A 143,086-nucleotide genomic window follows, 5' to 3' on the forward strand; every position below is an offset into this window, starting at 1 on the left:
ATTTTTTTTATTGACATATCATAACAATGACTCATGATTTAAGTTAAATATAATTTAGATTCTACGTTAAATATAATGAAAAGACTTCATGGTTTAAGTTAATTTTGAAGTTGATTTAATTAAGCTTTTTTATTTTTGTTAATAAAATAAACTTTAAATTCAAAAAAGAGAAGATAAATTATATATTTGACAAATATACTTAAGCTTACTCTGAATTATATGAAGTCAAAAATATCAATTTTTATTTAAATCTATATTTCCTTTTGAATTATCAATGAAAAATTAGCGGTTGTGTCGCAATACAAGGACTAATTAGTGTGGGGCCGCTGCACAGAGTAATTTGCCGTCAACCTTGGGAGCTTCAAAGATGGACGTCTGGTTCGGATTATAATTAAATCGAATTAAATAAATTAAAAATTAAAATTTTAATATTTATAAAAATTAATTTAATTTAATTTAATTTAAATGATTAGATTTTTTAGTAAATTTTTTATTTTTTATATTATAAAAATTAATATATTAGTGCTCTGTTTAGTTTAGTTTTATTAATTTTTTTATCAAAATAAAAATAATTAAATTTTTTAAAAATAAAAATTAAATTAAAATAAATAAAAAATTAAATCAAAATTTTAAATTAATTTAATTTTATTAATTTTTTCTCATTTAAACTAAATACAGCTCACTTTTATCTATTTTTATTATCTCTATTGAATACTATACAGTAAAATATATAATTTAATATTTATTTATTTTAAATAAAATTAAGAATTTAATTTTCATGAATATAATAAATATTTTATTAAAAATATTTTATTTTTTAATAAATTAATTTCATCTAAAAATAAAATTTAATTTTAATTTTGAAAATATCTATAATTATAAAAAACAACAACAAAAAAAAAACAACTGGCATCGTTATACAACCAGACTAAGGAGACTCCTTCAACGAATCTGGAATTTATTCCACTTTTACAAAATAAATAGAACTTAACATTTTATAATTAATTATTAAATTAGAAAATATGATTGCCTTTTAAATTAAATTTTATATAAATTATTAAATAAAAGTTTATAAAATTAAATAGATTTATATTTTTTAAGTGATAAAAATCGAATTTAAAATATATTTTAATTGAATTTGAAATAAATTAAAAGAGCCGATTTTTATGAGTATTTTCTATCCGCTGCCATTTTTATTATCATATCTTTCAATTATTTAATAAATTTTTATATAATGGGGATTTAAATTTGAAATTTTTTAAATTTATTCGGATGCACTTACCATCGGACGATTATTTATTGATATTAACTTTTATAATTAATAGGTATATAAAATAAATATTTTTCTTAAAAATAATAATTATTTTTTTAAATAATTTTTTATAATTATTTAATAGATTTTTAATCATTGCAGAATTATAAATAGGAAAATAATTTAGGTATTTTTTTGAATGAAAAATCTTTTATTTGAAAAAAGATTATTAATTGTTTTAATAGACTTTTATTTTGATTGGATATATATTTTGTACTTATATACTTTATTGACTTTGATTAATTTATAAGTTTACTATTGTCAGTACCCAACAACAATGATAATTTAGATTTTTCTGAAAATTCCATAGTCCAGGAATATTTTTCTTTCTTTGAAAATTCAGACGCAATATACACGATAAGATAATTATTTTTCTTTTAATAATAGATAAAGTTGGTTTGATGAATATTTGATTTATGTAAATGTAAGTTGGTTGTATTTAATTGCCATACTGAAAATTTTTATCTGACAATTTTGTATTGCTTGTGTTACTGCTGAATTTATTTTTGTGAATATTAAAACTTTATTTATTTATAAAAATATAAATTATATATAGAAATTATTATAAATATATTAGAATAGTAATGAATTTAAATTTGTTATTAATTTAGTAAGAAATTTTGAAATTGTTATTAAATTTGTAATTTAGTAATAAATTATGAAATCTATTTGATGTAGCTGAAAAAAGCTAAAGATGAGATAATTGGTTACTCTAAAAAAAGTGAAGTGGTTGGCGTTTATAAACGGTTACTCCAACACTCAAGTCGGTAAATTATTAGAGAGTGTAAGTATAAGTAGATTACTTGAGTTTAAGAAGAGTGTGTAAGAATGCATATATTGAATTCTGTATATACTTTGTTTTTATATTGTAAAAAAATTGAGTTAGTTAGTGAACCTCCTGAAAATTTGACTGGTACTGACTAGTGGATAAAAGATATTGCAATTATACACGTAATGGGGATCTGCTGGATACTATCTTTTAATGGTAATTTATATATCATGAAAGGCTCAACGGATTCATGAGAGGATAAGTCTCTTCGAGTACTAACAATCATGATGATCAGGTCTCCTTTCTTATGGTGATACTTACGTGATAGAGTGTCACGGTTTATTAGGATTTTGCCATGTGGCTTCATCGTACGGTGACAACTCATGACATACTTTAGATAAATATTGTGTCATATCAGAAGTCCTCCAGTCTTCGACTATTCAGATTCAAAGATTATAGTTGTGCTCATAGTCTTGGACATGTTGCATGCACGAATTAGTTCTCCGCATCCACGTCTATTCACCTGTGCTAGTCATACATGCCACTTTGCCTTGCTTCACGAGCCATATTTAAGGCAGCCGTTGAAAGAATAATATAAAATCTCCCTTTCTCCTGTAATTACCACTTTTGCTCTCTATTGCTTCTTCCGACTAAAAAATGACTCGACCATTCAGTCATCTCTTATTCTTTCACTTTCTAAAGATAACTCCTGCTTCTGCTTCTTTTCATATTTTAAAGAATAGGTGTTCTTCGTCTTCTTTCTCTTCTTCTGATTGAAGCTCAACCTCCAACCCTTCCTTTGGTGGCCCAATCTACGCTAGAGCTCCCATCGTTCCATTAGAGTGGTCCACGATAATTATAGTCTCCTAATAAATGACATCCCATCCGTGTTGACTGAGAGAGACGTAGACTGCTTAAATGACTATTACTAGGTCTCTCGAGAGATCTTCCAGGTTTATGCTCCAAATTTGAATGTTCGCATAGACGACTAGATTACTGCTAAAGATACCATCATGGTATACAAGGAATAGTTAAAGGGGGGGGGGTTTTGTTTCCCAATTGACTCTTTTTTATTGAAGTACTCAGATTCTATAAGCTGTCAGTCAACCAACCACCCCAACAGTTGGAGGATCTTGGTGGCTTTCTACTTCATTTGCTTCAACAACAATATTGAGCCGAGCGTTACACTCTTTTCTCAACTATACTAGCTGGGTATTTGAAAGAACAAAGAGTTTTGGTTCTTCAGTGGAAAAAAATACTAGACCCTCTTTGACCAGATACCCTCATCCTTGAAGCGCTGAAAGAATAAGTTTTCATCTTTTGCCACAGGGTGTTTAGGGGATTTGGACAATTCCGAACTGACTGGAACATCTATATGGAGCTTAGAAAGGATGAGGTCCAGCTGCGGAGGGATGAGAAAAATGCTTTGGACTTCATTTAGAAGATGGCCTCGACCTAAAGAATGGACATTAACATGGCAATAAGGAACGTCATGTTGTCTTGGAAAAGCCACTACTAAGAAGAACAGGCTTGATTACCTCGACCATCCGATCAACGGAACCCTCAGATGATCCTACTCTCTCCTACAGAGTTGGGTATTTTACTTTTACCACTTTTACCTTCACATTATTTTACTTACTCATTTCTCTACTTTATGCAGATATGGTAGGCAAAGAGAAGAACAAATTTGCTAAAGTGACATCCATAAAGGCAAGGTTGCTGCTGGAACATTCGGTCCACCTCTGAAATGGGCACAACAAGTGGAAGAGATCATCGCGCTTCCTTCTTCATCTCCGCCTTCAACAATAGAGGAGCAAACCGTCACACAACCTGAGTCTTCCTCCAAGGGCACTCCTTCGATACTGTCTAACTAAATAGGACCACAATACAAGGAGGTTAGAATTGGATCCCCATGACCCCGGGGAATCCAACACTTAGCGCTAGCGCTGACCAGAGTGAACTCACTTCTCGAGGAGCTCTGGCTATTAGTTCTCATAGCTAAGAATGACTGAGGCCTAAGGACTGCCATCACCTAAACGCGGTTGAGACAGATGACTTATACGAAAATGTCATCAATTCTACAATGGAGAGTGCTCTGTGCGCATACTTGGTCAAGGAGTGGAACAAAGCTCTAAGGAGAGAGTTCAGGACACAAGAGACAGACATAAACCTCCTTCAAGAGGAGTGCTCAAGGCTAAAGGCTCGGGTTGCTAAGGTGGGAAACACAATGAAAGACACTCTGGAGTTTGTAGACAAGCTTCAGGCGGACCTGGATGAGGCCAACACTTCAAAACTCGCCCTTGAGAATCAGACTAAAACTGCTGAGGATTAAATGGCTATCCTTTAACAACAAGTTCAAGAGCTGCAATATCAGGCTCAAGAGAATCGAGCCACCTCCAACAGGGTTGTTGAGTTAGAAGTTGAGCTTTAAGAGACTGTAGCTCGGGAAAGGGAGATGTACACTGAAGGCCAGAACTCAGTCAAGAAGGAGTTAATTAAGCGCTTTCCTATTAAGAACTTATTCTGGATTGACGACATCTTTCCTGAGGAGGATGAGGGGCAAAATGAAGATAATCCTCCAATCGGGTTTCTACTGAAGATGTAATAGAACCTTGGGAGGAGGAGACTGAAGATATCCCTCATTCTATGTAATTTTTTCTTATATATAATGAAAAATATTCTCCCTATTTGTCTTTTATTTTTGCCAAGTATTTAGGATCGGTACTTGACTAAAAAATAAAATAACCAGAACTCTCAATTGCATATTTCATAACGGATAAATAAGTCTTAAATGCTTCAAAAAAATTTTATTGTTGGAACTAACATCCGGTCGCATGCTTGACGGTTAATGACCTTATGGCTTCAGCATAAAATGCCTTAAAAAATTTTATTAATGAGACTAACACTCGATCGTATGCTTAGCGATTACCTGCCTGTGATTTTAGCATAAAATGATTTAGAAAATTTTATTAACGGAACTAACACCCAGTCACATACCTGATGGTTACTGGTTTCAGCATAAAATGTCTTAGAAAATTTTATTAACGGAACTAACACCCGGTCGTATACCTAGCGATTACCGGCCTTGTGGCTCGCCTGCCATTTACTCGCCTTGTGGCGTTTTTTAGTTGAAATTACTTTAATCATTGTCTTTTGGGACTAACACCCGAAGACTCATTTGGAGGTTTTCTGCCTTGTGGCTTACCTGATCGTTACCCGCCTTGTGGTGTTTTTTGGAAGAAATTGCCTTAATCATTCTCTTTTGGAATTGACATCCGAAAACTCGCCTGGCAGTTTTCGGCCTTATAGCTCTCCTGGCACTTACATGCCTTGTGACATTTTTTGGCAGAAATTATTTTAATCATTGCATTTTGGAACTAATACCTGAAGACTTGCCTGGCGGTTTCCTACTTTGTGGCTCACCTGGCGATTACATGTTTATGGATGGCCACTCGAATACTCAAATCAGTAAATTATCAGAGAGGGAAAGTGTAAGTAGATTAATTAAATTTAAGAAAAATATTTAAGAATGCGTACTTTGAACTCTGTGTATACTTTATTTTTATATTATAAGAAGATAGAGTTAATTAGTAAACTTTCTGAAAATTTGACTGGTACCAGCTAGTGGATAAGAGATCCTACGATTATACGCGTAAGTTAATTAGTGAACTTCCTGAAAATCTGAGAGTGGATAAGAGATCTTACAATTATATGCATAATGAGATTTACTGGATGCTATTCTTTAACAGTAACTTATATGCCATAAAAGATTCAACCGATTCATGAGAGAGCGAGTTTTTGTCACTCCGAGTACTGACTATCATAATAACCGGGTCTCCTTTCCTATGAGTGAGATTCACATAATCGAATATTAAATTTATTAGAATTTTATCATATGAATCCATTCTACAGTGATAGATTGTGACATATTTTGAGTAAATATTATCTTATATTTGTAACGACCCGGAAACCAGACCGCTACCGGCGCTAGGATCCAGATCAACTTAAGGTCGCTGGGACCCGTAGCAAGCCTACTATACATACTGAATACCTGATAACATCCCATACATGATCATACATTTTCATAAAAATTTAAAACTTTCCATATACCAAGCTTATCTCACATACATCATACCTGTAAACATATAAACCCCCTACTAGAGCTCTCATCAAATGCTCTAGTTGGGTCAACATCTCATATGACAAGCATGGTTCAACATATATTATCATTAAAACATTTATAAAAAGATCATGTACAAAGGGATAAACCATACATTAGGGCCAAGCATAATACTAAACCTCAATACCATTCTTTACATTACATTATTTTACATTATATTATTTCACATTACATGTCCACTTCTAACTCTATTACATAACTTAGTCTTTACCCTCGTTGTCCTCCTGTGCTAACACTGATCCTGCACACCTGGGGGTTAAGGGAGGGGGGTGAGCTAAAAAGCCCAGTGAGCAGAACAATGAAACATCATTATAAAAATTATGCTTTTATGGAATGCATCACAACACAGTCAATTCACATCACGGATGGATTGACCCAAAAATCCCTCTACTCTGTGCCCGGCCCTCGGTGGAGCTCCTCAGGACTTCTGTTACATACATAAGCTCTGTGCCCGGCCCTCGGTGGGGCTCCTCAGGACTTCTGTTACATATCATGATATCTAGAGGGCTAATGGGTTGTCCCGTTGTCCATCCACACCCACAATGAATAATGCAATGCGTCATATTCGTGAATTCTAATACAACCAACCTATTACATATTATGATGCATGAACATGCTTAAAACATTTGATTTCTTTAATATAAAAGAGTTATGTTCTACTCACCTCTGGCTGACTTTGAACAGACTCTGAAGCAGCTATTTCACTACTAAGCTCCTCGATTCCTCGGGTCCGATCCTACAAAGGTGGACTCAAATGAGGGACCAAACATACTCTATAAGGACTCTAAACATTTCCCCAAAAACCCTCCAAAACCTCACAAAACATGCATGCAAAATAGGCAAAGAAAGGCTGGGCAGGGGACTTTCGGCGGTAGGTTCGGCGGCCGAAAGTCCCTCAAGAGCCGAAAGTCAGGCACTTTCGGGGGCAGGGTTCGGCGGCCGAAACTCCACTCCAGAGACGAAAGTCACCAACCTTCGGCGGCAGGTTCGGTGGCCAAAAGTCCCCTCCAGAGCCGAAAGTCCAAACTTTCGGAGGCGAGTTTAGGCGGCCAAACTGCCTCCACATGCAAGTTCGGCGGTCGAACATGGCTTCGGCGGTCGAACATGGCTTCGGCTGTCGAACCTGAGTTCTTCCAGAATGGCAGAACTCAGTCTCTCACACACATTTTTGCCTCCCAAACCCTCCAAACTCAAACACAACACTCACAAGTATGCATAAACATGTATTTAAGCATATAGGGGCCTAAAACTAGCCTATACCCCAACCAACAACGCATTAAGCATCACATTACACATACATTTACCATAATCTAACATAACCCTAACATTTAGTAACTAGCTTGAACATGCATCAAACACCCTTAAAACCCCATAAAACTTATTTAAAACCCCATAAAACTTATTTAAAACCCCATAAAACTTATTTAAAACATAAAAGGAGGTGATGATCTACACTTACCTCTTGAAGATCGAGAGGGGGTGCGATCCTAGCTTGGAGATTGGGAGAAAAAACTCCGGAGGTCTCCAAACTTCAAAACTTTGTTCTTAGCTAAAAAATCTTCAAAAAACAAGATAAACTTGTAAAAATCATGAAGGATTAGAGGAAAACCTCAAAACCAACCATGGAAGGGTATGGACTCACCTTGATCCGAAAATGAAGAAGAAAACTCGCTCATTTTCGGACATGGGGCCTTTTATAGGTGGCTGGCCAGACCACATTCGGGGGCCAAAGGTGCTCCCTAAACTCCACCATGTTCGGCGGCCGAACCTGACTTTCCTTCCTTGGTGCTTTTCTTTCAAAAACTCAATTTCTTTTTTACTTAAAATCTTAAAACACATGAAAACATTTTAGAAAAACATATATTTTACCCCTTCTAAAGAGTTTCGATATCCGAGATTCCGCCGGATGGTAGGAATTCCGATACCGAAGTCTAGCCGGGTATTACAATATCACTGTTATTGCATTGTAAAAAAAATTATTTACAAATTTAATAATAGATTTTGAAGTCTACCACTATCAGTTACTAAATTAGTAATATTTTTAAAATTTATTATTAAAATTTAGTAATAGATTCTATTTTTTATTAAATTTTAGAGAATGATATCACCTTTCATTTTTAAAATTACATATTTTTTATTTTTAATTTACGAATAAATTTAATTTATTACTAATTAAGAAATTAGTGATAAATTTTAGAATTTATTACCAAATTTTATAGAAAAATACTATCCTTTTATTTCTAGATTCTGTTTGGTCAATTTTTTTATTAGAATTTTTTATTTTTAAGTTTAATAACAATTATTAATTCACATATTTATACATTTGGAAACCATATTTCTTTTTTTCGTTTTATTTATTTAGTTTTTTATCCATTCTTCTCCACATTTTTTTCTTTATTTTATTTTTTAAAAGTAAGTCTAATTAAGCCGCTATATATTTTTTCAAAAATTAAATAAGCTAAATTCAAATTTTTTGGCCAATTAGTCTTCTATATTTTTATTAAGAGTTAAATAAATCTTGATTTAATATAATAATATTTTTTAATAATAAAATATATTTTTAATAATAAAATAAGAGAAAAATAAAGAAAATGTAGAGAAAGAAAGAAAAAAAAACTGAATAAATGAAACCAACAAATAGAGATATGGTGTATGGATATATAAATATATAAATTAGTAATTGTTATTAAATTTAAAAATAAAAAAATCTGACCAAACAAAAAATTTAAAAATAAAAAAGATAGTATTTTTCTATAAAATTTGATAATAGATTCTAAAATCTATCAGTGATTTTTTAATTAATAACAAATTAAATTCGTCATTAAAATAAAAAATGTGAAATTCTAAAAATTAAAAAACCATATTTTCTCTAAAATTTTACAATAAATAGAATCCATTATAAGATATTAATAATAAAATTTAAAGTTATTACTAATTTAGAAACTGATATACTGGCAGACTTCAAAATCTGTTATTAACTTTGCAAATAATTTTATATTTTATTATTTAATGAAAACTTTTATAATTTATTACTAAATTACAAATTTAGTAATAATTTTAAAATTTATTACTAAATTAGTAATAAATTTAAATTTATTACTATTTTAATATATTTTTATAATAATTTACTTTTTTACAAATAAATAAAGCTTTAAATATTATAAATTATTTTTTCTAAAGGGAAGATAAGAAATAATAGTTTACTACATGAGTAATATTCTATTAATATTTTAATTCATCAAAATTATTTAGGGTCTATTTAATTTAACCGTTAAATATAGTGAATTATTAATAATTGATGACGGCAAATAACTGATTTCTAATTGCAATTAAAACATTCTTTCATAAAATATATATAACCATGGCTGACTAAAAAGAATATATATCATATTATTTATTTATTAATAAAAAATATATAAAATTAATACTTTATTATATAATATATATATATTTTCAAAAATAAAATTACTTATTGTATTAATAAAATTCAATCAAATAAAAAGAGATATCATCCCAAATAAAGAGACGATTATGTCTAATAGATTTTTTAGTCAAAATATGAGCAGTTAGAGTAGTATTACGATGAACTCATCTAACAGAAATATCAATTTAGGATCTAACAAAGATTTACAATTATTCAAAATTAAACCCCCTGCATAAAATAATTTAGCAAATATGCTCCTTAAATGTCTGTCTAAACCCCTACATAAGATAATTTGACAAAAATTCTCCTCCTTCTTTCTCATCTCTTGAGTATAAATCATTAAATTCTTCCAAACAAAGCCAAGGAAAGAGAGTTTCTACGAGATAAAATTCGAATAAGGTTTCAAAACTAACGTCGTCGTTGCAATTTCAGAAACCCATAATAACTAGTAAACCTCCATTGAATATTACCTTCCGAAATAACTGAATCAATAAAATTTGAAGAAAACCAAATCACAGAAACACACATGACTCCTCCCAATCCTTGTCTATTGATTGAGAAGCAACCATCAAATTCAAAATGTAAAAAGTACGAAAAAATTTCATACGAGAACTAAGAACTTTGTTTTCATAAAAAATAAAATGTCCGACTTGTAACTAGAAACCAAATCCTTCAATGCATTAACTGTCCGAGGATTGCCGAGTCCTCGGCAGTTCCAACACAGGACGATCATTGCTTTCGACCATCCCGACCTTTGATGGAATGAGCCGCTTTCTGTCAAATTAACATTCCCTGTATACATTATTAAAAAACTGAAACATATATCTTTTTGTTTCTAATTCCATAATAGATACCCTCTCTAAAGGATGCTATAAATCTGCCAAAAAATCTGCATATTCTGAAAATTGATTGGATTATATGCGAAAAATATCCCTACCATACAGAAATCATAAGTAATGATCGGAATATTTCTGAAACTCTTAATAGGGACAATAATATTTTTTTCTTCATCGATAATCAATTAACGCAGATCGTTTTTTATGGGGAAGAGGAAAAAAAAAGTTAGGTTTAAGGAAGAGAAAAAGACGAGAATATCGAATCACAAAGGGATCACAGAGGAAAACTTTAGAAATAGGGGACTTAGAACTTAATATATATAATATTTAAAAATATAATTGTGTATATAATATAAATTATTTTTTTATTTATATGTGTATTTTTATTATATAAAAATAAATAAATATTATATACTAAAAGGTGAGATGAAATGAAATATGTCTTTTTTTTTCTTAAATGAAAGTCTCGAATTTGAATGTTAGATATTGAGTTATAATTTTTATTTTTATTTTTATTATAATGGAAAATATATTCACTGAATAGTAAATTGGATCCACTAAAAATTTTCATATGTATAGGGTGGCCGTGGTCTACACTCTACAAGCTCTGGGACAGCCACGAAGTCTACTCGAGTCAACCGGCAGGGGATCAAAGTTTGCCTATAAGTAAACTCTGAAGCAACTTCTGTTGAACCTGTCAAGCCCTCCACAACCATGGATATCCACCACTTGCATCTTCAATCCTCTAAAAACCTGTCTTTCTGCATATTCATCAGCTTACTCTTGTTAACATTCTTCCTTCTCAAAGTCCAATCTTCCATTGAAACAACCTCTTTTAGCTTTAACCAATTCAGCCCAGATATGACTGAGATTAACTTCGAGGGACAAGCATATGCCGAAGAAACAAGCATTCAACTCACCAACAGCTTTAATAAGTTGAGTGCCGAAGATGATAACAATGTTGGTCGAGCCACATATTACAAGCCAATTCACCTTTGGGACGACAAGTCTGGGAATATTGCGGACTTCACAACTTATTTTTCCTTTATAATCAATTCCCACGGTAATGAGAGCAGAGGCAATGGATTTGCTTTCTTCCTCACCAACAAGGGTTCTAAACTTCCGCCTTTGTCAGGAGAGGGACGTCTTGGCCTTTTGAGCTATAACAGTGTCACACCTCCATTTGTTGCTGTGGAATTTGACACTCGCAATTCTTTCTGGGATCCTGTAGATGGAGACGAACATATAGGTATTGATCTCAACTCATTGTCCTCTATCGTTCTCACAAAATGGACAAAGAATGATATAGTGAATGGAGGAATAATTCAAGCTTGGATTGAATATAATTCCACTTCAAAAAATTTAAGTGTTCATGTGATTAATGGTTATGAAAAAACTTACATGAGAAATTATTCGTATAACCTCGATTGCCTTGTAGATTTTAGAAAATATTTAACAGATGAATGGGTTACGGTAGGCTTCTCAGCATCCACTGCCATATATAAGTTCGAGGAGCATGAGATACTCGAGTGGAATTTTAACTCAACCTTGCAACTCGATGAAAATTTCACCAACCACACTGGCACAGGAGGGGCCATGAGTCCCATCGCACGTATCTCTACAAAAGGAAAGAACAAAGGATGGATATTGGTTGTCTTGGGTAGTATTGGCGCACTAGTTTTGGTTTCGTCAGTTTTGGGTCTGCTTTGGTGTGGCCATCGCAAGAAAAGGAGATCAAGACGGACAGAGGATGATGAGCCTGGCAAGGCAAATGACGATTTCGAGAGGGAGGACCGACCGAGGAGCTTTTCCTACGAGGAATTGGTTACTGCTACCAATAACTTTGCTAGCGAAAGACTTCTTGGGAAGGGAGGTTTTGGAAGGGTATATATTGGTATGTTGAGCGAAAATTCCTGTGTTGCTGTGAAGAAGATTATCACTTCAGATTCTCATCAGGGTTTTAAAGCTTACGTATCAGAAGTGAAAGCTATCAGCCGATCGAGGCACAGGAACTTGGTTCAACTTATTGGCTGGTGCCGCAACAAGCAAGAACTTTTCATTGTATATGAGTTCATGCCAAATAAGAGCTTAGATTTCCATCTTTTTAACAAAACAGGCTTGTTGACATGGGAGAGGAGAAATAGCATAGCTTTGGGCTTGGCCTCAGCTCTGCTTTACCTGCAAGAAGAATGTGAACAATGTGTACTGCATCGAGATATCAAGTCAAGCAATGTCTTGCTAGATTCTAACTTCAATGCTAAGCTGGGTGATTTTGGGCTGGCTACGTTCGTGGAACACGGCCAAGGATCAGACACTACGAGGTTGATCGGAACAGACGGGTATGTAGCTCCGGAGTATCTGCTGACTAGCACGGCTACCAAAGAATCAGATGTCTATAGTTTTGGTGTAGTTGCTTTAGAAATAGCAAGTGGAAGGCCTGCTTCAAAAGCAGTAATTAATGAAAATGGTGAAAGATGTCAGGGGAAATTGGTGGCTTGGGTCTGGGAGCAGTATCGAAGAGGAAATATTTTTGCAGCAGCCGATCCACAACTACACCAAAATTATGATCGGGAGGAGATGGAAAGATTGATTGTTCTTGGGCTTGCTTGTGCTCATCCAAATCATTCTCTTCGTCCATCAATTAGGGAAGCTCTTGATATACTCAATGCCAAAGCTCCATTGCCCAAATTGCCATTAGATATGCCTATTGCTACTTATCAACTCAACATGAATGCAATTTCTGAATCTTCATCCATTGATGCTGGTGTCTCTGAGACGAAGTTTTCTGGGTCAAGTGTCAACTCTTAGTCCTTAAACTCTGCAGCATCTGTTTCTACTTAGTTTTCTAGATGTGCTATAATTAATCTAGCTTTCTGTGACGTGTTTGGTTCTGTGTTTTCCTTTCATTAGTTTCATTGCAAACTTCTTGGTGGGTATTCTAGTCAAAATTATCCTTGCTTCTCCTTCTCCTTCTCCATGCATGATATACAAATTTATCCTTTAATTTTTTTTTGTCTTTTTCAGAAAACGTATTATCTAGATTGTAACGATTACGAAGTTGAAATGCATGCACCACTTTTAAAGTTGAGTTGTTGATAACTTTGCATTAAAGCCGCAATGAGATTGCCAGATCAAATGATAATGACATTAAGTCTCTTTCTTATTGACTCGATGACCATATATTTTCTATTAATTTAATTGCCTAGTTACAGATATACTAATAATCTATATATATAAAACTGAATTTTAAAATAAATTATAAAAAAATTCAAGTGTATTAGGAGATTTAGTTTGACTAAATGCACCTGAATAAATTTAAAAATTTTTAAATTTTACTCCTCTAGTTTTTAACTTTCATTTCAAAAAAAAAAAAAAAAAAAAAAAACCATTCATGATTTTAAAATAGTCATATATAATTATCTCAAATAATATTTTTAAATTTATAATTGTGTCCAGTGATACACATAATATGTTTCATTTTTATTTTCAAGTTATATTTTTATATTTAATAATATTATTAATTAATATATCTATAATTAATAAAATTTATTATTTTTATTATTACAGTTTATATATAATTTTTTAATTTTCCATCATTACTATTATTAGTAGATAACTTTTAATTTTTTACTATTTTCATTAATAAATAAATTATAAAAAAAATATAACTAATATTATTAATTAATTAATGCTACATGTATTACATTATAATAATAAATATATAAAAGATTGTCAAGTGCATAACTTTCCTATGACATAAATTTATAATTTTTTATATATTTATATATTTTTATATAAAATAATAATTAATATATATATTAAATCTAATTTATTATTTATTATCACTATGACTTTTTGATATAATAAATATAATTTATTATATTGATGGTTACTATTAATATATGACTTTTTGATTTTTTATTATTAATATAATAAGTTCAATTTTACTAATTTTTAATTTTTTTAATTTTTTAATATTATAATAAAAATTTTATTATTAAAAAATTATTATATTTTTATTTTAATAATAAATACAATATTAAAAATATATTTATAAAAATAAAATAACTTGCATATAAAAAGATGTGTAGATAATAAAAATAAATTACTATTAAAAGATAAAATAATATATATATATATATATATAAATTTCATAATAAAATATTATATAAAATTTTTTTATAATCTCACAATAGTGGTAATTTTTTAAATCATATTTAATATAATCTAATTAACAATGTTATATATTTTTATTTTTTTAATATTATATAGAATAAATATATATAATTGATTAAAATTATTATAAAAAATATTAATTATAATAAAGTATAAAATAATTAAAAAAATGAAATTAATTGTATAAAATATTATTAAAATAAAATGTTATTCCATTTAAATAATTTATAATAAATAAATAAATAAAAATAATTAAAATATAATAAAAAATAAAATAGGGTTTGTAATACTCTAAATCAAGTGTTATAAACTTTAAATAATACGTTGTTAAATTTGAATTAGGCTGTAAATTACCTAGCCTTTAGCACATTTTTAAAAAAAAAAAAAAAAAATCTTTAGCATCTACCTTTGCAAATTCCTTGCTTTTCCATCTTTTTGCTTGCAAAGATCACACCTTTGTTAGAACTAATTCAAAGGAAAAATGAGTGGAGAAGGAAAGGTGGTCTGTGTGACAGGAGGGTCTGGTTACATAGCATCTTGGCTAATCAAATTCTTGCTTCAAAGAGTCTACACTGTCAAAGCCACTGTTCGTAACCCAAGTAAATCCTTCCCTATCTGTCTCTTTTTTGCCTACAAGCTCAGTTGGGTCATTGATGGACCTTAATTTTTTTGAATGAGCTTCAGCTTTTTATTTCTGGGTTCTGGGTTTGATTTTATACTGACTTTTGTTGTGACTGTGGATCTAATCTTTATGTTTTACTTACTGTTTTCACTTCATTTTATTCAATTTCATGGGTATTTAATAGCTTATAGCATTTTTTGATGTTGTGTTGTTGATTACTAATAATTTTATATCCTGCAATTTGCTTGTTAAGAATGAATTGAATCAGCCCTCACTTCTATTGAGTAGCTAAATGACTTAACTTTTTTCGTCATTCATTATTTTGAAAACAAAGCAAGGACGAGGGAAAGAAAGCAAGATTGATAATGTACTAGCATATGAGTAAAATTTTACTAAACTGATGTGAAATCTTAAATTAGTTTTCTTGTTTTAGTGTTTCTTTAACTTTCAATGTTCTCATTGGACTCATGCTTCAGCTCTTTGAATCTGTATTCTGTACCCAGATGATCCGAAGAAAACTGCACACTTGCTTGCACTTGAGGGAGCAAAGGAAAGGCTTCACTTGCTCAAAGCTGATTTATTAGAAGAAGGATCCTTTGATGCTGCAGTTGATGGGTGTGAAGCTGTTTTCCACACAGCTTCCCCTGTATCTCTTCAAGCCAATGTGGATCCTCAGGTCCATCATCTTTGACAACCTTTTCACTGCCTTTATATGTTGATAGAGTTCCTCTGTTTAGCACCTAAACTGCAATTTCTGATTGTTCTGTTGTCATTTGGCATTAAATTTTCTCAGATGTCTCTATAATAGCTCGTGCATATCTGTGTCATTTGATTATGTTGACATAACTACTGCTTGATAGGTTTAGTGTCATATAAGATGTAACTGTTCATTGTTGGCTATTTCGATGGTTCAGGTAGAACTAGTTGATCCTGCAGTGAAGGGAACACTTAATGTTCTTAGATCTTATGCAAAAGTTCCTTTCTATCAAGAGAGTGATTATAACATCTTCATTTGCTTCTCTTCCATACAATGGAAAAAACTCTGGCCGCTTATGTAGTTGTTGATGAGACTTGGTTTTCCGATCCAGCTGTTTGTGCAGAACGGAAGGTTTGTCTTCTATTATAATGCTACTCATTATCTTATGACCTTGAAATTAGTTGCTTAACCCTCCGTTTGCAATAAAAAATTTCACAAGAACAATTCAATTGATTTCTTTTCTAAGGATTCTTTGGTTTAGAATAAGTGAATTCAATTTTTTTAACTTGAAAAATTGTCATTTTAAAAGAAGTATAATTCTTGTGTGATTTTGCAAGAATTCATTGAAATTCTTTTCTTGCAAAATGAACAATGCCAAGCAAGGGATAAAAGAAGATGAAAAAAAGGGATAAATGACAATCATGGTTTATCCTTGAGCACATCAATCTTGATTGCGTCTAATTTAGCCATCCCCATTGGATGCTAGTGATGATACAATGAAATTTATCAACTTGATTTTATATCTTAAACTGTTTTGTTTATGAGATAATTTGGTCTTTTGTTTCTCCAGCTTTGGTATCAACTTGGGAAAACGTTAGCTGAGCAGGCTGCTTGGGAATTTGCAAAAAACAACAGGATGACTTTTGTTGCAATGCATCCAGTGTTTGTCCTTGGTCCTCTTTAGCAGCCAACTACTAATAACTCCATCGAGATACTTTTCAACCTCATAAATGGTGTGCTCCAGCAAGATAAGACTACATGTCCATTTGATTACCAAATATCTTGAAACTTTAGCTCTAATTTGGTCACACAATATTACATATTTATTAGGGAACTGTAATATCCGGTGTCATAATTTCAATTTTCCAATAGAATATCTGTTGGAATCCAAAATCTCAAAGTTGAAATCTTTAGAAGGGTAAAAATATAATTTCTATAAAAGGAATTTGAAGCAATTTTTAAAATGTGTAAAAAAAAAAAGATTTTCAAGTCATCAAGATTCGGCCATTGAAACTTCAAGTTTGGCCGTCGAAGGTGGTATCTCTAGCCATCTATAAAAGGGGCTTTACTCGAAATGGAGAAAGCTTTTTCTTCGTTTCGAGCAGAGGTAAGCCTCCTACTCTTCTTCTTCTCAAATTCTTCCGTTTCATAGTTTTCTTATGAGTTCTTTTACTTTGATTTTGAAGAATTGAGTTGGAATTTCAAGTTTTAGCCGTGGGATCTTTAGAGCTCATCCCTCCATCTCCTAAATCCTTTCCTTGCTTGCTGTGATTTTTGTGTTCTTCAAAAGGTAAGCCATCCTTGCCTCTCTTTTGGTTTTTTAAAAATTTTGAAGGATCCTTAGGTTGTTTCAAAGGTTTGGCTATACATGCAAGATCTCTTAGACTTTTTAGGTTTTAAGTTTGGATGTTGTGCCTCAATCCATAATCTATGTGTGCATGTTGAAGTTTGAGCTAGCTCTAAGTGCTTCTAGTATGTTGGTTGTTTATGGTTGCTTTTTAGCTTCTGCATGTATATTTGGAAGCGTTGGGAAGCTTTTTTATGGCTGTGGGTTTAAGGCAGAATCAGATTTTGCCTTGCTGGAGAACTCAGGTTCGGCTGTCGAACCTGCCTGTGGAGGCAGCCTTTTGGTCGCCTAACCTGCCCTTGAAGGTTTGACCTTTGAATCTGTAAGGGGGCTTTAGGCCGTCGAATCTGCCGCTGAAAGTGCCATGTTTAGCCTTTTTCAGCTTGTTTCCTACATATGGTCTTCTATGTTCTTAGAGGTTTCTTGGGGTAGTTTTAAGTGTTGTAAAAGTTATATTTGGTTTCTCATTTAAGTCCATCTGTATAGGATCGGACTTGGGAGATCGTAGAACCTTGCAGTAAGATAACTATTTCAGAATTAGGCGCGCATCAACCAGAGGTGAGTAAAACTAAACTGAGTTATTATTTTAAAGAAACCAAATATTTTAAGCATGCTTATGCATCACGAATGTCATGTATATATATAATTAGGGTGCTTTCTATTAGAATTCACGAATATGATGCATAATTGTTGTTGTTGATAGATGTTGGATAATCTATTAGCGCTTAAGTATGTTATGATATATTATGACGGATATGGAAAGACCAGGGCTTACCTATTCTACGCCTCTAACACTATGGATGCATGATCTTATGTTTAAGAGGAAGTCCTTAGGAGCACTCATCGTGGGCTGCGCACTATTGGAATCTATAGAGGGCCGTGCACTATTGGAATCTATAGAGGGCCACTAGTGATACCATCTTGATATGAATTATTTGTGTTGTGACGCATTCATATGATAGCTTTTGTTATGTTTCCCCTAACCTCATGTTTGCAGGATCAGAGTTAGCTCGAGAGGTGGGTCGAGTTGTTGGTATAGTCCATTGTAATAGCATAGCTGTGGACATGTATTAATTTGTGGATTTGAATTGTATTTTGCCTGAGTTTTCTTTATAATCATTGGTTTATGATTTTTTTATGTAAAAATTTTTAAGTATAAGTTATATTTGAACTAAGCTTGAGGCGTGTAATATTGATAATATTAGAGCATTTGTTGAGGGGTCTAGTATGAATTTATGTTTACAATTATGATGTATGTGCAAGTCAAGTTTTGGTTATTGAAACGAAAGTGTTTATACATGCTTGTGTGATTATGTATGGAATTACATGAGGTTATGTATGGAATTATATAAGGTGTAACAGGATGTATAGTAGGTTCGCTATGAGTTCCGGCGACCTTAAGTCGGTCTAAACTCTAGCGCTGGTAGTGGTCCGGTTTTCAGGTCGTTATAGGAACAATTGGTTGGTTTTGTTTTTTGGGTAGCAGGAGCTCCAGAGTATCCTGATGCATATTATATGATGTTCTGAGATCCAGAAAGAGAGTTTTACAGTATGAGTGTAAGTTTAGATGGAGAGGAAAACGTTTCTCCCCTTATATCCCTTTTCTTTCTTTTGTCTGCTAGTGACGTCTAACGGCCTCTCTGCTACAGTGCTATCTTGCTACCTGTCTTTGTCACTCAGGTCCGTACGTACGGATGTGTCAGACCTCCTCTCCATGCCAGGCGGCCATTTAATTCCCCCTGGCGCACATGCGGGCAGGGCTGCTAAGTGACAGGGCCTGCTATTCTCCCTCACGTCACATCACCGGGCTGGATCACTTCCCGCTGGACCTGAGCTTGCGAGCGATTCAGCCTGCCCTGCGTGTTTGCGTCAGGGCTTGAGATGTTGGATCGACCAACTACAGGAGTGTTTAATGGGCTTTGGGTCATCGTTCTTCTCTTGGGCCCAGCCTCGCCCCAAGTGGCAGAAGCCCATCGGTCATCATTATAGATCCATCGATGTAAGAGATGTTGCGTATGCACACATTCAAGCTTTGGAGATTCCTTCAGCTAGTGGCAGATATTGTTTAATTGAAAGAGATGTCCACTTCTTTGAGGTTCTGAAGATTGTGCAGCAAGATTATCCTACATTGCACCTTCCAAAATATAATGGTTTTTTTTATATTTTTGCAAACTAATGTTGGACCAGTTATATGAATGGCTAAGATCTATAATTATTTGGATAACTAAGAAATAGTTGTTTTGAATGATTAATTTGATCATGGAATATCATCTGGGTTGTAGATGTGGCTCTGGATTGAATTACTTAATAAAGTATGGGGTATCAAAGGAAAAAGCGAAAACTTTGGGGATTGATTTTGTTAAAGTTGGACTAGTCTTAACTCACCTCAAAAGCTAAGCTAGTTCAAGGGGAGGAGTGTCTATGACTCATATAAGGGGCACATTACCTTTTTTTTCACGTGGGATTCAACACACTCCCTTGCGTCCAGAATTTTTACTGGTGTGTGACATATTAATGGGAAACCCAATATCGGATGGGAGATTCCTATACCATGTTAAATTTGGATTAGGTCTAACTCATCTCAAAAGCTAACTCAAGGAGGAAAGTGCCTATGACTCATATAAGGGGTACGTTATTCTTTTCCACAACTGATGTGGAAGTCATTGGCTTTAGCTACCTGGTGCAAGATATTATTGCCCTTCAGGATTGTCTCTATTTGAAAAAAGTGGACCAATACAATTTATAAAATATATAACAATTTGTATACAACTGTATATAAACATATTACATGTGTCACTTGTTTCACTGGTAGATGAAGTTGATTTCGGGTTTGATTTCCGAGGATATTACTTTTTTTGTTTTTTTAGCTGATTTCATGTTTCGTTCCAAAGAATAAGACAAGAAAAAGAAAATGTGTAATCCACCAATTCAGATTTAATTCAGTCTTTTCAAAGTATATTTAGATTTCACAGCCAATTCATTTAATGCTGTATCTGATTTCTGGTTCTTGTGATATGCTCTTACAAAATTCATCTAAAATTCAGTGCTCTTACACATTCTGGAAATACAATTTATACAAAAATTGATGATGACCGCTGAGTTTTTTCGCCCCGGTCTAAGATCAGGCCCATTCAGACAGCCCATAATGTAAAGGCTTCTAAGTCTCCTCCAAAAACCAGATCCAGCCCACTCAGCTCAAAAACCGGGCTCCAGTCAGTTTCTTCAAACGGGCCGGCTCAGCTCTTCTGGCCCAATGAACAGATTCCCTCTGGGCCTAGTTTTAACTTTATCTTCCGGCCCAGCTCGGAACCAGGAAGGACCATTCGCCTTGTGGGACCAAACCAGAAAGGAATTCAGCCCATTCGCCTTGTGGGACCATCCGCATGCGCGCCCGGGGAGAATAAGAGGTCGTTACGCATAGGGCAGCGATCTGATTTCCTTGTACGTCCATATCAACGTGACAGGGACAGGTGTCCCAATGACATGCATTCTGTTACACGTCACTAGCGGACAAAAGAAAACATATAAAAGGAGAAATATTCTACTCTAGAGATAAGCTTTTTCCAGTTTTATAGAAAACTTGTAAAACTCTATTTTCGATCTCAGATCATCAACTGATTTCTCAGAAAAAAAAAAGGAAAATAATGTTATTTGCATTGAATGAACAAATGATTAGCATAGTAGCAAAACTACTTAAAATAAGAGAAATTAGAAACCAAAAAGCAGCACAGCATGAGTCTGGGCATTGCATGTTGGATGATCGAAACAGAGGTCTTGATTGAGAATCTAGATCCTGAAATACGCAGGCCTGCAAAAAGTCATTCGAAGAAGTGTGCAAAACTCCCATCATTCAGCTTTCATTTCTGCTTCCCGCTCGGCAGGATCATTCTGTACTGAGTTGTTTTTTGAACTGTGACAGATAGGAAACTTATCCCGGTGAGTTTTTATTCCGGGATGTCAAGGGCACAATGCGTAGCTTAGTGAATCTCCATCATCTTTGCTGCAGGTGTAAGTTATGAAGATAATTGCTAGATGGAGGATTGTCACACTAGTGATTTAGCATCTGTTTCAAGCCAGAATCATCATTAAATCACAGATTTGCTTTACAAGCAATAACTAGGGGGATTTCATATTACAAGTAGAGTCTTTATTACTTACTGAATCGCTTATTTTTGAAGACAGAAGAAGAGGAGAGCTCACGTTTTGTTTTTACTGCACAAATACTGCATATGGAATCTGAGTGAGAAGTTACTCTCTAAAAATTTCAACAGTGTATTTGAGAGGTTCCTTTGAGCGAATCTTCTGGCAGCAGACTCAAAGTAGTCATCCAATAAGTAGAAATTCTTCTATGGAAGGCCACACACATTAATAGCAGTTCTTTCAAGGCGAATTATGCCAAGCCAATCCAGGAATTGCTGCCATGGCATGTAGTTGTGGTCTCTTAATGCGTTCGAGTAACTGCTGCACAAGGAATCAAATTAATCTTTAAATCCGTGAAATTAAAAGGGATGCAGAATTACAAAACTAATAATAATAACAATAATAATAAGATGGATAGAAGCATGACCTGCCAATGCATGATTTCGGCAAGCCTTTGCATTGGTTCACCACTTCCCAATGCATTAAGAATTTCAACAGCATCCCAGAATTTCAATAGCATTGATGAGCCTTGATGGAGAAATGAGAGTCCAGTTAAAATTATTCAAAATGCATATTCACTCGCCAAGAACATATGCACCCAGAAATCTCCTTAAATAAATAAGGTTTTAACAAGGTGAATGCTTTGCTTTTTTCTTTTTTTTGGGAAGAACTTCAAAGTAAACAAAGGTAAGACTATTGGGTTTCGATGTTTACCTTGTGTGGGAGAAATATAATGTTTACCCAGAAATCACATTTTGTTTTCAGAATAAATGGTTTTTTCCACCTCTGCATTTGACATTGAAAAAACTTGAATAAATACCAAATAATTAAGAAATGCTGCTGATTTAATTTACAAAGGAATGGTGCCTGTGAAGAGAAATTGACATATGACAATCACCTTCAGCACAATCAATTCTCATCCTAAGTTAGAAGACTAATCAAACTAATTGCAGCAATAACATCTTTTCCACGACGTCTACTAACTTCTGCACATAGAGTCAAAATTAATCCGTTATATCCATGAAAAGAATGAAGGCAGAATTACATTAAAAAATGAATAAAAAATGATGGTTAAAAGAATGACCTGCCAATGCATTTAAAATTTCTTTGAATTTGTTTCCCACATCCCAATTTAATAGAATTTCAGGTGAGTAAAAAACAAATAAATGATTCCTCTAGCTTGATGAGCCTGTACATGTGGGAAAAAAGAGTTAAAATATTATCATAAAGCAAATAAATTCTCAATTATACAAAAAATAAAAGAAAAAAAAGGTACTCTGTATATTGATCTTGATTGTAAAGAAATAATGACAAAAGGATACTTACGAACTCAAAGGTAATACACTGCTCATTTTGGAAGAAACACATCCAACACTTCAAAACTTATCCTTCATTGATCTGTGTAAATAGAATCATAGAGTGAAGATTTTCTCATGTAAGTTTAATTTGCAAATTGGAGAGAAAAAGGACCAACTTACCGAAGCTTCATCATCCAGTAGATAGCGGCCCTCTCTTTGAATTCTTTGGTCATCAACCTCAATATTTGGGATGTGAGAAATGCAAGCCCAATCCGCACCCTTTCTATTTCCACATCTTTCCTTCAATTGGGGACAGTCATTGATATTCAATTCTCGTAACGAGGTGAGGGAACGCATCTCTTGAGGCAGACACTTTATTGCCGGACAAATCTCAATGGTTAGTCTTTGAAGACAAGTGAGATTCCGCAGTCCATCTGGAGGTAGAGATTCGAGCTCTTTAATGTCCCTAATCCGAAGGATCTTCAATTTAGAGAGAGGAGGAACGATTGAGGAAGAAGAAGAGATTGATGGTGTGAATATTTGGTGCACAAGTTGTGGGCTTGCGTACCGCAAAGATAGTGAATGATCGAGAGATGGAAACTGAGGGATGGAGGTCAAATTAGGGCAGTCCTCACAAACGAAATATGAAAGACAAGGAAATTGGAGTAGCTCAAGAGCTGTCGAATCATCCTCCTTCTTCTTCTGCCATCCTTTAAGCTTAGGACAACGATATAGCTCGAGAGTCTTTAGGGATGGAAAGAATGATGTTGGTTGTTCCTCAATCTCCATGTATTCTAAATCATCTACTCCCCAAATCTCTAGATATTGAAGAGAAGGGATTTGATCCATTGGTGGGAGATGCTGATATCTCTTGCAATTCCATATACAGAGATAGACAAGATTCGTGAGGGAAGAGAACCAACTTGGGAACCTCCTGCCTCCATAGTTAAGCACGCGTAACTCTTTAAGATTGGGATGTGGTTGGAGATTTTGGAATGCCATTTCATCTCTATCAACATTTGAATCTTCCCAACTCTCCTCCCAACTTAATTTCAATGATTGAATGAGTGGCTTCTCTTTCAAATTAACATTTACAATCTCATTATCCACACATCCCAGATTTCTAATTGCAAGACGTCCCCTCAAATTGCTAAGCTTATTCAATTCATTTATTTTTCCAACATCCTTTGAGGAAATATGCCCTTTTGCCACTACGAACAGTGACAACGTCTGAAGTGAAGTCAACTGCCCAAGCCCACGTGGCATATGAGTCAAAGAGTAACAACCTTCACAATATAAATGCCTAAGATTCACAAGCTTTTTAATATCTTTAGGCAATTCTTTGAGCTGGACACAATAAGAGACATCGAATACTTGTAAATTCAGCAAATCCGTAATAGAATGTGAAAGTGCTTTAAGTCCCTTGTTATCGGAAACATCAAGATATCTTATATATTTTAGCATTTTTATAGAATTATCCACCGTTTTATATGAATGCATTGTAAATACACGTAAAAATTTTAAATTTTTATAAATAAATAACTGATCGTAATCATATTTCTCAAGAAAAAGAAGCGATCGTAGTCTTTTTGTGTTATTAAGAATTTCTTTTGATGCAACATCCAAATTCAATGCTAAATGATGGATTTTATCATCAATATTTGATGCATCAGAATTTACTAGCTGAATTCTCTTCCCACCCACTGTGGTTGCGAGATCGTGCATTAAATCATGCATTTTACAGCTTTCTACATTTCCACATCTATCTCTTTTCACCTCTTGAAAAAATGACCTCCACCACAGTTTCATAAAATATTCAAGCCCAATATCTTCAAGACAATCACTCCAACTTGGTGACTCAATAAACCCTTGTGCAATCCAAAGATGGATTAATCTTTTCACATCAATCACATAATCTTTTGGATATATTGCGCAATATGCAAAACAATGCTTCAAATGTGATGGGAGATGATCATAACTTAGCTTCAGTGTTGGCATAATATCATTACCATCTTGACTTATTCTTGAGAGTTCTTTTGTTAAAAAGGGCAGCCACTCAGTTTCTGGATTTTTCGCATACAAGAGACTTGCGATAGTTTTTATTGCAAGAGGAACTCCATGACATTTCTTCAAAATCTCCTTTCCCATCTCTCTTACATTTGCATGTTTTGGCTCCTGCCCCTCAAGTGCTACATGCAAAAACAAAGACCAAGACTCATCCGGAGACAACCCTTCCAAAACATGTGGTGCTATTGTGCCAGATATATCTGCCACCATTTTAGAGCGAGTGGTTATTAATATCTTACTTCCACTAGAGCCACCCACTAATAATCTCTTTAAATTCTGCCATTTTTCTCTATTCTCATTCCACACATCATCTAGAACAAGCAGATATTTCTTCCCACTAAAAATTTTTTCCAGTCTAGACTTCAATGCTTCTAACCCAAGATCTTCCGATCTATTCCCTGTTGCAGACTCTAGAATCTTTCCAACAGTCATTTTCACATCAAAAGGTTCTGAAACACACACCCATATTCTTGGCTCAAATGAATTCTTAATCAATTCATCATTCAATATGATTTGAGCAAGAGTGGTCTTCCCTAATCCTCCAATTCCAACAATTGAGAGGACTGAAACACACTCTTCACCATTGGAAGACAATACAAGTTGTGTAATTGCCTTTTTGTCACCCTCTCTCCCAATAACCACTTCAGGTAAAGAGGACGTAGTTTGATCCCTCCATACAATACTCTCCTGATCAGTACGAACCTCTAAATTAAATTTTCTGTCAGCTTCAATATCAGCTAGCCTCTCCCTAATCGCCTTAACTTTATGACCCATTTTAAAACCATAAACAAGTTTATTTGAAGACGAAAAGAAGAGACTTACCTCCTTTGTCATTCTATTTCCAGTCATCACTCGGCGCCTTAGGGCTTCTGTGGCGAAGTCATCTACCAAGTCATCAGCATCATAAACCACTTCTTCTAGCCTCTCAAGCCAGCCTTTCACTTGACGGTTAAGTTTCTGCTGCTCCTCAGCATCCAGAAGAACGTTGCGAATACTAGAAACTGTGGCCTCAAGTTTCTTAAGCTCACCTTTGACGCCCCACCACAATCCGATCTCATGAAGGGCTCGAGAACCCAGCTTGGTAATGATATCTATGACAACGTTAGAGAGAACTCCGTCGGCCATTTTGGGTGTTTTGGTTTGATTGTAAAAGGATGAAATGTTGCTGTGAAGAAGAAGATGGTGACAACAAATGACTAATTTAAAGAAAAAAAAAAGTGAAGGAAAAAGCATTCTTCTAAATAATTATCTTCAGTCGGTCAGCTTTGGTGGGCGGTGGTTTGCTTTAATTTAAAAAGTAAAATATATTAATAAATTTATATATAGAATGAAAGTAAGTTATGTTTTTTTTAAAATAATTTTATTTTTTTATTTAAAAAATATTTTTTATTAAATAAATTTTGAGTGATTCAAATCGTTAAAAAATATAAAATATATTTTTAATGTTAATGAATTTTGGTTATTGAAATGAAAGTATTTTTATATATTTGTATGATGATATAAAATTATATCAGGTGTAACATGTATAATAGATTTATTATGAGTTTTAAAGATTTTAAATGGATCTGAATTTCAATACTGTAGCGATTTGATTTTTGAATCGTTATAGAAATAACCGGTTGATTTTATGAATTCTAGTACTGTAGCGATTCGATTTTTAAATCGTCATAGGAACAATAATCATTATAGGAACAATAGGTTGATTTTATTTTTTGGGTAACAGAATCTCAAGAGTATCCTATTGCATATTATAGATCCATCGATGTTAGAGATGTTGTGTATGCACACATTCAAGATTTGGAGATTCCTTCTCTTCTGAGGTTCTAAAGATTGTGTCAGCAACATTATCCTACATTGCACCTTTCAAAAAAGTATGATTTTTTTTATATTTTTGCATGCTCATTTTGAACCAGCTATATAAATGCTAAGATCTATAATTATTCGGATAATTGAGAAATAGTTGTTTTGAATGATTAATTTGATCATGGAATATAATCTGAGTTGCAGATGTGGCTCTAGATTGAATTACTTAACAAAGTATGAGGTATCAAAGGAAAAAGCGAAAACTTTGGGCATTGACTTCATTCCTTTGGAGGTTAGTTTGAAGGACACTATTGAAAGCTTGAAGCAGAAGGGCTTCCTCAGCATTTGATTTTGGCTGTTGGATAAAAAGCAATGCAAATATTACATTGGCCTTAGCTTCCTATTGGTGCAAGATCTTATTGCCCTTCAAGATTGTCTTTATTTGAAAAAAGTGGACCAATACAATTTATAAAATATATAACAATTTGTATATAACTGTGTATAAACATATTACATGTGTCACTTGTTTTAGTGATAGATGAAGTTCGTTTCAGGTCTGATTTATGAGGAAATTACTTTTTTTTTTTTTTTTATCTGATTTCAGGTCACATTCCAAAGAATAAGACACAAGAAAAAGAAAATGTATAATCCACCAATTCTGATTTAGTTCGGTCTTTTCAAAGTATATTCAGATTTCATAGCCAATTCATTTAATGCCGTATCTGATTTCTGGTTCTTGTGATATGCTCTTACAAAATTCATCTAAAATTCAGTGCTCTTACACATTCTGGAAACACAATTTATACAAAAACTGATTTCTCAGGAAAAAAAAGGAAAATAATGTTATTTGCATTGAATGAACAAATGATTAGCATAGTAGCAAAACTACTTAAAATAAGAGAAATTAGAAACCAAAAAGCAGCACAGCATGAGTCTGGGCATTGCATGTTGGATGATCGAAACAGAGGTCTTGAGTGCGAATCTAGATCCTGAAATACGCAGGCCTGCAAAAAGTCATTCGAAGAAGTGTGCAAAACTCCCATCATTCAGCTTTCTTTCTGCTTCCCGCTCAGCAGGATTACTATGTACTGAGACAGATAGGAAACTTATCCCGGTGAGTTTTTATTCCGGGATGTCAAGGGCACAATGCGCAGCTTAGTGAATCTCCATCATCTTTGCCACAGGTGTAAGTTATGAAGATAGTTGCTAGATGGAGGATTTTCACACTAGTGATTAAGCATCTGTTTCAAGCCAGAATCATCATTAAATCACAGATTTGCTTTACAAGCAATAACTAGAGGGATTTCATATTACAAGTAGAGTCTTTATAACCTACTGAATCGCTTATTTGCGAAGACAGAAGAAAAGGAGAGCTCACGTTTTGTTTTTACTGCACAAATACTGCATATGGAATCTGAGTGAGAAGTTACTCCCTAAAAATTTCAAAAGTGTTTTTGAGAGGTACCTTTGCGCGAATCTTCTGGCAACAGACCCAAAGAAGTCATCCAATAAGTAGAAATTCTTCTATGGAAGGCCACACACATTAATAGCAGTTCTTTCAAGGCGAATTATGCCAAGCCAATCAAGGAATTGCTGCCATGGCATGTAGTTGTGGTTTCTTAATGTGTTCGAGTAACTTCTGCACAAGGAATCAAATTAATCTTTAAATCCGTGAAATTAAAAGGGATGCAGAATTACAAAACTAATAATAAGAACAATAATAATAAGATGGATAGAAGCATGACCTGCCAATGCATGATTTCGGCAAGCCTTTGCTTTGGTTCACCACTTCCCAATGTAGTAAGAATTTCAACAGCATCCCAGAATTTCAATAGCATCCCAATGATAACTCATACTTGATGAGCCTTGATGGAGAAATGAAAGTCCAGTTAAAATTATTCAAAATGCATATCCACTCGCCAAGAACATATGCACCCAGAAATCTCCTTAAATAAATAAGGTTTTAACAAGGTGAATGCTTTGCTTTTTCTTTTTTTGGGAAGAACTTCAAAGTAAACAAAGGTAAGACTGTTGGGTTTTGATGTTTACCTTGTGTGGGAGAAATATGATGTTTACCCAGAAATCACATTTTTGTTTTCAGAATAAATGGTTTTTTCCACCTCTGCATTTGACATTGAAAAAACTTGAATAAATACCAAATAATTAAGAAATGCTGCTGATTTAATTTACAAAGGAATGGTGCATGTGAAGAGAAATTGACATATGACAATCACATTCAGCACAATCAATTCTCATCCTAATTTAGAAGACTAATCAAACTAACTGCAGCAATAACATCTTTTCCACGAAGTCTACTAACTTCTGCACATAGAGTCAAAATTAATCCGTTATATCCATGAAAAGAATGAAGGCAGAATTACATTAAAAAATGAATAAAAATGATGGTTAAAAGAATGACCTGCCAATGCATTTAAAATCTCTTTGAATTTGTTTCCCACATCCCAATTTATTAGAATTTCAGGTGAGTAAAAAAAGAAAAAAATGATTCCTCTAGCTTGATGAGCCTGTATATGTGGGAAAAAAGTGTTAAAATATTATCATAAAGCAAACAAATTCTCAATTACACAAAAAATAAAAGAAAGAAAAGGTACGCTGTATATTGATCTTGATTGTAAAGAAATAATGACAAAAGGATACTTACAACTCAAAGGTAATACACTGCTCATTTTGGAAGAAACACATCCAACACTTCAAAACTTATCCTTCATTGATCTGTGTAAATAGAATCATAGAGTGAAGATTTTCTCATGTAAGTTTAGTTTGCAAATTGGAGAGAAAAAGGACCAACTTACCGAAGCTTCATCATCCAGTAGATAGCGGCCCTCTCTTTGAATTCTTTGGTTATCAACTTCAATATTTGGGATGTGAGAAATGAAAGCCCAATCCGCACCCTTTCTATTTCCACATCTTTCCTTCAATTGGGGACAGTCATCGATATCCAATTCTCGTAACGAGGTGAGGGAACGCATCTCTTGAGGCAGACACTTTATTGCCGGACAAATCTCAATGGTTAGTCTTTGAAGACAAGTGAGATTCCGCAGTCCATCTGGAGGTAGAGATTCGAGCTCTTTAATGTCCCTAATCCAAAGGTTCTTCAATTTAGAGAGAGGAGGAATGATTGAGGAAGAAGAAGAGATTGATGGTGTGAATATTTGGTGCACAAGTTGTGGGCTTGCGTGCAGCAAATGTAGTGAATCATCGAGAGATGGAAACTGAGGGATGGACTTCAAATTAGGGCAGTCCTCACAAACGAAATATGAAAGACAAGGAAATTGGAGTAGCTCAAGAGCTGTCGAATCATCCTCCTTCTTCTTCTGCCATCCTTTAAGCTTAGGACAACCATATAGCACGAGAGTCTTTAGGGATGGAAAGAATGATGTTGGTTGTCCCTCAATCTCCATGTATTCTAAATCATCTACTCCCCAAATCTCTAGATATTGAAGAGAAGGGATTTGATCCATTGGTGGGAGATGCTGATATCTCTTGCAATTCCATATACAGAGATAGACAAGATTCGTGAGGGAAGAGAACCAACTTGGGAACCTCCTGCCTCCATAGCCAAACACAAGTAACTCTTTAAGATTGGGATGTGGTTGGAGATTTTGGAATGCCATTTCATCTCTATCAACATTTGAATCTTCCCAACTCTCCTCCCAACGTAGTTTCAATGATTGAAGGAGTGGCTTCTCTTTCAAATTAACATTTACAATCTCATCATCCACACATCCCAGATTTCTAATTTCAAGACGTCCCCTCAAATTGTTAAGCTTATTCAATTCATTTATTTTTCCAACATCCTTTGAGGAAATATGCCCTTTTCCCACTACGAACAGTGACAACGTCTGAAGTGAAGTCAACTGCCCAAGCCCACGTGGCATATGAGTCAAAGAGTTACAACCTTCACAATATAAATGCCTAAGATTCACAAGCTTTTTAATATCTTTAGGCAATTCTTTGAGCTCGTCACAATAAGAGACATCTAATACTTGTAAATTCAGCAAATCCGTAATAGAATTTGAAAGTGCTTTAAGTTTCTCGTTATCGGAAACGTCAAGATATCTTAGATATTTTAGCATTTTTATAGAATTATCCATTATTCTATATGAATGCATAGTAAATACACGCAAAAATTTTAAATTTTTATAAATAAATAGCTGATCGACATTATGTTCCTCAGACAAAAGAATCGATCGTACTCTTTTTGCATTGTTAAGAATTTCTTGTGGTGCAACAACTAAATTCAATGCTACATGATGGGTTTTCTCATCAATATTTGGTGCATCAGAATTTACTAGCTGAATCCTCTTTCCACCCACTGTGGTTGCGAGATCGTGCATTAAATCATGCATTTTACAGCTTTCTACATTTCCACATCTATCTCTTTCCACCTCTTGAAAAAATGACCTCCACCACAGTTTCATAAAATATTCAAGCCCAATATCTTCAAGACAATCACTCGTACTTGGTGATTCAATAAACCCTTGTGCAATCCAAAGATGGATTAATGTTTTCACATCAATCACATAATCTTTTGGATATATTGCGCAATATGCAAAACAATGCTTCAAATGTGATGGGAGATGATCATAACTTAGCTTCAGTGTTGGCATAATATCATTACCATCTTGACTTATTCTTGAGAGTTCTTTTGTTAAAAAGGGCAACCACTCAGTTTCTGGATTTTTCGCATACAAGAGACTTGCTATAGTTTTTATTGCAAGTGGAACTCCATGACATTTCTTCAAAATCTCCTTTCCCATCTCTCTTACATTTGCATGTTTTGGCTCCTGCCCCTTAAGTGCTACATGCAAAAACAAAGACCAAGACTCATCCAGAGACAACCCTTCCAAAACATGTGGTGCTGTTGTGCCAGATATATCTGCCACCTTTTTAGAGCGAGTGGTTATTAATATCTTACTTCCACTAGAGCCACCCACTAATAATCTCTTTAAATTCTGCCATTTTTCTCTATTCTCATTCCACACATCATCTAGAACAAGCAGATATTTCTTCCCACTAATAATTTTTTCCAGTCTAGACTTCAATGCTTCTAACCCAAGATCTTCCGATTTATTCCCTGTTGCAGACTCTAGAATCTTTCCAACAGTCATTTTCACATCAAAAGGTTCTGAAACACACACCCATATTCTTGGCTCAAATGAATTCTTAATCATTTCATCATTCAATATGATTTGAGCAAGAGTGGTCTTCCCTAATCCTCCAATTCCAACAATTGAGAGGACTGAAACACACTCTTCACCATTGGAAGACAATACAAGTTGTGTAATTGCCTTTTTGTCACCCTCTCTCCCAATAACCACTTCAGGTAAAGAGGACGTAGTTTGATCCCTCCATACAATACTCTCCTGATCAGTACGAACCTCTAAATTAAATTTTCTGTCAGCTTCAATATCAGCTAGCCTCTCCCTAATCGCCTTAACTTTATGACCCATTTTAAAACCATAAACAAGTTTATTTGAAGACGAAAAGAAGAGACTTACCTCCTTTGTCATTCTATTTCCAGTCATCACTCGGCGCCTTAGGGCTTCTGTGGCGAAGTCATCTACCAAATCATCAGCATCATAAACCACTTCTTCTAGCCTCTCAAGCCAGCATTTCACTTGACGGTTAAGTTTCTGCTGCTCCTCAGCATCCAGAAGAACGTTGCGAATACTAGAAACTGTGGCCTCAAGTTTCTTAAGCTCACCTTTGACGCCCCACCACAATCCGATCTCATGAAGGGCTCGAGAACCCAGCTTGGTAATGATATCTCCGACAACGTTAGAGAGAACTCCGTCGGCCATTTTGGGTGTTTTGGTTTGATTGTAAAAGGATGAAATGTTGCTGTGAAGAAGAAGACGGTACAACAAATGACTAATTTAAATAAAAAAAAAAAAAAAGAAGTGGAGGAAAAAGCGGTCCGTTAACTTTGGACGGCGCTGGTTTGCTTTAATTTAAAAAGTAAAATATATTAATAAATTTATATATAGAATGAAAGTTAGTTATTTTTTATAAAATAATTTTATTTTTTATTAAATAAATTTTATGAGTGATTTAAATCGTTAAAAAATATAAAATATATTTTTGATGTTACTAAAATTTTGTTATTGAAATGAAAGTATTTTTATATATTTTGTGATGATGTATAAAGTTACATTAGGTATAATATGATGTATAGTAAATTTATTATGAGTTTTAATGACTTTAAATCGATTTAAATTTTAATATTGATAGCGGTTCAATTTCTGAATTATTATCGAAATGTATAGCAGGAGCTCAAGAGTATCCTGTTGCATATTATAGATCCATCGATATAAAAAATATGGCATATGCACACATTCAGGATTTAGAGATTCCTTCAGCTAGTGGCAGATATTGTTTAATTAAAAGAGATGTCCACTTCTCTGAGGTTTTGAAGATTGTGTCAGCAACATTATCCTACATTGCACCTTCCAAAAAACTATGGTTTTTTTTATATTTTTGCATGCTCATGTTGGACCAGCTATATGAATGGCTAAGATATATAATTATTTGGATAACTGAGAAATAGTTATTTTGAATGATTAATTTGATCATGGAATATAATCTGAGTTGCAGATGTGGCTCTGAATTGAATTACTTAACAAAGTATGAGGTATCAAAGAAAAAAGCGAAAACTTTGGATATTGATTTCATTCCTTTGGAGGTTAGTTGAAGGACACTATTGAAAGCTTGAAGGAGAAGAGCCTCCTCAGCATTTGATTTTGGCTGTCGGATAAAAAGCAATGCAAATATTACATTGGCCTTTCAGGTTCATTGGCTTTAGCTTTCTATTGGTGTAAGGTATTATTGCCCTTCAGAATTGTCTTTATTTAAAAAAAGTGAACCCATACAATTTGTAAAATATATTAAAATTTGTATACAGCTGTATATAAACATATTACATGTGTCGCTTGTTTCTGGTAGATAAAGTTCATTTCAGGTCTGATTTCTGAGGAAGTTGCTCTTTTTTTTTATCTGATTTCAAGTCTCATTCCAAAGAAGAAGACACAAGAAAAAGAAAATGTGTAATCCACCAATTCAGATTTAGTTCAGTCTTTTCAAAGTATATTCAGATTTCATAGCCAATTCATTTAATGCTGTATCTGATTTCTGGTTCTTGTGATACGCTCTTACAAAATTCATTTAAAATTCAGTACTCTTACACATTTTGGAAACACAATTTATACAAAAACTGATTTCTCAGGAAAAAAAAGGAAAATAATGTTATTTGCATTGAATGAACAAATGATTAGCATAGTAGCAAAACTACTTAAAATAAGAGAAATTAGAAACCAAAAAGCAGCACAGCATGAGTCTGGGCATTGCATGTTGGATGATCGAAACAGAGGTCTTGAGTGCGAATCTAGATCCTGAAATACGCAGGCCTGCAAAAAGTCATTCGAAGAAGTGTGCAAAACTCCCATCATTCAGTTTTCTTTCTGCTTCCCGCTCAGCAGGATTACTATGTACTGAGACAGATAGGAAACTTATCCCGGTGAGTTTTTATTCCGGGATGTCAAGGGCACAATGCGCTGCTTAGTGAATCTCCATCATCTTTGCCACAGGTGTAAGTTATGAAGATAGTTGCTAGATGGAGGATTTTCACACTAGTGATTAAGCATCTGTTTCAAGCCAGAATCATCATTAAATCACAGATTTGCTTTACAAGCAATAACTAGAGGGATTTCATATTACAAGTAGAGTCTTTATAACCTACTGAATCGCTTATTTACGAAGACAGAAGAATAGGAGAGCTCACGTTTTGTTTTTACTGCACAAATACTGCATATGGAATCTGAGTGAGAAGTTACTCCCTAAAAATTTCAAAAGTGTTTTTGAGAGGTACCTTTGAGCGAATCTTCTGGCAACAGACTCAAAGAAGTCATCCAATAAGTAGAAATTCTTCTATGGAAGGCCACACACATTAATAGCAGTTCTTTCAAGGCGAATTATGCCAAGCCAATCAAGGAATTGCTGCCATGGCATGTAGTTGTGGTTTCTTAATGTGTTCGAGTAACTTCTGCACAAGGAATCAAATTAATCTTTAAATCCGTGAAATTAAAAGGGATGCAGAATTACAAAACTAATAATAAGAACAATAATAATAAGATGGATAGAAGCATGACCTGCCAATGCATGATTTCGGCAAGCCTTTGCTTTGGTTCACCACTTCCCAATGTAGTAAGAATTTCAACAGCATCCCAGAATTTCAATAGCATCCCAATGATAACTCATACTTGATGAGCCTTGATGGAGAAATGAAAGTCCAGTTAAAATTATTCAAAATGCATATCCACTCGCCAAGAACATATGCACCCAGAAATCTCCTTAAATAAATAAGGTTTTAACAAGGTGAATGCTTTGCTTTTTCTTTTTTTGGGAAGAACTTCAAAGTAAACAAAGGTAAGACTATTGGGTTTTGATGTTTACCTTGTGTGGGAGAAATGTGATGTTTACCCAGAAATCACATTTTGTTTTCAGAATAAATGGTTTTTTCCACCTCTGCATTTGACATTGAAAAAACTTGAATAAATACCAAATAATTAAGATATGCTGCTGATTTAATTTACAAAGGAATGGCGCATGTGAAGAGAAATTGACATATGACAATCACCTTCAGCACAATCAATTCTCATCCTAATTTAGAAGACTAATCAAACTAATTGCAGCAATAACATCTTTTCCACGAAGTCTACTAACTTCTGCACATAGAGTCAAAATTAATCCGTTATATCCATGAAAAGAATGAAGGCAGAATTACATTAAAAAATGAATAAAAATGACGGTTAAAAGAAAGACCTGCCAATGCATTTAAAATCTCTTTGAATTTGTTTCCCACATCCCAATTTATTAGAATTTCAGGTGAGTAAAAAACAAATAAATGATTCCTCTAGCTTGATGAGCCTGTACATGTGGGAAAAAAGTGTTAAAATATTATCATAAAGCAAATAAATTCTCAATTATACAAAAAATAAAAGAAAGAAAAGGTACTCTGTATATTGATCTTGATTGTAAAGAAATAATGACAAAAGGTACTCTGTATATTGATCTTGATTGTAAAGAAATAATGACAAAAGGATACTTACGAACTCAAAGGTAATACACTGCTCATTTTGGAAGAAACACATCCAACACTTCAAAACTTATCCTTCATTGATCTGTGTAAATAGAATCATAGAGTGAAGATTTTCTCATGTAAGTTTAATTTGCAAATTGGAGAGAAAAAGGACCAACTTACCGAAGCTTCATCATCCAGTAGATAGCGGCCCTCTCTTTGAATTCTTTGGTCATCAACTTCAATATTTGGGATGTGAGAAATGAAAGCCCAATCCGCACCCTTTCTATTTCCACATCTTTCCTTCAATTGGGGACGGTCATTGATATTCAATTCTCGTAACGAGGTGAGGGAACGCATCTCTTGAGGCAGACACTTTATTGCCGGACAAATCTGAATGGTTAGTCTTTGAAGACAAGTGAGATTCCACAGTCCATCTGGAGGTAGAGATTCCAGCTCTTCAATGTCCGTAATCTGAAGGATCTTCAATTTAGAGAGAGGAGGAATGATTGAGGAAGAAGAAGAGATTGATGGTGTGAATATTTGGTGCACAAGTTGTGGGCTTGCGCAGTGCAAATATAGTGAATGATCGAGAGATGGAAACTGAGGGATGGAGTTCAAATTAGGGCAGTCCCTACAAACGAAATACGAAAGACAAGGAAATTGGAGTAGCTCAAGAGCTGTCGAATCATCCTTCTTCTTCTGCAATCCTTTAAGCTTAGGACAACCATATAGCACGAGAACCCTTAGGGATGGAAAGAATGATGTTGCTTGTCCCTCAATCTCAATGTACTCTAAATCATCTACTTCACGAATATGTAGATATTGAAGAGAAGGGATTTGATCCATTGGTGGGAGATGCTGATATCTATTGCAATTCCGTATACAGAGATAGACAAGATTCGTGAGGGAAGAGAACCAACTTGGGAACCTCCTGCCTCCATTGCCAAGCACACGTAACTCTTTAAGATTGGGATGCGGTTGGAGATTTTGGAATGCCATTTCATCTCTATCAACATTTGAATCTTCCCAACTCTCCTCGCAACGTAATTCCAATGATTGAAGGACTGGTTTCTCTTTCATATTAACATTTACAATCTCATTATCCACACAACCCAGATTTATAATTTCAAGACGTCCCCTCAAATTCTTAAGCTTATTCAGTTCATTTATTTTTTCAACATCCTTTGAGGAAATATGCCCTTTTGCCACTACGAACAGCGACAACGTCTGAAGTGAAGTCAACTGCCCAAGCCCACGTGGCATATGAGTCAAAGAGTAACAACCTTCACAATATAAATGCCTAAGATTTACAAGCTTTTTAATATCTTTAGGCAATTCTTTGAGCTGGACACAGTAAGAGACATCTAATACTTGTAAATTCAGCAAATCGGTAATAGAATGTGAAAGTGCTTTAAGTCCCTTGTTATCGGAACGTCAAGATATCTTATATATTTTAGCATTTTTAAAGAATTATCCATCGTTGTATATGAATGCATCATAAATACACGTAAAAATTTTAAATTTTTATAAATAAATAGTTGATCGCAATCATATTTCTCAAGCAAAAGAAGCGATCGTACTCTTTTTGCGTTATTAAGAATTTCTTTTGATGCAACATCCAAATTCAATGCTACATGATGGATTTTCTCATTAATATTTAGTATATCAGAATTTACTAGCTGAATCCTCTTCCCACCCACTGTGGTTGCGAGATCGTGCATTAAATCATGCATTTTACAGCTCTCTACATTTCCATATCTATCTCTTTCCACTTCTTGAAAAAATGACCTCCACCACAGTTTCATAAAATATTCAAGCCTAATATCTTCAAGATAATCACTCGTACTTGGTGACTCAATAAACCCTTGTGCAATCCAAAGATGGATTAATCTTTTCACATCAATCACATAATCTTTTGGATATATTGCGCAATATGCAAAACAATGCTTCAAATGTGATGGGAGATGATCATAACTTAGCTTCAGTGTTGGCATAATATCATTACCATCTTGACTTATTCTTGAGAGTTCTTTTGTTAAAAAGGGCAGCCACTCAGTTTCTGGATTTTTCGCATACAAGAGACTTGCGATGGTTTTTATTGCAAGAGGAACTCTATGACATTTCTTCAAAATCTCCTTTCCCATCTCTCTTACATTTGCATGTTTTGGCTCCTGCCCCTCAAGTGCTACATGCAAAAACAAAGACCAAGACTCATCCGGAGACAACCCTTCCAAAACATGTGGTGCCATTGTGCTAGATATATCTGCCACCTTTTTAGAGCGAGTGGTTATTAATATCTTACTTCCACTAGAGCCACCCACTAATAATCTCTTTAAATTCTCCCATTTTTCTCTATTCTCATTCCACACATCATCTAGAACAAGCAGATATTTCTTCCCACTAATAATTTTTTCCAGTCTAGACTTCAATGCTTCTAACCCAAGATCTTCCGGTCTATTCCCTGTTGCAGACTCTAGAATCTTTCCAACAGTCATTTTCACATCAAAAGGTTCTGAAACACACACCCATATTCTTGGCTCAAATGAATTCTTAATCAATTCATCATTGAATATGATTTGAGCAAGAGTGGTCTTCCCTAATCCTCCAATTCCAACAATTGAGAGGACTGAAACACACTCTTCACCATTGGAAGACAATACAAGTTCTGTAATTGCCTTTTTGTCACCCTCTCTCCCAATAACCACTTCAGGTAAAGAGGACGTAGTTTGATCCCTCCATACAATACTCTCCTGATCCGTACGAAACTCTAAATTAAATTTTCTGTCAGCTTCAATATCAGCTAGCCTCTCCCTAATCTCCTTAACTTTATGACCCATTTTAAAACCATAAACAAGTTGATTTGAAGACGAAAAGAAGAGACTTACCTCCTTTGTCATTCTATTTCCAGTCATCACTCGGCGCCTTAGAGCTTCTGTGGCGAAGTCATCTACCAAGTCATCAGCATCATAAACAACTTCTTCTAGCCTCTCAAGCCAGCCTTTCACTTGACGGTTAAGTTTCTGCTGCTCCTCAGCATCCAGAAGAACGTTGCGAATACTAGAAACTGTGGCCTCAAGTTTCTTAAGCTCACCTTTGACGCCCCACCACAATCCGATCTCATGAAGGGCTCGAGAACCCAGCTTGGTAATGATATCTCCGACAACGTTAGAGAGAACTCCGTCGGCCATTTTGGGCGTTTTGGTTTGATTGTAAAAGGATGAAATGTTGCTGTGAAGAAGAAGACGGTGACAACAAATGACTGATTTAAAGAAAAAAAAAGAAGTGGAGGAAAAAGCATTCTTCTAAATGATTATCTTCGGTCGGTCAACTTTGAACGGCGCTGGTTTGCTTTTTAAATAATATATTAATACATTTATATATATACAGATGGAAAGAAAGTTATTTTTTAAAAAATAATTTTATTTTTTATTAGAAATGCATTTTTTTTAATTAAATTTGATGAGTGATTCAAATATTAAAAAATATAAAATATATATATACAGATGGAAAGAAAGTTATTTTTTAAAAAATAATTTAATTTTTAATAGAAATGTATTTTTTTTAATTAAATTTGATGAGTGATTCAATTATTAAAAAATATAAAATATATTTTCGATATTGCTGAGATTAAATTGATGTTGTAGTCGGAATGAAACTGTACTATAATTGGTTAGAATTTATAAGAGAGGAAATATGAGATAGTGGTGGGTACCTATAGCAGCAAGGCAGTGATGAGTACCTATGACAGCTACTGTGACGCTAAAGTCAGTATTTTGAAAAATAGAAAAAATTTAATGAATAACTTAGAGTTTGAGTAGTATCATAGATAATGTACCTTTATCTTCGTAATCGTTCTCCTTTTATACTATGAGAAAATGTATATAAATATATCATGAAACAACAGGGCCTAAACTGGTCCAAATAACTTTTGGACTCACTTTTCACTTGACCCAAAATGGTTAATTCAGGTTATTTAGTAGTTTCGTGCTAGCTATTATATACAATTCCAAAATCTCCCGATGTGGGACAGCTTTCGCAGCGGAAGCGAACAGCTGACCATTACACTCGATCCCGCTAAATTTGCGACGTCCTCGTCGCAGTTGAATTGGATACAATTGCTAATTAGGACCGAACCCTTAGGTATTGTGGTTCGCTAGTACGTCGGGCGGCTCCACCTCGTCTCACACGGGTAGCTCTTTCCTTACAGGCTCACTAGCTCTACATAATTTGTTTGATCTAGAGTGGCTCTAATACCAATTGAAACAGTCAGGTCCAAACTTGCTCAAATAACTTTTGGACCCACTTTCTACTTTGCCCAAAATAGTTAATCTAAGTTATTTAGTAGTTTTGTGCTACCTATTATATACAATTCCGATTTTCTATAATCTCCCGGTGTGGGACGGCTTCCGCAGTGGAAGCAGGTAGCTGACCGTTGCACTTGGTCCCGCTAAATTTGCGACGTCCTCGTCGCAACTGAATCGGATACAATTGCTAACCAGGATCGAACCCTTAGGTATTGTAGTTCGCTAGTACCTCGAGCGGCTCCACCTCGTCTCACACGGGTAGCCCTTTCCTCGTAGGCCCACTAGCACAATTTGTATCTAGGGTGGCTCTAATACCAATTGAAACAGTCGGGTCCAAACTGGCCCAAATAACTTTTGGACCCACTTTCCACTTGTCCCAAAATGGTTAACTCAAGTTATTTAATAGTTTCGTGCTAACTATTATATACAATTTCGATTTTCTATAATCTCCCAATGTGGGACAGCTTCCGCAGCGGAAACAGGTAGCTGATCGTTATAATCGGTCTCGCTAAATTTGCGATGTCCTCGTCGCAACTGAATTTGATACAATTGCTAACCAAGACCGAACCTTTAGGTACTGTGGTTCGCTAGTACCTCTGGCGGCTCCACCTCATCTAACACGGGTAGCTCTTTCCTCGCAGGCCCACTAGCTCTGCACAATTTGTCTAACTCAGGGTGGCTCTGATACCAATTAAAATAGTCGGGCCTAACCTGCCCCCAAAGGTTTGACTTTTGAATCTGTGAGCGGACTTTAGGCCGTCGAACCTGCTGCCGAAAGTGCCCTGTCCAGCCTTTTTCAGCTTGCTTCCTACGTGTGTTCTTCTATGTTCTTAGGGGGTAGTTTTAAGTGTTGTAAAAGTTATATTTGGTTCCTCATTTAAGTCCATCTGTGTAGGATCGGACTTGGAAGATCGTAGAAACTTGCAGTAAGATAACTGTATCAAAATTAGGCGTGCGTCAGCCAGAGGTGAGTAGAACTAAACTCAATTATTATTTTAAAAAAACCAAATGTTTTAAGCATACTTATGCATCACAAATGCTATGTATATATATGATTATGGTGCTTTGCATTAGAATTCACGAATATAATGCATTGCATAATTTATTATTGTTGTTGATGTATGTTAGATGACCTTCTAGCCCTCAAGTATGTTATGGTATGTTATGACGGATATGGAAAGAGCAGGACTTGCTCATTCTACGCCCTTGGCACTGTGTAAGGGAAAGACCAGGGTTACACATTTTATATCCGTGGCACTATGGATATGTTATTTTATGTTTAAGAGGAAATTCTGAAAAGCGCTTGTCGTGGGCTGGGCACTATTGGAATCTATAGAGAGTCACTGGTGACAAGTCTATCTTGATATGAATTGTTTGTGTTGTGACACATTTATACGATCATATGTCTTATTAAACTGCTTTTGTTATGTTTCTGCTCACTAGCCTCTTATAGTTTATCCCTTTTCCCTAACTCCAGATTTGCAGGATCAGAATTAGCTCGAGAGGTGGGCCGAGGTGTTGGTATAGTCCATTGTAATAACATAGTTGTGGACATGTATTAATTTGTGAATTTGAATTGTGTTTTGCGTGAGTTTTCTTTATAATCCTTATTTTATGATTTTTTTATGTAAAAGATTTTAAGTCTAAATTATGTTTGAACTAAGCTTGAGGTGTGTAATATTGACTATACTAAAACATTTGATGAGAGCTCTAGTATGAATTTATGTTTCCAGTTCTGATACATGCGCAGGTCAAGTTTTTGTTATTGAAATAGAAGTGTTTTTACATGTTTGTGTGATTATGTATGGATCTATATCAAATGTAACAGGATGTATAGTAAATTTGCTATGAGTTCCGGCAACCTTAGATTGATCTGAACCGTAGTGCCGATAGCGGTCTGAGTTGCAGATGTGGCTCCGAATTGAATTATTTAACAAAGTATGGGGTATCAAAGGAAAAAAGTGAAAACTTTGGGTATTGACTTCATTCCTTTGGAGGTTAGTCTGAAGGACACTATTGAAAGCTTGAAGGATAAGGGCTTCCTCAGCATTTAATATTGGCTGTTGGATAAAAAGCAATGCAAATATTACATTGGCTTTTCAGGTTCATTGGCTTTAGCTTCCTATTGGTGCAAGATATTATTACCCTTCAGGATTGTCTTTATTTGAAAAAAGTGGACCAATACAATTTGTAAAATACATAACAATTTGTATACAACTGTATATAAACATATTACATGTGTCACTTGTTTCACTGGTGGATGAAGTTCATTTCAGGTCTGATTTCTGAGGAAGTTACTCTTTTTTTTATCTGATTTCAGGTCTCATTCCAAAGAATAAGACACAAGAAAAAGAAAATGTGTAATCCACCAATTCAGATTTAGTTCAGTCTTTTCAAAGTATATTCAGATTTCATAGCCAACTCATTTTATGCTGTATCTGATTTCTGGTTCTTGTGATATGCTCTTACAAAATTCATCTAAAATTCAGTGCTCTTACACATTCTGGAAACAACAATTTATACAAAAACTGATTTCTCAGGGAAAAAAAGGAAAATAATGTTATTTGCATTGAATGAACAAATGATTAGCATAGTAGCAAAACTACTTAAAATAAGAGAAATTAGAAACAAAAAAGCAGCACAGCATGAGTCTGGGCATTGCATGTTGGATGATCGAAACAGAGGTGTTGAGTGAGAATCTAGATCCTGAAATACGCGGGCCTGCAAAAAGTCATTCGAAGAAGTGTGCAAAACTCCCATCATTCAGCTTTCATTTCTGCTTCCGGCTTAGCAGGATTACTATGTACTGAGTTGTTTTCTGAACTGTGACAGATAGGAAACTTATCCCGGTGAGATTTTATTCCGGAATGTCAAGGGCACAATGCGTAGCTTAGTGAATCTCCATCATCTTTGCCGCAGGTGTAAGTTATGAAGATAATTGCTAGATGGAGGATTTTCACACTAGTAATTTAGCATCTGTTTCAAGCCAGAATCATCATTAAATCACAGATTTGCTTTACAAGCAATAACTAGGGGGATTTCATATTACAAGTAGTCTTTATAACTTACTGAATCGCTTATTTTTGAAGACAGAGGATGAGGAGAGCTCACGTTTTGTTTTTACTGCACAAATACTGCATATGGAATCTGAGTGAGGAGTTACTCTCTAAAAATTTCAAAAGTGTTTTTGAGAGGTACCTTTGCGTGAATCTTCTGGCAACAGACTCAAAGTAGTCATCCAATAAGTAGAAATTCTTCTATGGAAGGCCACACACATTAATAGCAGTTCTTTCAAGGCGAATTATGCCAAGCCAATCAAGGAATTGCTGCCATGGCATGTAGTTGTGGTTTCTTAATGTGTTCGAGTAACTTCTGCACAAGGAATCAAATTAATCTTTAAATCCGTGAAATTAAAAGGGATGCAGAATTACAAAACTAATAATAATAACAATAATAATAAGATGGATAGAAGCATGACCTGCCAATGCATGATTTCGGCAAGCCTTTGCATTGGTTCACCACTTCCCAATGTAGTAAGAATTTCAACAGCATCCCAGAATTTCAATAGCATCCCAATGATAACTCATACTTGATGAGCCTTGATGGAGAAATGAAAGTCCAGTTAAAATTATTCAAAATGCATATCCACTCGCCAAGAACATATGCACCCAGAAATCTCCTTAAATAAATAAGGTTTTAACAAGGTGAATGCTTTGCTTTTTCTTTTTTTGGGAAGAACTTCAAAGTTAACAAAGGTAAGACTATTGAGTTTTGATGTTTACCTTGTGTGGGAGAAATATGATGTTTACCCAGAAATCACATTTTGTTTTCAGAATAAATGGTTTTTTCCACCTCTGCATTTGACATTGAAAAAACTTAAATAAATACCAAACAATTAAGATATGCTGCTGATTTAATTTACAAAGGAATGGTGCATGTGAAGAGAAATTGACATATGACAATCACCTTCAGCACAATCAATTCTCATCCTAATTTAGAAGACTAATCAAACTAATTGCAACAATAACATCTTCTCCACGACGTCTACTACCTTCCGCACATAGAGTCAAAATTAATCCGTTATATCCATGAAAAGAATGAAGGCAGAATTACATTAAAAAATGAATAAAAATGATGGCTAAAAGAAAGACCTGCCAATGCATTTAAGATCTCTTTGAATTTGTTTCCCACATCCCAATTTATTAGAATTTCAGGTGACTAAAAAACAAATAAATGATTCCTCTAGCTTGATGAGCCTGCATATGTGGGAAAAAAGTGTTAAAATATTATCATAAAGCAAATAAATTCTCAATTATAAAAAAAAAAATAAAAGAAAAAAAAAGGTACTCTGTATATTGATATTGATTGTAAAGAAATAATGACAAAAGGATACTTACGACTCAAAGGTAATACACTGCTCATTTTGGAAGAAACACATCCAACACTTCAAAACTTATCCTTCATTGATCTGTGTAAATAGAATCATAGAGTGAAGATTTTCTCATGTAAGTTTAATTTGCAAATTGGAGAGAAAAAGGACCAACTTACCGAAGCTTCATCATCCAGTAGATAGCGGCCCTCTCTTTGAATTCTTTGGTCATCAACTTCAATATTTGGGATGTGAGAAATGAAAGCCCAATCCGCACCCTCTCTATTTCCACATCTTTCCTTCAATTGGGGACAGTCATTGATATTCAATTCTCGTAACGAGGTGAGGGAACGCATCTCTTGAGGCAGACACTTTATTGCCGGACAAATGTCAATGGTTAGTCTTTGAAGACAAGCGAGATTCCGCAGTCCATCTGGAGGTAGAGATTCGAGCTCTTAAATATTTTAACATTTTTATAGAATTATCCATCGTTCTTCTATATGAATATATAGTAAATACACGCAAAAATTTTAAATTTTTATAAATAAATAGCTGATTGACATCATGTTTCTTAAACAAAAGAATCGATCGTACTCTTTTAGCATTGTTAAGAATTTCTTGTGGTGCAACATCTAAATTCAATGCTACATGATGGGTTTTCTCATCAATATTTGGTGTATTAAAATTTACTAGCTGAATCCTCTTCTCATCCACTCTAGTTGCGAGATTGTGCATTAAATCATGCATTTTACAGCTTTCGACATTTCCACATCTATCTCTTTTCACCTCTTGAAAAAATGACCTCCACCACAGTTTCATAAAATATTCAAGCCCAATATCTTCAAGACAATCACTGGTACCTGGTGACTCAATAAACCCTTGTGCAACCCAAAAATGGATTAATGTTTTCACATCAATCACATAATCTTTTGGATATATTGCGCAATATGCAAAACAATGCTTCAAATGTGATGGGAGATGATCATAGCTTAGTTTCAGTGTTGGCATAATATCATTACCATCTTGACTTATTCTTGAGAGTTCTTTTCTCAAAAAGGGCAGCCACTCAGTTTCTGGATTTTTCGCATACAAGAGACTTGCGATAGTTTTTATTGCAAGAGGAACTCCATGACATTTCTTCAGAATCTCCTTTCCCTTCTCTCTTACATTTGCATGTTTTGGCTCCTGCCCCTCAAGTGCTACATGCAAAAACAAAGACCAAGACTCCACCACAGATAAGCCTTCCAAAACATGTGGTGCTATTGTGCCAGATATATCTGCCACCTTTTTAGAGCGAGTGGTTATTAATATCTTACTTCCACTAGAGCCACCCACTAATAATCTCTTTAAATTCTGCCATGTTTTTCTATTCTCATTCCACACATCATCTAGAACAAGCAGATATTTCTTCCCACAAATAATTTTTTCCAGTCTAGACTTCAATGCTTCTAACTCAAGATCTTCCGATTTATTCCCTGTTGCAGACTCTAGAATCTTTCCAACAGTCATTTTCACATCAAAAGGTTCTGAAACACACACCCATATTCTTGGCTCAAATGAATTCTTAATCAATTCATCATTCAATATGATTTGAGCAAGAGTGGTCTTCCCTAATCCTCCAATTCCAACAATTGAGAGGACTGAAACACACTCTTCACCATTGGAAGACAATACAAGTTCTGTAATTGCCTTTTTGTCACCCTCTCTCCCAATAATCACTTCAGGTAAAGAGGACGTAGTTTGATCCCTCCATACAATACTCTCCTGATCAGTACGAACCTCTAAATTAAATTTTCTGTCAGCTTCAATATCAGCTAGCCTCTCCCTAATCGCCTTAACTTTATGACCCATTTTAAAACCATAAACAAGTTGATTTGAAGATGAAAAGAAGAGACTTACCTCCTTTGTCATTCTATTTCCAGTCATCACTCGGCGCCTTAGAGCTTCTGTGGCGAAGTCATCTACCAAGTCATCAGCATCATAAACAACTTCTTCTAGCCTCTCAAGCCAGCCTTTCACTTGACGGTTAAGTTTCTGCTGCTCCTCGGCATCCAGAAGAACATTGCGAATACTAGAAACTGTGGCCTCAAGTTTCTTAAGCTCACCTTTGACGCCCCACCACAATCCGATCTCATGAAGGGCTCGAGAACCCAGCTTGGTAATGATATCTCCGACAACATTAGAGAGAACTCCGTCGGCCATTTTGGGTGTTTTGGTTTGATTGTAAAAGCACGAAATGTTGCTGTGAAGAAGAAGATGGTGACAACAAATGACTAATTTAAAGAAAAAAAAAAGTGAAGGAAAAAGCATTCTTCATAATTATCTTCGGTCGGTCAGCTTTTGCGGGCGCTGGTTTGCTTTAATTTAAAAAGTAAAATATATTAATAAATTTATATATAGAATGAAAGTAAGTTATTTTTTTTTAAATAATTTTATTTTTTTTATTAAAAAAATAATTTTTATTAAATAAATTTTATGAGTGATTCAAATAGTTAAAAAATATAAAATATGTTTTTGATGTTACTGAATTTTGGTTATTGAAAGGAAAGTATTTTTATATACTTGTGTGATGATGTGTAGAATTATATTAGGTGTAACATAACATATAATAGATTTGTTATGAGTTTTAAGGATTTTAAATCGATTTGAATTCTAATACTGTAGCGATTCGATTTCTGAATCGTTACGGGAACAATGAATTGATTTTATTTTTTGGGTAGCAAAAGCTTAAGAGTATTCTGTTGCATATTATAGATCCATCGATGTAAGAGATGTTGCTTATGCATACATTCAAGCTTTGGAGATTCCTTCAGCTAGTGGCAGATATTGTTTCATTAAAAGAGATGTCCACTTCTCTGAGGTTCTGAAGATTGTGTCAGCAACATTATCCTACATTGCACCTTCCAAAAAAGTATGGTTTTTTTTTTATATATTTTTGCATGCTCATGTTGGACCAGCTATATAAATGACTAAGATTTATAATTATTTGGATAATTGAGAAATAGTTGTTTTGAATGATTAATTTGATCATGGAATATAATATGAGTTGCAGATGTGGCTCTGGATTGAATTACTTAACAAAGTATGAGGTATCAAAGGAAAAAGCGAAAACTTTGGATATTGACTTCATTCCTTTGGAGGTTAGTTTCAAGGACACTATTGAAAGCTTGAAAGAGAAGGGTTTCCTCAGCATTTGATTTTGGCTGTTGGATAAAAAGCAATGCAAATATTACATTGGCCTTTCAGGTTCATTGGTTTTAGCTTCCTATTGGTGCAAGATATTATTGCCCTTCAGGATTGTCTTTATTTGAAAAGAGTGGACCAATACAATTTATAAAATATATAACAATTTGTACAGAACTGTGTATAAACATTTTACATGTGTCACTTGTTTCACTGGTAGATGAAGTTCATTTCAGGTCTGATTTATGAGGAAGTTACAATTTTTTTTTTTTTATCTGATTCCATGTCTCATTCCAAAGAATAAGACACAAGAAAAAGAAAATATATAATCCACCAATTCTGATTTCGTTCAGTCTTTTTAAAGTATATTCAGATTTCATAGCCAATTCATTTTATGTTGTATCTGATTCAGGGTATTAAATAACGGCCGTTACGTAACGTAACGGCCGTTATGTAACGGTATCAAGGGGGGTCGTTACCCGTTAGGCCGTTACCCAACGGCCCCCTTGAATTGCATCCGTTACGGCCGTTACGTAACGGTAACGGCCGTTACCGACAGTGATGTAACGGTAACGGCCGTTACTTTATCCCAACACAAACTTCAGATTACAGAGAATATATTCAAAAACCAGCTATGCATTGAATTTGACCACTTTTGTCCCTCTTCTCCAGCAAGCACAGCAGACAACCTCATTTTGCAACTAAAATTTCCAACTTTCTTTTCCTTTTCTCTCAAATATCTCAATCTCAAGCTTCTCTAAACATTTCTCATTTACAATTACAAGCTTCAATCTACCATTAACTACTTCATTTCAAGATAATTTCTTTTAAAAAGTGACTTAATATTTCTATGTATTTTTACTTTCAAAGTTGCTGTATTTTTTTTTTTAATTTTTGTAGATTAAATTTGTAGTTTTGAGTTAAAAATATATTTTGAGCTATTAATTTGTCCGATCTATAAAAATTGTATGGTTTTTGTTAGTTTAGACTATTTTTCAGAAATCATTATGAAATTAAACTAATTTTAGTTGCTGTATTTTTTTTGTTTCATTTTTGTGGATTAAAGTGTTAGATTTGAGTTAAATTAATAGTGTATTTTTACTTTCAGAATTTTAGAGGAATCAGAGCTGCTGTATTTTTTTTTTTAACTTTTGTAGATTAAATTTGTAGTTTTGAGTTAAAAATATACTTTGAGGCTATTAATTTGTTAGATCTATAAATTGTATGGTTTTTGTTAGTTTAGTTTAGACTATTTTTCAGAAATTATTATGAAATTAAATTATTTTTAGTTGCTGTATTTATTTTTTTTTAATTTTTGTGGATTAAAGTGTTAGTTTTGAGTTAAATTAATAGTGATAGAATAAGACTTGTAGTTTGACAATTAAAATTTCATATTTATATAATTTGTGTTAAATAGAAATTAATATATGTAGTTAGGTTAAAATTAAAATATTAGTTATGAAAAAAATATTCGCCTTCCATGTATTTGACATTTGATATCTTTTAAATTTTATGAACAATTATTAAATATTTGTATTAAAATGCCTCATGGAAGTGGTTCTGGTTCTACTCAAGGGGTGGTAAACTAAGTGATGATATTGGGTGGAAGTTTGCAACACCTACAGGGAAAAAAAGGAGAACTGATTTGTAATTTATGTGGGAGAAAAGTCACAGATGGAATAACAAGATTGAAGTTGCACTTGGCTAACATACCTGGTCAAATTGCAGGTTGTGAGAAAGTTTCTTCCAAAGTTAAGAAGGATATGGCCGCTGTCCTGAAAGAATACCAATTAGCTAAAAAGGATAAAGAAAAAAGAGAAAGAGAATTAGAAGAAGAAATTATGAATATAAATAGAATCGAAGATGATGAAGAGGAGGAGGAGGAAGAGGATATCGAAATGGAAATAGCGAGACGGGCGAGCATGAGACAGTTGGAAGAAGATGAATTTAAAAGGAGAACTGGATCTAGATTTGATGTTGGTGGTAGTAGCAGACAAGTGTTGGGTCGTTCTGCTACTACACGTGAGGGAGGTAGAGAAACACAAAAATATGCAGAAGTATCTACACCGGCATCTCGGTTGGCTGCCACAGAAATTGAGATAGAGAGAAGCAGAGCTCAACAAAAGCAGCCAAAATAAAAAACTAAATGGTTGAAGACACAGAAGGAGAAAATGTTGTAAGCATTTGGAAATTTTATTATACATAATAGGCTTTCCTTCAGTATTGTTGAGTCACCGTGAACAAAGCCACTTTTAAGAACAGCAGCAGAAATCGGGGCTAATGTATCTCCACCTACTGCTTATGAAATAGCAAAAATTTATCTAAAAAATGAGTACAATGAGATGAAAAAATATATAGCCTCATTTGATGGAATATGGAAGGAGAGGGGAGTTACTATAATGTGTGATGGTTAGAGTGGGCCAACACGTATGAGTATAGTAAATTTCCATGTCTATTCAAACAGAGGAACAGTGTTCCACAAGTCTATTGATGCATCCAATGTGGAATATAAAGATGGAGAACACTATTTTAAAATTATGAAAGAAGTAGTGGAAGAAATAGGGCCTAAAAAAGTTGTCCAAGTGGTAATGGACAACGAAGCTGCCATTAAATTAGGAGGGAAGAAACTGAAGGAGAAATTCCCTAATCTATATTGGACTGCTTATAGTGCTCATTGTATTGATTTGATTTTGGAAGATATTGGAAAGAAGAAGAGTGTGAAAAAAATAATTGACCAAGCCAAGGTAATTACTCAATTTATTTATAATCATAATTGGGTAGTCAATTATATGAAGAAATTCACGGACAATAGAGATATTATTCGACCTGGCATCACTAGATTTGCCACAAACTTTATTGCTTTAGAGTCTATTGTCCGTTATAGGGTGAGGCTAAGGAATATGTTCGAATCGGAGCAATGGATGATGAGTAAATATGGACAAGCAACAAGTGGTCCAGCGCATGAAGTCAAGAAAATTGTGCTTGGCTTAGGCAGCGAAGGAAGAAACTTTTGGGAGAAGGCACAACAAATAATGAAAGTTCAAGAACCTCTCTTGAAGGTTTTAAGATTATTTGGTGGGGATGACAAGCTAACAATGAGATTTATATATGAGGCAATGGAGCGAGCGAAGTTGGCTATTCAAAAAAATTCTAGAAGCTATTTGGAATATTGGAGAATAATTGATCATAGATAAAATTTTCAATTGCATCATGACTTACATGCCGCTGGTAAGAACATTGTATTATAATTTGATAGTTTAGAAAATTAAATTGTTAAATTAAGAGATAACTTATTATCTATCTTCATATTTTATTTTGCAGGATATTTTCTAAATCCTTAATATCAATATGGCCCATATGATATTGGAAATGATAATGAGATCGTCTCAAAAATGTGATTCAACATCTAGAGGGGGATTTAGTAAATCAAGGAAAAACATTAAATAAAGTAAGTAACAACTAACAAGCTAATTCTTAATTGTTACTATGTTAGTGTAGTTGAAGGCTTGAAGCTTGAATTGTTGCTTTTGAACTTGAAGTTAACTTACTGGAATTTGGAACATGTAGACCCTACTTTTTCGGGACAAAATAGAGAGTTTTGGAACAGTTTTGGCACAAAAGGCAATTAAGTTCACTAATCCAGGTACTAAGTTTATAAAATAAGTATAAATTATTTTTGTTCATTCATTTATATACAGCTAAGTTCATTAAAATAATAAAAACTTAAAATATTTTACAGCTGAGTGGTGGATTAATTATAGAGAAAGTGCTCCTGAGTTGAGAAAAATCGCTATTAAAATACTGAGCCAAACAACTTCAGCTTCAAACTGCGAGAGAAATTGGAGCACATTTTCTCACATTCACACAAAGACAAGAAACAGATTGAAGTATAAAAAATTACATGCACTTGTCTTTGTGCACTACAACATGAGGCTGAAAATCAGAAATGTGATAAGAAAAAGCCAACAGGAGTTAGACAGGAGCTACGATCCAATTAATTTGGATTATATTTTTAAAGAAGATGATCCGTTAAACTCTTGGTTGGAGGAAAGAGAATCTCCATTGTTTGATGGGCAACCAATGTAACAGCCCGAAAACCGGTACCCCTTTGTAACGGCTCCAAACTGCTCGGCGCTAGGATCCAGATCGGCTTAAGGCCGCGGGACCCGTAGCAAGCCTGCTAAACTCTCTAAACATCTGGTATAATCCCATACATGATCAACCTATTACTTTTCAGGCTTAACCTGAGCAAGATCTGTAACTGAAAACTTGTCTTTTCTCTTTACCAAGCTTAACTCGTGCATGCACTTACTACTAACTTAACCCCACTCTGGAGTCTACAAGGGCTGCTCCAATGGAGTAACATCTCATTCATTAAGCTTGGTTACCATGAAAACGTCTTGAAAACATTTCAAGCAAAATGAAAACATTTATCTTAAAAAACTCATGATCATGTACCACATGAAGGGATTAACCAACACTAGGCAAAGCACATCTCTAAACCTTATCTCATATACCTTTCTTAACTTTACTCTATCACTTTACCACATATTCTTTCCATTCATAACCTTTATATACATCATGTCCTTACATCATGTCCACAACTGCACTATATAAGCATATAAAACATAACATCACTTAATCTTTATATCAATCTTGCATAACATATACATGCCACTCAAACAACACTAAGCTATACTATTACATCCAAAACACTAGCCACAACATAACTCTTGACTCTGCCACCTCTGACTTCCCATAGCTCACTCTGATCAAACTCTGGCCCTGCAACACTGGGGTTAAGGGAAAGGGATGAGCTACTAGAGCCCAGTGAGTAGAAACCATAAAACAGTTCATTCATTCATTACATGCTCTCGTGCAATGCGTCACAGCACAAACATATCATATCTCGGATTAGACATGACCCCAGACACTACAAAAATCTGTTGGAATAGTAACGGATATTAGTAACGGATTTAAATCCGTTATAATTTTATAACGGATTAGTAACGAATTTTATATTCTGTTACTAATTTTTATTATTTAGTAACGGATTGACAATCCATTACTAAATCTGTTACTTAATAAAATTATTTATAAATTTAATAACGGATTTTGAGATCCGTTATAAATCTATTACTAAATTAGCTAAAAGTTAGTAACGGATCTCAATCCGTTAATAAATTTGTTACTAAATCGGTTACTAAATAAATAAATTAAATAAATAAAATAGTAACGGATTTAATAACGGAATGTTGTAACGGATTTAATCTGTTACTATTTTTTTAATAAAAAAATTAATTTTTTATTTTTTAAAATTTCAAATTTTCTTTTTAAGTTAGTAACGGATATAATCTGTCACTAAATCCGTTACTGATACGAAAATTAGTAACAAATTCTATAATCCGTTACTAAATTTTAGAAAATAAAATACCGCGCTTTTATTTTAAATTCCTGCATTTTTATTTCTAATTTAGTAACGGAAAAAATCTGTTACTGAGTTCATTACTAATTTAAAATTAGTAACGGATTAAGAAATCCGTTACTAAAATTTGAAGAATAATACCGCCTTTTTATTTTAGTTCGCCCGCATTTTTTTTTTAAATTTAGTAACGGATTTAATCCGTTACTAAATCCGTTACTAATTCGCGTATTTATACACTCACCCATTTTATCTCCCTTCACTTATTCATTTTCTTTCTCCCCATTTTATTTCCCTTCATTTCATTCATCTTCTTTCTCCTCTTCTCTCATCATTTCTTCATTTCTCCCTTATCTTATTTTTTTCTTAATTATTAACTCCATTTTTTTTTCATTTTCTTTCATTTCCTTCAATTTTCTCTTTAATTTTCTTTCATTTCCTTCAATTTTCTCTTCAATATTCTTTCATTATTGATCTTCCTTTTATCACTTGATTTTTGTTTTATTTTCTCTCATATTTTTTCTTTCATTTTTTTCTATTTTCTTTCATTTTCTTCTATTTTCTTTCATTTTCTCTTCCACTTTCTATCATTTTCCCTTCCTTTTTCTTTCATTATTCATTCATTTATTTTCTTTTCTCTCATATATATACTCTAACCTTTTTTTTACATTCTTTTGTATATCTTCATTTTCTCTTTATTTTTCTTCATTTTTTCTTCATCTTTCTCTCATTTTCTTTCTTTTTTCTATTTTTTCTTCCTTTTTTCTCATTTTCTTTAATTTTCCCTTTTTTCTTATTTGCTCTTCATTTTTATCATTATTTTCTTTTATTTTCTTTCTTTTGTTATTTTCTCTTTTATATCTCATTTTTTTTTCTATTCTCTCACATTTTTTCTTTTTTAAATTTTCTCATGTAATTTTATAATAATTTTCTCATAAAATTAATAAAATTTAAAATATTAAAGTTAATATTTAATATAAAATACAATGAAAAAATTAATAGTTTACCATAATTAAATTATTATCTAATGTAAAATATAATGAAATAAATTAATTCCATTTAAAAAAAATGAAATAAATTAATAATTTAATATAATTTTTAAAATATTTTTTAAAATTAACAATAGATTTAATAACGAAATATAAATTTAATATATTTTTTTTATTTTTTATTTTATCAAATTAGTAACGGATTAGTAACGGATTTCTATCCGTTACTAAATTTAGTAACGGATGCAATTTATTTATATATTTTTAATTTTTATTAAATTAGTAACGGATTTGAAATCCGTTACTAAATTTCATTACAAATCCGTTACTAAATTCGTTACTAAATTAGTAACAGATTGCTAATCGGTTACTATTGCATTAGCAACGAGGTTCATAGTAACGGATGTAAATACGTTACTAATCTGTTACTAAACTGGTTAGTAACGGATTTTTCATTGATTAGTAACGGAAAAATCCGTTACTAATCCGGAAAAATCTTATAGTGAGAACTCCCTCTGTCGGTGACCGGCCCCTAAGGAACATCTCGGTCACTACATGTACTAGAGCCCGGCCCCTACTACGGAGCTCCCAAAGGTCTTATCTAGACATAACAGGTCGCGGGCTACTGGGATCGCCTTGGTCCATCCCATCAACAGTAAAATAGTGCAATGCAACATAGTCGTGATCTCTAATGCAATACAACCTGGTATCACATGGCATTCATGATGCGTGTCTCATGCTCATACTGTCATTTCCTTTAAATATTAACTTTAAAACATGCATAGTTAGTTCTACTCACCTGAAGCCTCTGCTCAGCTAACTCTGGGCCTACTCTAACACTGGAGCTAAACACCTCGCCTCAGGTCCGATCCTACACAGGTGGTCTCACATGAGGTGCCAAACAACTCTAAAACATCTCCCCAAAACCCCTCTAAAGCATCATAAGCATGCATGGAAAAACATGCAAAGGAAGGCAAAACAGGGCACCTTCGGCGGCACTTTCGGCGGCCGAAAGTCTCCTCCAGAGACGAAACTCGGGTAGGTTCGGCGGCACCTTCGGCGGCCGAATGTGCATGACAGATCCGAAAGTCCAACTTCCGGAGGCAAGGTTAGGCAGCCGAAACCACCTCCTCAAGGGTTCGGCGGCCGAAACTCCTTTCGGCGGCCGAACCTGAGTTCCTCTAGAACTCAAATTCATGCACCAACACACCTCCCTAAGCCTTCCTAACTCTCTTAACATGCATACAACCTCTTAAAACCATGCATAAACCTCTAAACATGCATAAAGGAGCCTAAAACAACCTTAAACTCTAACACTTAACAACATATAACACATAAACACATACATAGGCATAAAGGGCTATAAAACCCTCCCATGCAAAACCATGCAACACATGCTTCAAAACCCCCAAAACTCTCCATAAAACTTGCTTAAAACATCATAAAACATAAGGATCAACACTTACCTCTTGAAGAACTAGAGTTGGTGTGATCCTAGCTTCAAAACGTGGAGATACCAAGCTTCTAAAGCTTCAAACTCCAAAACCTTGCTCAAAGCTCACAACTCTTCAAAACAAGGATAAAAGTCATGAAAACCTTGAAAGAACTTGTAAAAAACCATGAAATCATACCAAGGAGGACATGAGCTCACCTTGGGTGGGAAGAGGAAGAAAACTCACCTCTTGAACCGACCTAAGTGGCTTATATAGGTGGCTTGGTCAACCACTTTCGGCAGCCAAACATGCAGGCAAAACCTTCCTACGTTCAGAAGCCGAACATGGCTTTCGGAAGCCAAAACCATGCAACCTTCGGCGGCCGAACTTTACCTTCGGCGGCCGAACCTGCATTTTGCCTCCTTGACCTTTTCTCTCAAAACTCAAAACCTTTTAACTTAAAACCATCAAAACCCTTAAAACCTTTTTGAAAACCTTTTAGAAAACCTTTATTTTACCCTTGCTTAACCCTTGACAAAGGGTCCGACATCCGAGATTCCACCGGACGGTAGGAATTCCGATGCCTGAACGAGCCGGGTATTACAACCAAATCCATGGTTAGATGATGAAGAGGCGGGTAATGCTCCATCACAGTCTGAATCTGCCACTCAAACTCAAGGACAACAAGGTGCTGCTGGTGATGATGATTCTTTTATTTTATCCAGCTCTAGTAGTGATGATGATGGTGGTGGTGGTGATCAAGGTGGAGGAGGAACCACAGTTGAAGGAGGTGGTAGTCGTAGTTCACAAGATCCACCTAGTCAAAGACAAAGTGGAATTAGAATTGCTTCTGAACCATCTCCGATGCGTACATATCAAAGATCACAAGGCTCTCATAGTTCTGGTACTGGTGGTGCTGAAACATCCCAAACAAGAGGTAAGGATGTTGCATATGAGGAGGAGGGGTCAATTGATTCATTAAATTATGAATACAATGCTGGCACATATAATCCAAATTTTATGTATGGTGGTGGACGTGGACCTGGTGGTAGCTCATCATCTGAAGATACTTCATCAAATTATGGGTTCCATGGCCAATTTAGAGGGGTGCCATATCCAACAAATTATCCTCCTGCATATTCATATTACCCCTTATCAAGAGCAGAGTCAGCTTTATCATACCCTCAACCAACTTATGGTGATCCTAATGATATTATGGGTGGTGGTTCTTTATTTAGTTTTGATCCACAATAATACTATCAACATCAGCAGCATCACCTTAATGATCAAAGCTCAGAGAGCCAAAGTCAAGACCAACAAGAACCTGCACAATGTTCTTTTTGGTGGTAGTGAGGTTGGTAATTTCCTATTTGGTATTTAATTTAAGCTAAATAGTATACATTTGATATATTTATGTTTATTATATATTTGTATATATTGTTCTGAATTAAATCTATTGATATCATATCATTTTATGAACTTTGCAAATTGATTTGAAAAATTTGCGTAGCGCCAGGCCGTTACCATTATGTTACGGCTGTTACAGACCTATTTCCGTTACCCGCGACCGCGGCCGCGATCACCATTTAAAACCATGATCTGATTTCTGGTTCTTGTTATATGCTCTTACAAAATTCATCTAAAATTCAGTGCTCTTACACATTCTAGAAACACAATTTATACAAAAACTGATTCTCAGGAAAAAAGGGAAAATAATGTTATTTGCATTGAATGAACAAATGATTAGCTTAGTAGCAAAACTACTTAAAATCAGAGAAATTAGAAATAAAAAAGCAGCACAACATGAGTCTGGGCATTGCATGTTGCATGATCGAAACAGAGGTCTTGAGCGAGAATCTAGATCCTGAAATACGCAGGCCTGCAAAAAGTCATTCGAAGAAGTGTGCAAAACTCCCATCATTAAGCTTTCATTTCTGCTTCCCGCTCAGCAGGATTACTATGTACTGAGTTGTTTTCTGAACTGTGACAGATAGGAAACTTGTCCCGGTGAGTTTTTATTCCGGGATGTCAAGGGCACAATGCGCAGCTTAGTGAATCTCCATCATCTTTGCCACAGGTGTAAGTTATGAAGATAGTTGCTAGATGGAGGATTTTCACACTAGTGATTTAGCATCTGTTTCAAGCCAGAATCATCATTAAATCACAGATTTGCTTTACAAGCAATAACTAGGGGGATTTCATATTACAAGTAGAGTCTTTATAACCTACTGAATCGCTTATTTGCGAAGACAGAAGAAAAGGAGAGCTCACGTTTTGTTTTTACTGCACAAATACTGCATATGGAATCTGAGTGAGAAGTTACTCCCTAAAAATTTCAAAAGTGTTTTTGAGAGGTACCTTTGCGCGAATCTTCTGGCAACAGACTCAAAGAAGTCATCCAATAAGTAGAAATTCATCTATGGAAGGCCACACACATGAATAGCAGTTCTTTCAAGGCGAATTATGCCAAGCCAATCAAGGAATTGCTGCCATGGCATGTAGTTGTGTTTTCTTAAAGTGTTCGAGTAACTTCTGCACAAGGAATCAAATTAATCTTTAAATCCGTGAAATTAAAAAGGATGCAGAATTACAAAACTAATAATAAGAACAATAATAATAAGATGGATAGAAGCATGACCAGCCAATGCATGATTTCGGCAAGCCTTTGCTTTGGTTCACCACTTCCCAATGTAGTAAGAATTTCAACAGCATCCCAGAATTTCAATAGCATCCCAATGATAACTCATACTTAATGAGCCTTGATGGAGAAATGAAAGTCCAGTTAAAATTATTCAAAATGCATATCCACTCGCCAAGAACATATGCACCCAGAAATCTCCTTAAATAAATAAGGTTTTAACAAGGTGAATGCTTTGCTTTTTTCTTTTTTTTTGGGAAGAACTTCAAAGTAAACAAAGGTAAGACTATTGGGTTTCGATGTTTACCTTGTGTGGGAGAAATATAATGTTTACACAGAAATCACATTTTGTTTTCAGAATAAATGGATTTTTCCACCTCTGCATTTGACATTGAAAAAACTTGAATAAATACCAAATAATTAAGAAATGCTGCTGATTTAATTTACAAAGGAATGGTGCCTGTGAAGAGAAATTGACATATGGCAATCACCTTCAGCACAATCAATTCTCATCCTAAGTTAGAAGACTAATCAAACTAATTGCAGCAATAACATCTTTTCCACGACGTCTACTAACTTCTGCACATAGAGTCAAAATTAATCCGTTATATCCATGAAAAGAATGAAGGCAGAATTACATTAAAAAATGAATAAAAATGATGGTTAAAAGAATGACCTGCCAATGCATTTAAAATCTCTTTGAATTTGTTTCCCACATCCCAATTTATTAGAATTTCAGGTGAGTAAAAAAGAAATAAATGATTCCTCTAGCTCGATGAGCCTGTACATGTGGGAAAAAAGTGTTAAAATATTATCATAAAGCAAATAAATTCTCAATTATAAAAAAAAAAAATAAAAGAAAAAAAAGGTACTCTGTATATTGATCTTGATTGTAAAGAAATAATGACAAAAGGATACTTACGAACTCAAAGGTAATACACTGCTCATTTTGGAAGAAACACATCCAACACTTCAAAACTTATCCTTCATTGATCTGTGTAAATAGAATCATAGAGTGAAGATTTTCTCATGTAAGTTTAATTTGCAAATTGGACAGAAAAAGGACCAACTTACCGAAGCTTCATCATCCAGTAGATAGCGGCCCTCTCTTTGAATTCTTTGGTCATCAACTTCAATATTTGGGATGTGAGAAATGAAAGCCCAATCCGCACCCTTTCTATTTCCACATGTTTCCTTCAATTGGGGACAGTCATTGATATTCAATTCTCGTAACGAGGTGAGGGAACGCATCTCTTGAGGCAGACACTTTATTGCCGGACAATACACAATGGTTAGATTTTGAAGACAAGTGAGATTCCGCAGTCCATCTGGAGGTAGAGATTCGAGCTCTTTAATGTCCATAATGCAAAGGTTCTTCAATTTAGAGAGAGGAGGAATGATTGAGGAAGAAGAAGAGATTGATGGTGTGAATATTTGGTGCACAAGTTGTGGGCTTGCGTGCAGCAATTCTAGTGAATCATCGAGAGATGGAAACTGAGGGATGGAGGTCAAATTAGGGCAGACCTCACAAGAGAAATATGAAAGACAAGGAAATTGGAGTAGCTCAAGAGCTGTCGAATCATCCCTCTTCTTCTGCCATCCTTTAAGCTTAGGACAAAGATATAGCTTGAGAGTCTTTAGGGATGGAAAGAATGATGTTGGTTGTCCCTCAATCTCCATGTATTTTAAATCATCTACTCTCGAAATCTCTAGATATTGAAGAGAAGGGATTTGATCCATTGGTGGGAGATGCTGATATCTCTTGCAATCGCATATAGAGAGATAGACAAGATTCGTGAGGGAAGAGAACCAACTTGGGAACCTGCTGCCTCCATAGCCAAGCACACGTAACTCTTTAAGATTGGGATGTGGTTGGAGATTTTGGAATGCCATTTCATCTCTATCAACATTTGAATGTTCCCAACTCTCCTCCCAACGTAATTCCAATGATTGAAGGAAACTTAATAGTCAACAGTACTCACTGTTCGTGTCAGCTTGCGATGTGTGTCAAAGGGTGAAGCTAGAGCACCAGAAGCCGGCGGGAATGCTTAACCCACTGCCGATTCCAGAGTGGAAATGGGAGAATATCGCTATGGACTTCATAGTGGGGTTACCGGCAACGTCCAACAGATTGGACTCCATATGGGTGATTGTGGACAGACTCACCAAATCTGCTCACTTCATCCCTGTCAGGAGTGGCTATTCTGTGGATAAGCTGGCGCAGGTGTATGTGGATGAGATTGTCAAGCTGCATGGGGTTCCTGTTTCTACAGTGTCTGATAGAGGGCCCCAGTTCACCTCCAGATTTTGGCGGAGTCTGCAGAGTGCTATGGGTACCAGATTGGATTTCAGTACTGCTTTCCATCCACAGACTGACGGACAGTCAGAGAGGACCATCCAGACGATAGAGGACATGCTCAGAATGTGTGTGCTAGATTTTGGCGGTTCTTAGAGGCAGCATCTACCCTTGGTGGAGTTTGCCTACAATAACAGCTATCATGCTAGCATAGGGATGGCCACATATGAAGCTTTGTATGGGAAGAAGTGCAGATCTCCTATCTGCTGGGAAGAAGTGGGAGAAAGGACTCTTGCGGGTCCGGAGTTAGTAGAGCTTACCAGCAGGGTAGTGCCCATAATCAGAGAGAGGATCAAGACTGCTGCTAGCCGGCAGAAGAGTTATGCAGATATCCGCAGAAGACAGCTAGAGTTTCAGGAGGGGGATTTGGTTTTGCTCAAGGTGTCTCCTATGAAAGGGGTGGTTCGTTTTGGAAAGAAGGGTAAGTTAGCTCCACGGTATATCGGTCCTTTTGAGGTTCTCCAGAGGGTCGGAAATGTATCGTACAAGCTGGACTTGAGGTTCTAGATCACTGTGGTCTGTGGCTCGTATGCAACCCAAATTTCTAGTTGACACCTGCAGAGACTCAAAGAAGATAGAAAACAAATTAGAGTAATTCAAATTTAAGTTGATTTCTTTTGTTTTTTTAATTAATCCTTTGCCTGAGATCTTTCATCCGATTGACTAAGAATTATCGGCAAAACCAACGAGAATGATAAAAAAGGCCTTCAGTGAGTACTGTTGACTATTAAGTTTCAGAAATTGGGAACATTGTTGCCTTGATTCACTTGTGTTCTCTCAGAAGAATTAAATCCAAGATGTAAATTCCCCTTCAGTACTAAGTTAAGATCTTCCACTTCCATTCCCTTGTAAGTTAGGAGTTTGACAATTGATTTTCCAAAAACACTATCAAAACCTTTTCTGAAAAAGGATATTCCTTCAGAAATAGAGTTGAGGAAGTCATCCAGAATTTCATTATTCTTGGCATTCTTATTGTAAAAGGATCGATATGCATCTCTTACATCTTCTATAGAAATATCCTTTCCAGCCAGTTGCAAAAGAAACACACGATGAAAGGCAACACCTACTTGCACTTCATGCATCAATGCCAATGCAATCACCTTACCAGAAAATTCAAAACAGTCGTAATGCAAGGGTTCCAACTTCAATTCTGCATATATAATGAATTAAAAAATAATGGATCGTTACTCTATAATTTCTCTTTTCTACTCCTTCCTTCTTATATTCTTTAACATATAAACATATCTATATTAGGCATATATCAATCATTTCTCAAGAAAAGAGAAAATCAGGTAAAGTAATATATTATTATGGATGCCACTGACAACAAATTAAGATCAAATTAAAAAGGTAGGATAGTGCCTGCAAGTTGATCCAAATGAGCGTCCAACTGCTTATGAGCTTTTGGATCATCCATTTGTGAAGGATAGTGGCTTTTAGCATCTTTTTTCAAATTTAGTGAACTCCCTGAAGTTTCTTCTTTAGCCTTAATTGTGTGAACATACACCTCTCATATTGCTTTCTAAGAGAAAAAGAAAGTCTAGTTAGGTCGTTTATGAACTTGCAATGAGTCAAAATCATTTTGTAACATCATATTTTAAGTTTGGTACGTGTATGCTGTGTTTTGAGTTGTAGCTGTTGATTCTCCTATGCTGCGTTTGTAAAAGACCGTTAGTCCTCAATTTTGTTTGTAATGAGTTTTTTCGTTCTCTCGCCTCAAATACACGACACATCGGACTTAACCGCTCATTTATCCAATGTGAATTATCTTCAATTATATATACTGTTTTTGGATTAAAATGATGAAAAGCAGTCATGAATCTATGCAAACGACTGTATGATTCATATTTATCCCTCACTTCGACTTGTAGGGTAGCAATTTTTATATATGGCTCCTGTTCAATTAATGCAAATATAAATGAACAAATAAAATTTTCATCCAATTGGTTATGGTTTTTTGTCAACTGAGAATTTGTGCATGTGTGCAACTCACTGTATCTCGTAATTTTCCATATATCCTCCCCTTCTTTTTTGGATGTTTGAAGCCTCCATGCACACCCACTTTCTTTGTCTTTACACTTTATAGAATAAGTCTTCTCTCTTGTTGCATGATAACAAAATTGATGATGATATTTTTTTGCAGCCGCAGCCACTGCATCTCTTGAAAAAATATCATCCAAACTGAAAATTCTTTAGAAGGATCCCAAAAGGAACGACCTTCTGGCCTATCATAAGGATCCACTCTCAGCAAATCGAAGTCTATTTCTGCGTATGGGGGATGATGAACAACAGACACAATAGGATTAGGAAATTGTGTGTTGTAATATCGAGACTCACTCCCACTATCTTCCTGACCATTATCATCCTCATCATCCTCAGAAGACATCCATGAATCATCGTCATCGTCATCCTCGTTGTCATTCTCTACTGCATCAGATAAATTAATTGATGGCCCTGTAAGACTTTTAGATAAACCATAATCATCAACTACATTTTGCTCTTCACATGAATCATCATTTGATTCCACAGCAGTTTCAGATTGACCAATATCAGCATCCTCATTTGTAGTATCAACACAACGAAGTATCTTAACATATATTTCTATACCAAGTATACCACCAATTTGATACAAGTAATTAAACATACTAGATACATCATCTTCACCCCATATCTCCATACATTAAATTTTAAGGATCCATCCACAATTGTAGACTTTCTAAAACTAATTGTCTATAAATTCATTATTCTCGGATAATCCAATTGCACAAGCAATTTTACCGACCAATTGATTAAAACTTATCTGTATACCCATTGGAATAATCTTTGAAAAACCTCCATCATAATCGTAACCATTACAACTATTTATAATATTATCATCCCAATGAATATTAGTATATACAGGAACTGTCATTTCTCTGATAAAAAAAAATAGAATAATAAATAATTTGATCTCAATTTACTATATACATAAAAAAAATAAAAATTTAGAATATAAAATATTTAAAACTTACCTGCGTTTCTCTTTTTGTAGTCGAATCGATAAGAGTAGATATAATAATTTTGTGAAATTTGTAGAGGAGAATAAATAGTTTATAGAACGCAATTTGTTGAGATATAATGCAGATTTTGAGTAATTTATAGAGTAGTGGGTGAGATAATTTATAGAGAGATCGGAAAGGGGCGAGCTAAAGTGATTTATAGAGTGGTGAGTGGGATCATTTATAGAGAGGTGTGGGAGTAGTAGCCGTTGGCTAGTTCGGCAGTGATGGTGCCGAACTAGCCGTTGCCGAACTTATTGCTCCGTACATGTAGACAAAGAAGCCACGGACTGCACAGGAGGAATTAATTGTACAAGAATTTGTTCCACACCATCACTGCCGAACAAATTTCTGTGCAATGAACCTGCATGCATGCAGAGCCGTGCATGCATGTGCCCTGCAGGCACTGCATACACGGCTCTGCATGCATGCAGGTGCATGCATGCACGGTCCTGCAGGTTCAGCTCTTCGGCACTATAAGTGCCGAAGAGTTTTCTTCTTGTGCGTGTTCGGCACCTTGTGTGCCGAACACGTCATGCTGGCAGCCACGGGAGCAGATTACACTGCTCCGTGGCACGGATCAGCTTGTTCGACACCATGAGTGTCGAACAAGCTGAAAAACATCATGTTCGATACCTATAGTGTCGAATAATAGGAAGTTTGTACAGCCATATCTTTTAGTGTACCATAGACACAAAGTGAGCAATTTGAACAATTTTAGAATTTCAATTCAAATGTGTATATATTTTCTTGTTTTATTTCTTCCAAAAATCTGCAAATGATGTTTTATTGTTCTTTTTCTAAACAAATCATGTGACCATATTGTAATAATTTTGTTCATTTAATTTGTACAACACAGAAACAATCTTTTACAAACACAGCACAGAAGAATGAAGCACAACATACACCAACCTTAAAACATGATGTTACAAAATGAGCGATTCACTGCAAGTTCATGAATAAATCTGCTACCTTTTTTTTTTTTTTCTGAAGGAAGTAAACGTGAACAAAAGCTCATAAAACATTGAACATTTGTTCACACCATTCAAGCTGAAAAGAAATTTGAGAAATGCTAACAGCCAGAATCCTTCACAAACAGATGATTCAAAAGCTGAGAAGCAGTAGGACGCTTTTTTGGATCAACTTGCAGGCACTTCATGATAAAATCTCGCGCATTCTCTGACAGAGAATAATTAGGAAGATGATTTCGAAGTGTCCCTTTTTCAACCTCCAATTCTAGATTTGCATCCCAATCATTCACATGAGAGTATGGATAATTCCCAGTTAACATCTCCAAGACAGTGCAGCCAAGGCTCCAAATATCAGCTTCAACTCCATACTCTTTGTCCTTTTTCATAACCTCTGGAGCTATCCAGTCTATTGTCCCATGGCGAGACTTCAAAAGAGGAACTAATTCTGTCACTTTTGCCAATCCAAAATCTGTAATTTTCACGCATCCTTTCTCATCCACTAATATATTTGCACATTTGATGTCTCTGTGAACTACCTTTCGCTCATGGAGATACTTCAAACCTTCTAGTATCTGGTTGGTGTAGTAGGAGACTTGGGAGTCTTTCAATTTAAAACTTTTATATACTTGTCGGAGGGAACCTGTGCTTACAAGCTCAAGAAAAATATAGACCCCTGACTTATCCTCCTCAGTACCATAGTATTTGACTATATTTGGATGACGTAATTGACACAATAAATTAACTTCTTGCTGAATTCTGTCAATTTCTTGCTTAATTTTGTCTTTGATTCGTATTTTCTTTACCGCGAAAAAGAAACCACCATCTGCATATCCCTTGTACACGTTTCCAGAAATCCCTCCTCCCAGAGTCTTCTTACGGTCCATTCGCCACTCTGACTTGTTAATATTAAGTCCTTGTCTATTAATCTGCAAGTTATTCAATATATTTTCAACATTAAAAATTAATAGAATTGCAGTAGTACTCCTGGTTATGCTAATAAATCTCACAAGATTTCTTCTAAAATATTTGCAATACCTGCAGTAAAATCGTGAAATTGCTAAAAGGTCATAGAAAAAAAGTCCAGGAACCTACATGATTGCTTTAGAAAGACGACAAAACAAGCAATTTATTAACAAAGAAGATTTCAGCAACTCATGTATTGTATTTGAAATTAGTCTTCGTAGCTGGATAAGTACTGAAAACATATAGGAAACAACAGTTATGTTATGATAACACTGAAATTTTTGTAAGCGCGTACCTTCAGGAACTGAGACATCAGAGGATCACTCGCATGTGTTATCTCTCCAGAAATAAATTCAAGATTTAATTTTCCCTTTAGCACCAGGTTAAGATCTTCAAGTTCTATGCCCTTGAAAGATAGCAGTTGGACGATTGATTTTCCAAAAACACTATCAAAGCCTTTTCTGAAAAAGGATATTTGTTCAGAGATAGAGTTGACTAAGTCATTCCGAATTTGATCATCATCAAGAAAACATTCCTTGGCCTTCTTATTGTAAAAAGAAGGATATGCATCTTTTACATCTCCTATAGAAATATCCTTTTCCGCCAGTTGAAAAAGAAACATACGGTGAAAGGCAACACCTATTTGTAGTTCATGCATCACTGCCAATGCAATCACCTTGCCAGAAAATTCAAAACAGTCGAAGTGCAATGGTTCCAGCTTCAGTTCTGCATATATAACATATGACCAAAAACGGAAAAAGAAAAACTATACTTAAAACGGGATATTAATAAATTTAAGATAAAAAGGATTTTTATGGCATATTTCTCGTATTAAATGTATTTTTATTGGTTTACATTATGATTAAATTTAAAAAATTTGCAGTTTTTTTTAATATGGAAAAAATGTAAAATCTAGAAAAAAAAATAATCGGAATTAGTAGTCTTAGAATCTATTTGTACAAAAATAAAAGATAGATTTAATTTTTCGAGTGATCTGATCATGCGGGGTAGTACAAGAATATTCACCTGTTGTCCATCGACTACGCCCTTCAGCCTGATCTTAGGCCTTGACTCACTTTTCGTGGACGAACCTTGCGGAGGAACCCTTATATCACATGTTTCGTGAATTTACATATAATTTAGGTAAAAGTCAGAGATGACAACTTATTAGTAAAACTTTTTATTGTACATATTAATAAATATAAATAATCTTTTTATTATGCATTTTGCGTCGAATGTGTACGGTCAATTTATGCCATCATCTATTAACTATCTGTCATACCCTAAATACTTTCATATCTTATTGTTTTAATACCTAATCGTATTGTCTCACATGTACATAGCTAGCCGAAAGGAATGAGAAGAAAAACTTAAAAATCTTATGCCAAGTCCAATATTGTATGCTACATGTCGTAAATTAATTATATGATGAAGTTGTGACATAAGGGTTATATCAATCATTTATCAAGGGGAAAAAAAAAATAGGAGAAGCAATAATTACGGATGCTATTCATAGGATCTTACCAGGATTAGGGTAGAACTTCGTAGGATCATTTGGGCACGCCAAGAAAAGCAGATTTTGCGGTTTGAATATAACTTGGCATAACTTGTATAACCAATCCTGCAACTTTTTAGGACTGGTGAGCTTCTTATTTTTCAATGCTTCAAACATCTCTTCGTCCAGAAATCTAGACCAGTGAATGAGTGGCTTGTAGAACTCTGCATCAAGTAATTTTTCCTCGGGGATCATCATCATGGTGACTAAGTGCATCCTGGATTCAGAATCAATCACATCATTGTGCTCAAGCAGCCAGTGATAATCATCTTCTCTAGTAGTTGTTTCAAGTATCAGTCGTAATGAACTCTGCTGCCTCTTCAATAAAAGCCGAAACTGCTCCCTTTCACTCTCCCATAGTTGAGAAATGCTATTCAATTCTTTCAAAATGTCCAGATATAAATGCGAAACAGAACACAAACAACCACTTGTTTCGAATAGTTCTGCTGTTAATAGTAAACCATGAAGATGACCCTCCATGTCTGTAGACAGGTGATTGAATGCTTCTTTAGTTGGGACTGAAAACCATGTCAATGTTTCTTCATCGTCACCGTCTATATAGCCAATTGCATTGCGCACTACACATGAAAATGCCTGAAATTCACCAAAAAGAAATTTCAATGAATCAATGTGTGAACTTGGATTTGATACGCGGATCTGAACCAAACCCTTGCATAATGTGCTTGTCATCTCATAAAGGAAAGAACAAATTGTCAGCACTGTTTCTGGCTCCTCAAAGAGTTTGATCTTAAATCTACTTCTTTCCACCAACTGTTTGAGAGAAGTCCGACATGACTGATACAGAGGATCTTCATTAGTTACTTGATGTCGAAGTAATTTACAGAATTCTAAAGCCAATAGTCTACATTCTGGAAGAAAATCATCTGGACGATTCAATAAATAATGCATGGAAGACAATATCAAAGCTCTAGCATAGGCTTTCTGTTGTTTAATTCTTGACCTGTAAAACATAACCAAAGTCGCAGGGACAGAATACGCAATCAGAAGAAGCTCTGATTGCTCGTTTCTTTCAGGTGCCAACAGTGCAAACATCTTATGCGCTAGTGGACAGTAATCTATCCGCGAGACAGATTTCTCTCGGTACATTCGACAAATGGTCGAACTGATTTGGTGGATCATTTGAAAAAGTTCCGATTCGCCGTCGAGTTCAACCACCAATTTGAGCCAAGCTTTGTTTTGAATTGAGCAGTCTTCAAGCGTCTTATTCCACTCTAGCTTCTCACCTTTGTAATATAATTTCTGTTGCGTAACTGGAATTTTGGAGATCACCAGGATTTTCTGCTGGATAAATTGTACTTCAAAATTGGATTTCACAAGAATTTTTATAGGTTTACGTTTCGGCATTCTGACAAATAAATGAAAGGAATTGGATTCACTATTCGCCATCAGCTCTAGATCACTGTGGTCTGTGGCTCGTATGCAACCCAAATTTCTAGTTGACACCTGCAGAGACTCAAAGAAGATAGAAAACAAATTAGAGTAATTCAAATTTAAGTTGATTTCTTTTGTTTTTTTAATTAATCCTTTGCCTGAGATCTTTCATCCGATTGACTAAGAATTATCGGCAAAACCAACGAGAATGATAAAAAAGGCCTTCAGTGAGTACTGTTGACTATTAACTCTTCAGTGAGTACTGTTGACTATTAAGTTTCCAACATCCTTTGAGGAAATATGCCCTTTTGCCACTACGAACAGTGACAACGTCTGAAGTGAACTCAACTGCCCAAGCCCACGTGGCATATGAGTCAAAGAGAAACAACCTTGACAATACAAATGCCTAAGATTCACAAGCTTTTTAATATCTTTAGGCAATTCTTTGAGGTTGTAACAAGAAGAGACATTTAATACTTGTAAATTCAGCAAATCCGTAATAGAATTTGGAAGTGCTATAAGACTCTCTATATTAGAAACATTAAGATATCTTAAATATTTTAGCATTTTTATAGAGCTATCCATCATATTTATTCCACATGAATACATCCTAAATACACGCAAAAATTTTAAATTATGCAAAAATTTTAAATTTTTATGAATAAATAGCCAATCATGATCATGTTTCCTAAGCAGACCATGATCATGTTTCCTATTCAGAAATAACGATCGTATTCTTTTTGCGTTATTAAGAATTTCTTGTGGTGCAACATCAAAATTCAACGCTACATGATGGGTTTTCTCATCAATATTTGGTGCATCAGAATTTATCAGCTGAATTCTCTTTCCACCCACTGTGGTTGCGAGATCGTGCATTAAATCATGCATTTTACAGCTTTCAACATTTCCACATCTATCTCTTTCCACCTCTTGAAAAAATGACCTCCACCACAGTTTCATAAAATATTCAAGCCCAATATCTTCAAGACAATCACTCGTACTTGGTGACTCAATAAACCCTTGTGCAATCCAAAGATGGATTAATATTTTCACATTAATCACAGAATCTTTTAGATATATTGCGCAATATGCAAAACAATGCTTCAAATGTGATGGGAGATGATCATAACTTAGCTTCAGTGTTGGCATAATATCATTACCATCTTGACTTATTCTTGAGAGTTCTTTTGTTAAAAAGGGCAGCCACTCAGTTTGTGGATTTTTCGCATACAAGAGACTTGCAATAGTTTTTATTGCAAGAGGAACTCCACGACATTTCTTCAAAATCTCCTTTCCCATCTCTCTTACATTTGCATGTTTTGGCTCCTGCCCCTCAAGTGCTACATGCAAAAACAAAGACCAAGACTCATCCGGAGACAACCCTTCCAAAACATGTGGTGCCATTGTGCTAGACATATCTGCCACCTTTTTAGAGCGAGTGGTTATTAATATCTTACTTCCACTAGAGCCACCCACTAATAATCTCTTTAAATTCTCCCATTTTTCTCTATTCTCATTCCACACATCATCTAGAACAAGCAGATATTTCTTCCCACTAATAATTTTTTCCAGTCTAGACTTCAATGCTTCTAACCCAAGATCTTCCGATCTATTCCCTGTTGCAGACTCTAGAATCTTTCCAACAGTCATTTTCACATCAAAAGGTTCTGAAACACACACCCATATTCTTGGCTCAAATGAATTCTTAATCAATTCATCATTGAATATGATTTGAGCAAGAGTGGTCTTCCCTAATCCTCCAATTCCAACAATTGAGAGGACTGAAACACACTCTTCACCATTGGAAGACAATACAAGTTCTGTAATTGCCTTTTTGTCACCCTCTCTCCCAATAATCACTTCAGGTAAAGAGGACGTAGTTTGATCCCTCCATACAATACTCTCCTGATCAGTACGAACCTCTAAATTAAATTTTCTGTCAGCTTCAATATCAGCTAGCCTCTCCCTAATCGCCTTAACTTTATGACCCATTTTAAAACCATAAACAAGTTGATTTGAAGACGAAAAGAAGAGACTTACCTCCTTTGTCATTCTATTTCCAGTCATCACTCGGCGCCTTAGAGCTTCTGTGGCGAAGTCATCTACCAAGTCATCAGCATCATAAACAACTTCTTCTAGCCTCTCAAGCCAGCCTTTCACTTGACGGTTAAGTTTCTGCTGCTCCTCAGCATCCAGAAGAACGTTGCGAATACTAGAAACTGTGGCCTCAAGTTTCTTAAGCTCACCTTTGACGCCCCACCACAATCCGATCTCATGAAGGGCTCGAGAACCCAGCTTGGTAATGATATCTCTGACAACGTTAGAGAGAACTCCGTCGGCCATTTTGGGTGTTTTGGTTTGGTTGTAAAAGGATGAAATGTTGCTGTGAAGAAGAAGATACCGACAACAAATGACTAATTTAAAGAAAAAAAGAAGCGGAGGAAAAAGCATCTTCTAAATGATTATGTTCGGTCGGTCAGCTTTTTGGAGGGCCCCGGTTTGCTTTAATTTAAAAAGTAAAATATATTAACAAATTTATATATAGAATGAAAGTAAGTTATTTTTTTAAAAGTAATTTTATTTATTTATTAAAAAATATTTTTAATTAATTAAATTTTATGAGCGACTCAAACGTTAAAAAATATATAATATATTTTTAATATTGCTGAGTTTAGATTAATATCGTAGTTAAAATAAAAATTATGCTGTGATTGATATAGAAGTTTTCTGGGTCAAGTGTCAACTCTCAGTCCTTAAACTCTGCAGCATCTGTTTCTACTTAGTTTTCTAGATGTGCTATAATTAATCTAGCTTTCTATGACGTGTTTGGTTCCGTGTTTTCCTTCCATTATGTTTCATTGCAAACTTCTTGGTGGGTATTCTAGTCAAAATTATCCTTGCTTCTCCTTCTCCATGCATGATTTACTTCTCCATGCATGATTTAATTATATGTAATTATATCAAGTAATATTTTTAAGTTTATAATAAATTTTTTATTTTAAAATTAAAAATAGTATATATTAGCTCCATGCATGATTTAATTATATGTAATTATATCAAGTAATATTTTTAAGTTTATAATAAATTTTTTATTTTAAAATTAAAAATAGTATATATTAGTTAGATTTATGATTCTCCTTTATTATTATTATTTTTTATTTTATAATAATAAATTACATATTTAATTAATAATTTTTTATATTATTTTGAATCATAGAAAATAAAATATTATGATAGATTATCAATTAATAATTTAAAATTTAAAATTTAAAATCTAAAAATAAAAATATATATTAATAAGTTTATATTATTCTATATAACCGTAATATAAAATATTTTAATACTCCCACAGTGTGCAGCTAAACCGCTGGTTAAAAAGTATTTTTGAATCCTTCCTCTGTCTTAATCTCAGTCTTCTGGCAACGACAAAGCAGCAGCTTCCTACCAATTCCTTCAAACCCAAATCCTTCAAATGCGGGTCTTATTAATTCAGCTCTTTAGCCTCTGTTTTTGCAGTGTCGTCATCTGGGTTTCTACCGCCTCCAAATCCAGCTTTTCTACCTTCTGGGTCTGCCGGTATTTTGCTTGAATCGGCTTTTTGCTTCCGAGGTATTGGTGGCAGCTTCGTCATAGTAGCTAGTGGTTCCGCTTTTTATTTTATTTTATTTTGGATATCTTTTTGTAGACCATATTGTGATCTTATGTGAGAATGTTAAATAATTTACCAGTAGCTATCCAAATTTTAAGCAGGGGACTGTGACTTGCTGTAAATTACCTAGCCTTCAGCATATTTTTCAAAAAAAAAAAAAAATCTTTAGCTTCTACATTTGCAAATTCCTTGCTTTTCCATCTTTTTGCTTGCAAAGATCACACCTTTGTTAGAACTAATTCAAAGAAAAAATGAGTGGAGAAGGAAAGGTGGTCTGTGTCACAGGAGGGTCTGGTTACCTAGCATCCTGGCTAATCAAATTCTTGCTTCAAAGAGCCTACACTGTCAAAGCCACTGTTCGTAACCCAAGTAAATCCCTCCCTATCTGTCTCTTTGTTGCCTACAAGCTCAGTTGGGTCATTGATGAACCTTAATTTTTTTGAATGAGCTTCAGCTTTTTATTTCTGGGTTCTGGGTTTGTTTTTATACCGACTTTTGTTGTGACTGGGGATCTAATCTTTATGTTTTACTTATTGTTTTGACTTCATTTTATTCAATTTCATGGGGTATTTACTAGCTTATAGCATTTTTTGATGTGGTGTTGTTGATTACTGATAATTTTATATCCTGCAATTTGCTTGTTAAGAATGAATTGAATCAGCCCTCACTTCGATTGAGTAGCTAAATGACTTAACTTTTTTCGTCTATCATTATTTTGAACACAAACCAAGGACGAGGGAAAGAAAGCAAGGTTGATAATGTACTAGCATTTGAGTAAAATTTTACTAAACTGATGTGAAATCTTAAATTAGTTTTCTTGATTTAGTGTTTCTTTAACTTCCACTGTTCTCATTGGACTCATGCTTTCAGCTCTTTGAATCTGTATTCTGTACCCAGATGATCTGAAGAAAACTGCATACTTGCTTGCACTTGAGGGAGCAAAGGAAAGGCTTCAATTGCTCAAAGCTGATTTATTAGAAGGAGGATCTTTTGATGCTGCAGTTGATGGGTGTGAAGCTGTTTTCCACACAGCTTCCCCTGTATCTCTTCAAGCCAATGCGGATCCTCAGGTCCATCATCTTTGACAACCTTTTCACTGCCTTTATATGTCGATAGAGTTCCTCTGTTTAGCACCTAAACTGCAATTTCTGATTGTTCTGTTGTCATTTGGCATTACATTTTCTCGTATGTCTCTATAATAGCTCGTGCACTATCTGTGTCATTTGATTATGTTGACATAACTACTGCTTGATAGGTTTAGTGTCATATAAGATGTAACTGTTCGTTGTTGGCTATTTCGATGGTTCAGGTAGAACTAGTTGATCCTGCAGTGAAGGGAACACTTAATGTTCTTAGATCTTATGCAAAAGTTCCTTCTATCAAGAAAGTGATTATAACATCTTCATTTGCTTCTCTTCCATATAATGGAAAAAATTCTGGCCCCTGATGTAGTTGTTGATGAGACTTGGTTTTCTGATCCAGCTGTTTGTGCGGAACGGAAGGTTTGTCTTCTATTATAATGCTACTCATTATCTTATGACCCTGAAATTAGTTGCTTAACCCTCCGTTTGGAATCAAGAATTTGGCAAGAACAATTTAATTGATTTCTTTTCTAACAATTCTTTGGTTTAGAATGAGTAAATTCAATTTTTTTAACTTGAAAAATTGTCATTTTAAAAGAAGTATAATTCTTGCGTGATTTTGCAAGAATTCTTTGAAATTCTCTTCTTGCAAAATGAACCATGCCAAGCAAGGGATAAAAGGAGATGAAAATGTAGAATAATAATATTTGTTGTTGTATTTCATAATAAAAATTACAATCTATTTATATATAAAAGATAATATCTAAACAGGAAAGGAAATCAAGTCTATGATTGTAGAATCCTAAGATTAAGCAACTAACCCATCTATCAATATTTAATTGCTATATTAATATATTTACTTCCTATAATCTATAACACTCCCCCTCAAGTTAGAATGTAAATGTTAATCATGTCCAACTTGTTACATATATAATCAACTCGTCCCATACAACTTAGTAGACATCGAATTTGTGAACCCAACTTTTTCCAATAGTCGACGTACCTATAAAACTTCACAAACAGTTTTTGCCATTACTCGACATTCAGGTTCAGCACTAGAATGGGAGATTACATTTTCTCAGCTTGGTAAAACACTTTACACACATCATAAATACGAGAAATATTCCCTTTGCCAGAATATAGAAATTCCAAATATTCCATTAATTATTTAACAAATTCAGAGTGATTAATAAGACTAATCACTCAACTGTGAATAGAATTTTGAATCTGTGAATAGTATTCGTGAACAATATCCGATGAACAGTACTCGTGAACAGTACCGATAAATAATTCCCGTGAACAGTGCCCGATGAACAGAGTCCTAAATCTCCAAATGTTACCCTTTATGAGTAACTCGATGAATAATTCCCGTGAACAGTACCGATGAATAGAGCCCTAAGTCTCCGAATGTTACCCTTTATGGATAACCCAAATGAACAGAGTCCTAAATCTCTAAATATTACCCTTTATGAGTAACCCAAATGAACAAAACCCTAAATCTCTAAATGTTACCCTTTATGAATAACCCAAATGAATATAGCTCTAAGTCTCCAAACGTTACTCTGTATGAGTAACCCAAGTGAACAGAACCCTAAATCTCTAAACGTTACCCTTTATGAGTAATTCAAATGAATAGAGCCCTAAGTCTCCAAATGTTACCCTTATGAGTAACCTAAATAAACAGAACCCTAAGTTTCTAAACGTTACCCTTTATGAGTAACCCAAATGAACAGAGCCCTAAGTTTCCAAATGTTACCCTCTTATGGTTAACCCAAATAAACAGAGTCCTAAGTCTCTAAAAGTTACTCTTTATGGTAACCCAAATGAATAGTATCAAAAAGACACCTCCACCCAACACCCAAACGGTAAACGAACCACAAATCTGACAAGAGAGCTGCAAGACGACTTTGGCATCCTCTTTAGGTGAACGGTGAGAGACAAATATTATCCTAAATGGATAACACAAAAAAACAGGAGTCCTGAATCTCTAAAAATTTAAAACTTGACGAGAGAGAAAAAATATAATTCTCTACAAACATGGCTCTGATACCATGTAGAAACATAATATTTATTGTTGTATTTCATAATAAAAATTACAACCTATTTATATATAAAAGATGGTATCTAAACAGGAAGGAAAATCAAGTATATGATTATAGAACCCCTAAGATTAAGCAACTAACCCATCTATCAATATTTACTTGCTATATTAATATATTTACTTCCTATAATCTATAACAGAAAAAAAGGATAAATGACCATCATGGTTTGTCCTTGAGCACATCAATCTTGATTACTTCTAATTTAGCCATCCCCATTGGATGCTTGTGATGATACAATGAAATTTATCAACTTGATTTTATATCTTAAACTGTTTTGTTTATGAGATAATTTGGTCTTTTGTTTCTCCAGCTTTGGTATCAACTTGGGAAAACGTTAGCTCAGCAGGCTGCTTGGGAGTTTGCAAAAAACAACAGGATGAATTTGGTTACAATACATCCGGTGTTTGTCCTTGGTCCTCTTTTGCAGCCAACTATTAATAACTCTATCGAGATACTTTCCAACCTCATAAATGGTGTGCTCCAGCGACATGTCCATTTGATTACCAAATATCTTGAAACTTTAGCTCTAATTTGGTCACACAATATTACATATTTATTAGGGAACTGTAATATCCGGCGTCAGAATTTCAATTTTCCGATAGAATCTCCGTTGGAATTCGAAATCTCGAAACTAGAATTTTTAAAAGGGTAAAATAGGATTTCTATAAAAGGAATTTGAAGCAATTTTTAAAATGTGTAAAAAAAATTAGTTTTTAAGTCACCAAGATTCGGCCACTGAACCTTCAAGATTCGGCCACCGAACCTTCAAGATTCGGCCACCGAACCTTCAAGATTCGGCCACCGAACCTTCAAGATTCGGCCATTGAACCTTCGAGTTCGGCCGCCGAAGGTGGTATCTCCAGCCACCTATAAAAGGGGTTTTGCCCGAAATGGAGAAACCTTTTTCTCCATGGTAAGCCTCCTACTCTTTTTCTTCTCAAATTCTTCCTTTTCACAGTTTTCTTATGAGTTTTTTTACTTTAATTTTGAAGAATTGAGTTGGAATTTCAAGTTTTAGTGGTGGGATCTTTGGAGCTCATCCCTTCATCTCCTAAATTTTCTCTTGCTTGCTGTGGACTTTGTGTTCTTCAAGAGGTAAGCCATCCTCGCCTCTCTTCTCTTTTTTTTTTTTTTTTTTTTTTTTTTTTTTTTTTTTTTTTAAGTATTAAAGGATCCTTAGGTTGTTTCAAAGGTTTGACTATGCATGCAAGATCTCTTAGACTTTTTGAGTTTTAAGTTTGGATGTTGCGCCTCAATCCATGATCTATGTGTGCATGTTGAAGTTTGGGCTAGCTTTAAGTGCTTCTAGTATGTTGGGTTGTTTATGGTTGCTTTTTAACTTTTGCATGTATGTTTGGAAGCATTGGGAAGCTTTTTCATGGCTGTGAGTTTAAGGCAAAGTCGGGTTTTGCCTTGCTGGAGAACCCAGGTTCGGCCGCTGAACCTGCCTGTGGAAGCAGCCTTTTGGCCGCCTAACCTGCCCCTAAAGGTTTGACCTTTGAATCTGTGAGTGGACTTTAAGCCGTCGAACCTGTCACTGAAAGTGCCATGTCCAGCCTTTTTCGGCTTGTTTTCTACGTGTGTTCTTTTATGTTCTTAAGGGTTCCTTGGGGTAGTTTTAAGTGTTGTAAAAGTTATATTTGGTTTTTCATTTAGGTCCATCTGTGTAGGATCGAACTTGAGAGATCATAAAAGCTTGCAGTAAGATAACTATTTCAGAATTAGGTGTGCGTTAGCTAGAGGTGAGTAGAACTAAACTGAATTATTATTTTAAAGAAACCAAATATTTTAAGCATGCTCATATATCACGAATATCATGTATTTATATGATTAGAATGCTTTGCATTAGAATTCACGAATATGATGCATTGTATAATTTATTATTGTTGTTGATAAATGTTGGATGACCTACTAGCTCTCGAGTATGTTACGACGGATATGAAAAGACTAGAGCTTGCCTATTCTACGCTCTTGGCACTGTATAAGAGAAAGACCAGGGTTGCCCATTCTACGCTCTTGGCACTATGGATGTATTATCTTATGTTTAAGAGGAAGTTCTGAAGAGCACTCGTTGTGAGCCAGTCACTATTGGAATCTATAGAGGATCACTGGTGACAAGTCCATCTTGATATAAATTGTTTGTATTGTGACGCATTTATATGATCATATGTCTTATTAAACTGCTCTTTATGTTTTTGCTCACTAGACTTTTGTAGTTTATCCTTTTTCCTTAACTCCAGATTTGCAAGATCAGAGTTAGCTCAGGAGGTGGGCCGAGTTATTGGTATAGGCCAATGTAATAGCATAGCAATGGACATGTATTAATTTGCAGATTTAAATTGTGTTTTGCCTGAGTTTTCTTTATAATCCTTACTTTATAATTTTTTTATGTAAAAATTTTTAAGTATAAGTTATGTTTGAACTAAGCTTGAGGCATGTAATGTTGATCATACTGAAGCATTTGATGAGGATTCTAGTATGAATTTATGTTTACAGTTATGATACATGTGTAGGTCAAGTTTTGGTTATTGAAACAGAAGTGTTTTTATATGCTATGCTTGTGTGATTATGTATGGAATTATATCAGGTGTAACAAGATGTCTAGTAGGTTTGCTATGAGTTTCGGCGATCTTAAGTTGATTTAAACTCTAGCGCCGATAGTGGTCCAGTTTCCAGATCGTTACAGAAATTTTTGGATAGCAGGAGCTCAAGAGTATCCTGATGCATACTATAGATCCATCGATGTAAGAGATGTTGCGTATGCACACATTCAAGCTTTGGAGATTCCTTCAGCTAGTGGCAGATATTGTTTAATTGAAAGAGATGTCCACTTCTCTAAGGTTCTGAAGATTGTGCAGCAACATTATCCTACATTGCACCTTCCAAAAAAGTATGGTTTTTGTATATTTTTGCATGCTCATGTTGGACCAGCTATATGAATGGCTAAGATCTATAATATTTTGGATAACTGAGAAATAGTTGTTTTGAATGATTAATTTGATCATGGAATATCATCTGAGTTGCAGATGTGGATCCGGATTGAATTACTTAACAAAGTATGGGGTATCAAAGGAAAAGTAAAAACTTTGGGTATTGACTTCATTCCTTTGGAGGTTAGTTTGAAGGACACTATTGAAAGCTTGAAGGAGAAGAGCTTCCTCAGTATTTGATTTTGGCTGTCGGATAAAAAGCAATGCAAATATTACATTGGCCTTTCAGGTTCATTGGCTTTAGCTTCCTATTGGTGCAAGATATTATTGCCCTTCAGGATTGTCTTTATTTGAAAAAAGTGGACCAATACAATTTGTAAAATTTATAACAATTTGTATACAACTATATATAAACATATTACATGCGTCACTTGTTTCACTGGTAGATGAAGTTCATTTCAGGTCTGATTTCTGAGGAAGTTGCTCTTTTTTTTATCTGATTTCATGTCTCATTCCAAAGAAGACACAAGAAAAAAAAAAGTGTAATCCACCAATTCAGATTTATTTCAGTCTTTTCAAAGTATATTCAGATTTCATAGCCAATTCATTTAATGCTGTATCTGATTTCTGGTTCTTGTGATACGCTCTTACAAAATTCATCTAAAATTCAGTGCTCTTACACATTCTGGAAACACAATTTATACAAAAACTGATTTCGCAGGGAAAAAAGGGAAAATAATGTTATTTGCATTGAATGAGCAAATGATTAGCATAGTAGCAAAACTACTTAAAATAAGAGAAATTAGAAACAAAAAAGCAGCACAGCATGAGTCGGGGCATTGCATGTTGGATGATCGAAACAGAGGTCTTGAGCGAGAATCTGGATCCTGAAATACGCAGGCCTGCAAAAAGTCATTCGAATAAGTGTGCAAAACTCCCATCATTCAGCTTTCATTTCTACTTCCGCTCAGCAGGATTACTATGTACTGAGTTGTTTTCTGAACTGTGACAGATAGGAAACTTATCCCGGTGAGTTTTTATTCCGGTATGTCAAGGGCACAATGCGCAGCTTAGTGAATCTCCATCATCTTTGCCACAGGCGTAAGTTATGAAGATAATAGCTAGATGGAGGATTTTCACAGTAGTGATTTAGCATCTGTTTCAAGCCAGAATCATCATTAAATCACAGATTTGCTTTACAAGCAATAACTAGGGGGATTTCATATTACAAGTAGAGTCTTTATAACTTACTGAATCGATTATTTTTGAAGACAGAAGAAGAGGAGAGCTCACGTTTTGTTTTTACTGCACAAATACTGCATATGGAATCTGAGTGAGAAGTTACTCTCTAAAAATTTCAAAAGTGTTTTTGAGAGGTACCTTTGCGTGAATCTTCTGGCAACAGACTCAAAGTAGTCATCCAATAAGTAGAAATTCTTCTATGGAAGGCCACACACATTAATAGCAGTTCTTTCAAGGCGAATTATGCCAAGCCAATCAAGGAATTGCTGCCATGGCATGTAGTTGTGGTTTCTTAATGTGTTCGAGTAACTTCTGCACAATGAATCAAATTAATCTTTAAATCCGTGAAATTAAAAGGGATGCAGAATTACAAAACTAATAATAATAACAATAATAATAAGATGGATAGAAGCATGACCTGCCAATGCATGATTTCGGCAAGCCTTTGCATTGGTTCACCACTTCCCAATGTATTAAGAATTTCAACAGCATCCCAGAATTTCAATAGCATACCAATGATAACTCATACTTGATGAGCCTTGATGGAGAAATGAAAGTCCAGTTAAAATTATTCAAAATGCATATTCACTCGCCAAGAACATATGCACCCAGAAATCTCCTTAAATAAGTAAGGTTTTAACAAGGTGAATGCTTTGCTTTTTCTTTTTTTGGGAAGAACTTCAAAGTAAGCAAAGGTAAGACTATTGGGTTTTGATGTTTACCTTGTGTGGGAGAAATATGATGTTTACCCAGAAATCACATTTTGTTTTCAGAATAAATGGTTTTTTCCACCTCTGCATTTGACAATGAAAAAACTTGAATAAATACCAAATAATTAAGATATGCTGCTGATTTAATTTACAAAGGAATGGTGCATGTGAAGAGAAATTGACATATGACAATCACCTTCAGCACAATCAATTCTCATCCTAATTTAGAAGACTAATTAATCAAACTAATTGCAGCAATAACATCTTTTCCACGACGTCTACTCACTTCTGCACATAGAGTCAAAATTAATCCGTTATATCCATGAAAAGAATGAAGGCAGAATTACATTAAAAAATGAATAAAAATGATGGTTAAAAGAATGACCTGCCACTGCATTTAAAATCTCTTTGAATTTGTTTCCCACATCCCAATTTATTAGAATTTCAGGTGAGTAAAAAACAAATAAATGATTCCTCTAGCTTGATGAGCCTGTATATTTGGGAAAAAAGTGTTAAAATATTATCATAAAGCAAATAAATTCTCAATTAAAAGGTACTCTGTATATTGATCTTGATTGTAAAGAAATAATGACAAAAGGATACTTACGAACTCAAAGGTAATACACTGCTCATTTTGGAAGAAACACATCCAACACTTCAAAACTTATCCTTCATTGATCTGTGTAAATAGAATCATAGAGTGAAGATTTTCTCATGTAAGTTTAATTTGCAAATTGGAGAGAAAAAGGACCAACTTACCGAAGCTTCATCATCCAGTAGATAGCGGCCCTCTCTTTGAATTCTTTGGTCATCAACTTCAATATTTGGGATGTGAGAAATGAAAGCCCAATCCGCACCCTTTCTATTTCCACATCTTTCCTTCAATTGGGGACAGTCATTGATATTCAATTCTCTTAACGAGGTGAGGGAACGCATCTCTTGAGGCAGACACTTTATTGCCGGACAAATCTCAATGGTTAGTCTTTGAAGACAAGTGAGATTCCGCAGTCCATCTGGAGGTAGAGATTCGAGCTCTTTAATGTCCCTAATCCGAAGGATCTTCAATTTAGAGAGAGGAGGAATGATTGAGGAAGAAGAAGAGATTGATGGTGTGAATATTTGGTGCACAAGTTGTGGGCTTGCGTACCGCAAAGATAGTGAATGATCGAGAGATGGAAACTGAGGAATGGAGGTCAAATTAGGGCAGTCCTCACAAACGAAATATGAAAGACAAGGAAATTGGAGTAGCTCAAGAGCTGTCGAATCATCCTCCTTCTTCTTCTGCCATCCTTTAAGCTTAGGACAACGATATAGCTCGAGAGTCTTTAGGGATGGAAAGAATGATGTTGGTTGTCCCTCAATCTCCATGTATTCTAAATCATCTACTCCCCAAATCTCTAGATATTGAAGAGAAGGGATTCGATCCATTGGTGGGAGATGCTGATATCTCTTGCAATTCCATATACAGAGATAGACAAGATTCGTGAGGGAAGAGAACCAACTTGGGAACCTCCTGCCTCCATAGTTAAGCACACGTAACTCTTTAAGATTGGGATGTGGTTGGAGATTTTGGAATGCCATTTCATCTCTATCAACATTTGAATCTTCCCAACTCTCCTCCCAACTTAATTTCAATGATTGAAGGAGTGGCTTCTCTTTCAAATTAACATTTACAATCTCATTATCCACACATCCGAGATTTCTAATTGCAAGACGTCCCCTCAAATTATTAAGCTTATTCAATTCATTTATTGTTCCAACATCCCTTGATGTAATATGCCCTTTTGCCACTACGAACAGTGACAACGTCTGAAGTGAAGGCAACTGCCCAAGCCCACTTGGCATATGAGTCAAAGAGTAACAACCTTCACAATATAAATGCCTAAGATTCACAAGCTTTTTAATATCTTTAGGCAATTCTTTGAGCTGGACACAATAAGAGACATCTAATACATGTAAATTCAGCAAATCTGTAATAGAATTTGAAAGAGCTTTAAGTCCCTGGTTATCGGCAATCTCAAGATATTTTAAATATTTTAGCATTTTTATAGAATTATCAACTCTTTTTATTTTATATAAATGCATTCTAAATACATGTAAAAATTTTAAATTTTTATAAATAAACAGTTGATCGTAATCATGTTCCTCAAACAAAATAAAGGATCGTAATTTTTTTGCGTTATTCAAAATTTTTTGTGGTGCAACATTCAAATTCAATGCTATATGATGGGTTTTCTCATCAATATTTGGTGCATCCGAATTTACTAGTTGAATCCTCGTTCCACCGACTGTGATTGCGAGATCGTGTATTAAATCATGCATTTTACAGTTTTTGACATTTCCACATCTATCTCTTTTCACCTCTTGAAAAAATGATCGCCACCACAGTTTCATAAAATATTCAAGTCCAATATCTTCAAGACAATCACTCGTACTTGATGACTCAATAAACCCTTGTGCAACCCAAAGATGGATTAATGTTTTCACATCAATTACATAATCTTTTGGATATATTGCGCAATATGCAAAACAATGCTTTAAATGTGATGGGAGATGATCATAGCTTAGTTTGAGTGTTGGCATAATATCATTACCATCTTGACTTATTCTTGAGAGTTCTTTTGTTAAAAAGGGTAGCCACTCAGTTTCTGGATTTTTCGCATACAAGAGACTTGCGATAGTTTTTATTGCAAGAGGAACTCCATGACATTTCTTCAAAATCTCCTTTCCCATCTCTCTTACATTTGCATGTTTTGGCTCCTGCCCCTCAAGTGCTACATGCAAAAACAAAGACCAAGACTCATCCGGAGACAACCCTTCCAAAACATGTGGTGCCATTGTGCTAGATATATCTGCCACCTTTTTAGAGCGAGTGGTTATTAATATCTTACTTCCACTAGAGCCACCCACTAATAATCTCTTTAAATTCTGCCATTTTTCTCTATTCTCATTCCACACATCATCTAGAACAAGCAGATATTTCTTCCCACTAATAATATTTTCCAGTCTAGACTTCAGTGCTTCTAACCCAAGATCTTCCGATCTATTCCCTGTTGCAGACTCTAGAATCTTTCCAACAGTCATTTTCACATCAAAAGGTTCTGAAACACACACCCATATTCTTGGCTCAAATGAATTCTTAATCAATTCATCATTCAATATGATTTGAGCAAGAGTGGTCTTCCCTAATCCTCCAATTCCAACAATTGAGAGGACTGAAACACACTCTTCACCATTGGAAGACAATACAAGTTCTGTAATTGCCTTTTTGTCACCCTCTCTCCCAATAACCACTTCAGGTAAAGAGGACGTAGTTTGATCCCTCCATACAATACTCTCCTGATCCGTACGAACCTCTAAATTAAATTTTCTGTCAGCTTCAATATCAGCTAGCCTCTCCCTAATCGCCTTAACTTTATGACCCATTTTAAAACCATAAACAAGTTGATTTGAAGACGAAAAGAAGAGACTTACCTCCTTTGTCATTCTATTTCCAGTCATCACTCGGCGCCTTAGAGCTTCTGTGGCGAAGTCATCTACCAAGTCATCAGCATCATAAACAACTTCTTCTAGCCTCTCAAGCCAGCCTTTCACTTGACGGTTAAGTTTCTGCTGCTCCTCAGCATCCAGAAGAACGTTGCGAATACTAGAAACTGTGGCCTCAAGTTTCTTAAGCTCACCTTTGAGGCCCCACCACAATCCGATCTCATGAAGGGCTCGAGAACCCAGCTTGGTAATGATATCTCCGACAACGTTAGAGAGAACTCCGTCGGCCATTTTGGGTGTTTTGGTTTGATTGTAAAAGGATGAAATGTTGCTGCTATGAAGAAGAAGACGGTGACAACAAATGACTAATTTAAAGAAAAAAAGAAGTGGAGGAAAAAGCATTCTTCTAAATGATTATCTTCGGTCGGTCAACTTTGGAGGGCGCTGGTTTGCTTTAATAAAAAGGAAAATATATTAACAAATTTACATATAGAAGGAAAGAAAGTTATTTTTTTAAAAATAATTTTAATTTTTATGAGAAAAATATTTTTTTAATTAAATTTTATGAGTGATTTAAATATTAAAAAATATAAAATATATTTTTAATATAGCTCAGGTTAGATCGGTGTTACCAGTCGAAATGAAACTGTATTGTGATTAGTTAGAATCTGTAATAGAGGAAATGTGAGGTAGTGGTACCTATGACAGTCACTCTAACACTCAAATCAATATTTTAAAAAATAGAAAAAATATAATGAATAACTAAGAGTTTGAGTAATATTAGAAATAACATACCTTTACCTTTGTAATAATTTTCTTTTTATACTGTAAAAAGATAGATATAAATATAATATTCCTGAGAATCCAGCAATGATGTGTTGGTGATTTCGCAATCATAGACGAAATAAGAATGTGCCTAGTAACAGTAACTCTATGCCAAGACTCGGCCTATCAGGGGAGGACTAGTTTTGATGATAATTCGGGTGTTAAAGTGTTTAGGTCTCCCTTTTCCGTAGCGGGACTGCATCTCCCACTTGTTAGCCTGTTTCATGGTGATAAATCATAACTTACTTTAGGTGGATGTTATGTAACATCAGAGGTCCCCCGCTGGTCTTCGACTTTTTACGTTCGAAGGTGGTCGTTTGCCTTTTCGATTTAGGACACGTGACATGATCTCGGTTGTGAGTGTTGTTTCACTTGCCTGTGGTCACCTTATCTTCTGTGTCGCATTTAAAGCCTTTTTGGCTATTTCACTGTATAACCATTCTTTCTTCTTTTTGGTTCACAACAATTTCTCATGGGAGAAAGGAGTGGGGTCCTTCTTCTTCTATTCTTTAGGGTAACCAAATTTGTATGGAGAATATCATCATGGTTTACCAAATCTGTGTGAAGAATACCATCATAGTCTTCGAAGAGCAACTAAAGGTGGGACTTCTTCAAGGTGCAAGCATACTGCTTAGTTCTATGCACTGGCTGATGACTGTAATTAGCCCGACTATAATGGCTTTTCAGCGTCACGACCTCTGGGAGGTTGGATTGTGCAAGATTGATTTTGAGGGCAAGGTCAGATAGGTAGTTGGAGAGACCTCTTCTCATGGCCTTTCAGTCGGCTCCCTCCCATAGGATGGAATAGATTTTAAGGATTCTGATGTAATAGAGACTTTATTCAAGTTCTTTTTTGAATCCTTGTAATCTTTTGTAATGAAAATATATGTTTCGTACACTTTTGTGTGCTTCCTTTGCTACCACCAATTTTTTCCAAATGAAGGGAGCTAAAACATATCTTCTTTAACGCCCGTTTTAGTCATAAAATAATTTCTAGAAAAGTTATTGAAATGGGATTAATATCTAGATTTGTGGCCCAACGAACTGTCATCCTTTCGCCTTAGGGGATTTGTTAATAAGAATCTTTCACTCGATCTAGTCCTTTGTTTGATGCCTTCATCCTTTGTCTCTTCGAGGGTTGGTGCCTTTTTGGTTGTCTGGCACAAACGACTCGATTAATGGGGCCAACGCCTAAATTCATAATCTGGCGAGAGTCATCTCGTGGCTTGACTTGACGAAAACTGTCTTGTGGCCTTACTTAATAGGACCAATACCCGAATGGCTTAGCAAAAACTGTCTTGTGGCCTTGCTTAGTGGGACCAACGCCTACATGGTCTAGCGAAAGCTGTCTTATGACCTGGCCTAACCTGGCAAAAATTACCTTATAGCCTTACTTAGTGGGACCAACGCCCAAATGGTCTAGTGAAAGCTGCCTTATGGCTTGGCCTGGCAAAAATCGCCTTATGGCCTTGCTTAGTGGACCAACACCCGAATGACCTGACGAATACTGCCTTATGGATTTGCTTAGTGGGACCAACGTCCGAATGGCCTAGCGAAAATTGCCTTATGGCCTTACTTAGTGGGATCAATGCCCGAATGATCTAGCGAAAGCTACCTTATGGCTTGACCTAGTGAAAATTGCCTTATGGTCTTGCTTAGTAGGACCAATGCTCAAATGGCCTTGCAAAAACTACCTTATGGCTTGACCTAGCAAAAATTGCCTTATAGCCTTACTTAGGGGGACTAGTGCTTAAATAGCCGGCAAAAACTACCTCATAGCCTTGTTTAGTGGGACCAATGCCCGAATGACATGGTGAAAACTGTCTTATGACCTTGCTTAATGGAACCAATGCCCGAAAGGCCTAGCGAAAGCTGCCTTATGGCCTGGCCTGGCGAAAATTGCCTTATGGCCTGACTTTGTGGGACCAATGCCCGAATGACCTAGCAAAAACTGTCTTATAGCTTGGCTTGGCGAGAATTACCTTGTGGCCTTACTTAGTAGGACCAACGCTCGAATGGCCTGGTAAAAATTGCCGAATGGCTTGGTAAAAATTGCCTTATGGCTTGGTTTAGTCTCTCTTTGAGGGAGACAATCCCATCGTTCTTTATTACTAAAGAACACCATATGTGAAAATACCTTGTTAATTTGTTATTGATAAAACTTTCTCAGATTACAAATGTTCTAGGAATGGGGAATGACTTGACTATTTAACTTGGCCAACTTATATTACCCTGGGCGAATAACCTTTGAGATCCTAAATGGTCCTTTTCAATTCTCGCCCAACTTACCAGACCCAGCATTGCCACATGTTATATTTATTCTTTTAAGGACTAGATTCTCTACATTGAAGGCGCATGGCCTAACCTTACTGTTGAATATTCTTAACATCTTGTTTCTGTAAACTGCCATCTTGATTGCGGCCTTTTCACGTAGAAATTCTACTCGGTCCAAATTGAAATGCATTTCTTTAGGATTCCCTGATATCTCAGGGTATTTTATCCTGAAATGCATTTCTAGATGACTATATAACAAACAAAATCAACATCATCTGACATGTTTGGTGGGACCAAGCAAACAATTCCATTATCACTATGTAAAAATGATAATTGACCAAATTATTACTGTCTTTGGATCATATAATATATTTTTTTAATAAATTACCTTTCATCTCTAAATTATATTAAAATTACAGTGAAATATTTTCTAATTGATTAATTTGAAATATAAAGACTAAACTATTAATTGAGAGACTAAAAGAGTAAAAAATCTTTGAGCTATTCATATTTATATGGATAAGAAAATGTTGAACATTACTTCAGGAGAGACAGAAGAAGAGAATGAATAGAGTAGGGCTGTGCAATCGGTCGGTTCGGTTCCGAACCGAACCGAACCGATAAAATCGAAAACCGATTTGTTAAAATTTATAAAACCGAAAAAACCGATTATGAAGGTATAACCGAACCGAATCGAACCGATAAAAATCGGTTCGGTTCGGTTCAAACCGAAATCTGTATTTTTTTTTAATTTTTTATTTCTAATTTTAACAAAATAATTTAATAAATATTATATTAAAAACCACGGCCACCCCACCCACTCACCCAGAAATTGCAGATGAGAAACTCGCAAACTCGCAACCCACTTCTTCACCGTCTTCATCCTTCACCATGGCCACCCCCACCCACTCACCCAGAAGTCGCAGATGAGAGACTCGCAAACTCGCAACCCAGATGAGACTTCTTCACCGTCTTCATCCTTCACCATGGCCACCCCCACCCACTCACCCAGAAGTCGCAGATGAGAGAAACTCGCAAACTCGCAACCCAAGATGAGACTTCTTCACCGTCTTCATCCTTCACCATGGCCACCCCCACCCACTCACCCAGAAGTCGCAGATGAGAGAAACTCGCAAACTCGCAACCCAGATGAGACTTCTTCACCGTCTTCATCCTTCACCATCGTCATCGTCGTCTCTGCCTTCACCATCGTCGTCCTCGTCGTCATCCGCCGACTGAACCGGTGGCCCTCTAGAGGATTGTAAGACCTGAACCTCGTCGTCTTCGTCGTCCTCGCCCCCCTCATCATCGTCTTCGTAGTCTTCGTCTCGTCGTCCTCATCTTTCGGGAGAATAGGGGTGGGGGAATCGGGAGATTGGAGTTTGGAGAATGTGGAAAATGGGATGGAGGGGTTCGGCGAAAGGTATGGAGGGGGTTGGGGTGCTGGGCTGGGTTGGGTTGGGTTGGGCTGGGTTCGGTTTTTCGGTTTGATCGGTTATTTAACACGTTTAAACCGAACCGAACCGAAAATCGAATAATTTTAAATATACTAACCGAACCAAACCGTTCATCCCGATTAACCGAACCGAAAAACCAAAATTAATCGGTTCGGTTCGGTTTTTCGGTTTAAACCGAAATATGCACAGGCCTAGAATAGAGTAGCAGGAAAAATAGTATGTGTAACAGGAGGGTTCAGTTACATATAGTGAAAGCTACTGTTTTTGACCTAAGTTAGTATCTATTTCCTTCTTGTTTAATCTGTTTTGTCTCTTTTCATCTCAGTGTGATTAAGTCAGGATGATATTTCTGGTTTCTGATTAAAATCTTCAAAATTTGAGTTTTGAGTTTTATTTTTTTAATCTTATCACCCCTAACTTAATAAGTTAAAATCAAGTTTTCACCATGTTGGTTTCCAACTTGCCCATTAAGGAGTCTGATTACACATCTATTGTATAGAAGATCCAAAGCAAACTGAACACCTATTTGCACTTGATGGAGCTAAAAAGAGACTTGTTGGAAGAAAATTTGAATAAAATAAGAAAAGAGAATGTTGTGCAAACTCTGATTTTTATTAACTACAACATTAACTTAAATACAATAGAAATAGAAATTGAAATAGCTAAAAGTAAGCAACTACATGGAACATGGCTCCATATTTAACAACTAAGCTAAAAAGCTGAAACTAATGGATGATATGTCATTGAACAAGTCAAAGTTAAGAAATAATAGAAAAATAAATGAAATTTCAACAACTTAAGGATCAAGAATGAAATTGTAGCAACATCTAAGTCAACTTCTTAACTATCCTCTTTGGTTTTTCTCTTAGAAACTCAAGTTTGTTTCTTAGTAAAGGTTTGGTGAAGATGTCTGCAACATCAAGATCTATTTTATAATATTTCAGAATGATAGAACCCTTTTTCTACACATCTTTGAGGAAAAATAACTTAATGTTAAAATGTTTTATTTTTTCATAAAAAACATAATTGTTGGAGATAGCTATCACAACCTGATTATCCACAAACACATTTGTGCCTTCCTTTCACTTCAAGTTCATATCAAACAACACCTTTCTAAGCCATAAGGCTTAATTTGCAGCAGCTCTAGCTGTAATAAATTCAGCTTTTGCAGATGATTGAGCAACCACCTCTTATTTTTTACAACACCAAGAGAACAATTCCTGACTCTAAATTAAACAATAACCTAAAGTACTCTTCATATCATCATAATCACTATGATTACAATCAGAATAGCCCAGCAGAGTACAATCTTGACTAGCACTGAATTTGATCTCATAATCTAGTGTTCCTCTTGATACCTTAAAACTCTTTTAGCAGCAATAAAATGAGTTTCAGTGGCACAATTTGTGAATCTAGATAGCATACTTACAGAGTGTAAGATATCAACTCTTGTGGTTGTTAGATACATCAAACAACCCACTAGACTTCTGTAGAAAGTTTCATCAACCTTCTCAGCTATATCTTTCTTGCTCAACTTTTCATTTTTAACCCATAGGAGTTGTAGCAATCTTACATTCATCCATTATGAGTTTCTTTATAATTTCTTTGGCATATTTGGTTTGGCAAATAAACACCTCTTGCTGCTTTTGTTGAACTTCCATTCCAAGAAAAAATGTCATTCGTCCTAAGTCAGTCATCTCAAATATTTGTTGCATGTTTTTCTTAAACTTATTCACACGTTCCAGGTTACTTCTTATGATAAGTAAATCGTCCACATATAGTGAAACAACAACAAAATTGATCTCATCACCTTTTATGTATAGGGTAGCCTCCTTAAGACTTTTTTTGAATCCTAGCTGCATCAAGTTCTCATCAATTCTGCTATACTAGGCTCTTGGAGCCTGCTTCAGGCCATATAAAGCTTTTTTAGCAAGTACACATCTTCCTTTTACTCTTTCACAACAAACCCCTCAAGTTGTTCAACATAAATCACTTCATCAAGCAAGCCATTGAGAAATAGGGGTGAGCAGTATTCGGTTCAAACTGAAAAAACTGACCGAACCGAATTAATTTGAAATTTTAGTTCGGTTTTTTATTTATTTTGGTTGCGTTCGGTTTTTAATTTCAAAAATTTCAGTTATTTCAGTTCAGTTCGGTTTTGATTAGAAAAAAATCAAAAAAACCGAACCGAACTGATTTAGTGATAATAGTATATTATTTTCAAGGGAGATTTACAATTTAGTCCCTGGGTATTTTCAGTTATTTTCTTTCCATCAACAAAATAGTCCTTCCGTCTATTTCTGCCATTAAAAATATAGCAAAAAACCGATTTGCTCCCTTTCTTTTCCTCCTCCTCCTCCTCCTCCTTCTTCTTCATCGATTCTTCCTCCTTATTCTGCTTCTTCTTCTGCTTCTGCTTCTGCTTCTTCTTTTGCTTCTTCTTCTTCTTCTTCTTCTCCTTCTCTTTCTTCTTCATCATCATCATCATAATCATCTTCTTCTTTTTTTTCTTTTTTTTTTTTTGAGGAGGAGGAGGATGGACTATTTCGTTGACGAAAAGAAATGATAAGGACGTTTTAATAGATGTGAGAAAAGGTAAGGACTATTTCGTTGATGAAAAGAAACAATAATGATGTTTTAATAGATATGAGAAAAGGTAAGGACATTTTAATAGATTTCTGAAAATATATGGAGGGACTATTTCGTTGATAGAAAGAAAGGACGAGTAGGACTATTTCGTTGACAGAAAGAAATGATAAGGACATTTTAAAAGATATAAGAAAAGATATGGACTAGTTCATTGACAGAAAGAAACGATAAGCACGTTTTAATAGATATGAAAAAAGATAAGAACGTTTTAATAGATTTCTGAAAATGTAGGGAGTGACTTGTTAATAATAGCAATATCCAAGGACTAAATAAGGGATTTTATTTGAGTGCAAAATTGAATTTTAAAAATTTTTTCTCTCATCCTTTATCTATTTTTAACGGAAAAGAGAACAGAAGAACTATTTTGTTGATGGAGAGAAAAGATAAGGACGTTTTAATAGATTTCTGAAAATATAAGGACTGACTTATTAATAATGGCAATACTCAGGGACTAAATTGTAAATCTCCCTATTTTCAATAATATAGAGAGATTAAATCATATTAAGGTTAAAATATTCCAATTAATTTTAAAATACTAAAAATAAAGTGTAAAAAATAAAAAATTTATTAAAAATTCAAATCGACCAAACCGAATCGAATCAGACCGATTCGGTTTGATTCAATTTAATTTTTGATCAAAATCGATTCGGTTTGATTTTATAAATACTAAAATTTTAATTTTTAGTTTATTCAAAACCGAACCGACTGAATGCTCACCCCTATTGAGAAATGTTTACTTGACATCTAGCTGATACACTTTCCAACCCTTTTGTGTAGTAATGGCCAACAATTTCAATTCTGACAACATAAGAAAACGTGTCAGAAAAATCAACACCAGGGATTTGAGCATAACCTTTCACAACAAAACTGGCTTTGTGCTTGTTGATGGTGCCATCTGCATTGAGTTTTGTCCTGAACCCCCACTTCACTCCAATGACTTTCCTGTCTGCAGGCCTTTTAACCAACTTTCAGGTTTGATTTGTTTCAATCATGTTCAGCTCCTTCTTCATTGCAATCATCCATTTCGGATCTCTATCAGCCTCCTAAAAGTTCTTTGGTTCAAGAACAACAACATTGCACCTCTCATAAATTTCAGAAAATGCTATTCTAACTCTTATAGGAACATCAATGAACTCATCATCTATGAGCTATGGTTTTGGAACAAAGTCAGGAAACATGATTGCTTGCTTTCCTTCCTAGTCCCACTTGTCATTCTCCATGAAGTACACATATCCGCTTATTAAAATTTTCTTAGTATTTGTCTGAAAAATTTTGTAAGCCTTTTATATTCTGCTGTAACCCACAAATATAACAGGTTTTGGTCTTTTATCAAGCTTATCTCTCTTGATCTGTGAAACATGAACAAAGCACAAACATTCAAATATTTTAAGATCTTTCAAGGAAGGTTTAAAATCATACTAAGCTTCAAATGGTGTCTTCCTTCTCTTGCCTTTGTTAGAAGCCTGTTGAGTAAGAAAATTGTAGTATTTGCAGCCTCTGCCCAAAATTCTTTACCCCCTCTATGTCTTGCGGTAATGATTCCTCTGGCATTACGGCCTTTACCATAACGATGCTGTCCATAGATCAAATTCTTTCGTGTAGTTCGTGTATTGGATTTCGTTTGACTGTCTACGGCTCCATTGCGTGTGCTCGGGGTAGAAGTTTTGTATAAATGTATCGCCATGCTATTAAGTATTTTGATTTAAGTTCTTTTCTTTCTAAGAGGTGGAATAGAATAACCCGGTTGAAGCGTAATGATCATACGTCTGTAATGCATTGTATGTCCCATAATAGGTCTCATTCTTCTACCCTTTCCCGGGAGTCGATGGCTATTCATAGCTATTACCTTGACACCAAAGAAGAGTTCGACCCAATGCTTTATTTCTATCCTAGTTGATCCTGATTCGACATTAAAAGTATATTGATTTTTCCCCAATAACCGAATAACAAACATCTGACCATCTCCATTATAGTTCAATTTTTCCTCTAACTGACTCCATTTTGTTGTGGAGTGTATGGAGCAGTGAGTTAGTGCTCAATCCCAACCTCTTCACAAAAAGATTGAATGATTTGAGGTGTACTCCTTACCATTATCTGATCTTAAAGCTTAAATGTGATGACCACTATGTTTTTCAACCAAGTTCTTGAATTTTAAGAATACACCAATAACCTCTGTTTTGAACTTGAGAAAATATATCCAACACATTCTGGAATAATCATCAATAAAGATGTGGAAACACCTGCTTCCATTTCAAGATGGAGTTTTGTGAGGTCCTGCTATGTCAGTATGTATGAGCTACAATTTCTCCATAACTCTCCAGGTTGCTTTCTTAAATGAAAGCCTTGATTGCTTTCCTTGTTGACAGGTTTTGCAATCTGGAATTTTAGTGTCAAGTTGAGGTAGACCCCGCACCAATTCTCTTCTCTGTAGATTTGCCACTGAAGTGTGATTGAAGTGGCCAACTCTCTTGTGCTAGATTTCTCCATTAATTTTTGTTGCAGAAAACACTGATTGTTCTTCCTCCAATGGATCCAATGCAAAGCTTTTTCTTTTCATTATCACTCTGAAAACATCTTTGCCTTCTGAATCTTTCATAAGACATTGATTTGTTTCAAAGAGAACTTTGAATCCTTTCTCAAGCAACTGTGCAACACTCAAGAGATTTTGATTTATGTCAGGTACAAATAACACATTTTAATTAACTTTGTACTTGAGATGTTTTCAATTGCTATTGTTCCTTTTCTTTTAACTAAAATTTATTGTCCATTACCAATCTTCACTTTGGAGACTATTGAAGTATCCAATTCTTTGAAGAGATCACGATCAAAGGTCATGTGATTTGTACACCCACTATCAATGAGCCATTTCTCACTTAAATGATAGGTTGAAAAACAAGTAACTATAAAGAGTTGCTCCTCCTCTTCTTAATCGGCAACTTGAGCAACATTCTTCTGCTGCAAGTTCACTTGTGTTACAATCTTCTGTTCAGTGTTGCTTTTACAAATTCTTTAGTGATGTCCCATCTTCTGACATTTCTCACACTTCTGGTATGGCTTTCTCTAGCACTTGGAGGGAGGATGTCCCTTCCTTTCATAGTGTTTGCAAAGAGGGAAATCATATTTTGTTGCAGAGTTTCTCTTTTTATCTTTCTCATTCTTCTTCCATACTCTTCCTTGACTAAACTGAACTTTTGCAGCTAATGCACTTTCAACTGACTCTTCAGACCTCATAAGCCTTCTCTGTTTTTTTGTCTGCAAAGCATGCATCAATTCTACCAAACTAATCTCTGATAGGTCTTTAGTATTTTCCAAAAAGGAAATGGTTGCTTCAAACCTCTTAGGCACAGTTACAAGTATTTTTTGAACTAATATGGAATTAAGAAATTTAGAACTAAATAACCTTACTTTGTTTGCAATCCCAAGTAATCTACTAAAGTATTCCTTCATCGTCTCAAAATCTTTCATTTTTGAAGCTCAAATTCTCTTATTAGATTAAGAATCTGCATTCCCTTGATCCTCTCATCTCCTTCATACTCTTTATTTAAGAACTTATAGATTTCAAAAGCTGAATTTATTGTCATAACTCTGACAAAGATTTCTAGTGAGACTGCAGCAAATAAAGTAGTTCTTACCTTTGGCTTTCTTGTCTTCTTCTTCTTGTGACTCTTAATCTGTGCCATTGTTGGATTTGCAGGTAATGGAAGAATCTCATAATCCTCCTCGAGATCATTTGCCTTTAGATGATCCTCCATTCTTGCTGCCCAAGTATGATAGCCTTCTCTATTGAAGGTAGGTGTTGCTAATGAAGTAAATAGAAATTCTGTTGAATTCATAGAATGAAAAATAAAAAATAAAAACTTTCTTTTAATCACAGGTCGCTTAAGAAGGGGACTTTGATACCACAATTTATTGGAAGAAAATTTGAATAAAGTAAGAAAAGAGAATGTGGTGCAAAGTTTGATTTACATTGACAACAACATTAACTTAAATAAAGCAGAAATAGAAACTGAAATAGCTAAAAATAAGCAACTATATGGAACATATCTCCATATTTAATAACTAAACTAGAAAGCTGGAACTAATGGATGACATGTCATTGAACAAATCAAAGTTCAGAAACAATAGAAAAAAATCAAAATTTCAGCAACTTAGTGACCAAGAATGAAATTGCAGTAGCAGTTAAGTCAACTTTTTAACAAGACTCTTCTTGTTCAGAGCAAATTTACTGGAAGATGGATCTTTTGATTCTGCCATTGATGGATGTGAAGGTGTATTTCACACAGCTTGTCCACTCATTTGTACAAATGATCCACAGGTAATCTCAAGGATAACATCAACTGAACTTATAATTCTACAACAAATAATATAACTAATTAATCCTGCAGTGATTTATGTGACTTGAATTTTGGATTTCTTTTATGTGCCGAATTTTGATCCGACCCGAAAAGTTGTGCAACATAAATTGGATAAAAAAATGTGAATCAGTGTTGGGCTGCGATCTCTGGCTGATCCATAATGGGTGCAGAGGGCTTCACCCTCCATGGCATGGAGGGTCATAAATAATTATATTTTCACTAGAGTTAAGATTTTAAAAGTTTTGAGCTTTTTCATCATAGTAAAACTTTACTTTTTGTCTTGCCTTAGGTAGACCTTACCGTCCAATTTCTCTGCGTGTCTTTTTGCCACAACCGACTGATTCAGTGTTGGCCAATATTTTCGGGCAGAATTGATTGATTGATCCTGCAGTGAAGGGAACTCTAAACGTTCTGAGATCATGTACAAAAGCCCCTTCTCTCAAGAGATTGATCATAAAATCTTCAATGGCATCAGTTATGTTCGACGGAAAGCCTCTGACACCTGATGTGGTAATTGATGAGACTTGGTTTTCAGATCCAACCTATTGTGAGTCAATAAAGGTCAGCACATGTTGCCTGAAATTCAAACTACCACAGCTTCTGCAAGCTCTAGATTCATATTGGTCACTATCAGAACCTTGTTTCAATAGCTAGCATTACACTTTTTATGGGTTTTAATTAATTTTTCTGGGTTTTCTAGCATTGGTATCTGTATGCAAAAACCATAGCTGAGAAGGCTGTCTGGAAATTTGCAGAAGAAAGTGGAATTGACATTGTCATAATACATCCAGGATTTGTAATTGGTCCTTTCTTACAGCCAACTCTAAATGTCACTGTAGAGGTTATTCTGAACTACGTAAATGGTAAACTCTTTCTCAGTGCTCTGTCTTTGAATGTAATGATCTCTAACATGTTCATTCTTTGTGAATCTTGGGTTCCTTGCATGGAGGAGAAACATTTCCTAATGAAATTTACAGATTTGTTGATGTTACATGTTGCATCTGCACATATTCAAGCTTTTGAACAAGCTTCTGGTAATAGCTAGATATTGTTTAGTCGGAAGAGTTGTACATTTCTCCGAGTTCTTAAAGATCGTTCGTACACAATACCCTGCTCTGCAACTTCCTGAAAAGTTTTTTTTTTTCTTTCCTTTTCTTTTCCTTTTTTTTTTTGAGGGATACAGGATTTGACCGTTGTAGAAATTGTTGTGCATGATGTTCTTGCTTAGCAGATGTGAAGATGAGAAGCCTTTTGCATTAAAATGTGAGGTTTCAAAGGAGAAAGCTAAGAGTTTAGGCATCAACGTCATTCCCTTGGAGGTGAGTGTTGTGGACACCATTGAATGTCTGAAAGACAAGGGCTTTCTTGGTGTCTGAATCTTATGTTATATTGAAACAAAAGTAATGCAGATGATGCATTCTTTGTTAACGAATTCTGTTGTGTTGTTCTTCATTTCCACAAGGATTTTGTAAGTGCAGGAAGTGCAACCTTCTGTTGGATCAGTTGATTTTCTTAATTCATGGTATTGTTAAAAAATTTTGGTGTTTCTTCCCCTTTGCAAGCTCGGGCAGTAAACAAGGCAATTCAATGAGCTGCGCTATTATTCGGTTCAAACTAAAAATAAAGTTTAGGCAGTAAATGAAGCAATTCAATGAGTTCTGTTATCAAGATAAGTATTCGATTCAAATTGAAAAAATTGACGGAATCAAATTAATTTAAAATTTTAGTTAAATTTTTTATTCATTTCGATTTAGTTCAATTTTTTATTCATTTCGATTTTATTCGGTTTTTAATTTTAAAAATTTCGATTATTTCGATTTTTCTGATTAAAATCGAACCGATTAGTGATAATATTATTTTCGATAATAATATATTATTTTCAATAATATAAAGGGATGAAATCATATTAATATTAAAATATTTTAATTAAATTTTAAAATAATATAAAAAATAAAAAAATATTAAAATTCAAACCGATCGAATCGAATTAAATCAAACTGAATCAGACTGATTTAGTTCGATTCAATTTTTGATCAAAATTAATTTAATTTTTATAAATATCAAAATTTTAATTTTTAATTTATTTAATTCAATTCTATTTTAAATCTAACCGACCGATTCCCCTCCTTTCCGCTGTAGATTTGCAAGCGATTGAATATAAAACAGATTCCTTAATTTTAAGTGTTGCCTTTTTCTAATTTACAATTTTTCTCTGTCATGAAACATTAGTACGACTGTCGTTTTGTTTAAGTCATATTTGCACATATTTAATATGCTGCTAACTGTTTTGCCGATGTAATAGTTAAACTTGTTGTGAATTGTATCAGCTGTAAAATTTTAATTTGTTATATCTACATGTTTAAAATGAAAACAATATTGCTTGTAAAAAAATAATAATAATAAAAATTTTCTTAGGCTACGAAAATTTATTTAGTTAGAGAAAGGAAATTTTATGTGATAAATTTTATATAGTTTCTTAAATACATAATAAATTGAATCTCAAGAGGAAAAATCAATATATTTATGTGATCAATTTTACTAAATAAAAGAAAGAATTAGTATTTTTGAATTATTTCATAATTTAAGCAAAGTAAAATTCTAATGACTAAAATTGTCTGTCAAGTGAAAAAAAAATCAGCATTTTCATTATTATTCTTTATGAAATTAAAAAACTTTCCAAGTGTTTTTTTTTTTTTAAAAAAAAAAGATAATGGTTTATAACTTAATTCTATACTCTTTAATATTTAAAGGTAAATTGTAACAAATTGATATTATATATATATATATATATATATATATTATTTTTATGTGAATAATACTAAAATATGAAAAATTGTATTTTTTTAAAAGGGTAAAAAAATTTGATTAATTCAAAGTGAATGAGAAAACAATGTGAGGAGGAGGAATATTAACCTAAACTCCTTGATCTAACTCAGAATGAGACGATATTGCTAAAACATGAGCGACATCATTCGTAGATCTATGAAAAAAACACACTTTTCTTTTTCATAATTATATAATTATGAAAAATTGTATTATTCTATATAATTATGTTATATTACATAAATTTATATTTTATTATATATTTTTAATTTTTTATAAAATAATAATTAATATATATATTAAATTTAATTTATTATTTTTATTATTGTCATTAATATATGAATTTTTATTTTTTTATATAATAAATATAATTTATTATATTGATTGTTATTGTGAATATATAACTTTTAATTTTTTATTTTTTGATATAATAAGTATAATTTATTATATAAATCGTTACTTTACCTTTTTATCTCTTTTATTTTCAATTGACTCATATTTTAAAGATTTTTTTATTTTTTTTGTATTTAATATAATATAAAATGCATGATTATATAATTTTTTAACATACAACTCGGCTCTTTTACATAGATAGAATTTGAATGAAAGTTATTCAATGAAATTTTTTAATTTAATTGATTTTTATCATCCATCGATACTGTTACAGTTGTCACCAGTATTTATTACTATTAAAAATTAACAAATTTTATTTTCCAAAAAGATATAATTTTTTAAATAAAATTTATTATTGAATGTTAATAATACATTATAGTAAATACTAATTTTTTTAATTTTTTTTTGATATAATTAAATTTATTGATTTATAATTTATACTTATTAATATTTGAGATTTTTAAATTTTTTATTTTAAAATTAGAAAACATGCCTATTAATTAGATTTTTTATTCTCCTCTATAATTATTTTTTTTTATTTTATGAAAATAGATTACATATTTAATTAATAATTTTTTTATATTATTTTAAATTATAAAAAATAAAATAAAATATTATAATATATTCTCTATTAATTAATAATTTTAAATTTTAAATTTAAATATAAAAAAATATTTTACTAATTTTATACTATTCTATATAATAATATAAAATATTTTAATACTCACATAAACAATTAATTATAGGAATAATAATAAAAAAATATTCAATGTGGTCCTGTACCGCAGTCGTAAATATTTTTTCTGTTTCTATTTTTACTCTACGTGAAGTTGGCTTCAGTTTCACGTTTTGCTTCTTCTTTGCTTTAAAATTAATAATTTTATATTATATTTTATTTAAAATAATAATTTTCAATAATAAGTTAAGTTTAGTTATTTATAACTTTAAAGATATAATCATTTTCAATATATATAAATTTTCATTGATAATTTTAATTTATAATTTTATTTTAATATAATAAAAAATATTATTTACAATGCTTTACTCTTATTAAAAACGTTTCTAACTTTTTTTTATTTTAAAAAATTATTCAAATATTAAAATTTATTAATTAATTAATTAATTAATTCGTTAATTTATTTATTACAATATATAGAATATCATAACATTAAAAATTAAATTTTATGTCAATTTAATCTGTTAAATTTCGTTGCTAAAATTATTAACGAGCATGTGGGTAAGTATGATGCCAATATTGCAATCCAGGTGTTCGTTAGAATGCCGCAATTGGTTTTTCGTTGAACAATTTACTTTTAATTGTAGGAATAAAAGTATGTTTTCTGAGCCAAGACTATAAAGGGAATGGAGTTTCTATAGGTGATGCCGCTGCGGATGATGAAAACAGTGGGGGGAATTGTTTTTTATTTAGACAAAAAATTAAAAAATCAGAATGATTTTAAAGTTAATTTGAAAGCTAAGTCTTAAAAAAAAAAACATGTAAATAAATTAATTAATAAACACTACCAGTTATTTTTAAGAATTTGACAGACCAAGTCTTTTTGGTTCATTAATGAATCAATACATCAGCTTAGCTAGCTTCCTATATCTAGCTTCTTACATCATAACAATGATTAATTTTTCTTCATTTTAGTCCATCTTTATAAAGTTACCAATGGATCTTCTCCTATAGCCATGGCTTTGTGCAAGTTCAATGCTTCTCATTGCCATACTTCAATGTCTCTATCTTCCCTTATAATCCTTTTCTTCCTCAAAATAACTTATTCCAACTCCTTAACTTTCAATTTTTCCAACTTCAAACCAAATTCTCGCTGCTTAAATTACCAAGGAAATGCTTCTGTTTCTGAAAATGCCATCCATCTCACCACAGACCCACAAGGAATTTCACCGCTCGGCAGCCTTGGTCGTGCTACGTATTGTAAACCACTTCATCTCTGGGACAAAGCTTCTGGAAATCTCACGGACTTCCATACAATTTTCTCCTTTTCAATCGACTCGCAGAGACTCAAAGTTTATGGAGATGGGTTGGCTTTCTTTATCGCTCCCATGCAATTCCCAGTCGGAAACATGGCAGGCGGTGGCCTTGGCCTTGTCAGAGGGAACCAGACCTCTAAATATCCATTTCTTGCAATAGAATTTGATTCTTATAGCAACAGTTGGGATCCACCTTATCAGCATGTGGGAATCGATATCAATTCTGTGGTTTCTAATGCTACTTCAGCTTGGATTAGTAACATAGAATATGGTGAGAAAATCTATGTTTCAATTAGATATGACTCTCTTTCGAAAAGCTTGAGTGTTACCTTCACTGGATTTAGTAGTAATAACGAAATAGAGCAACATCTGGATTATAATGTTGATCTGAGAGACTTCCTACCTGAATGGGTTACAGTTGGTTTCTCAGCTGCAACAGGAGAAAATTCTGAGAAGCATATTCTCCATTCATGGTATTTCTCTTCAACTTTACAAATCAATGACAAGCCAGCAACTTCGCCGACAGATAATACGCCGACAACTAACATTCCGACAGATAGTGCTGCTCCACCAGATAAATCAAGCAAGACAACTAACATTCCGACAGATAGTGCTGCTCCACCAGATAAATCAAGCAACATGGTAGGACTTGTGGTGGGGGCAAGCGTCGGTGGATGTGTTTTCATAGGCATAATATTGGGTTTGCTCTATTTTTTCATGTGGAAGAAGAGAAGGGTAGAAAAAGAAGTTGAAGTTATGTTTGATTTGCCCATGGATGATGAGTTTGAGAAGTCTACTGGCCCTCGAAAGTTCTCCTACAGCAATTTGGTTTCCGCGACGAAGAACTTCTCAGAGCAAGAGAAGCTTGGAGAGGGAGGATTTGGTGCAGTCTATAAAGGTTTTCTGAAAGAATTAGACTCGTATATTGCAGTGAAGAGGATATCAGGGAGTTCCAAGCAAGGGTTAAAGGAATTTGCATCTGAAGTAAAGATCATTAGCCAACTGAGGCATAAAAATTTAGTTCAGCTCATGGGTTGGTGCCATGAAAAGGGAAAGTTGTTGCTTGTTTATGAGCTCATGCCTAATGGCAGCTTGGATTCCCATCTTTTTAAAAAAGAAAGATCACTGACATGGGAGGCTAGGTACAATATTGCTCAAGGTATAGCCTCAGGATTGCTCTATTTACAAGAAGAATGGGAGCAATTGGTAGTTCACAGAGATATAAAACCAAGCAATATCATGTTGGATTCAAATTTCAATGCCAAGCTTGGAGATTTTGGCTTGGCAAGACTCGTGGACCATGGCAAAGTTTCACAAACCACAGTTTTGGCTGGGACCTTGGGCTATCTGGCTCCAGAATGTGTCATAACAGGCAAGGCTAGCAAGAAATCTGATGTCTACAGTTTTGGTATCGTTGCTTTGGAGATTGCTTGTGGAAGAAAATCCATCAACATCATAGGCAATGAAGATCAATTGTATATTGTACAATGGGCTTGGGATCTCTATGGCAGAGGGAAGCTACTTGAAGCTGCAGATTCAAAGCTAAATGGGAACTTTGATGAGCAGCAATTAGAAAGGTTGATGGTGGTTGGGCTGTGGTGTGCTCACCCAGATGCAAAGTTGAGGCCTTGTATTAAGCAAGCAATTCAAGTTCTTAATTTTGAAGCTCCATTACCTGTTCTTCCATCAAAACTGCCTGTGCCTACATATTTATCTCCTCCGGTGAACGCTTCTTTATTGCCATTGCCATCGTCTCTCGGTGCTTCCTTTTCCGGGGAAGGTTCATAGCCAATAATACAATATTCTTACTGATCAGGCTACTGTGGGAATGTGTTAGAGTTGACCCTTCATGAATACAAACACGTACATGAAAGACAATTGCAAGTTGCCAAGCAGAAGGGGATAGAACGAAAACGTCAAAGCTTTTTTCTTTCTCGTCTTCATTGTGGAAACCAGCAATTTCTAATATAAAAGTTGTGTTGCCTGTATCTATCACACAAGCTGAATCCAACAATGCAAGAATTTAGAAAAACATAATTGAGCCAGCTTTTCAATTCTAGAGTTCCAACCTTTTATTATTAATTAAATTCGTTCTAAAAATTACTTATTATTATTGTTATTATTATTATTTTATTAAAAAAATCTAAATATTTTATATTTATTCACATTTATATCTAAAACTTAAATAATAAAATTTCATGATCAATACTATTAATAGAAAACAAATGCCAAAAATTTAATTCTCAATTAATATATTTTCTGCTTTTTTGATAATCAATTCACGCACATATAATAAATTTGAAATAATTTTTTTAAAGAATTATTTAATTTACTGATCCTTGTATTTTCTGATGGCTTTCACTCGTTTTTGACGATGGAGTCATGGACAACAGCAGCAGGCATGTAATTCAGTTATAGGCTAAATTAATTAATGCAATACATCAACTAGGTAGCTTCTTTATCATACAAATGATTTTTTTTTCTTATTTTAATTATCTGTAGTTATCAATTAAACCTGCCGTGTGAGATGCCTATGGTTTTATTTTTCAAAATCTCACGTAATAAAGGTGTGTATGCGAATTATGTTAAAATTATTATATTTTTAATAATTTTTTACTCAAAAAAAATTTAATATAAATTCGATATTATATAAGAAGGAATTCAATAACTATTAAATTAAATAATTATATTAAAATATTAATTAAAATATATATTATAATAAACACAAATAATTTATACATAAATACCTACAAATTAATGCTTTTCATTGTCATCAGTCGTGACCAGTATTTAATTTAAATCGAAAAAATTAATTTTATTGAATTAATTTAAAATTTTAGTTCGATTTTTTATTCATTTCGGTTCACTTCATTTTTTAATTTTAAAAATTTTAATTATTTCGATTCGGTTCGGTTTCGATTAGTGATAATAATATATTAATTATTTTCAATAATATAGTGAGATTAAATCATATTAAAATTAAAATATTTTTATTAAATTTTAAAATATTAAAAATAAAGTGTAAAAAATAGAAAATTTATTAAAAATTCAAATCGATTAAATCAAACCGAATTAGATCGGTTCAGTTCGATTTGATTTCTAATTAAAATCGATTCGATTTGATTTCTAATCAAAATCGATTCGGTTTGATTTTTATAAATACTAAAATTTTAATTTTTAATTTATTCGATTCGGTTCAATTTTAAACCAAACCGACCAAATACTTACCTCTAATTACCATTCTCCCATGTCTCTTTATTCCCTAACTTCCAAATTTCCCTCATTCCAACCAATTTATTGCTGCTTAAATAGGTGGGTTTGTAATTTTATTTTTCTAATAAATTAGGAATTACAAAATATTTTTATTTCGAAAATTAAATGCTATGGATCCAAATAGTTCCAAGATATATTCCAAATGATCAATACAAAACCCAAATGCAGGCAAAGAAATGATCATAATCCAAACAAAATTCCCAGGTGGGTGGCATTTACAATTCACAGCCTTATGGTTTAATTCAAAATCTGATTCCTACAAATGCTTATTGATTATATATACACAATGCATTTAACTTATCAAATGTTCAACAAGAACAATGCAAGAAATCAGATGATGGTCAACCAATTCTGTAGGTTGGCTCTCCAGTATTGCTTGTAGAGATAGAGCAATGGTATGAGAGGAGGGATGATATAGAAAATTTCAATGGAGCAAGATAAGCAGCCACAGGCATTTCTGGTGGAAGGATTGGCAAGGGAGCCTCAGAACTTAGCAGCACATTTATCACCTGCCTTATCGGCGGCCGAAATGTCTGGTCAGGATGCACACACCACAGTCCCACAACCATCAATCTTTCCATTTCTTGTTCATGAAAATTTCTGCATAGTTTAGGATCAGCAGCTTGAAGAAGTTGTCCAATTCCATACAGTTCCCAAACCCACTCTACTATTCTTGTTCGATTTTCTTGGAGTCCTGATTCAACAGCTCTTCTTCCACAAGCTATTTCCAAAGCAACAACTCCAAAACTGTAAATATCTGATTCTTTGCTAGCTTTTCCAGTTGTGAAACATTCAGGAGCCATGTAGCCCATGGTTCCTGCTAAAACTGTGGTCTGAAATCCTTTACCATGGTCTACAAGTCTAGCTAACCCAAAATCTCCAAGCTTTGCATTGAAATTTGAATCCAACATGATGTTGCTTGATTTGATATCCCTGTGAAGGACACATTGATCACCTTCTTCGTGTAGATAGAGTAATGCAGACGCCAACCCTTGTGCGATTCTGTATCTCACTTCCCATGTCAGCAAGCTTTTGCCTTTGAAAAGGTGACAATCTAGGCTGCCATTGTGCATGAACTCATATGCAAGTAGGAGTTCTTTTTCATGGCACCAACCAATAAGCTTCACTAAATTTCTATGCCTCATTCGGCTGATGATCTTCACTTCTGCTGCAAATTCTTTGATTCCTTGTTTTGATCTTCTTGATACCCTCTTAACAGCAACATAGCAGTTGAGTTCTTTCAGAAAACCACTATAGACTGCACCAAATCCTCCTTCACCAAGCAACGCTGCCTCAGAGAAATTACTTGTTGCATTAGCCAATTCCTTGTAAGAAAAATTTCTTGGTCCTGTGTCACTCTTGAAATCATCATCGAAGGAAACACTGAAGACAGGATCAATCGTTTTCACTTCTTTCCCTCTCTTTCCCTTCTTCTTTTTCCTTAGTAGATACAAGAAGAAGCCTACTGTGATAATGATCAAAGAGAATCCTGCCACTGTGAAGCCTACCAAAATTTTCGTTTTAGAGTTTCTGCTTTCGTCAGGATTTGGAGCTGGTGCAGGTTCAATATTCGCCGGTGCACTTACAGGGTGTGACGGCGGAGGTGTACTGACGACTGCAGATTCTGAGCTTGAATTGAAATCCCATGATAAAATTCTGTTTATTTCATATGAAAGTCCAGTACTTGCAGAGAAGCCAAAAGTAACCCATTCAGGCAAATGCTTAGCCATATCCACATCTGCTGATAGAGTATTTTGCAGAATTGAATTGTCATAATCAATGAAAGAATATGTGACATACAAGATTTTGTTTCTTGAATCATAGCTAATCCAGACATCTGTTGTGTTCCCTTCCTCCACACTGCTTTGCCATCGAACTGCTTCAACAGATTTCATAGACCTGACATTGATACCCACATGATCATCTGTGTAATGAGGATCCCAAACATTATGATACGTATCAAACTCCACAGCAACGAAATGATTTTCTGTGTAGTTCAATGCATGACTAGAATTATCATTAATGGCTAGCCCAAGACCTCCACCACAAACCACGTCAAGAGGAAGTCTCGATCCATTAGGAGCCAGGAAAAAAGCTAACCCATCACCGTAGTTGGAGTTGCCGCCTGAGTTTATAATGAAAGAGAAATGGGTTGTGAAATTGGTGAGAGCCCCTGATTGAATGTCCCAGAGATGCAGTGGCTGCACGTACGTGGCTCGACCAATACTTCCACCTTGATCCAAATCTCGCTGGTTTCTGGTGAGTTCAATACCCACACTGCTGACAGTGGCGTCTTTTTCCGTGTAAATTTCAGGATGATTTGAATCAAAGTTGGGAAAGTTGAAGCTCAGTGGAGTTTCCGATGCAGTGAAAATTGTAGGAAACAAGAAAATGGCAAGGAAGAAACTAAGAGAACAAATGGTTAGTGACCATGAAAGGAGAATGGCCATGTCTATTGTCTAGGAGCTTGGAAGGGAGCCAGTATAAATTGGCAGGCCTGCGAATTCTTGTTAGTTGTTATTGGAAGGCCTGTGAATTCTTCTTAGTTGTTACGCGTATTACTAGAATTTTAGCAGAAAAAAAAATTAATATTTCTCGCAGTAGCCTTGCTTTGTCGTTCCAAATCCAGCAATTCTTTTGGCTACTTTATGTGTTATATTCCTGTGTAATGGTACTAGGCCGGCTTTTATTATTATTATGGCTATTTATATAAACATCCAAAACTTTTTATTATTTTTCAATTTAATCTAAAATTTTAAAAATAAATAAAACATCTAAAATTATAAGTTGTATTTTAATTTTATTTAATTTTAAAATTTAAATTAAAAAAGTATGTTATGTTGATCATATACCTCATGACTTATTTTATTATTTAATTTAAATTTTAAAAATTTAATACAATTTAATTTAAAACCTCTAAAATTATATATATTTTTATTTTCGTTTACTCTTGTATAAATAACTACAACTTCAACTTTTTATTTATCACTAATTTTAATAAAAATTATAATAAGTCTCATATTTTTTATTTTTTTAATATTTTATCAAATACTTATTTTAATAAATTTTACTATATTTATTATAAAAAATCATTTCAATATGTATAAAAATAAAAACTGTAGTATTATTATCTATAATTGTGCTATAATCCAACACTTGCAAATATGTGCACATAACACTGCCATTCTATTTTAAAAAATTTATTAATTAGTCTTTCAATTAATTTTAGTGATTAAGTATTTTATTATTTATTATAAAAAAATTTTATTAAAAATTTTAAAATAGTAAAAAATATTTTTATTGTTAAATAATTAACAGTTTGTTTTTCAAAATTATCCATAAACAAGATGATTAGTGAGTTAAGATGAGTCTTAAAAAAAAACAAAAAACAATGCATTATAGCTTAATATATATACAAAATTATAAGCTCTCCGATTAAAACTCATCTAAAATTTAACTCAGAAAAAATTATAGATATTCATTTTTAGTATATTTGAGATTTAAACTCAAAAACTTAATTCTAGAGATATTAGAGTACAAATGAGGTAAAACTCAGTAATAACAATCGTTCAAAATGAGTTATGAGTTGTTACCGTATAATAGATTCACTTATAAATTTTTATACGGTATAAAAAAGACAAAAATTACAAAGATAAAAATACGCTATTATTTTACACTACTCAAATTCTAAACAGTTAATCACTCTCATTCTATTTTTATTTGAGCGTAAAAGTAGCTTTCGTAAATACCCACCACTTCACATTTTTTTTATAGGTCTAAATTAATTAGAGTACACCTGCTATTTTTCGAATATATTAAATATATTGTTTTTTCATTTTAATAAATATATATATATATATATATATATATATATTGTTATTTTTTACAGAATAGATTAATTTGTTTGATTAAGGGAACATTAATAGGAAATTAACTAGGTAGATAATCCCTATATACAAGTTTGAGCATTGGGATAAAAAAAACTAGGCAACACTGAACTATGCCAAGGCTACAAAAACTTAGCTTAGTCGATAAAATTCTCAAAGATTGACAGAGAGGAGAATGGAGATAGGATTAAATATAATATAATCAACTCTGTTATTCTCGCCAGAATCACTTAGCTTTCAACATGGATTTTTTTAAAAAAATAAATAAATAAAAGGATTTTTTTTTTTTAGATTTAAAGTGCATCAATAAATCAGAAATTTTAAATTTAAAACCTCACCCACCATGTACACATTAATAGTAAAAAAAAGAACAATCCAACTGCCTGCTTTAATATGAATAATTTTATTTTCTTAATTATTAAATTTTGATTACTTGAAAATTTAAGATTTTATAAATACGACAATGAACTAAAAAAATTTTTAAAAAATTATGAAATTTCATCAGTCAATAATGTAATGGTTGGTATTTTAAATTAAAAAAATAGTTGGTAAATAGTTGATAATTTATTTTTTTATAATTTAATTATTATTTTTATTTTCATTAAACCATTAAGCCGAGATTTATTAATATAATATTATTGTTTTTTTGAAATGTAGTAGCTCAAAAGGTTTTTATCAGTTAATAGTAATATATTAATGATTTTACCAAATTGGCATGAACCTAAATATGGTCATCGGTAGACTTGGTTAGACTTGTGAACCGGATCAGTTAAATTTAGAATCGAATTGATTAATTAATTTCGATTTTTGAATCCAATTACAACCTTAGACAAAAAACTGGTTATGATCCTCCTTTTATATGAACCAGAATTGAAATAGGCGGATTTGAATCGGCAATTTAATTCATTTTAGTTTAATTTTTTATTTTTAAAATAAATTATTTTATAAAATAGATGCATAAATATATTAAATTATTAAATAATTAAGTTGAAATTTATTTTTAACTTATAAAAAATATGTAATGTTATTTTATTTTTTTATATTATATGTAACATTATTTTATTTTTATATCATATAAATGGATATATTTTGTATAATTTATTTATTTAATAAAATATATATTTAATAATATTTAAGATTAATTTATTTATTTATTTAAATTTTTTATTTTTAAATTTTCTTCAAATTGAAATCAGATTAACAGTTTATAATATTTAATTAATTCGAAACTTAGAACAGTGGAAAACTAGGGCTGGAACCGCTTTATATTAGACCGAAATCATGAAAAAATTGAAATTATTTTGAACTGTTTTTAAATCAAATCAGTTTTAATTTGAATTAAAAAATATATCAAACCGTTGATTTCAAATCAAAACTGACCCACAGCGACGTCTACACGAACCAACTATATTGGATATGAAATCTCCATCAGCTACTCCAAACCTCTAATCCAAGCATTCCGCGACATTAGAACCTGAAGTGATATACTTTGTTGAGCAAGTGTCAGAATTCGGGCTTAAGGATTTAATTTAATTTCGTCATAAGAAACAGTGGATGAAGATATTGAAAATGCCATCAGATTGGGTATCAGATGGGCAAAGTTTGAAGGTGTTGGCATCTCATCTGGCAATTATAGCAATGGTGCCCAGCAAGGCTACAACCACTATCTCTTACCCTTTCATTTTGGCAAAAGAAAGTTGAGGACTGGTAAAACTCTTACAAAGTTGGAAACTTGAGGTGAAAATCTGGTGTTTCTGGTAGAGTTCATGAAATTTTTATGTCATGTTCCTAAAATAAAAATTCTCTAATCGGATGAAGAAGAATGAGTGGTATCAAAGCCTGGTTACAAAGACAAGAGTTAATACCTGTGATTGAAAAACTTGAGAGAGAGCCACGATACTGATCAAGCTTCAAAGAAAGTAAGCAGCAGCAAAAGAACTCCATTGCTGTAGCAATGTCGACAGAAGTATTCGTTCAACCGACGATTCATCGTTTTGACGATCACTATGACCACTGGAGCATGCTGATGGAAAATTTTTTGAGATCATCGGAATATTGGCAGGTTGTTTCTGAAGGAATTGCCGAACCAGTAGCAGACACAACATTGACAGATGGGCAGAAATAAGAACTTGATAGGCTACGACTAAAGGATCTCAAGGCAAAGAATTACCTCTTCCAAGGAATTGATCGTTTAATCTCGGAAACCATTCTTTCCAAGAAAACCTCAAAAGATATTTGGGATTCTATGAAGAGGTAGTTTCAAGGATCAACCAAGGCAAAGAGGTTGCAGCTTCAAGCACTTCGACAAGAAATCGAACTACTCCAAATGAAAACTGGAGAATCAGTTTCTGATTTCTTCCCAAGGACAATGACAATTGTCAACAAGATGCGGGTTTATGGAGAGAAGACGGGAGGATGTGACTGTAGTCGAGAAAATTCTTCGGTCTATGACACCGAAATTCAACTACATGATGTGTTCAATTGAAGAGTTAGAAAGATTTGGACACTCTTTCAATTGACAAACTACAAGGTTCTCTACTAGTTCATGAGCAGAAAATGAAACAACAAGAAGACAAACAGGAGCAAGCACTCAAAGCATCATCAAATCACACATTGTCTTCAAGAGGAGGCCGAGGTAGAGGCTGAGGTAGAGGAACCATCACCAAAATGAACACACTCAAGGCAAAGGAAGAGGTGGAGGCAGTAGAAAAGGACGTGGAGACCAGCAATCAACACCCAATAAATCAAATGTGGAGTGTTATCGATGTCATAGGTATGGACATTACAAATCTGAATGGAGCTTGTCCACTCCAACATATGCGGATCAATCAATCCAGTTTCTAATGGAGGTAAAAGATATGTTATTACTTTTATTGCTGACTTAAGTTGAAAAACATGGGTTTTGCTTCCTACAGTAGAAGTCTGAAGCTTTACAAGCTTTCAAAAGTTTTAAAGCACTTGCTGAAAAAGAAGCTAGCTGTCTCATACAAGTGTTACGTACAGATCATGGAGGGGAGTACACATCAGGTGAGTCTCATGGTTTCCAAAGGCAGTTGAGACAGCCTACACACCACAACAAAATGGCGTTTGTGAGAGGAAAAATCTCACAATTATGAATATAGTGAGAAACTTACTGGTGATAAGCAAAATGCCAAAGAGTTTTTGGCGTCAATTGGAGTGTTCACATTCTAAACAGAAACCCAACACTAGCTGTTCAAAACATGACACCAGAAGAGAAATGGAGTGGTCATCAACCGGCGGTGGATTATCTTTGAATTTTTAGATGTGTGGCTTTTGCACATATTCCTGATGAAAAGAGAAAAAAGTTGGATGATAAAGGTGAGAAGTGCATCTTTCTTGGTGTTAGCAACCTTTCTAAAGCCTAAAAGCTTTATAATCCTACTACAAAGAGGATTTTTGTCAATCGAGACGTGGTTTTTGACGAGGAAAGCTTTTGGAAATGGGAAGATAGTGCATCGCATCAAAGCATTCCAGTAGGTTTTGATGGCGAAGAAACAAAGTCTTCACAACAACTTGGGAATAATGTGCAACAACAAATTTCGGCTCAAAATCAACAAGAGACAATCCCAAATTCAACTGGAGCAACAACTGAACCAGGGGCATAAAGAATCAAAAGGCGAACAAAATGGATGAGCGACTATGAGGTCACTGGAATGGACCAAACTGAAGATCCTCTTATTTATTTTGCTTTGTTTGTAGATTGTGATTCCGTAACCTTTGATGAAGTTGTTAAACATTCTAAATGGAGGAAAGCAATGGATTAAGAAATTGCATCTATTGAAAGAAACAAAACCTGGGAGTTAACTGAACTTCCAGAAATGCAGAAAAACATTGGAGTAAAATGGATTTTTCAAGATGAAGTTGAAGCAAGATGGTGAAGTTGATAAATACAAAGCACCTTTGGTGGCTAAAGGTTACAAGCACAAGTTTTGGATTGATTACAAAGAAGTGTTTGCTCCTACACATGACACAATCAGATTAGTTCTTGCATTGGCAGCACAAAATTCATGGTTCATCTTCCAATTAGATGTCAAATCAGCCTTTTTACATGGAAACTTAGAGGAGCATGTATTTATTAATCAACCCTAGATATGTTAAGGTTGGACAAGAAAGAAAAGTGTATAAATTAAAAAAGATTTTATATGAACTTAAACGGGCTCCAAGAGCTTGATACGGAAGAATTTTTTAAATCTTAATTTTTCTTCCACATTAAAAAAAATGAAAGAAAATGGTCAAGTACTCAAACCTGCTCAAAATATATTTTTCAACTTTTACCAGACAACTCCTAGAAATACCTATTAAGATCAGAGCAAAGATAAACTGGAATACAATAGTAACAAAGTGGAAGAAGCAACTCACAGTACTGAAAATGATTCAGCTTGAATAATCATGCACTCTGTTGTCCATTGCTGATTCTTGATCCATCAGATGAAGTGTAAGAATACGCAGACGACAGATTCGGAAACGCATGATAGGCCAGGGGAGGCATTTCTGATGGAAGAGTTGGCAGGACAGCCTCAAAATTAAGCAGAACATTAGCAACTTCCCAGGTTGAAGGTCGAAGAATAGGATCAGGATGAGCACACCATAACCCAATTTTCATCAACCTCTCCATTTGTTGTTCATCAAAATCTCTGCATAATTTTGGATCAGCTGCTTCCAGTAGCTTCCCCATTCCATAGAGTTTCCAAACAAATTCAACTATTTTAATTTGGCCTTGCTCGAGTTTTAGCTCCACAGCTCTTCTTCCACAGGCTATTTCCAAAGCAACAACACCAAAACTATATACATCAGATTCTTTGCTAACTTTCCCTGTTGTTAAACACTCCGGCGCCATGTAGCCGGCAGTTCCTGCCGGAATTGTGGTTTGAGATCCTTTTCTATGGTCTACAAGTCTAGCCAATCCAAAATCTCCAAGTTTAGAATTGAAGCTAGAATCTAACAACACGTTGCTTGATTTGATGTCTCTATGCAGCACACATTGGTCACCTTCTTGATGGAGGTAAAGTAAAGCAGAGGCCAACCCTTGAGCAATTTTGAACCTCAGATCCCATGTTAACAGGCTTTTATTCACTTTGAACAAGTGGGATTCTAAGCTGCCATTGGGCATGAACTCATATACAAGTAATAGTTCTTTTTCATGGCACCAACCAATGAGTTTCACTAAATTTTTGTGCCTCAATCGGCTGATTACCTTCACTTCTGATCTGTACTCCTTGATTCCTTGCTCAGAAATCTTTGATACTCTCTTAACAGCTATGAAGGAGTTCAGGTCCTTGAGAAAACCTCTATAAACAGCACCAAAGCCTCCTGCTCCAAGCTTCATCGTTTCTGAAAAATTACTCGTCGCATTTGCCAATTCCTGATATGCAAAGCTCCTAGGCGATGTCCCATTTCTGAAGTCATCGCCGAAGGACATACTGATGAGAAAATCATCTGGTTTTTTCACCTTCTTCTTCTTCATCCTCAAACAAAGTGTAATAAAACCTACGATGACAACAAAAGCACATGCTCCAGATATCAAGCCAATCACCAGTGCAGTTTTTTCTTTTCTTTCTTTTCGAACAACAGGATCCGATGGCACTTCCCTATTACCGTTTTCAACAATTTCTGAACTTGAAGTGAAATCCCATGAGATAATTCTATTGCTTTGATTCGGATTTCCTGTGCTGCAAGAGAATCCGAAAGTCACCCATTCAGGCAAATACTCAGCCATATCAATATCAGCTGACTTGTAGCCATACTTGATAGTCTCATTGTCTCGATCGAGAAAGCTGAAATTGACTCTTAACGATTTTTTATTTGAATCATACCTAATCCGAACATCTGTTTTACTCCCAGTTCTTGCTCCACTGCGCCATGTTCTGTTCACTAAAGACACCATGGAGTTGACGTTGAAACCAATGTGATCATATGGCGGATCCCAATCATTCTGATAAGTATCGAACTCAACTGCGACGAACTTATTCACTTTTGGGTTTACTGCGTCGCTATTACTTCTGGCCAAACCAATGCCTCCGCTACCTTTCACGTTTGCAGGCATTCTTGATCCATTCGGAGCCATGAAAAAAGTTATCCCATCACCATATTTATGGCTACCTCTTGAGTCGATGAGGAAGGAGAACTGGGTTGTGAAGTTGGTGAGGTTTCCTGAAGCTTTGTCCCAAAGATGCAGTGGTTCTGCATATGTGGCTCGACCATATCTCGCACTTGTTTCCTTGCTAGGATAGATTAAGGTGAGTTCAATCTCTCCCTCGGTCACATTCGCATCTCGTTCAGTGAATATTTGAGGATCACTTGAGCTAAAGCTTGTGAAGTTGAAGTTCAACGAGGAGGTAGAGGCATTAAGAGTGATGGGAAATGAGAAAATGACTATGCAGAGATTGAGAAGAATTTGAATCTTTAGCATGGTTAGAGTCGGGAATTAGGGATAGTGAGGCTTGCTCTTTGTGTATTAACTTCTATACATAATCAGTTATGAACGGTCCAACGGTCCAAACTGTATTTTCAGAAATTTCTTAAAAATATTTTTTTTTATTTTTTTATTTTTTTACGTTAAAAATAAATAAAAAATAGAGAAAAAATTTTTAAAAGATCAATTTAATTCAAAAATCAAGAAAAATGAAAAAGATTGAGCTTCTTAATTACTGAATAAAATAAAGAAATCTATCCCGAAAATTAAAAAATAATTGTTAAATTAAAAGGTTTTGAAATTTAATTTATAAATTGTGATTTTTTTTAAATTAAACTTTAGATTAATTTAAATAAAAAAATTGAAAATATTAAAATTGAATATCTACAATAAATGCAAAATTAAAATTAATATTTAAGCAAATTATACAATTTAGGGATCTGAAGATAGTTTTTGTAGTATTAATTTGTTTTATCCTAGTAGTAGGTTGTTTGTCCTAATTAAAGCTTAGCCGGCTGATAAAATATAATAGATTTTAATAATTTCTTATTTTTGTCTCATGTGATTTTCTTGATGTAATTAAATAATTAATGAATTAACATTTGACTGAATCAAAGCTCTTAAATTAATTTCACAGTTATTGACTGAATTAAATTAATTTAAATTTTTAATTTAATTTTTATTTATTTTAATTCAACTTAATTTTTTATTTTAAAAATGTTGATATTTCAATTTAATTTAATTTTAATAAAAAAATTAAAAATTAAAAAAATCGAATTCAACTTAATAATAATAATAATAATATATTATTTTTTATAATATAAAAAAATTAAATTATAATTAAAATTAAAATATTTTAATTAAATTTTAAAATATTAAAAATAAAATATAAAAAAATAAAAAATTTATTAAGAAGTTTAATTAATTAAATTGAATAAAAAAATTAAATTAATTTAATTTTTATAAATATTAAAATTTTAATTTTAATTTTATTTAATTTAATTCGATTCAATTAAATATTAATTTTAATAATAATATTTCTCGACTTATAATATTTATCATTTAAATTTTATTTATTTAAATTAATAAAAATAATTAATAACTTTAATTTTTTTAAAAATGTAATAATTTATTTAAAATATTTTTTAAATAGTTATATTTTTTAATTATTAATATTAAATAATTTAAAAAATAATAAAATATATAAAAAAACATAAAATTAATTTTAAGTTAAAATTATCAAAGTGAAATTTTTTAAAACGATAATTATTATGAAATGAAGGCGGTAATCACAATAGATTAAATAATGCATTATTTTAAACAAAATATGCGGCCAGCTGGCTTGACAATTTGTGGTTTTTGTATTTACTTCTTGTCATATTAGCAGCTTTCGGATTAAAGTTCTGTTGCCTTAATAAATAAAAGAAAAATATAAAATTATTATAATTCAATAATTAAAATTTAATATAAAAATATTTATTCAAATACATATGTGAATTTTTTTTCTTACGTTAAATTTGTGAAATTTAAGGTATAAAGACAAAAAGATTATCAAGCCTTCTTACATTGCCCTTGTAAGAATTATAATGTAAAGTGTGTGTATATATATATATATATATATATATGTATAATTGAAATTCTAAATATTTTAATCTGAATGATCAGTTTAAATTGAAAAAATTAATTGAATTAAATTAATTTAAAATTTTAGTTTGATTTTTTATTTATTTTAATCCAGTTTAATTTTTAATTTTAAAAATTTTAGTTATTTCGATTTGATTCGATTTTAATCAGAAAAAATTAAAAAAATCAAATCGAACTGATTAGTGATAATAATATATTATTTTTAATAATATAAAAAATTAGATCATATTAAAATTAAAATATTTCAATTAAATTTTAAAATATTTATAAAGTATAAAAAATAAAAAATTTATTAAAAATAGAAATCAATCAAATCAAACCGAATCGAATTGAATTAGACCGATTTAGTTTTATTCAATTTTTAAAAATACTCAAATTTTAATTTTCAATTTATTTAATTTGATTTTAAACCGAACCGACCGAATGTTCACCCTTAATTTTAATAACTTATCTGGTTAATTTATATTAAAAAAATAATTATTTAATATTTCAAAAAATTGATTACTTATTTTATTGATTTAAAAATTTTAATTTTTTAAAATAAAAAATGTTGCGAAGAGGGGATTTCAACCATGACTTCAATTTAACTAATTTTTTTTATAAATTCATCACTTCGTGCTTATGAAAACAAATAAAATATTTTCTTGTGTTTCATATTTAGGTTTTCGAAACTGTTGATCAATAGAAAATAAATTATAACATTTTATTTATCTTTGGGTGATTTGAAATAATTAAAAAAAATTTATAAAATAAAATGTTCAATTTTATCAATATATTTTATTTTATGTATTGATTAAATATACAATTTATTACCTGCAAATAAAAAAATAATTAAAATTTTAATTAATATACATAATTTTTAATTTTAAATACTTAAAATATTAATCAAGAACAAAACATATATTATAAAATTCAATTATACTAAAGAAAATTAAAAATTTTATTACTTATTATCATATATATTAATATTCAATAATAAATTTTATTAAAATTATATTTTTAAGAAAATAAAATTCACTGAATTTCAACCGTGGTGGATAGTGACGGTGGAGTAGTGGTGGTGGATAGTGAAGACGGAGTGATGGTGATGAGGGAGAATTATCTGTTTTATCATAGTACCATTTAAATATATCAATTTTTTTAAGGGAGAATTTCAACATGTTAAATGTGTTAAAATTATAAATTGGTGGCTTACTATTGTTTAAGAATGTATTCATTTGCAAATAAATAAATAAATAAATCTTACACAATCATATGCATTATTTCTATTTAAAAAATATATAAATTTTTTAAATTAAAAAAAAAATTCATTACAAACATAAGAATTAATAAGAGAAACCGATTAAATTGAATATATCTTCCATAATTCTTAATTTCAACGAACGAGGATGAATTTTTTGAACTGGAAGAATGCTTGAACACTGAGCTTGCAGAAAATGAAGATAACATGATAATTATTGAGCTTACAGAAAAGCCCATTACATTGACTAATGACTTTACATTGCTTACCTAATTTAATCAAAACTAAGCTTTGCCTTACCTGGCATGGCCTCAGAACCACTAGCACCAAGGGATAAAAATTCAGAGAATGAATTTATGCTGGCTTGATAAGACACAATCTCAGGCACTGGAGCTTTAAATTGCAGCACATCAATGGCTTCTCCAATTGACAGTCGCTGAGAATAGTTTGGATGAGCACAAGCGAGCCCAACAACAATCAATCTCACCATCTCTTCCTCGTTATAATCTTGGCATAATTGTGGATCAGCTGCAGCCAAAACATTTCCACTTCGATATTGCTCCCAAACCCAATCCACCAATTTCATAACATTTCCACCAACTCCTTTGAAACCAGGCTTGCCAGTTGCTATTTCTAAAGCAACAACGCCAAAGCTGTAGACATCTGATTCTTTGGTTGCCCTGCTGCTCTCAATATACTCTGGAGCTATATACCCATATGTTCCAATCAACTTCGTTGTGTCTGAACCTTGGCCGTGTTCTACAAGCCTAGCAAGTCCAAAATCACCAAGCTTAGCGTTGAAATTAGAATCCAGCAACACATTGCTTGACTTGATATCTCTGTGCAGCACGCATTGTTCACATTCTTCTTGGAGGTAAAGAAGTGCAGAGGCCAAGCCTAAAGCTATGCCATATCTCTTTTCCCATGTCAACGAGCTTGAGTTCTGGAAAAGATGGAAATCTAGGCTCTTATTTGGCATGTACTCGTAAATAATGAAGAGTTCTTGATGTTTTCTGCACCAGCCAATGAGTCGGACCAAGTTCCTATGCCTCAATCGGCTAATGGTTTTCACTTCAGAAGCATACTCTTTCAACCCTTGTCGAGTCTCAGAAGCTATTCTCTTTACAGCAATATTTGGATTTCCATCGCTCAAGTAGCCCACATAAACCATTCCAAATCCTCCCTTTCCCAGCAAGCGTTCGTTGGAGAAGTTGTTTGTAGCAATAACCAATTCCTTATAGGAAAAGCTCCTTGGTCCAGTCCCCTCGAAATTATCACAAGCACCTGGTCTCTGTCTTCTTCTTTTCAACCGTAATCCAAACAAAACTACAGCAATAACCAAGACCAAGCCCAGGGCACCACCAACAATACCCAATACAACCTGGGTGGTGTCTTTACTCTTTCCTTCTCTTGGGATTGCTGAGCTTGGAGGATTCCTTGTGTTGGTTGAATTTTGAGAAAGTTGCAAGGTTGAATCAAAATCCCACATGTAAATTTGGTTTCTTTCAAAATAATCACGGCCGGTGGTTGCTGAAAATCCGAAGGTAACCCATTCCGGCAAGTAATCCTTTAAGTTTACCATGTGTGATAACGTATGCAGATTCACTCCATCTCTCACAGTGACACTAAAATTTTTTGTGCTTGAATCGTAGTGAATTGAAACATCAACTCTTCCTCCCTCAGCAATACTGTTCTTCGACCAGTTGACGTATTTGACAGAAGTCAATGAGCTGAGATCAATACCTATATGTTGCCCAGCACCTTCAGGGTCGATATTGGTATTCCACCAGGTATCAAATTCAACAGCAACAAAACCAGGTTGATTAGCCTGAAAATTCTTGTCATCACTGTAAATACCCAGTTTCCCAAATCCAGAAGAAGGCAAGAGTCGAGAGCCATTAGGCGCAAGGAAAAAAACCAATCCATCAGCTGGGGTAATGTTAACTCTGGATTTGATAACGAAAGAGAAATGAGTTGTGAAATTTGCAAGATTCCCAGAAACAGTTTCCCACAAATGCATTGGTTTATAATAAGTTGCTCGACCCACACTTCCAGAAGGAACGATTTCTTCCAAGTTCTTGTTCAATTCAATGACTTGGTTCTCTGCGTATGCGTCTCCCTCGAAATTTATCTGTGGCATATGATCTGCGCTGAATGTGGTGAAATTGAAGGTGGTCTTTTCTTTGGATGCTTGGATGGTGAAAGGGAAGATGAACAAGCAGAAGGTGAAGATTAAGCTGAGGAAGAGATGAAAATTGCTGTGGAAATGGATTTCCATGGTCGAGAAAGGTCTGCCAAATGCGAAGTGCCAAGGATTTGGACTCTTCAACTCGAGCTTTCTTCTTTCTTCAAGCAAACTGTGCTTGAAGAAATAGCTGAAATTTCCCCTTTGGGCGTTGAAACAAGGATTTTGACCATCTCCTAATTATAATAATAGGGAAAATTACTTGTTTCGTATCTGATTTATATAATAATTACCGCGTTTATTTTTCTATTTTTCAAATTCAATATTCTTTAAAATTTACTTTTATTAAAAAATATTATTAGCGAAAGGATCTAAAATTTAATTTTATTAAAATTTAAATTCTTTTTATTAAAAAATATTATTAATGAAAAGGTAAATAACTGAATTATCTTTCTAAAACTCAACTTTTTAACTCTTACAATTTAATTTTTATAAATTTATAATTTTCTATATAAAAAAAAACAACCAATAAAATCTCATTTATAAATCAAAATAATAAATTTAAAATTCAAACTCAATTTTTATAAATAAATAAAAATTTTAATAAATTTAAAATTTAAACTCAATAAATATAATAAAAATTAAAATATATAAAATTTTAAAATTTTAAAATTTTTTGATGCGGTGAAATTAATTAGTAAATTTTTTTAAATAATAATTAATATAAATATGTAAAATTATTATTTAGTTCATATAGTTTAATTAAATAAAATATTCAGTCTCTTTATTTTTTAAAATATCCTGAATAGTCCAATTTTTTCATATTGTTAATTATTAAGTCATTTCTATTTTTTAAATCCAAAGTAGTTCAGTAATTAAAAAAAAAAATTGAACTTATTGATATTTTGGGCAAAATCTCAAAAGACTAAAATATGTATGGTAAATACTGAAATTTCACATGGTAGATGTGTTCATTGAATGAAAACCAAGAAAAAAAATTGATGGATGTACAAGTAATCTGGTTAGTTTCCTTTCAACTTTAAAGTTCTAACAGGAACGTGAGTAAAGTTCAAATTTGAATTTTCTATTTATTTATTTTAAAATATTTAATTTTGAAAAACACTACATTATATATCCATTAATTATAGGCGATCGATGTTTGTAATGCTAAAAAAAAATAGGATTTACAATAGTTGAGTAAACTTGATCTGGGAGTAGGGTGTTTCTCTCCTTTTATTCTTTTCTTTTGTCTGCTAGTGATGTCTAACGCTTTTGTCACTATTGAGTTACCTATCTCTGTTATACGGATACGTACGTACTAAAATATCATACGTCTGTTTCATGCTAAACGGTCATTTAATTTCTCCCTGACACGCGTGTAACAGATTTATTGAATGAATGGGCCGGTTGTCCCTTTTTCTATCAGGCCTCAAAACCGAGTTAGATGTGAAGAGATTAAAGCTCAAGAGAGGTTCGACCTCAAGGTTGTGTGGTCCAGACCGGCTCATTAAAGAAGTCTTTTGACCCTTAGGATCAAAATTGCCAATCTTAAACTTGATCTTATATTGGGTGGGGTGGTGAAGCGTTGATCAATTTGTAAAAAGAAAAAACAAACCAAAGTAGATGTTGAAATTTCATCTTCAGTTGGCCCACTTGAAGATTTTTCCTGTGAAATATTTTTCATCTACCGTTGAAGTTTCAAATATTAAAAAATATAAAAAAAAAATATTTTTCTTGTGAAATAAACGAGAGGTATATTATTAGCTTTTCTTTAAATATTATATTTCCGTATTTTATTAATTTATTTCCCCTTAGACTTTCTTTGTTAATCGGAGAATAATCCGCATGATTTTAAATTATAAATTTATTGATCTTTCTTTTTTTTTTTTTTTATTTACAAGTGGCAAATTATATATTATGATGAAAGATACGCAAAGATTAAATGACTTTTTTTTAATTTATTTACAAGTGGCAAATTTATTTTCTCTCTAATTTTCAAAACAAATTATATTAAGGTATAAAAGATTAAATGTCAAAAGAATAATAAAAAATATTATATTTACAAAATTGAAACTATATAATTTCTATATTAAATATAATTATTGTTGTATTAATATAAAAATCATTATTATTTTAGTAAAAAATTAAGAATTTAAAATTTAAGAATTGAATTTTTTAAATTACAAAGTGATTTAATTATTCATGAAATTATTGGTACAAAAGTTGTTGATAAAATTGATGGATAACCCCAAAAAGCTAGTTTAGGGAATGATTGTCTAAATAATATATGTAATTTAAGGGAGAGTATTGTTTAAATTCTTATATTTAGTATTAAATACATGTCTCAAATTAATATAAGAGAATAAAAAAATTTTAATTAAATTAAATTTATTTGTGCATCACAAATTATTTTTAATTAAAACATTAACTATTACTACAAACTTAATTTGATCTTTATTAATGTAATTAAGTTGGATCAATCAAAATTAAACACTTTTAAATTGATATATAAACTATTAAATTAAATTTCAATTTTATCAATTATTTATAAATTATTAAAAAATAATTAATATAACACTCTTACATTCTATAATTTTTATTCATTTTATTTTTTTATACATATTAAGAAATATAACTTTTTTATTAATTTTTCATTTATACCATCTTAAATATATTAAATTTTATTAAATATTAAAATATTTTTAAGAGATTTTTTTAAAATAAAATAAAATTAAATAGGATTAGTGATGTTGAAGAGATTAGGCTGATGACATGGCCGGAATGATACCATGTTGTGGTTGGCGGAAACCTGCAAGGCAGGAGTTATGAGGTGGTAGTAGGTGCTCACGGCAGCCACTCCGACACTCAAGTTAGTATCTCGAAAAATAGAGAGAATATAATAAATGACTCAGAGTTTTAATGATATTAAATAGCGTACTTTTATTTCTATAATTGCTTTCCTTTTATACAGCAAGAAAATGTAAATAAATATAGAATTTTCTGAGAATCTAGCGATGATGTGGCCGGCTACTCGATAAGGGACATACCAGCCAATAAATTGGTAATCAAGCAATTTCAAGCGAAATGGGAATGTGCCTGATAACATTAACTCCTGTACCAAGACTTAACCTATCGGGGAATGGACGAGTCATGACGGTGATCCAGGTGTTAAAGTGTTCGGGTCTCTTTTTCCTCAGGCGAGACTGGGTTTCTCACTTGTTAGATCTCTGCTACATGACCCTTATTTTGTGGTGACAACTCATAGCTTACTTTGGGCGGATGTTATGTAACATTAGAGATCCCTGAGCTGGTATTCGATTCTTTAAGTTCAAAGGTGGCCATTTGCCTTTCCGTTTAGGACATGTGGCATGATCTCTATTGTGAGCGTCAATTCGCTTACCTGAGGTCTCCTTATCTTCTGCGCCACATTCAAAGCTTTATCAGTTATCTCGCTGTATAAGAACCCTTCTTTCTTCTTTTCTTTTTTTAGCTCACAACAATTTTTCATGGGAGAGAGGAGTGGTGATCCTTCTTGGTCTTCAAAGAGCAATGAAAACGGATCTTCTTGAAGGTGCAAGCACACTGCTTAGCTCTGTGTACTAGCTAAGGACTGCAATAAACTTGAATATAATGGCTTTTTAGCATCGTGACCCCTGGGGAGGTTGGTTTATGCAAGATTGATTCCGAGAGCAAGTTCAGAAAGATAGCTGGAGAGACAACTATTCTCATGGACTTGCAGGCGGATCCCTCCCACAGGACGGGATAGATTTTAAAGATTCTGATATAATAGAGACTTTTGATGTAGTAAAGACTTTGTTCAAGTCCTTTTTTTTGTCTCCTTGTAATCTTTTATAATGAAAATATATGTTTCATATGTCTTGTTGCCACCATTTTTGTTGAAGGGGCTAAAGTGTATCTTTTTAACGCCTGCATAAAATATTTTTTGAAAAATTTTACTGAAAAATAAAGTTAATACCTGGGCCTGTGGCGCAGTGAACCATTGTCCTTCCGTCGTAAAACGTCTTAGACAAATTTATTTAATAAGAGTCTTTCACCCGATCTAGTTCTTTATTTGACACATTTATCTTTTGTCTTTTCGGGATTGGTATGTCCACTTTTTTGGTCGTTTAGTGCAAATGACTCTATTAATGGGACCAAACTCTAAATTCTTGGTCTGGCGAAAGTCACCCTGTGTTTGACTCAACGAAAACTGCCTTGTGGCCTTGCTTAGTGGGACCAACACTCAAATAGCCTGGCAAAAACTGCCTTATATCCTTAATTAGTGGGACCAATGTCCGGATGACCTGGCGAATACTACCTTATGGGCTTGCTTAGTGGGACTAACGGCTGAATGGCCTAGCGAAAATTACTTTATGGCTTGGCCCGACGAAATTGCCTTGTGGTCTTGCTTAGTGAGACCAATGTCTGAATGGCCTGGCGAAAACTGTCTTATGGCCTGATCTAGTGAAAACTGCCTTACGACCTTATATAGTCTCTCTTCGAAGGAGGCAATCTCATCATTCCTTATTCTTGAAAAACACCACTTATTAGAATACCTTGTTAATTTATTATTAATAAAACTTTTTTAGATTACAGATATTTCAGGAATGAAGAATGACTAGACCATTTAACTTGGTCAGCTTATATCACCATGCGCGAATAACCTTAGAGATCCTGAGCGGTCCTTTTCAATTCTTGCCCAGTTTTCCAAACTCGGCGTTGCTAATCGTTATATCTGTTCTTTTGAGGACTAGATCCCCTACATTGAAGGTGTGTGGCCGAACCTTACTGTTGAACATTCTAGTCATCTTATTTTTGTAAACCACCATTTTGATTGCGGCTTTTTCTCGCAATAATTCTGCTTGGTCCAAATTGAAATGCATTTTTTCAGGGTTTCTTGATATTTCAGGGTACTGTGTCCTGAAGCTGCCTACTTGGATTTCCACGGGAATGACTGCCTCAGTCCCGTACACAAGAGAAAATGGCATTTCTCCTGTAGCTGTCCTGAGGGTGATTCTGTATGCCTATAGTATGTGGGGTAACTCTTTGCGCCAGTTGCCCTTGGCCTGGGTGAGTTTTTTCTTTAGATCCCGTAGGATGGTCCTATTTGTTACTTTAGTCATACCATTGGTTTGGGGGTGATAGGTTGAACTGAACCTTAAGTCAATTTCTCATTTCTTGCAGAAATCTTTGAACCTGGAGTTTGCAAACTAAGTTCCATTATCAGTAATTACTATTTTTGGTATTCTGAATCGAGTGAATATATTTTTATTGATGAAGGAGACCGCTTGTTGGGTGGTGGTGGACTATACTGTCTCAGCCTCTGCCCACTTGCTGAAATGATCTACTGCCATGATTACGAACTTTCTTAACCTGGTTGCCTTAGAGAATGGGTCAAGAATGTATATTCCCCACTAAAAGAAAGGTTAGGGACTTCCAATGGCCGCTTGCATCTCTCCTAGGGTTTTTGGAATGTTTACATGTACTTGGCATCTTTGACACCTCTAGATAAGCTGCTTCACATCTTTCAGTATCATCGGCCAGTAATATCCTTGCCTAGATGCTTTCCAAGCGATTGTTTGAGCTCCTTCGTGGCTTCCACAATTACCTTCATGGATATCTCTTAAGATTTTTTAGCCCTCTTTCGTCACAACACACCGCAGCCATAGGTGTGTTGAGGATTTCCTGTACAACCAACCATCAGTTAGTGTGTATTTAAAAGACTTCCTTATTACCTATTTGGCTGATAATTCGTCGGCTGGAAGATCATCTTGTATCAAGAATTTGTATACTGGAGTCATCCATGATTCCTCTTCTTCTATGGGAAAGGACTCTTCCACCTCTGTTGTTGGAGTGTGTAAATTCTTGAATTGAAACGGTTGGGTCAAGTGTTGTTCACCTGCCAACGCCATCTTGACTAGAAGATTCACCTCTTCATTGTTGCCTCAAGCCATCTGACAAAGTTCGCAAATGCCTCACCCATCTTTACTCCTACCCATTAAGAACCGAACCTTTTCCTCGTATATGATAAAATTCAGTTTTTGGACTCTAAATGATCCCTGGCATTAATTAACAATCAATTGTTAGTCACTAAAAATAATAAATTTTTGTATACCTAATTCCTTGATGATTCTTAAGGCCATTATTACAGCTTCCTATTCAACTATGTTATTGGTGATATTAAAGGCGAGTTTGGCTGCATATCGGACCTTTATCCCTGTCTGAGATTGCAATATGATCCCGATTCCTGAACTCCCAACTTCGCAAGCTCCATCTGCCTAGACCTTCCATTTCTTTATGTTCTCCTCCAAGGACCCTGAAGATTCTAACTGTGAAGTCATCTCCGCAACAAAATCGGCTGAACATACCTAATATTATAGGCTGACAGTATTATCGTCTAGGTGGATAACTGCCCTAATAACTCCAGTCTGTGTAGAACCATCTGCAAATGGTAATATGTTTTGATTTCTATGGTATATGTCTCGAAGTATGATCGTAGTTTTGTGGTTGATATTAGAATTGCGAATGCTAACTTTTTGAGAGGAGGATAGTTCAGCTATCCTCCCTTGAACACTTGGTTGGCATAGTATACCGGGCTTTGCTCCCTATTATTTTCACGAACAAGCACCAAGCATATCGTTTCCTTTTTCACATATAAGTATAGAAACAAAACTTCACCTTCAACTGGGGGGACTAATAACGAAGGGGATGATAAGAAGGTTTTTAGACTTTTAAATGTCTCTGCACACTCTTCTCCCCATTCAAATTTACCTTTACCTTTCAAAGCCTTGAAGAACGGAGGTACTTTCTAGTCGAGCATAATATGGATCGACCCAGGGCATGATCCACACATTCTAAAACAGTCCTATCCAAACTGACCCAAATAACTTTTGGACCCACTTTTCACTTGACTCAAAGTGGTTAACCCAAGTTATTTAATAGTTTCGTGCTAGCTATTATATGCAATTTCGATTTTTTGTAATTTCTTGATGTGGGACGATACAATAAAGTCGTTGATCTTTACACTCTCCCCCGCTAAATTTGTGATGTTCTCGTCGCAACTGAATTAGATACAATTGCTAAACCAGTACCGGATCCTTGGGTATTGTGATTCGCTAGTACCTCGGGCGGCTCCATCTCGTCTCTCACGGGTAGCCCTTTCCTCGCAGGCCTACTAACTCTGCACAATTTGTCTTACCCAAGGTGGCTCTGATACCAATTAAAGCAGTCCAGCCCAAACTGATCCAAATAACTTTTGGATCCACTTTCCACTTGGCCCAAAATGGTTAACCCAATTTATTTAATAGTTCGTGCTAGCTATTATATACAATTTCGATTTTCCGTAATTTCTTGATGTGGGACGGTACAAGCAAGCTGCTGATCTTTACACATTCAGCCTTTGCACCTCATTAATGGTTTTAGGTGCTTCTATGTTTTGGATAGTGCTGATCTTTTCAAGGTTTGCCTCTATATCTCTTTCTAAGATTATATATCCTAGGAACTTCCCCACTTTTACTTTGAAAGTACACTTTTCAATATTCAACTTCATACCTACCTTATCCAGGGCGTCAAAAGCTTTTTGGATATCTCCTAGATGGTCTTCCAAGAATTGAGTCTTCACTACCATGTCATCCACATACACCTTAATTGTTGATCCTACCATTTCCTTGAAGATTCCTAACATCAGCCTTTGGTACGGCGTTCCTGTATTTTTCAATCCGAAAGGCATTACTTTGTAGTACTAAACTCTTTCATCTATTATGAACGTGGTCTTTTTCGCCTCCCCAGTATCCATCATGATTTGGTAATATCCTGAAATGGTGTTAAGGAAGGAGACCACTGCATGCCTTGAGGTTGAGTCCTGTGTTTTTCAATCCGAAAGGCATTACTTTGTAGTAGCAAACTCTTTCATCTATTATGAACGTGGTCTTTTTCGCCTTCCCAGTATCCATCATGATTTGGTAATATTCTGAAATGGCGTTAAGGAAGGAGACCACTGTATGCCTTGAGATTGAGTCCACTAATCTATCAATGGATGGTAACGGATAATGATCTTTTGGACATGCTTTATTTAGGCCAGTAAAATCCATGCACATCCTCCAATTTCTGTTAGTTTTCTTTACTAGGATCACATTGGCCAACCATGTGGGATACCGTACCCCCTTTATCAACCCTACACTTAAAAGCTTACCAACCTCTTTTTTTATCACCTATCGCCTCTCTGGTGTGAACTTTCTTTTTTTTTTTTTTATTGGACTGGTTTTACAGTCTTATCAATGGATAACTTATGGGTGATGAGAGCCAGGTCTACACCTGTTATATCTTTTGGAGACCAAGCGAAAGTGGTTACTCGGCTCTTTAGCAACTCTATTAAACGAACTTTCATTTCTCCGATTAATGCAGTGCCAAACCGCACCTTTGCTCCTTCCCTATTTGGATCTCCTCAATCGGATCCGCGAATTCTAGCTTTATGTGAGATTCTAATTTCTCCAACAAGACGATGAGCATGATTGCTTTTCCGAGACTTTTTGCAAGGTATCCATAATCTTCTTTTTATGATTTCGAACTACCTTGGATCACTGCTATTCCCCTGGAAGTTGGAAGCTTAAGACACATAGCACCCATATTAATAATGATATCATGGCAATTCAAAACCGGACAGTCGATTATCACATTATATGGAAATGGATGTCAACCACTGCAAACTCTACATACAACTCTCGCCTATACTTTTTATCCCTGAGTACCAGAGGAAGGTTAATGGTGCCTCGTATTGCCACGGTCTTATCTCCTAACCCTACTAAAGGGTTGGAGACTCTGACAAAGCTATTTTTATCCAAGTTCAACTTGTTAAAAACATTAAGATAAGAAGGTTAATAGAACTATCTATATCCACCAGTACCCTCCTTACCTCATACTAATTTAGGAGGATCTTAATGACCAGGGGCCGTTTTGAAAGAATTTAATCGCCTTATCTGTGAGGCCGAACCTTATCTCTTATCTAGTCCATGGTTCTTGATGAACAAAAAGAACATCTTTGCTACCCGCTTATTTTTTCCTCACCCTTGTCAGGTCCTCCGGTAATGACGTGTACAAGTCCAACCATTTCCAAAAACAGGGAAGAAAACTTTTTCTTTGTAGAGAAGAAGAGAAATGATCAGAGAGAACCCAATGCGTTTTCTGGCAACGATACCAAATGATATTGAAGAGATTAGGCTGATGACGTTGCCTGAACGATACCGTGTTGTGATTGGTGGAAACCTGCAAGACAGGAATCGTGAGGTAGTGGGCACCCACTCCGATACTCAAGTCAGTGCCTTGAAGAATAGAGAGAATACAATAAATGACTCAGAGCTTTAATGGTATTAGAGATAGCGTACTTTTGTCTCTGTGATTGCTCCCCTTTTATACTGCAAGAAGATGGAGATAAACATATAACATTTCTTGAGAATCCGGTGATGATGTGGCCAATTTTTCGATAAGGGACATCGCCAGCTAATAAATTGGTAATCCTGCGATCTCAGGGGAGATGGAAGTGTACCTAGTAACAGTAACTCTGTGCCAAGACTCGGTCTATTGGAAGAATGGGCGAGTTATAATGGTGATCCGAGTGTTAAAGTGTCTGAATCTCCTTTTCCTCCGATGAGACCACATTTCTCACTTGTCAAATCTCTATCACATTACTCCTATCTTGTTGTAATAGCTCATAGTTTATTTTGAACGGACGTTATGTAACATCAAAAAGCTAATTTATATGCTATTATAGTGTTAAAAAAAAGTGTACAATAATTTTAAGACAACTAAAATATAAAATTATGAAACAAAAGAAATAATAATTAATAGTATTTAATAAAAGGTTAGTAAAAAAACTTAAATAAAACTATATAAATATCTAGTATTATATTTATAATAACAAATAGTAAACTTATTATTTATTTATAAATAAATAAATTTCAAAAATATAATCAACAAATAATAAATTGTAATAACTTTTTAAATTAATTTTAATTAGATTTAAATGAACTTACATGATATACTATATATTATTATTATTTTTATTATATAAATAATTTAATTAATTGAAATTAAATATTAATTAAAATTTTAAACTCTTAATTATATGAAATTATTAAATTATATAATTAAATTATTTAATTATTTAATTTTCTTATAATTAAAATTTTAAATAAAAATTTTAATTGAGAATTTTAGATAATTAAAAATTTAAAATTTTAATCAAAATTTAATTCAAATTAATCAAGTTATTTATATAATAAAAATAATAATACATAGTGTGCTATATGAATACTATATGGATTAATTTAAATATGATCAAAATTAATTTAAAAAATTAGTATAATTATAACAAATTTAAAAGTTGAGATTTTTTTATTCAAAATTAAAAATTTAAGCTATAAATATGAAAACTCGTAAAATTAAAATTTTTTAAGTTAATAGACTTTAATTTTATAATTCTTTTACTATTAAAATGTTATGTTTAATGTGTAAGATTTTATTTTACACTTTATTTTTAATATTTTAAAATTTAATTAAAATATTTAAATTTAATTATAATTTAATTTTTTTATATTATTAAAAATAATATATTATTATTACTAGTTAATTCGATTTAATTTTTTTAATTTTATTAGTTAATAAAGTAATTTATTAATTTAAACTTTTGTTCAATAAATCTTTTTAAAATATATTTCCTAAATAAAATTCATGCATCCGCCAGCGATGGGCTTATATTCAATCTGATTTCGTCGGTGCTTAATTGCATATTCTGGAGTTTTCATACCTTCAATTCTCTATATGGATGGTAACGGATCGAGTATTTTTGGGTATCCAATTCAACCGAATCCTAATAGAATGAATTTGGGTAATTATAATCGGGTTTGGAATGGGTTCGAATTTTAAAAATAATATCCATTGCGAGTTCGGATCGGATTCAGATACATCAATCGAGTATTTTTGGATATCTGATTCGATCGAACCCTAATAGAACGGATTTGAGTAGTTATAATCGGATTTGGGATGGATTCGAATTTTAAAAATAATATCCATTGTGAGTTTGGATCGAATTCGGGTTTGATATATTGGGTATCCACTACCTAAATCCGTTTATATAAATAATTAATTTAATATAAAAAATATATTTTATAATAATATTTATAAATTTTTTTATATTTTTTATTTAAAAATTTTAATTTAAATATTCTTTAAAAATATTAAATTTTTTAAATCAAAATTATTAATGAAAAATATTTTTTTATATAAATTATTAATTAAAATATATAAAATTAAACGGGTTCGGATTTTATTCGGATAATAATCGAGTTTGGGACGGATTCAGATAGTTTAAATTAATTTTTAATCGGATTCGGAACGAATTCGTATATTACTAATATAAATCGGGTTTGAGTTCGGGTAATTTAATTTTCACGGGTATTCTAAAAAAAAAAAGTGATACAGACTTTTTTTTTAATTTACATTTTTGGAACGGTAAATCCTGCGGAGGTTACTCCGGTGGTTCTTTTAATGAGCATACAGTTTGTTAAACCCAAAAGGTTAGGTTTTATTTTCTGGGCCTTTAGTTTCGATTGGTTTTCCAAGCTTAGGGTTTCATTTGTATTAGTTTTTAATTAAATGTTTGCATTAATTCATATTTACATCTAGAACTTTATATTTTCATACGATAAAAAATAAATTTTTTAGATAAATGAATTAAATTGAATTTAAATAAATTTAATAATAAATTATATTATAGTTTATAAAACTTTTATTAATAAATATATAGTCTTCCAATTTATAAAAATATTTTATTTTTTTATCATATAGAAGAATATATATATTGTAGATAATAAATATTAGTTACAAATAAATTTATATTACATAAAAGATCATATATAAAGTCTTATATATTGAAATATTTTATAAAATATTTATACTCAATATTGTTGTAACATATGTTCATATTATTTATATATCAAAAATTTTATTTTATATTAATAATATAAAATAAAATAACATATGCTTTAGTCTATGAAGTTATAGTTTTTTTTAAAATAAAACTACTGATTGTATTAATAAAATTTCATCAAATAAAGAAAAAGAGAGATATCATCCTAAATAGAGAGACAATTATACCTAATAGGTTCTCTAACCAAAGTATGAGCAGTTAGAGTAGTATTACGATGAACCCATCTAACAGAAATATCAATTATAGAGTCTAACAAAGATTTACAATCATTCAAAATCAAACCCCTACATAAGATAATTTAGCAAAGATACTCATCAAGTGTCTGTCTAAACCCCTACATAAGATAATTAGGCAAAAATGCTCCTCCTTCTTTTTCATTTCTCGAGTATAAATCATTAAAATATCCCGAAAAAAGCTTCTACGAGATAAATCTCGAATAAGATTTCAAAACCGACGTCGTCGTTTCGATTCCGAAAACAATAATAACTATTAAACTTCCATTAAACATTATTTTTCGAAACAACCGAATCAATAAAATTTGAAGAAAAGCCAATTATAGAAACAGACACATGACTCTTCCATATTAATGAAAGGCCTCCTCCCAATTATTGTTTATTGACTGAAAAGCAACCATCAAAATGTAAAAAATTACAAAAAAATTTCATACGAGAACTAAAAGTTTTTGTTTTCATCAAAAATAAAATGTATTGGATTGTATGTGAGAAACTTCCCCACCATACAGAAATCATAAGTAATGATCGGAATATCTCTAGAGCTCTTGATAGGAACAACAATATTTTTTTTTTATCAATAGTCAATTGATGCAGATCGTTTTCTATGGAAAAGAAAAAACAAGAAGTTAGGTTTAAGGAAAAGGCGAGAGTATCGCCTTTTACCCTTTGAAATAGGGATAATGTCTTCTTCTCTAAGTGAAAGTTACCTTTCACTTTTTGGGTGGATTTTGAATATTTCTTTTAATGATTTTTGTTACAAATTAGTGGAGTTTTGCAAGGGAAGTTTGGTGTTAGATAAGCTTGTTTGTTTGGTTTGTGTGAATTTATTGTATGCAAGGACTTTTGTTAGTGGGTCTCATTAGGGCATGAACTTATTTGTTTTGTTATTGCATGTAGTTCCAGTCAAATGAGAGTTTTGATTATCTTAGAGATATTAATGACCACCATTTTGGGTTTACTTAGGTTCTAAGGCTACCAATGAAAATTAAGAGTTCTGCCAACTCTCTTTTTACCAGTGGGATCTTGATTGTTAGTAACGAATTATATTATATTTAAAAAAAAAAAAAAAAAACCTTAGAAGATGTTAAAAACGAAAATGCAGAAATCTCGAGATGAAAAAATGGGTGATTCCATATATAGAAAAGAGTAGAAATTGGCTCATCCGTATAAATTCCAAGCCATTTGCGCAGACCAAAAAGTACAAAGGAATCATCACCATTTTATTATAAGAAAAATTACTATTTAATTTATGAAATACGTAAAAAATTATTAATTAATTTTTTAATTTTAAGAAATATATTAAAATATTTTTAATATTTTAAAAAGTTTATTAATTAATTTTTTCATTAATTTTACTTATTAAATATTATAAAAAATTTAAAATATTTTAATATGGAGAATTAATTAATAAATTTTTTAAAATTATAGAGAATAAATAATAAAATATTTAACTAATAAAATTATTGAATAAATTTTTTAGAATGTTAAATAAATTTTAATATATTTTAAAATTAAAAAATTAATTAGTGAATTTTTTATATTATAAAATTAAAAGTGTAGTTTTTTCTTTTATTATAAAACTTCTAATATTACAACAAATGCTTTGGCTTTTGCTCTCTCTGTCTGTGCAGGTGAAAAAAACAAAAGATTTTGGGCGCATGCAGCTGAGCACTCAGCAGCACTGGCTTCTTGTTTTGGCTCTCTTTACAGCTAGCAATTTCCATTATTAAATCCTCTTCAGGAAGATCCTCCTCGTATCACCTTTATTATTATTATTATTATTATTTAAATCTCCAAGTGGGAAAAATTCTATTTTAAATGCATACAAAATTAAATATTTTAATATTTTATACCAAAAAATGTTTATTCTTCTTTTTTATTTATTTCTTTTCAATTTAAATGGACATCCTTTCATGGGTATTTGCTTGACTGTTCTTCTTTTGGCTAACAATGGCATTTGAATCTTTCCTTGAATGGAAAAGAAAGGATGGGAACTCAGTTCCTTTTAGATAAAAAGGTAAGAAGAGAATGTACTCCCACCGATTAAAGTGGTTTACAGAATATAAACGATAGGATATATGTGAAAATTAAATTATTTAAATATAAATTTTTTATTGATATTATTTTTTAAATTTAAATCTGTTTCAAATTCGATTAAAACTATTTAAACTCGTTCTATTACGATTCGGTTAGATCGAATATTCAAAAATATTACGATCTCTATTTACACATAATTATACATAATGCAATTATAATAAAAATTATTTAAATAAAAGAATTATAAAATAATATTATTAGTTTGTATAATAAAAGGTAAACCAGAAACTAACCATTACATGTTATTAAAAGGGATTTTTCAGTCAAGTTTTTCAAAATTATATAGATTATTTAATATATTTTTTAAAAAATAAATTAATTTATTAGTTTCGAATTAAATAATAATTTTTTATAAAAAATAATTATCTACTATATTCGACGAATCCTAGGTAAAGAATCATTTATAAATTTGAGGGTACTGGCGACCGATGATGATTGAACATCTGGCGAAGGTCTTCCTAAAATCAAAGAAAATTGGAAATTTCACATAATAAATAATTTTTTAAAAAAAAAAGGATGTTTAATCCAAGAATTTTTTTTTTGAAGAAGCGATTTGAGTAAACATGGGATCTAATTGGTATCTTCTTTGGACATAGAAATCTGGCACAGTGCTCTTTCTCCAATCAAATTGTTTCTTCATTACATTTTTCTCTTTATTTTATTTCACCCCTCAATGCCTTTTCAGGTGTGTCTTGGTTCTTGCATCATTCAAACCATTGCTGATGGGTCATATCTTTTTTTTTTTTTTTTTCCCCTTATTAATCTTTTCAATTATATAATTTAATTAGACTTCATTTATTTATTTAAAATAATTTATTTTTTAAAAAATTTTAATAAATTATTTTAAATAAAAAATTGATAAAAAAATTAAATTTTTATGAAATTTAAGGGATATGGAAATGAGGAGATTTCAATTATAGAGGTCTATCACTTACTAAATTATTGCAAATTTTCAAAGGAAAATTTCGAAATATTATTTGTATATATGTTAAGGATTTGCTTAATTAATTAAATATTCAAAATTGTGCATATGAATAAGATTATTTATGGGCATTTGGCCACCCACGATGCTTATGTGAACATTTGATATTTTATATATATGTGTTTCTAAAAATGTTGTACATGGGAATGTGAACTAGTGTGAACACTTTATATTTTAATGGTTGCACATTTAAACTAAATAAATTAATTCAACTCTTACGATATTACTCAAAACGACGATATGATATCCGATTTATATATATATATATATATATATATATGAAAAATATGAAAAAATTTATTAATTAATTTATGCAGATTTTTTTTATGTTTATAATTACACCATCCTATTAATTTGCCGACAATATTCCTTATTAACAAATCAGTCACATTATTGTTGGATTCTTAAAAAATATTATAATTAAATATATTTTTTTATAATATAAAAATTAACAATTATAAAATAAAAGAATACAATTCTTACGCAATTATTTTTAAGTTCTAAACAACTACTTATACTCTTTTTATTTTTCTATTTACTGACTTGAATATTAGAATAGTTACCCTAAGCGTCAACCATCTTACATTTTTTTTCTCATAGGTTTAACCAATTACAAGACAATTCTATTTTCTGGTTGCATCACTAATAATCTCTTTATTAATTTTAGTTATTAAATATTATAGAAAAATTTAAATGCCTTTAATTCAGAATGTAATTTATTGGATTTAGTGAAATATATAGTCGATGACGTATTCTCTTTATTCTATTTTAGACCGAAATTTTTTTACATGAACATTGGTATATATACGACCAACTCATAAATAAATAATAATTAATCAAAATCTCACATTTAAATTTAAATTATAATATATTTATTAACCTGTGTACACATAAACAGAATGAATGTTCTTCATTTTCTTGTAGCCATGTCCTTAGAGAGGGCAATGTTGAAAATAAAAGGAGGTTGATGTCAATGAGTTTGAATCTTCAAAGCTATTCTTGTTTTATTAAAGTATATATATTGATGATTTTGAGATTTAGAGGTCACGGATCTAGATATTTAGATAATAATTTGATTAATGAGGAAATCAATGAATTGAAATTGGTTTAATAAATACTAAATGCTGGTAGTAAATGGAAGGAATAGAACTGAATCATGTATTCAGATTTGGCAAGAGTATATATATGCTCTTGATCCTCTGACCATCTCTGTGACAAAGTCCCATCAAATTGATAAAAATTTCTTTCAAGCGATTTATTAATGCTGAGTAATTGATTAATAAATACGAAACCAGCTAGTTTATATTCTATTTATCTCGCACGTCGAATCTGTCTAGTACATCACACATGCATTTATTGTCTCGGAGTCATGTTGAGAATTAGGTCGGGTCTTCGGGAGGTTGACACTTAACCCTAATTCCTTTAGGTCGTGCTCAACTTATTCAGTCCAAACTATTATGCAATCGCTTAGTTAAAAACTACTAAAACCATGAATACGTATTTTATTCCAAAAGATATGTATACTTTATATTTTATCACACTTCATTAGCTCCAAACACTCTCTTATTAATTAGAGATCATTAATAATATCTCATTTTTAAATCATATAATTAAATTAATTTATAAAATTTATGAAAGCTGAGTACATGAAGTGTATTAAAATTATTTAATTAGATTATTCCCAATGAACCAAGAAGGAGGAGAATAATTAAAAGAGAAGTTGTTCATAAGCAGTAAGTAACTTAGAGATCGGAAAATGCATCGATCAAAGATTTTTTTTTCTTTTTTTTAACTCGTAGTTTTTGGACTGTCCCTTGAAGAAAATGAAAATAAAATAAAATAAAGGTATTAATTTGTATATGGGGATTGTCAATTATTTCTTTTCACCATTTATAAAGTTAAATCTGCAAACCTACAAGTGTGAATACTGATCAACAATTTATATTTTAATTAATGGTTGCAGATTTAGAGTTTAACAATGCTATTTACGAACTTAATTTCTTACCTGAAATTTTTAGGTTAACCTTTTCCCTTTTTTTTTCTTCAAATAATAATAATAATAATAATAATAATAATAATAATAATAATAATAATAATAATAATAATAATAATAATGATTCACACACTTAAAAATTTACACATAACTTTTTATGCGATCAGACGTTAATCTTTCATCATTAGTATAAAATTATCGCATTTAATATTACTATACTAATATTTTGACAAGCAGTATAAAATTATTTAAAAAATATTTATTTTTAATATATATAATAATATGTTTTAATTAATAAATAATTTATTTTATATTCAATAAAATTATAATTTCAATAGCGTTTTTCATAAACTGAGGACACACTCAATTTGAAAATAAAAGTTATTGCCTTTTATTAACGGAATATCATAATGTATACATCATGTTCACAGGAAAACCTACAATTATGAAACTTTCTATACAGTACTAACCTAAACTTCTTACACTATACAAACTAAACTTCTTATACTGCATAAGACAAAAAAGATATTCACGTAAATCACACCTTAAACTATGTTGGAAGCAATAGGTTGTCAAGACATGAGACAAATCAAGCAGGTCGGCAAGTCGTCAAAACGCCAGACAAGATGCAAGATAGGTCGGACAAATCGGTAGGTCGTCAAGACGCTAAAGAGGTCATGAAGAGATCGGATCGACAGATCATAAAAAGGTCGGATATAAGTCTGATCATCGTCTAGTCAATAGATCTCAAAGAGGTCGGATCCAAGTTGGATTGTTGGGCTGACAGGTCTCACTTCCAACACCCCCCTCAAGTTGGATCATGAAAGTTCCGAATGCCCAACTTTCCGATGAGAAAATGAAATTGATCTTTTCCCATGACCTTGGAGAAGATATCAGCCGGCTACACGAAATTGTGAATGTGGGCTGTGCGAATATTACCGCAGAGGATTTCATTGCGAATAAAATGGCAATCTACTTCGATATGTTTGGTGCATTCGTAATAGATAGAGTTGGCCGCAATGTGCAGAGTAGCCTGACTATCATAATACAATTGCATAGGAATAGTAGGAGACACACCAAAAGAGATTAGAAGACCTTTCAACCATTAAGTTCACAGGCAGTAGTGGTCATAGACCTGTATTCAGCTTCAGCAGAAGAGCGGGACACGATAGGTTGCTTCTTATTCTTCCAAGAAATAAGAGAGTCACCCAAAAGAACAAAATAGCCAGTAAGAGACCGACAGATCAAAGGACAACAAGCCCAGTCGGAGTCACAGTAGGCGGTCAATGCAAGGTTACAATTGGTACGCATCAAGATATCCTGACCAGGTTGGCCTTTGAGATAATGTACGATTTGGAGTGCAACTTCCCAATGAACTTGTAGTGGTCATTGCATTAACATGCAAGGATATAGACACAGTAGGACAATTCGGGCCGAGTAATGGTGAGATAAATAAGGCGACCCACCAAGCGCCTATAGAAAGTAGGAGCAGTGAATTTAGCACCTTTAGCAAGTGCCAGCTTATGGTTTTATTCAAGAGAAGTGGCAACTGGTTTGGAGCCTATTAATTTGACGTTAGAAATTACATCCAAGGCATACTTACTCCAGCAGAGAAAAAGGCCTTTTGCAGTGCGGGCTACCTTGAGCCCTAAGAAGTATTTTAGTTTGCCCCAGTCTTTCATGTGGAAACAGCAGCTCAAGTATTGCAGGTTATGGGCATAACACTATCAATCGAAAACTCAAAAGTCAGTGTAAGAAGGAGCTCGCCTGAAGAGAATTTTATATGGAGTTTTTCCATGCAACAACTCAAACGGAGTTCTGTTAGCACACATTCACCCCAAAATTCTATGAGCAAATTTGCTTGGAAATGCAAGGCCCTTGCCACATTCAGAATATAACGATGCTTTCTTTCCACTCGGCTATTTTGTTGGGGCGTTCCGACACAAGAGATCTGATGCACTATTCCGAAGTCATCAAACCATTACTTTAAACATACAAATTTGCTTTCATTATCACTCCTAATGACTTTCACACTTTTGTCAAATTGACACTTGATCATAGCTACAAATTTCTTAATAACACTTGCCACGTCACTTTTGTAATTGAGCAAATAAATCCAAACAGCGTGCGAATAATCATAAACTATAGTCAAGAAATAACGAGCTCCACAAGAAGCGGAAATTGTATAGGGTCCCCACAAGTCACCGTGTATCAAATAAAATACTCTATTTCTTTATTATCTCTAGAAAAGAAAGCATTATTTGTTTTGCTCGAAGACAAACTTCACAAGTTTTATTTGTTTCTCTATCCAATCTATCAGTTCCTGGAATCAATCTTGTCACCTTAAATGACAGATGTCCCAGTCTATTATACTAAAGCTCAAAGGTTCCTCCACTACTAAGCTCACAAGCATGAACTGAAGCGACTCCTTCAAGTAAGTAAAGCATTTGTTATTGCTCACCCACTCCAAATCAGAATCCTCAAATTTGGGTCTTGTATAACATATATTTTATTAGTGAGTTGAATAAGCAGATTTGAATCATTAAGAAACTGAAAGACAGAAATCGGATTGCATTTCAAATTGGAAATAAAAAGAACTAGTCGTAATTTTAAATTCCCCCTTCTTGGACTGCTATGATTTTTCTTTCCATTAGGCAATCCTATCGAGCATGGTGTAATATCATATAAGCCGCTTAGAAAAGCCTTAGTTCCTATCACATGATGGGAAGTTCATGTGTCAATAATCCAAGAAAAATTTCTTTGGTTACCTGTTAACCTCTCATTAGTATTTTGGTGAGAGTTTAACATATCTAGCAGACCAGCACATTGCTCATATTGAGACTGTTCAGCCCCTTTCGATTTGCATCTGCCATTGCTTCTTGTCTAGTATCAACTACAGCTGCTTGTGCACATACAACATCTTTTTTGTTAAGTCCTCCTCCAGTCCCACACTTTTAAGTATTGCCATGTACATCTAAGTTGCCACGAGGCCGAACACCCCACCATTCTTGATAGCCTATTAACTGAAAACAACTTTTAGTGTCATGACACTTTCGATTGCAATGAGAACAAATAGAAGTTTTATCTTTATCCCCCCTGAATTTCGACTATTGGTCTAAATTGTGAAACTTATGGGGTTGCCCCGTTCATCTTTGCTTCTCATCATGGTTCTCACTCGCTCTTTCTAAACCACCATAGCATAAGTATGACCGAAAGGTACCATAATCTTCTTCATTCAAGCCCATCAGAAACTGATGAACTCTTTCTTCTTTCCGCTTTCGTTCCATTTTAATGGTTAAATTGCATTTGTAGCCTGCACATGCACACACCGGTAACTGATTATAGTTATTAATCTCATTCCATAAGATTTTGAGTTTACCGAAATAGAATACAATGGATTGACCATCCTGCCTACAGTTTGCTAGGTCTAATCTCAACAGCTGCATTCGTTGTCTATTTCCTATTGAGAACTCTGCTTAATATCTTCTCACAAATTCTTCACTCTTTCGGAGTGAGAGATAGTCGATCGAAGTATTGGTTCAATGGTATTGAATACCTAGAAAATCAACATAGAGTTAACTGTCCACCAATCTTCGAGTTCTTGTGCATTGTCCTTTGGTTATTTAACGGATCCATTGATAGGAATGTCACAATATATACATCAGGTTCACCCCTATTTAGGAAAACCTATGAATACAAAAATTTCTATATAGTACTAGCCCAAACTTTCAACGTTATACAAACTAAACTTCTTATACTGCACAAGACAAATAAGGAAAAAAAAAGATATTCACATGAATCACGCCTTAAACCACGTTGGAAGCAACAGGTTGTTAAGATGTGAGACAGGTCAGACTGATGTCGTCAAGACGTGAGACAAGATGCAACACAGGTTAGACAGATCGGCAGGTCATCAAGACGCCAGGCAGCTTGACAGGTCATGAAGAGACCAGATCTAGATCAGATAAGTTGGCGGATCACGAAGAGATTGAGTATAGGTCAAATTATCGTCTGGTTGACAGATTTCGAAGAGATCAGATTTAGATCAAATCGTTTGACTGACAGATTGCTTCTAACATTTTTTTATCTATTGCGATAAATTAAATAAATTATTATTTTATTTTACGATAACCATTATTATTGACTTATACTATAATTTAAATATATATAACAATAATTTATTACTGTTATCTTAAATTTATTTTGATAGTATTGTAACTTTGATAATAAAAAATTATTTTTTCTCAAATATGAAATAGCTTGCATAGTTGTCGAAACAGTTGAAAGGTTGTTGTTAACCACTCTATCCATTCCCTAAATAGTGGTTTTGAAAGGTTGGAGAGGATTTATTTATTTATTTTATCTCTTATCACAAATCCTCTTATCTTGTCTTACAATTTACTTGAACGATGGTCTGTAAGAAATTTTAGAATACAGAAATTTCACATAGAACGATTCTAATATTACCCTGAATCATGATGGTTTCTAAAGTAGATTTTACCATGATTAATACTTAATAAATAATCTTTATATATATAATAATTATATTAAATAAAATTTTATTGTGTAGGAAATGCTATGAGATGATGGGATACAATGTAGAAAAATCATATTATTTTATGTGCCTTTTATTTATTTTAGAATTTTTAAAAAAATTAAAAGAATTGAATTCTTTCACTTATTTTATTTCATATGAGAATATAAATTTTTGACATTTTCTAGTTTATATAAAATTTTAATTAATAATTATAATTAAAGTATATAATATAAATATAATATTAAAAATGTTGAGGAAATTTGGAAGACGAGAAGAAACATGTGCGTGAGGGACATGTTCTCTTGTCGTTCTTTTCTCTTGAAAAAGTTGTCCAATCACTGCTTAATTTCCTCTCGTATTTTTTAATAACTAATAAAATATATAAAATGCAAAACTTAGACTAATGGGATTCTTTTTTTTTTTTTAATTAAATTTTATTTATGGGATTAAATTGTACTTTCCTTTTAAATAAAATAGTACTTAATATTTCTTCTCACTTTCTCTTTGTTCCTTTTCTTTTCTTTTCTTCTTTGGAATTTGACAATGGGTTGATGGTTGACGGTTGCAACTTCCAACGAAACGACACACAAACAAGAAAGAGCATGACATAGGCTTTTCTTCTTCTTTCCTTAAACTCTTGTCTTTTAGATATAAAAAAGAAAATTTCCTATTTTGGAAACCTTACCAAAATTGAAATGCATAAGGGTTTGATCTTTGTACTTACTTCATCGTCAATATGAACCGACTAGTAACTTAACTATATCACAATTGGAAATTTTGAAATTAGTAATTAGTTAATTAATTAAGCTTAATTTGTGATAATATGAGATGAGAGAAATAAAATTTATGCGGGTATGAAAAAATTTAATTTATACTTTCTCTTTTTCTTCATATATCTCTTCTATTTTGTCTTTTAGCGATGTGTCCCCGTGCAAGACTGTACGTACAGATATCTCTTTTTTCATTATCGGCCATGTAATTCCTTTCTATACTTATATGGATTTGGTTCATATATAGGGGCCTGTAATCCTGCGCTGACTCATCCAATCGAGTAAGTCGTGTGTTGGGTTGTCACGAGACTCTGCCCCTCTCTTATGGGCTTAGTAAAGATTGGAGTGTTTGAAACCCAACTATTATCAAGAATCACAACTCAGCTCGGGTTGCTCTAAGTGTGGGAGGAGTTGTGTGCTAATGGGCTATCATACATAGTGAGCTTTGATAGGTTTGAACTCGACTCTTCTGTAAGGTCTCGACTGCAATCCGAATGCTAATAGCCCAGCGATCATCATATGATTTGAAAAGTATACAGTTAGTCGATTCAATTTTTAAAATAAAGGAAATTAATTTTTTTAAAGAGCTAAACAAGTTAAAGAATTTTTTAAGTTAATTCAGTTTATTAATTTTCTTCATATTCCAAACATTAAATATAAAAATAAATGAGATAATTAAGAGAAAAGAAATAATTCTAATAATTTTTCAAGTTATCTCTTTATCTCATTTAACTATTATAATTTTAATAATTTTCATTCTATAATTTATAATGTAAAATGAGAGAATTAAGAGAAAGAAATAATAAGTTTAGCAACTTATATAAATTGAAACAGCCGAGCCCGAACTGGCCCAAATAACTTTTGGATCCACTTACCACTTGGCCCAAAATGGTTAACCCAAGTTATTTAGTAGTTCTGTGCTAGCTATTATATACAAATCAATTTTCTTTAAATTTTCCGATGTGGGACGGATTTGCGCCGCAAATCCGCAAGCAGGCAGCTGGAAGCAGCTGACCGTCACACTCAGTCCCGCTAAATTTTGCGACGTCCTCGTCGCAACTGAATCCATTACAATTGCTAACCAGAATCGGACCCTTAGGTATTGTGGTTCGCTAGTACCTCGGGTGGCTCCACCTCGTCTCTCACGGGTAGCCCTTTCCTCGCAGGTCCACTAGCTCCGCACAATTTTTCTGACC

General features: G+C 33.6%; 12 protein-coding genes, 1 long non-coding RNA gene and 2 pseudogenes across 42 annotated transcripts; 5 read left to right on the forward strand and 10 right to left on the reverse strand.

The window, feature by feature from the left end:
• The first annotated feature begins 11,228 nt into the window (after window positions 1-11,228).
• On the forward strand, window positions 11,229-13,589 carry LOC110619485 (L-type lectin-domain containing receptor kinase IX.2). The gene is made up of 2 exons (XM_043958216.1): window positions 11,229-11,770; window positions 11,999-13,589. Exons 1-2 carry the CDS (start codon window positions 11,236-11,238, stop codon window positions 13,327-13,329), a joined length of 1,866 nt encoding a protein of 621 aa, XP_043814151.1. The 5' UTR covers window positions 11,229-11,235; the 3' UTR covers window positions 13,330-13,589.
• Window positions 13,590-15,073: 1,484 nt separating this feature from the next.
• On the forward strand, window positions 15,074-27,337 carry LOC110619487 (annotated as a pseudogene).
• LOC110619484 (putative disease resistance protein RGA3) lies at window positions 21,275-26,380 on the reverse strand. 3 transcript variants are annotated; one of them, XM_043958198.1, is made up of 8 exons: window positions 23,262-26,380; window positions 23,110-23,181; window positions 22,868-22,972; window positions 22,682-22,769; window positions 22,498-22,569; window positions 22,211-22,311; window positions 21,802-22,101; window positions 21,275-21,706 (listed from the first exon to the last, which is right to left on the reverse strand). In XM_043958198.1, the coding sequence occupies exons 1-2, from the start codon at window positions 26,271-26,273 to the stop codon at window positions 23,167-23,169; spliced, it is 3,027 nt and encodes a 1,008-aa protein (XP_043814133.1). In that variant the 5' UTR covers window positions 26,274-26,380; the 3' UTR covers window positions 21,275-21,706; window positions 21,802-22,101; window positions 22,211-22,311; window positions 22,498-22,569; window positions 22,682-22,769; window positions 22,868-22,972; window positions 23,110-23,166. The 3 variants fall into 3 exon arrangements, with proteins under 3 accessions (XP_043814133.1, XP_043814134.1, XP_043814135.1); XM_043958199.1 differs by having other exon boundaries at window positions 21,802-22,104; XM_043958200.1 differs by lacking the exon at window positions 22,868-22,972.
• Window positions 27,338-27,778: 441 nt separating the features above from the next.
• LOC110619482 (putative disease resistance protein RGA3) lies at window positions 27,779-32,853 on the reverse strand. 16 transcript variants are annotated; one of them, XM_021762969.2, is made up of 9 exons: window positions 29,765-32,853; window positions 29,614-29,684; window positions 29,371-29,476; window positions 29,186-29,273; window positions 29,001-29,073; window positions 28,697-28,816; window positions 28,417-28,590; window positions 28,288-28,352; window positions 27,779-28,192 (listed from the first exon to the last, which is right to left on the reverse strand). In XM_021762969.2, the coding sequence occupies exons 1-2, from the start codon at window positions 32,774-32,776 to the stop codon at window positions 29,670-29,672; spliced, it is 3,027 nt and encodes a 1,008-aa protein (XP_021618661.2). In that variant the 5' UTR covers window positions 32,777-32,853; the 3' UTR covers window positions 27,779-28,192; window positions 28,288-28,352; window positions 28,417-28,590; window positions 28,697-28,816; window positions 29,001-29,073; window positions 29,186-29,273; window positions 29,371-29,476; window positions 29,614-29,669. The 16 variants fall into 16 exon arrangements, with proteins under 16 accessions (XP_021618661.2, XP_043814145.1, XP_043814142.1 ...); XM_043958210.1 differs by lacking the exon at window positions 29,371-29,476; XM_043958207.1 differs by lacking the exon at window positions 29,186-29,273.
• Window positions 32,854-34,201: 1,348 nt separating this feature from the next.
• LOC122724018 (putative disease resistance protein RGA4) lies at window positions 34,202-39,394 on the reverse strand. Of its 6 annotated transcripts, none has more exons than XM_043958220.1 (10): window positions 38,937-39,391; window positions 36,232-37,293; window positions 36,080-36,151; window positions 35,793-35,897; window positions 35,608-35,695; window positions 35,424-35,495; window positions 35,120-35,239; window positions 34,840-35,013; window positions 34,753-34,775; window positions 34,202-34,615 (listed from the first exon to the last, which is right to left on the reverse strand). In XM_043958220.1, exons 1-3 carry the CDS (start codon window positions 39,237-39,239, stop codon window positions 36,137-36,139), a joined length of 1,380 nt encoding a protein of 459 aa, XP_043814155.1. In that variant the 5' UTR covers window positions 39,240-39,391; the 3' UTR covers window positions 34,202-34,615; window positions 34,753-34,775; window positions 34,840-35,013; window positions 35,120-35,239; window positions 35,424-35,495; window positions 35,608-35,695; window positions 35,793-35,897; window positions 36,080-36,136. The 6 variants fall into 6 exon arrangements, with proteins under 6 accessions (XP_043814155.1, XP_043814154.1, XP_043814152.1 ...); XM_043958219.1 differs by having other exon boundaries at window positions 34,711-34,775; XM_043958217.1 differs by lacking the exon at window positions 34,753-34,775.
• A 3,506-nt stretch (window positions 39,395-42,900) lies between these two features.
• Window positions 42,901-44,459, reverse strand: LOC122724019. The gene is made up of 6 exons (XR_006351188.1): window positions 44,322-44,459; window positions 44,138-44,209; window positions 43,834-43,953; window positions 43,554-43,727; window positions 43,425-43,489; window positions 42,901-43,331 (listed from the first exon to the last, which is right to left on the reverse strand). It is a non-coding gene; the product is annotated as an uncharacterized LOC122724019 (long non-coding RNA).
• Window positions 44,460-44,808: 349 nt separating this feature from the next.
• LOC122723962 (putative disease resistance protein RGA3) lies at window positions 44,809-46,926 on the reverse strand. Its single transcript, XM_043958092.1, has 3 exons — window positions 45,319-46,926; window positions 44,904-45,095; window positions 44,809-44,823 (listed from the first exon to the last, which is right to left on the reverse strand). The coding sequence occupies exons 1-3, from the start codon at window positions 46,924-46,926 to the stop codon at window positions 44,809-44,811; spliced, it is 1,815 nt and encodes a 604-aa protein (XP_043814027.1).
• Window positions 46,927-57,443: 10,517 nt separating this feature from the next.
• Window positions 57,444-84,274, reverse strand: LOC110619481 (putative disease resistance protein RGA4). 8 transcript variants are annotated; one of them, XM_043958196.1, is made up of 9 exons: window positions 81,139-84,274; window positions 80,987-81,058; window positions 80,765-80,869; window positions 80,576-80,667; window positions 80,392-80,463; window positions 58,390-58,509; window positions 58,110-58,283; window positions 57,981-58,045; window positions 57,444-57,885 (listed from the first exon to the last, which is right to left on the reverse strand). In XM_043958196.1, exons 1-2 carry the CDS (start codon window positions 84,265-84,267, stop codon window positions 81,044-81,046), a joined length of 3,144 nt encoding a protein of 1,047 aa, XP_043814131.1. In that variant the 5' UTR covers window positions 84,268-84,274; the 3' UTR covers window positions 57,444-57,885; window positions 57,981-58,045; window positions 58,110-58,283; window positions 58,390-58,509; window positions 80,392-80,463; window positions 80,576-80,667; window positions 80,765-80,869; window positions 80,987-81,043. The 8 variants fall into 8 exon arrangements, with proteins under 8 accessions (XP_043814131.1, XP_021618656.1, XP_043814132.1 ...); XM_021762964.2 differs by lacking the exons at window positions 58,110-58,283; window positions 58,390-58,509 and adding exons at window positions 79,808-79,981; window positions 80,088-80,207; XM_021762962.2 differs by lacking the exons at window positions 57,444-57,885; window positions 57,981-58,045; window positions 58,110-58,283; window positions 58,390-58,509 and adding exons at window positions 79,141-79,583; window positions 79,679-79,743; window positions 79,808-79,981; window positions 80,088-80,207.
• Window positions 64,604-71,093, reverse strand: LOC110619480 (E3 ubiquitin-protein ligase UPL5). Its single transcript, XM_021762959.2, has 4 exons — window positions 70,705-71,093; window positions 67,242-68,736; window positions 66,013-66,443; window positions 64,604-65,680 (listed from the first exon to the last, which is right to left on the reverse strand). Exons 1-4 carry the CDS (start codon window positions 71,005-71,007, stop codon window positions 64,856-64,858), a joined length of 3,054 nt encoding a protein of 1,017 aa, XP_021618651.1. The 5' UTR covers window positions 71,008-71,093; the 3' UTR covers window positions 64,604-64,855.
• Window positions 72,281-78,843, forward strand: LOC110619486 (annotated as a pseudogene).
• An 11,300-nt stretch (window positions 84,275-95,574) lies between the features above and the next one.
• On the forward strand, window positions 95,575-96,998 carry LOC110618901 (phenylacetaldehyde reductase-like). The gene is made up of 2 exons (XM_043958223.1): window positions 95,575-95,986; window positions 96,126-96,998. The coding sequence occupies exons 1-2, from the start codon at window positions 95,891-95,893 to the stop codon at window positions 96,468-96,470; spliced, it is 441 nt and encodes a 146-aa protein (XP_043814158.1). The 5' UTR covers window positions 95,575-95,890; the 3' UTR covers window positions 96,471-96,998.
• Window positions 96,999-100,233: 3,235 nt separating this feature from the next.
• LOC110619787 (L-type lectin-domain containing receptor kinase IX.1) lies at window positions 100,234-102,725 on the forward strand. Its single transcript, XM_021763343.2, has one exon. It carries the CDS (start codon window positions 100,334-100,336, stop codon window positions 102,419-102,421), a length of 2,088 nt encoding a protein of 695 aa, XP_021619035.1. The 5' UTR covers window positions 100,234-100,333; the 3' UTR covers window positions 102,422-102,725.
• A 1,304-nt stretch (window positions 102,726-104,029) lies between these two features.
• Window positions 104,030-106,417, reverse strand: LOC110618902 (L-type lectin-domain containing receptor kinase IX.1). The gene has a single exon (XM_021762176.2). The coding sequence runs from the start codon at window positions 106,354-106,356 to the stop codon at window positions 104,248-104,250; it is 2,109 nt and encodes a 702-aa protein (XP_021617868.1). The 5' UTR covers window positions 106,357-106,417; the 3' UTR covers window positions 104,030-104,247.
• A 3,433-nt stretch (window positions 106,418-109,850) lies between these two features.
• Window positions 109,851-114,318, reverse strand: LOC110619829 (L-type lectin-domain containing receptor kinase IX.1). The gene has a single exon (XM_021763393.2). It carries the CDS (start codon window positions 114,221-114,223, stop codon window positions 112,202-112,204), a length of 2,022 nt encoding a protein of 673 aa, XP_021619085.1. The 5' UTR covers window positions 114,224-114,318; the 3' UTR covers window positions 109,851-112,201.
• A 2,894-nt stretch (window positions 114,319-117,212) lies between these two features.
• On the reverse strand, window positions 117,213-119,532 carry LOC110619157 (L-type lectin-domain containing receptor kinase IX.1). The gene has a single exon (XM_021762419.2). The coding sequence runs from the start codon at window positions 119,386-119,388 to the stop codon at window positions 117,385-117,387; it is 2,004 nt and encodes a 667-aa protein (XP_021618111.1). The 5' UTR covers window positions 119,389-119,532; the 3' UTR covers window positions 117,213-117,384.
• Between the last annotated feature and the right edge of the window lie 23,554 nt (window positions 119,533-143,086).

This window comes from Manihot esculenta, chromosome 7 (assembly GCF_001659605.2).
Source record: "Manihot esculenta cultivar AM560-2 chromosome 7, M.esculenta_v8, whole genome shotgun sequence".
Classification (NCBI taxonomy): Eukaryota; Viridiplantae; Streptophyta; class Magnoliopsida; order Malpighiales; family Euphorbiaceae; genus Manihot; species Manihot esculenta.

Bases quoted from the DNA above. Each gene is read 5' to 3' on its own strand.
- LOC110619485 (XM_043958216.1), top strand. From the start codon at position 11,236: ATGGATATCCACCACTTGCATCTTCAATCCTCTAAAAACCTGTCTTTC. The intron at 11,771-11,998 runs GTATTGATCTCA...GGGTTACGGTAG, and splicing joins AGATGGAGACGAACATATAG to GCTTCTCAGCATCCACTGCC.
- LOC110619484 (XM_043958200.1), bottom strand. From the start codon at position 26,273: ATGGCCGACGGAGTTCTCTCTAACGTTGTCATAGATATCATTACCAAG.
- LOC110619482 (XM_043958212.1), bottom strand. From the start codon at position 32,776: ATGGCCGACGGAGTTCTCTCTAACGTTGTCGGAGATATCATTACCAAG.
- LOC122724018 (XM_043958221.1), bottom strand. From the start codon at position 39,239: ATGGCCGACGGAGTTCTCTCTAACGTTGTCGGAGATATCATTACCAAG. The intron at 37,294-38,936 runs GTAAGTCTCTTC...GGGCTTGGGCAG, and splicing joins GAAATAGAATGACAAAGGAG to TTGACTTCACTTCAGACGTT.
- LOC122723962 (XM_043958092.1), bottom strand. From the start codon at position 46,926: ATGGCCGACGGAGTTCTCTCTAATGTTGTCGGAGATATCATTACCAAG. The intron at 45,096-45,318 runs GTACGATCGATT...CCGGCAATAAAG, and splicing joins TTCTTAACAATGCTAAAAGA to TGTCTGCCTCAAGAGATGCG.
- LOC110619480 (XM_021762959.2), bottom strand. From the start codon at position 71,007: ATGGCCGACGGAGTTCTCTCTAACGTTGTCAGAGATATCATTACCAAG. The intron at 66,444-67,241 runs GTAAGATCCTAT...TTATATATGCAG, and splicing joins GAAGTTCTACCCTAATCCTG to AACTGAAGCTGGAACCATTG. The intron at 65,681-66,012 runs GTACGCGCTTAC...AATAACTTGCAG, and splicing joins TGATGTCTCAGTTCCTGAAG to ATTAATAGACAAGGACTTAA.
- LOC110619481 (XM_043958197.1), bottom strand. From the start codon at position 84,267: ATGCTTTTTCCTCCACTTCTTTTTTTCTTTAAATTAGTCATTTGTTGT.
- LOC110618901 (XM_043958223.1), top strand. From the start codon at position 95,891: ATGGCATCAGTTATGTTCGACGGAAAGCCTCTGACACCTGATGTGGTA. The intron at 95,987-96,125 runs GTCAGCACATGT...TGGGTTTTCTAG, and splicing joins CCTATTGTGAGTCAATAAAG to CATTGGTATCTGTATGCAAA.
- LOC110619787 (XM_021763343.2), top strand. From the start codon at position 100,334: ATGGCTTTGTGCAAGTTCAATGCTTCTCATTGCCATACTTCAATGTCT.
- LOC110618902 (XM_021762176.2), bottom strand. From the start codon at position 106,356: ATGGCCATTCTCCTTTCATGGTCACTAACCATTTGTTCTCTTAGTTTC.
- LOC110619829 (XM_021763393.2), bottom strand. From the start codon at position 114,223: ATGCTAAAGATTCAAATTCTTCTCAATCTCTGCATAGTCATTTTCTCA.
- LOC110619157 (XM_021762419.2), bottom strand. From the start codon at position 119,388: ATGGAAATCCATTTCCACAGCAATTTTCATCTCTTCCTCAGCTTAATC.